Source organism: Euwallacea fornicatus, chromosome 5 (assembly GCF_040115645.1).
Source record: "Euwallacea fornicatus isolate EFF26 chromosome 5, ASM4011564v1, whole genome shotgun sequence".
NCBI classification, from domain to species: Eukaryota; Metazoa; Arthropoda; class Insecta; order Coleoptera; family Curculionidae; genus Euwallacea; species Euwallacea fornicatus.
In genome coordinates, this window is record NC_089545.1 from 4,715,698 (window position 1) to 4,817,393 (window position 101,696).

Genomic DNA, 101,696 nt, shown 5'->3' on the forward strand with positions numbered 1-101,696 from the left:
CAAAATACTTTTGAAAATGGTGGAAACAATTTTTCCGTTCACAAAAATTTAATTTCATAGCTCTATATCTGCATATAAAGAGGTAATAAGTAGCCTGATTTTTCCTGATATTAATCTATGATAAAGAATAATATTTGGATGGTTCTTTGACTTTATAATCGTTGTCCGTCTTGAGCAACAGCTATCTTCAATACTATGTACCTCGGTTCACTATATTTCGCTCTGGACAGAAAAGAAACACCTAGATGTATATTACTCAAACCCGCAAAGCAAACTTTAAGAAAACCTATAGGAGATTGAGTATAGCGTAGAGCTTTTTTCTGGGCACAATCATCTTGATTTTCATCTTTCTTTCATCCAATAAAATTAACAAACCGTCGTGTAGAGAAAGATAAAAAGGAATTGAGGCTTTTGCTCTAAAAACAGAAGATAATAAAGTATTCATAAAAATAATAAATATTTATAGTATGTAAAAACGTTAGAAATGATCAAATTATGAGAATAATAAAATAACAAATGATTCTTATACACCCTATATATATATATATTTATATATGTATTTTCCGGAGACCCGAGATTTCTTTCTCGATTTAATAGACAAAATCTACATAACGCACCCCTATGCTTTGATAAAAATATCTTTAAATTAGATTATAAAACGTATTCATCCTGCAAAAACCGTCACTTTACTCCTCGTAGGTGTGGATTCTCTTGAAAGCTAATTACCTTTAAAAGTACTAATTAATGATGTTCAAACATGACTCGGTTTATTACGTCCTTTTTTAGTTCTTCCTCTAGCTGTCTATTTATAGCAAAGGGTGGAATAATAATTGCTCGAATTCTAAATGTTTTGAGTTTGAGTATATGAAGCGTGGGTGTAGACTACAATTAAAAGCACGTACATTTGTAATATAAAATATTTGTGGGAAGTGAGGCGATAGACTTTTAGTTACATTTTTCATAGGTTTATTTACACAATATTTACGATAATACAAAATAATGTATTAAAAAAACAAGTAGGACTGGATTTACACACTACTTGCAGTTAAAAGTTTTATAAATCTAGCGGAGCTTGTGATTTTTAAATATTTTTAGTTTTTTACGAATCCTTGATTAATAAATTTCAGTAAATATGACGAATTTATACAGGGTGTTTTGGAAATGAGGATTCAAAATTATTTGTTTTCGTTCTTCAGGATGTTAAAGTAAATTTTTTTAGTTCTATAATTTGGAAATAAACCTCACAGTTTTTAATTTATGCGCTTAAAATTGCTCTTAACAAGGTTCTTGACCAAGGTAAATTTAGCTAAAATATCCACTTGAAAGTAGTTGATAGGTGGACTAATGCTCCTTGCCGAGGTATCTAAAATCGAATTAACTTTTTTATCAGTGCAACTTTAACATGAATCTTTTGACTACTTCTAATACATCCAACTATTTTACATCAATAAGAATTCTGCAAAAGTACTTTTATCTTGAACAGTTTTAAAGATAATTTTAATAAAATATTTCGATACCTACATCTTGAAAATTAACAAAAATTAACTAAAGTAAGTTTTCTGAATGTGGATCGTCTACATCAATACATTTTCTATTGACGTCGTAAGCTAGAATATTGTCATGATTTAAACCGGGTTTGGTTATAATTTCTTATTGTATTTATATCTTTTTGCATATAATTTTTTTCTGCTATTAGGAACGGGTTTGTAGACCAATGTCTTGAAAACTCTCCAAAAAATTCAATGAGTCTAAGTCTGGATTTCGCGGCGGCCACCGATTTGCACTGCCGCCCTCCAATGCATTGATTGGGACAAATTATATTAAAAAATTCCCCTACGTGTAATGAGCAGGAGCGCCATCGTGCACATATCAAACACGTCGTCTTAAGATCAGTAAAACATCTTCCAAAATTAGCAGTCAGCCGTTTTTTAAGAATCGTTCTACTTTTTACCTTCTAGTACTCAGTCTGTATAATTATTTCTGGGGCACCCGGTATAAACTCCTCCAGTTCTCACTGGATTGCGTCGACCATTGGAGTCCCCCCGATAACAAGTGCCAAGCGCAATGATCCGTCAATCCGCACGCGACATCGTTCCAAATTTCAGGCGGTTTTAGTCATTTCATTCAGTTGCGCTCTGTATTCTCAGTGAGCTTTTCACTCTTCGATTTTTCGCGAGCTTCAACCTTACGAAATTTCAAAAAACGACGATTTTCACCATTATTTAGTAAGAACTAAATCGGAAAATTATCACATTTGGCACCGAATATAAAAATTAACTGGAATCGAAGTGACTGTTTAATTGAATTTTCACTTGGTCGAAAATGAGTTGTTTATAGATCGTCGCTTATTTATGGCAGCTTAGTGGAATTATTGTTTTTATTTACGACAATGTATGTGACTCAATATCTGATGTCATACACTTTTTAAATAAAGGTATGACCTGTGTACACCAGTAAGAACACTCGGTATTTATTATACAGCGAGCGAAATATGGATATATGGAAAACTGTTTGTGTTCAAACCACATTTATTTAGTGATAAAACCATGTAAAATTTTGAAAAGACAAGTGATTGCAATCCTTATTAGTGGTAATTTTTCAAGTTCGGATGAGGACTTTGCCTTCTGGACTCATTCAGGTAAATGGTAATCTTCAACTTAATTCATATCTAATCTAATTCATATCTAGAATACCTAAACCAATTCGTAGTAGGGAATTTCAAAAACGTACACTTAAAGCTTTTTTTTTGCTTTCCCCAGTATTTAAATAATGATTAGGTGCTGCCTAATGGTTGTATATAATACACATGTGGCAAGTTATCTTTTTTTTCTCGGATATTTCCGGATTCAATTAGGATAATCTCACTTTAAAACGACATATTAATCTGCTAATTGCCCAAATTTGATGGACCTTATACTGCGGAAGAGTTTCCAAAATGTTCCAGTTTCGTTTTGTTTTTGTCAGGCGACAGTGTTCAAAATATTATTGAAAATAGAAAAAATGCAACGATTTTCAAAAAATGTAGATATGAAATTTTAAAGATTTATAAAATCGGTCAATTCTGGATTTCTTTAATTTTTAATGACCCCATCAAAAACCTGTTGGGTTGTGCACGTTCCAGATTGCGAAGTTCCCGCACAACATGTTTCTTCGATTTTTGAGGAAGACTGTAACTTTTTTAATCCATAAGTCGCGTGAATTGGCATTACGAACGATATTTTTCTGAATTAATAAGTAACCAGAAGCTCTCATGCGTGAAATCCTCATTTACCTACCATTTACCTCAGCTCACGAACGATTGAATCATAAAGTCGTATGAGAGATCACCAGGGGCGGGGGGTTTAAGAGAGCAAAATAACTTAAAAATTCAAGAAGTAACGAAAATTAAAAAATATAATTTTTGAGCAAAACGTTGTGCATTTAAAAGAGGCAAACTTCAGTCGGGCGTAATTCTCTCCTTTTACTCCTGTACAGTAAGAAACTATTGCGATAACTTTATGTAACCGGTATTTGGCTCATTACTTACCTAGTAATATAATCAGTCACAACATCGTCATCATATCTTGTTCTTATGTTTATCGTTGCCATGGAAATTAATGACAAATCAAACGTCACGGCAAATGTTATGGTTCAAGACGCTTTATTATTATTTATTTAGGTTCCGAGTTTAATTTTTCATTATATTATTTAATAATCAAATACTCTCGTTTGATATTTTGATACCTTTTTTAGAATGGCGCTCCCAAAGAGGCCTCTCAGCTGTTCCCCGAAGGTGAGTCAAGTGCTGGAGTGCCCCTTGGTGGACGCGGTAGCCACCAACCTCTTGGCCCCTGTGAAAACAGAACGGCAAATTCTGGAAAACTCAATGCTGGAAGACGACCCCAACGCCAACTGCGCCGTCACACCTGAACCAAGGGAAAGAGGCCCCAGGTGGGGTCCTCAGCACAAGGGTGCGCAAGAATTGGCCAATTTGTACAGTCAAGGTAAATTAGAGCCCGTGTAGTTTCTTTGAATTTGTTTCATTCATTTAAGAGCACCACCTCACTTTAATTCTAATAGATTTTCAAGGTCTAAAGAAGTCAATGAGGCGCGTTCAATGCCTATAGAAGTGAGGAACGTCCATCATCTACCAGAATTGTAAATAAATTTTAAAAGTAACATGATAAAATTCTTCTTGTGTTGTTTTTAATTCTCCTCTAGGAACGACCCTGTCTTAATTCAGATTAATTTTCAAGCCGCAAGATTTATTTGGAACTTTTTACTCTTCTGGGGACTATACAAGTCAGTGGCGTGCATCATTTATTAGAGTCGATATGAATGTTTTAAGAATGGCGTGATGGAAAGCAGTTCGAATCAAAACAGAGCCGTACCCACAGGGGAATTAAAAACAAATCAAGGAGAAGTGAGTCTTAAAATTTACTTGCAATATCTTGTACGTTCCAACTCCATGCAAGTCAGTAGCGTACCTTATTTATCATAGATGTCTCGAATTTTTAAGCGTGACGTGGCGAAGTTCTCGGTAGTTTGTTTTTAATTCCTTTCTTTATACGACCCTGTCTTAAATTAAATTGACTTACACAAATCAAAATTTATTTAGAGATTTTTATAGTGTCCAGGTGTGGAAATTATGAAGAAATTCAGTGACGTGCATCATTTATCTGTGTCGACTCGTATTTTTTAATTGTAACGTGATGAAAATTTTCTTGCTTTGTCGAAATTTGTGCCTGAGTCTCAATATTTACTTCGAATTTGAGGACTCAGTGGCGTGAATAGGAGATGAGAGTTGTTTTGAAGAAGAAATCTGTGAATTTCTCCTCTAATATTTAACTTTTTTAATTCTCCCACGGGGACATCCCTGTTTTGCAACTGACAATTGGTGCTCATTGATTGTATAGGGTGTCTCAAAAGGATTTAACCTAACCTGAACCATTATCGCGTTCAAATACGCCCTTTTTACACATTTTTAGGTTGTGAAAGTCTGTTTCTTTCACAAGGAATAATTTCATAATGTGTATTGTTACATGTTTTAAGTAAAGTGTCACGAGACGATATGGATTGCCTGATTAGCGTATCTCCATTTAATCTATTAGTCATTTTTCCCCCATGTAGGCATATCGTAGTAATATGTGTAGGTAAAATAAACTAATAGTTTATTCAAATGATCTTGTTTGAAGAGTTGGCAAGATAAGCTATTTTTGCGTGTCGTGTGTGACTTGAGTGTGAATGAAATTCCACTGGACTGATATAATTTTTGGCAATACTCTGCTAATTTTAGAGGAGCATAAAACACATTATTTGGACGGCAACATTGGATGAATGCACTGAAAGTAATATTTCTATGAGCGTTTCGAAAATTGCAAAACCTCCTCATACAAATTTTTGCAGTAAAATTTCACCTTATACTCGTTTATTATCATGATTTCTCTGCGAATTCAGTTACTCTTAAATAGTTTCCACTAAACTTCGCTAAAAGGTTATTATTTTTGTTCCCTTGTACTTCAACAAGAAGCAATCGAATGGATGTGTTCCAGAAGCCGAGGCCTGAAAAGCTTCATGCCACATTATCGGGCTAATACCTAATTTATTAGGTTTGCATTGTCCTAGATAGGGTTTAAACAACTAAGGGGATAGTCCCAATAAAGGGTTTTTGTTATTTGATCGAAGCACGCAGCATTTGGGACAGTTTAGCAGAAAGAATAGGAACTGTCGTGCCATGTAGGTCCAGGAATTCGCTGAGAAGTTTCAAAATTCTGTAAACGAAAAAAAATAAAAAAAAATATTTTTCTTGCCAACAACTTTAAAGAGCTGCAGCTCTCTTAGAATGAATTTTTGATTTTATGTTAATGAGAAACTTTTTCTTATTAATTTGGTCTAAGGAAACGTTTTTTAAAAATAATATGCATGTTATCCTCTATGTAACACTCGTTTTCATGCAAAACCTTTATGTCAACCATTGTTAGGTACCGGCCAGTTCAGACTGATTGCTTACCAGTTTAAGTCAGTTTAGGATTTTCTAATGCTTGTTGTAATCGTAATGAAGTTATTACTGAACATTAACCGTTTCCAACTCAAAATAGCCTAAAGAGTCTTAAACTAACCGAAGAAATAATTTGTTGGAAAATACGGCGACTTTAAAGATTGATAGGATGATTTCATAGCGTAGCTGTATTTTTTTCTTTGTCAATAATTCTCAAGTCTTGATGCAGCGTGTGGGTAGTAAAGAATATCTGAATCTATATTCTTGGGAAATTATTATTAGTTATTTATATTTAACTAAACGTAACGGTTCCTAACGGACGTCGGCCGTTAAGGCAAAAGCATCCGTTGAATGTATATTAGATGATTGACTGTTAAACAATATTTATTACTCACGATAGTATATTTGCAACTGTAATCACGATCACACCTTCCTCATAGGCAGTTAAGTGGTGGATTTGCTTGTATGGTTTAATAGAGGTTTTCTTAACCGATAGTTGGACTGCGACGAAAAATTTATAGCGATTCTCGGCCTTTACGCAAATAACATACTTGTCTTGATTATAAAAAGTAATTATGAAATTTAAACTCTGTACGTTATTTACTCATAGTGGAAATTAATTAAAAAGCGCCTTTTTATTGCTTTGAATGTCTGCAATGTATGAATAAGTTAAAACAGAAGTGTTTAGAGTTCTGCGCACTTTGAGAACAATAAAGCAGAAAAATAATCCGATATAGGAGCATTTCGCATTCCAAATATCTAAAAATATACACGTCTTTTCTAAATACCTAATGATGTATGAGTGAATTTTTCAACAGCATTATTGAAATAGTTCTGTATTGATGTTTGCTTGATTTTTAAACGGCCGCAATTTATCACAGTACATATGCCATTTTTTTCCTGATAACAAGCATAGCTAAAGAGATCTGAGGGTACCAACTGAGCTTCTGACTTTTCAAAGTTTTAAGATAAACGGCGGTAAAATTTGGTGTCAACTTTCTTTTTTCCCTCGTAGCTCCTATAGTTTTTGAGATAGCGAGTTAAGATTTTGAGTCAATACTATAGATAGACTCCTTAGTTCTTTGTCGATATCTACAGCGTAACATTTTTCCTGGGGCGAATAGCTCTTTCGTCGTCCCAAATTTTTCATGTGAGATTTTTCCCAATTTTCAGAATTAAAAAAATTCTTTCAAACCCTATAGCATGAAAACAAGCCACTTTTGAATAAGGCAAGTTCAGCTGAATTTCCTTATTTTTTGCCCCTCGAGCACTCAATGTTCATTTATACCATTATCCCTGGGACACCCTGTGTATTAAATTCTTCTCGACTTTTTGCCTCAGTTCTCACAGAATTTTCTCTATTTCAGGTAAAAGAATTCAAGAATGCATTTGTGTCGCCATCTGCCTCACTCTCATGGCTGTGAATTTCGTGTTCATCCTGATCCACTTGAAGGTAGAAAGACTGAGCGCCATCCTTGTGGCAGCATTTTTCGGCATTCTAACTGCTGACTTTGCTTCTGGTTTCGTCCATTGGGCTGCTGATACCTGGGGCTCAGTAGAGTTGCCTATATTAGGAAAGGTAGGTCTTTTTCCATTGGATGTGCTCTATAATTTTAGAAGAAATTGCTCCACCTTTGACGTCAATATAAATCCTTTATTGCATCGTTTAACGCGGAAGGTCACCTTTCAGAGGTTTCTTTCGATGTATTAGAAAACCTGGACACCTACTATGGTATGGGAAATAGAAATATCGTGTGTAGTGTTCATTAAAGTAGGGACAAAATTAGTAGGTAGCAATTAAGTTACTCAATCGTTTGCGTTAAATATTCATTATCGGTGGGTATCAATGTGACTTAATTTTATGACGGTGCCTGTCGATGTCGGTATAGGATCTGACAGGGGCCATACGGATATTTCACTGAGTAAAATGGGTATTATTAGTATTAAAAATTCATGAACCATAATTGAGGTAAAGTTGTGCAGAATATTGATTTTAGGCGATATACAAGGAAATACAGGGTGTCCCGAAAAGGCATGTCAAAAATTGTATCATGCGATTATTTGCGTCAATACATTGAGATTTGGTTCAAAAATTATTTGAAAAAGCGCCTCGTTCAACGCTATTGACGGTCAAAGCTCTTGCAAAACAAAAATATATTTTTTGTCCTGTTTGGTGAATGCTTCATTGGGTTTGAATGAAACCTACTCTGCATTTATTCATTAACACAGGGATTATTTTCACGTAAAATTCACAACTTCGTGTTCTGTGTGAGAAAAGGAAATAATTTTTTTCGGCCTGAAATGGTAGCCTCAGGAAAAATTTCCGAGAAACACAAAAATTAGAGGAAGGGTCAATATATAGTGAGGAGAAAAAATGAATACAATGCAGCTACCCAGCGAAGGGTTTTGGTCATTTTTGTATGATGATAGCTAAGAATTTATCGCTTGCATATTGTGAATAGACATGAATGTTATATGAAAATAATCTCTACTAATGAATAAATGCATAATGCGTTTCATTGAAATTCATTGAAGCGTTCTCTAGATACAGTAAAAAAAGCATCTTGTGTTTTTCAAGAACTTTGACCGTCACTATCGTGGTTTCTCGAACAAACTGATACTAAAACAGTTCACATTCAACCAACTCCTAGTCGAAAAGTTTTAACAATTTCAAAATTCCAACAGTGATACTATTTCATGGAGCACACAAGTTTTCTCTCGTCGAACCAAGTCTGAATCTATTAACGTTTGGGAGATCCTCACGCTGAACATTCTTACCTTGGGCAAACTATAAATGCCAAGGATCCTGGATTGAGATGTAATGAAGTGAATTGGGCCACGTATGGAACGCATGAAGGAAGCGATATGAGCACTAACTTTCCCCATTAATGATCATATGAGGCGCAACCTGCAAAATTATTCATGTGTTGTGGAGTTAAACTTATAATTATGTCGATTCTGGTGTCTCATTTTTTAAAAAGGCTGGTCCTTTCCTATATGATGTATATGTATATATATATATATTAATCTCATAGTTCTCCATAATTTCAATGTCCGTTGCGAGTTGTAGTGAGAATCATAAGTACGAATAACAAGTTTGGACATGTTTAATTGTAATTCGTTGGACTGGAAAAAGGCGTGTTCAAGGTAAACTTTATCCAGAACTATATCGATGTTTCTAATAATTTGTAGCTTTAGTTTCGAGTTTTTTTTTAACGACGCGACGCTCAAAAGTGCCATCACTGGAAAACTAGGCATTGGAGACATTAACGAGGTCTAAATATTCAATTTCAGTGTCAGTGGGTTATTTTACCTGCGGGATACTTGTTCACATAATTGCAAGTATTGCTCTTTTCAAGGGCGAGGTTTATTCTGGTAGACAACGCCCATCGCCCGTCGAGCTGGCTATATAAGGGAGGAGAGCACTTTCAATATAAATATTTTATAATAGTGGACCAGACTTCAAAATTGATATGTAAAATTCTCCCCTGTAATATTATGTAATTTTCTTATACAGTGAATCCAAGGTAAGGAAGTCGTGCATGAGGCCCTGGGTAAACGCTAAGAGAGATAAACTTGGTTAAATCGGAGAATACCTTAGCATTCGAGGGATTCGTTTCAGGGTGCAAACAGATCTAGGAGATTATTTTTGGGTTTTTAGTCATTTTGAAAAAAATCGAAATTTTTGAATTTATTTTCTATTTTGTTAGTTATACGTTCAGGCAACATCATTATTTCTTGGACTATTTCGATTGTCCGACTTTGGTCTGAACAGTGTAAACATGCCTTTTTTTAATTCGAATATGCGTTAGACCAGAAAAGGGAAAACCTGGAAAATCGAGCTCGAATAGAGACCAAATTTATATTAAATATTCATTATCCATAGATTATGCTCGTATTACTTAATATCTTGCTTGAGCGATTGCTGCGGAAACCAGTAATTAAATGGTAGAATGAAAATCTTAACTTCGAGCTTATACTGTAGTTATCACGCCACATGCCCCTAATCCGTATTATCTAAATCACACCCTGACTGGGTGAGTAGGGTTCGTGCATTAAACTTAGCACTTGAAAGCTTAAAAATAGATACACTGCCAGGGATGTAATTAACTGACCTTTCGGCCGACTGGCTGATTTTAGCTACGATAACCATTGATAAATCTTCTGACCATTCATATTTTCGATGGATTTTTTGTAACTGAAATGGCAGAAATCGGTGTTGATTTATTATTTATTTTTATAGGTTTTTAGAGTACTTCAACTTACACGACTTAGTTTTTTGCCAATCCTTTGACACCTACTATTGAGTGGCTGATAAATAATAATTTTACTCTAGAGACATATATGTATATGTTTATATAGGCATTTCAATGTAGCATAAAACATGCATAACACGAATCCACCATCGAGTTGATAAATCAACCTTTAGGCTGTGGACTAGTCAAATTTTCAAATTCAAAATGCCCCCTTCTACAGTAGAAGTTCGTTAAAAAATTCAGCATTGACTTCGGCATCGAAAGATAAATACCAATCAACTTAATTGTCCTGTTTACGCGGTCGGATTTGGAGTTGACGTTGGCGTTCGTAGCGAACGTGCGTATTGCGTCGACGTTCAAGGGAATCAATCGTTGACGGCGCACGAACATTTTGTGACTTTTGTAGAAATATCAAATCCAACTTCACGAAAACAAATCGAGGGGTATAAATTGTGGTACCGAAGCCAAATCCAACATCGAGGTTTTAAATTTGGATTAAAGTTATCAACTAATGTAATTTTCGAATTCAAATTGCTGCTTTCTACGGAACGGTAGAAACTTATTAAAATTCGTGGATGGCAACCTAAGGTTTTTAATAAATTCGAATTATGTTTAAAAACATATAAATAATGCTTCTCTTCTCTCAGTTATGTTCCAAGTAACATAATTGCCAGCATATTCACAATTTGGCTCTATATGAAGGAAGTTGTGTCACGTATCGTGAATGCTGGCTTTATTAAAGGTTAATTCGTATACACAGGAAGTTTAGCTGCATTACAGCCATCGTATCCAGTTAATCCAGTAGAAGCCTGATATAAAAAATTATACACTTAGTAGTTACAGTCTAAATGGGTTGAAATACATTGTGCGTGTTTAGATTTAGTAATCGCCTTATTTGTTGAAGGCGATTTATTAATAATTAAAAAAGGTCTTTAGAGGAGAGCGCAATTCCTGAGTGCCAGTTCGATTGACCAAAACATGTTAAATAAATATTTTTGACTCAAATTTGCGAAAGGGCACAACACATTGAAATATTCAGTTATTTCTATATCTTTAAAGTCGTTGCTCAATGTTACGTTCTACACCTCTCGAAATTAGTTGAATTTTAAGTAGAATGAATTACTCATATATAATAAACTCATGGACAAAAAAAAAACGAATAACATAAATATTATTCAATTTCAGTGTTACCTACATTTTTTAATTTATATCAATTTGGATCATTTTTTTGACAGACTATATCATTACTGAATATTGATTTCGCCAAAAGTTATAATTAATTTGTTATTACACAGAATCAAACCAAGAGGTGTTTTTCGACCTAAATTTCTAAATATCCCGTGGAAGAATCTGAAGGCACCATGAGATATCTTTGTATGCAATTGTAAAGTTTCATGTTTCCTTAAAATTATTTTATTTATTCATATAATACAACCATTCAATACAATACAAAATATCCATTCTGAAAGTAATTACAATTTTTTTTACATAAAAGTGCGATTTACCAAAAAAATCAAAACATATCAAACAAATAAACATAAATTAATGTCCAAGTTAAAGATAAATATAAGCTAATAAACTGTAATTCCTCCTCGTGCTTTAATGACAGCTACCATGTGGCCAGATAGACTTAGGACAAAATTAACAATTAGTCTTTCCAGAGTATTTTCCTACTCCTCGAGAAGAGCTACTCGAAAGTCTGCAATGGTTTTCAGCTGTATGTTGTGAATACGTTTCCCTAGCAGGTCACATACATGTTCAATTGGGTTTAGGTCAGTGCCTCGAGGAGGCAAATTTAACCTTTATATCTTGACTTCACCTAGGTAATTACTGACCACTAATGTTTCTTGATTAACATGTTATCTTTATTATTGTTTATTTGTTTTGACTTTTTTTTTGGGGTAAATCGTATCTTTTTGTTAAAAAAATTGTAATTCTTTTCAGAATGCGTGTATAGTTACGAACAAAAAAAGGGAATATTAATGAAGTTACAGCTTTACGATTACATAGAGATATATCTCATAGGGTTCTCATATTCTTCCACAAGGTTTTCAGAAATCTAGATCAAAAAGCACTTTTTAGTTTCATTTTGTGTAATGACAAGTTAATTCCAGCTTTTGGTAAAATTAATATCCAGTAATGATTAAAATGCAAATACCTACAATTTATTTTTTTTTAATCTAAATCGACATAAAACTAAAAAAGCTATGCAAGATTGAAATTGAATAATATTTATGTTGTCCGTTTTTTTATGCCTGGGTGTGTAGTTTTTTAGTAAACTTTGCCCGATAACTGACAATCCCATTTGGGTTTATGGCTTAAATATCATACATTGCGAAATCTAATAGGGAGTGATGGAAATACATTTAACAAATCGATGCCACTTTATACTTGACCATTTCCTACAAGCGCTCTAGTTTTGGCATAAAATGTCGGTTGTCTGGACAGTAAATATGGAGATAACAGGAACAGGTCTAAAAATATGAAAAGGCGCACTGAGTGACAAGAGTATCGGTCACTCTTCACTTTCTATAGAAACAATCATGTTATCCAGGTTTACTTTTCCTTGGGGGATTCTATGAAAAATGTCCTCGCGGCTTTCAGCAATAAATAACATTGTATCAAAGCATCCCATACTTCAAGCTATCAAGGAGCAGTGTTTAATGGTAGAGCCGTTTGGATTTGCCATCTACGCCACTGCCCTAAACTCGGGCCGCTTCATTTTTCACAAACATAAAAAAATACATAATACTTTTTATTTTTTGGGGAAATGTGATGATAAGATTTTCTTCTATGTCTTGTTTTATGTGAAAAGCCCCACATTATGTTTTAATTTCCGGGCATTGATTGATAATGCTTTGCCTTGTAAATCACCGAATAGTAGTTAGTTACTACATTTTTATATTCCAGAATTTTCTTCGTCCATTTCGCGAACACCACATAGACCCCACTTCAATTACCCGTCACGATTTCATCGAAACCAACGGCGATAACTTCATGGTAACCATTCCTTTCCTAGGCCGCATGGTGTGGGATTTCATAGTTCTCTCAGAGGACGATGTTCAGAGAAAGTTCATCTGGACTTCTTACGTGTTCTTGTTGGCAATATTTGTCGCTATGACCAACCAAGTAGGGTCAACTACCAAACAAAAGAATTTTCCTAATGTATGCAACTTGTTTTTTTCAGATTCACAAATGGTCTCACACCTACTTCGGCTTACCCTCGTGGGTGATATTTCTTCAAGAGTTTCATGTGATTCTACCAAGACGGCATCACAGAATACATCACGTTGCACCTCACGAGACATACTTCTGCATAACTACAGGATGGTTGAATTGGCCGTTGGAAAAGCTCCGATTTTGGAGTACTTTGGAATACCTTATTGAAACCACCGCGGGCCACAAACCACGGGCGGATGATCTCAAGTGGGCGGAAAAACGAAAGTAAAAGTGCAAATTAAAAAAACATGAATGACCTTTACTGTGAATCGTCGGGTTTTATTATTAAGTGAAAGTTGCTGCTCTAAACGTTTTTGAAAGTCGAAATCGTCGGTTCAGTGTTTGGGTGAGTTTTCCTACAAAATAAAATGAGCTGAATTTGTGGAAAAGTGTGTTTTCTTGGGAATTGTATGAGTGTTGTGGTTTATATTATGAACGTATTTTAGAGACTAATTAACATTTCTGGGTCCAAGAGAATTTTGTTTTACAAGTGTGAGGCATGAACGTTTTGTGTGGAAGTAAAACTGGACGCTCGATGTAAATTTGATAGTTCTCGGTGGTACTAAACGGGTCCTTTGTGATATTGAGTAGACCTAAATGGTACTTTCGGTTTCTTTACAGCTTGTGACGATCAATCATTAAACTAGTAGCCACTGTGTTTAATTGGGAATGCCTTTTAGGTAGATGTCTAACAGTCAGTTTGTTACACTATTATAACAGGCAGGTGCCTAATAAAAACATTGAGCGTTCTAAATTTTCTATTATGACTAAACAATGCATGTTACAGTGTATGTAAGTTGTCTTGAACGAGTGTTTTAGGAAATTTCCGTTTTCTAAGTGTTTATTACACTTTAGGGCATATTTGCAATATTTGTTAAAAACGTTAAAGTACAATGAAGCACCTAATTAGTTCCGTCTCGGAAATTGAATGAATTTTTACTATATTATCAAAAATGATCATTATTGTGCTTTAATATTGTACCTACATAAAATTTCTTCAATAAAATAGAAATTGAAAATCGCTATTTAGCTTTCGAACAAGCATCTTTATGGCCACTCTCATGGTCAAGCGAAAATGTCATGTTGTCAATTTTCTCGCTGTAAACATCTTAATTACCTATAGCGTTAAGATTTATACCATAATTGAAGTAATTCCCTCAATGAATCCAATGGCATATATATACAGCTTTTAATCTCTGAGAAGTCAATAATTTTGTGATACTATCATGTTATTTTAAGGTAAACTGCACTAGTCATATAAAGAATTTATTAATGATCACTCATAGATCTATTAGCGACTTTTTTTAAACCTCTAGAGATTTCCCACATTACAAGTGTCTGCTGACTGTAAAATTGAAAATTTTTAAATGCTGTTTATTGTTATTGAGTACAATGTGAAAGACACGTCAAAACCTAAAAAATGCATTGTTGCACACGCTATTCCTAAGTCGAGCATTATTTTACTAAAACTTAATTTTAATCATACGTTAAATACACTTTTGGATTTACATTGACACAATGTTATTGTATTGTGATAAGCTTTTTTACCACCAGAATGAAATAAAATACTTTTGGCACTACATTTTCTCTGTTCACTCCCCTGCTTACCTATCTACATCACATGCAAATTTTTTTTGTTACCGACTACCTCTAATAGAAATTATTATTGCATGGTTGGATCTTAAAACTGCCGAACCTCGAAACTTTTGTAAGAAGCTACGGACTTACTGGATATCAAAGATTCTCTGCTATTCACAAATTAGCGTGTGAAATCATGAGAAACCCAATTTTTGAGTAAGAACCAGCAACAACAAACAAATGCTAGAATTGTGCGAAAAGAGGTAAAAAAAGTAAAAAAGTGAATGAAAAAGAAGTCGTTGTTTTCACTTAAAATTGAGAAAATTCATTAAGGTTCTATGAAGCGTCCTGAGAAACACTGAGAAAGAGCCACTAATTTCCATGCATTGAAAGCTCATAATTTTAGTTCACACAAATTACATCGACAAATTATGCAATAAAATTGAGCTTTTCCCTGGCGTAAAATTAGATTCTATCTTATTAAATTTGCAAAATTTTTGGAAGTTCTTGAAAAACAGATATCTACGCTTTTGATTACAAGTAAAAGTCGAAAGATCATAATTTCCAATTCTGCATTGTAAAAATTGAGTAACTGTCAAAGAAAAAGGTGCCATTTATTCCCAAATTTGAGAATATTACACAGAACTGAGTAAGAACTAAAAAAAAAATAAAAGAAAAAAATTAGAACGATAGAAGATTTCTAACATTGATGGTTGGAGAATGTCCCCGATTTTTTCGATGGTATCCACAAGTAAAACAAGAATTTGTATTATGACTACATTGTGAATGACTCCTTCACTAGCTCGGTAGGTAAATAATGAGACATACACATGTCAGTATTAACCTTTTAGTTAACCTTTTTTAGACATAAAGCGAAACGACGTACTCCATAAACATACCCTGTAATGGTGTCTTTTAAAGCTAATAACAGAAAGAACGAATTGAAAAATCATCTATGCCTTATGTACAGCACATTTCAGTCGCTGACTTCATATTGCGTTCAGAGATTTGTGAGAGTCCACAAAACTTGCATGATTTGGGTTCCAAACTACTGAATGCATGTTGTTTCCTATTGATTTTTTTAAACTACAGACCTCTAATAGGTTTTTTACAATTACATCATGCTCCCAAGTTTTATTCCAAGCCATTAACGCTGCTTTACGATGTTGTTCCCGTGATTATTTTTGATGTAATGAGATATGTGTAATGGCACTGTCTTGTATATCCCATCAAAAACTATAGACGAACAGTTAAAGCAGGTCTTCCATTTTTAGCTGCTAATTATTTTTTCATTGTGGATTTTTATCCCCTTTTTAGGGCTTACATGTAATTGTTTAAGCAAGACAACCTTAATAAAAATGATTAACCACTTTAATCAATATATCACTTACTTATTAAGAAAATAGGTTCGACCTTTTTCTATAAGTTATGAGAGAAAAACACAATATACCCAAGTTTAAAAATGGTTCACCCTATCCTTGGATTGCGTGCCAAAGTTTTCGGAGGAGAATCTAGGCGCCGCGACGCCACTTCAGTGTAAAGTTGCAGGAACAGATATTTCAAATTAACATGTATTCTAGTAGGGTTGGAAACAATTGCAATTCTTCACAAATATAACCGAAGGGCACCCTGAAAATTGTATTAAATTGGAATGAGAATTTCTTTAATTTGTCCCATTGGGGTTCTCAACAATGTGATATAGGGTTTTTATCTTTGTGCGGAATCAGGGAATACATTCATCTCTGGTTAATTAAATTCATTTTATCTGGCACACTACCGTCAAAATCGCCACATAAACCACATAAAAGAGCAACAATGCTGTTTTTAAATTTCTTACTCTTTTCATTTTTATGCAATAACATAATTATGAGTGAAAGTATAATAACGGCAGAGAGGAGTGATAGAGTAAAATTAAAAACTTAAATCCAATTAGAAGTAATAACCAAACCTTCTTCAAGGTGCGACAAAATTTTACTTCAACACATGAGAAATGTGTTGATATAGACGATCGGCATATAGAAATTTTAATTTAGTTAATTTACTCCATATGTTTACTTTGACTCACATTTCAAATTCAATTCTCACTTTTGGTTTAATTTATTTTATTATTTGCCTCATTTATTGATTATTTATACTTAACACCCTATTTACAATATGGTCCACTGCACAATGGATGCAAAATAGGTGCTCGTAAATAAGGTCAAAACAGATTTTTCATATAAATTCTTTCTCACGCTACAGTTTGCTGAGATATGACACAAAATCTTCTCATAAACCCTTCGAAAAATTTTACATTACTTTGCATGTCTGGTAATAGTTCTATTACTCACCAGATATGCCCATACTGAACAGCAAACGGTGTGACCAGACAAGTACACGTCGACATTTTCAGAGTTTTAAATAATAAATGGGTAATTTGTCGTTTTAGTCATTACAAAAAACTTATAAAAAACAATTTGAATTTATTTGCTTGAAAACCATCTGTTGAAATTCCGACATAAGAGTAGTTCGATATTAAATATTGAACAACTAATTATGGCATTATAGAGTTTATTGACGCAGTTTCTTGGCTATTCAACATATTTGCAATGATATTGTTAAATAATTCACTCATAGTGTCACTCGTCCCTTCGATCGTTTTTCTGCTCTTGTCCTCGATTAATAATGAATTAATTCTATACTGGGTAAGAAAATGAGTTCGATTTAGATTTTAGCATTGCTAGTTAACATAAGATCAATAGTTTCATGTTTATTTTCTATGACAAATGGTAACCTTTATTATTACCATTGCTTCTATATTATTTATTCTGATATTGTTTGTATTAGGTATATTTTCTTAGAACACGAAGTGGATTTTAAGTTTCAAAGAAGGCATTTGAGCAACAAGATAAATGTTTGATCGAAATTGAAATTCAAATAAACTTATTAAAAATACTGAAACACAGTGGCACATTCGCAGAAGAAATGGGCGCCACGTGTTTTTATTTATTGCCTTTATTAGGCATATATATGTACAAAGTAGGTACACACGCATCATGCTGTGCATATCCAAAACCAGACAGACATGTGGGTGTAGCCTGGCAGGATGAAAGAAAAAAGGAGGCGACCACAAATATACATCAGTTTAGCCAATGGTGGCTGGGTAAATTATAACTGATATCCATGGCAAAACTGCCGTGGATATCTTGACCTGGGAGATGAGTTTAGGTTAGTTCGGATTAGTTCAGGTTAGTTTCTCAAATAATGATTTGAGAAATAAAATATTTCCACAATAAACATTAAAAAGTTTTCTAGAAAAAGATAAGAACGTCATTTTTTTCCTGGATTGCAATGGCCTTTCGTCACTGCAATAAGGTTCAGCTAGGTATCAGAGGGTATCTTCTTATTTTATATTATTTATTTTTGAAAGGGCTTATCATGGTGATCACAAATCGCTTTTTTGCAAGTCTTTTATTCTGACTTGTATCGTCCGATGTATAAAGTTGTTTTTCTCAAAATATCTGATCAAAATGGTGACCGTCTTTATTAGTGATTTCAGACGATATCTTCTAGTATAATTGGCGGTAATGGCTCAAATATGTCTATACAGTTAGTTTTGGAGAGTTCTTATAGAGTCCTTATTTGTGTATGCACTACCAACTTTAACTTTGTTTTTTTAGAAACTAATTTAGTTTCTAAACAAATAATAAATTCTCTGGAGAGGAAAAAAAATATTGTTTCACTTTCTGACAGCAAAAAAACATCAAATTTGAATTTTGGCAATTGTGTTACCATTTGTAATAACCAACTATATATTAACTGTACATTAGGACCATTACAAGTATGTCAATTAGGGTATTGAAATATCAACAGCAGCAGAGTAAATTAGCGGTCACCATTTTGATCAGATATTCTTTCTAAATTAGACCGAATTATCAACCAAAATTATCAACTTTCTTATCCTCGAATGTTTATATCAAAGAGAGATCACTTTCTTTATTTCTGTTAATGACAACGAGGAACAGAACTAAATGTGATTTTTTTATTACAAAAAATGGTATTATATCTTTACAATGTGCGAAACAGAGTCAAATATACCTGATATGCAGCGTGCCCGTTCTAACTTCCAAGATCGTATTTTCTACATTTTAATAAGAGTTTCTGACAGGCATAATGTGCGTCGGTGATCACTCTCAAATGACTTTGGCAGTTACGTATTGAGGTTATGATAAAAACGATGCCCCGGGAATTTTGTTCTTTATTTTAAATTTTATTGGTTTTTCTGTAATAAAATATTTTTCGCCAGAAAAGTTTCTGAATTAAATTGTAACTATTTTATGAATACACGAATTTGGTGTCCAAATATATCCAAAAATGAACAACGATTTATGCCGGTCAGTTCGCCTGTTGGAAGAGGCCCTAGCCCCATCCCCTGGCAGTTTGTTGAGAACCCCAATTGGCAAAAAATCCAAACTAAGATCAGTGACTCAAGCTGACCCAGATCTCAGCATTACTGTGCTTCCTCATGAAGTTGATATGATTCTCAATGATACCCCTTCTTTTATTTATAATCAGACCATGAAAGACTTACTTGATACTGATAAAACCATACCTGGAGGTATTATACAGAAACAGGATCCATGGAAGACTGCCTCTGACAGTTTATATCTGGAGTTCTTTGAGATTCTCCAAGGACAAACAGGTTATTGAGCATTTGTGATTTATAGATTTGTGTACAACTTTATTTTTTCAACGGCTTTAGGGAGTCAAGACGCTTTGGAAGTGTTGGCAGAACTTGCTAGATGCTGTTCAGACACACTTAGTGTAGTCAGAGGTTTGAAATCTAAAGTTGCCACTAAAGTAGTGGAAGAGGAAAAATGGTTAGAAAAAGAGAAAGACACATGGAGGTTGTTGTTTATTTTGTTTCAAGATCGGTATGTTTCACACTAAGAATGTTTTTAGTCCATTGTCTCCTAAAATTTTAAACAAATTAACCTGGGAAGCTATAACTTTTGCAATCATTACAGTGAATAGTATATTTCATATATATATATATATCAATAGAGACTATAATAAAATTTTATGCCATTCTTACATCAATTTTGTGGAAGGCAATGTGTTATTCAGATTACCCAAGTTTTATTTGGCATTTGATCTAAAAACAAATTCATAGTTAGAATTTAATAGATTTTTTAATGCATAGAAGAAAACTGCCTCTTTACCTGCTTCCTTCACTGTTTCCTCACCAATTTTCTAATTGCATATAATATATATATAATTGCATCACAATTGCATGTTGCTATTATTATTGGTTTTTTTTTTAGTTTAATGATACAAAATTTATCTGAAGAAGGCACAGAAGCTCTCCATTACCATGGAAGATCTGAAAAACTTTGTATTGAGAACTTGTTTAAGAGAGACCATTTAATCAGGGAATGTCAGTTGGTCATTGATTGGTATTTTAATTCAAATATGAATAAAGTCTCAAAGTTTAACAAATGCTCGTTATTCAGGCTAGAAGCAGATGCAGGTGAGAAAGAAAACCAAATTCTGCATTTTTCCGACGTAACTGTAGGTTGGGAAAATACGTTACATCAGTTGCAATCAAATGGTACTATCGCCTTCGGAAGTTCTCGGTACATTCAAGTAAAAATAATTGCACTTTTTCACAGTTAATAAAAATTTTTCTAGACAAATAGTCGATAAAATTGACCCAGACGCGCCACATTATCAGGAAAAATGTTTGCATGATCTAGACAGGGAGGATGAGAAACGGCTAAGTAAATCTATATTCAAAGAGATTAGAAGTGGGAAATTGGAAGAGGCCCAGAAGGTGATTAGCTTAATTTTTAATACTGTCTCTTAAGAATTATGCCATTGCAGCTTGCGCGGCAGTGCGGTCACTCATGGAAAGCCGCTCTTTTTGAGGGCTGGCAATTGTACCACAATCCTAATATCAAAGAAGACATGATTGCAGAAAATATGTCTGAGGCAGATGATGGGTATGAAGAGATGGAATGTCACGAAGTAAAAAATGTTGAAGGGAATAGTAACAGGGATATATGGAAAATCATGGCAATTAAGTATGCAATGCAAGTAAGGAATTGACATCTATTATTTACACAGGATGTCCCAAAATTAGTGGGAAAAATTTTAACATAGTATTCAACGGTAAAATATATGAAATCAAATCGATATGAACATAGGTGTGCCCATAAAATTATGAGCAATATCCATTACCATCGATACTTTAACTCTAAGTAAACACTTCACGTGTGCAATTTTGAATCTGCGTACATTTTTTTATTCTTTTTAAAAGTCGACTGTGGTGAAGGAATGATGAAGGTTCTGATATCGCTATTCGCCAAGTAGTCCAGATACGCCAAATTTTTAGAGGTGTAAAAAAAAGAAAAACGACAAAGGGTTTTTTAAATTGCAGAAATGCATATTTTAAAGAATGAAAAATTTTAGGGGTTATAAGAAAATATAAGCTTTTAATACTTTCATTTGCATTTTTCGTCATATGTTTTTACATAAAATTCATTATTCTAAACACTTTTACACTAATTGTGTGGCATCCTGCATATTTGCATCAAATAACATTTGTTTAGAATTATATAGATATATTTGAGAAAGCAGCAATAGGAGTATTTTGCGGACATCTTAATGCTGTGCTGCCCGTTTGTTCTACGTGGGAGGATTATTTGTGGGCTTACATGAAAATTATGGTAGACATTCGAGTGGAATCTGAGATCAGAGATTATTGCTCCCGATATAATAGTTACGTTTCTTTACCTGACGAATATTGGCAGCAAGGGTAATGGAGAAAGGGTAAAATGAATGAGACAAGATTTCTGTAAAATGTTATATTTCGTTAGGAGGTCCCTTAATGAGATTTTTGGCGACTTGGAGTCGTCGACTAGTAAACTGGTACGAGAAGAATCGAAGGACCCTTATCACATAATTCAGAAATACGTTATATTGGACGAAATTCCTGCGTTGTTGGGCGATCTACTGGAATGGTCGGAGAGTCCGAGTACTAGTACTCATTTCTTGAGATTCAGCGCACATTTGGTATTGTTTCTGGATCAGATTGGACGCGGTAGTAAGCGAGATTGCGTCGCAGGAGTGATCAGAGCGTAAGTAAACAAAAAAGTAATAAAAAAAATTTTGAATTTATTTTGTTTTGATAGTGAATCGTCTTAGAAAACCAAATTTGAGAAGCGAAGTGTTTTAATATAAAGTATAAGCATTTAGACAAAAGAATAGAAATTGTTACAAATCTTAAATAACATCTTATTTAATGTTTTTCATAACTTCGTTTCAAATTGAAATTTGCAGAATGTAAGGCGGAAATACTAAATTTTTCAGTTTCTCGTTAATTTTTTTACAAAATAATATCTATGTTAAAGGTACATTAAACGACTGATGAAAATGAACGAAACTCAGCTTGTAGCCCACTACGTGAGCAAGTTAAACCTCAATAGTCAAGTCCATCTATACGCGCAACATTTGGAAAATATTACCGATCTCGACGAGAGAAAACAAGCGCTACACTATGCTGAACAATGCGGCCTGGATCTCTTCAAGATCACCAAGCAAATCGTTGAAAACATCCGACACAAATCTGAGGACCTTGATCAAGCGGGCAATCTGCAGAAAAAACTTACCGAAACGGACAAACTGAAAATCTCTGCCCTTGACTGGCTCTCCTTTTTTGAATCTCAAAGAGTGGAACTTTTAATTCAGTCCAACGCTTTGATTTTCAATTTCCTTGTGATGGGCAAACTAGACGCAGCTCAGCTTGCATTCAACAAAGTACCCATCGACGCCGTCGGGGAGTTAACTGCGGAGATTGGAGATGATAATAAAGAATTTAACAAAAACGTTAAAGAACATTTGAGCTATAAGGCGTATTTGGAGGCTTATGAGTCGTTTAACGCGTGGTTCAAACAGTCGAAGAACAAACCGGCTGAGCCGGCTGGATTACCTCCCACTGCTACCTTTCCTGAGAAGGTTATTCACGAACACAGAATATCTCAATACAAAGCTGATGTGGACAGGCAAGTATCATTGGTCATTCATAATCAGAAGTTAAATAATAAATACTAACCCCAAATACCTATATTGCGTTTTTAAGAGAAAGATAAGAAAATGTTGCAAAGAAATCATTTGAACAACTAAACTTGGGCATTTGATTTCAATGATTTTTACTCAACTAAAAGAGACTGTTTTTGATAAACAAATAACATTATGGTAAGTGGAAAAATCTCTATAGGTGGGAACTCACTACAACTCATTTGGCCAACACCGCGAAAACCCTGCTATACAACGTGCTGCTGTTTCCAGATGGATGGCTGATCGGAGCGCGGGATGCTGATCATTTACGGAAGACCGTCTTACCCGAAGTCTCGTTCCTGTTATATTCAGTATTATGCGATACGAAGATGTACGGGAAATGTGTTGAATTGGGCAATATCATCGCTTCCGAACAATACTTGCTTTATAAGGTAAAAAAGAGATACATAAAACCATGTACAAGTTTAGTGGTATGAAATACCGGGTTTTAATCAAGGGCTAAAGAGTTAGAAAGGTATATCAAGTTTTATTTATTGATATATAAATAACAGGAAAATGTGAAATGGAATGAATTCATAAATCTGAATTCAGATTTTGTATATTGTTAACTGACCTGCATGTATATTTACATCTTTCTGCAGTATAATGCAGATTTTTTTTTAGGAATTCAGTAAAGATCAGTTGGGTGATTTACTAAAGAAAATAGGAGATGCTTCATTAGCCTTGACAGAACTGCACAGAGATCCTTGGGGCAATGAAATACGAGTGTAAGAAGCTGCACTATTTTTGAATTTGCCATCTAACTCCAGTTTCGACAAGTTGGTCCTTTGTTGAAAGTCAAATACAATTTAAGATGTTTAAATCTTTGTGTATAAATCGTAATTTGTGTCGGATATCAAGAAGAACAAAGCAGAGTAATCTAGTTTTTGTATTTGTATTAAATGTTTATTTCTAACGATTTGGGGTTTTGATTCAATCCTTGAATGACAAGTATAAGACAGATCATATAAATTCGTACCCACTAAGTAATATCGAACCTGTTTGTAACCCACGAGATCAACGTTTGCAGAAATTGTAGTGAAATCGAAAAGATGTGGCTCAATTCCGAGTTCTTTTAGAACAAATGGTACCGTTCTCGATTTCTTTTTTCCCCTTGCAAACTGAAACACCCCGGTACGTTCCTTGTCTCTTATTGGTCATTTTCACTATGGTTCTTGTCTATTTCACCATCCGTCACCTGTAAGTCTAAATCAAGTCATCACAATAGACCGCATCCAATGTGAAAAAGCGACGTTTTCATGAACCTGACCGATCGCTCAGTGGCGCCCGGTTAATTTTTCTATGAGAGATATAAAGTTAATTACAGTAATAGATAGGAATACAAATATTAAAACTTACTTTTCCTAGATATATTATCTACTGTTCTTGCCACTAATGTTCTACTACACTCTTATCTAGATAACTTTCTGTCCTTTAGAGGATAATCAACCCGGCGCCGCTGGTCAATCGTCTAAATTCGTAAATGCATTGCTTTGAAAAACGCTGCTAATATCAGCCTGGTAGACAGAATGTCGGCTTCTAGAGGTAAATAAAAAGAATATTTTACATTAATAAAATTACCTCATAATTTTATAATAGAATCAAAATCTTCTTCCAGAACTTAAAAAAATGTTACAGAATAGCCACTTAGTTAAAATGTCTCGTTGGAGAAATTAATTTTCTGAAGCATTTATAGAGGAATTGAAGTTTACTCAGTCCTACAGTCCAAAATGTTTAACAGTACATTCTTATATGAAAAAAGGCCCCTTAAGAAGCAGAGGATAGGCCCCCCAGATGTGTATCCCCAAGAACCAAAGCAGAAAGAAGATGAATTAACTAGCATTAACGTGAAACATGGGTTTCCGACTATGACCCATTTGAATGATGAGTTTGGAACTGCCAGGAATTGTAATGTTCCCGCTAGCAAGGTGAAATTGAGATACATACTAACTATAATGAATAGTAGTATATTAATAGTACAAAATAGTACAGCTCAATGGCGTACGAGTTAAAGTTTACAAGATGAGGGGTAAAGCAATAAGTTTTGCAATGAAAGTGTGTGACATGAGTTTGCATAACCATGGAAATATGAAATGCTCTGATATTGACTAGGATTTAATAGGACAGATTTATTTGGTGGCAGCTTTCTGTACCTACTTTGACATACAAAGAAGTATTTAATTACTTTCCATTATATTATTTCAGGTTGGAGCATATTTTAACTCTATCAATACTCTCAAAGAAGGCCTCAGCTGTATGCCTGAATCTGGAAGAAAGAGACAACAAATCAATCATAAAGATAATTTTTGGCAAGCCACGATGAGAACTAAAAATCATATAGAGTCATGGTTTAGAGATCTTGCAGGCAATAAGCCACTTATGATTTTATCTAAGAAGGCTCCCAATTTTAACAAGAAAGAAGAAATTTTTATGATGCTAGCTGAATATCAGGTTCCGATGCTGAGAGCTGCTTGGTTCATTAAATTGAGTTCTGCATATACTGTTGCAGTAGCTGAGGCTAAAATCAAGAAAAGACAAATGTCAGATCCTACTACAGGTAAGTATTTCAAAAAAGCACCAGGTTAAAAATCTTTAACTGGAGCTAGAAGACATTGTTAACTCCAGTGATTTCCACCTATCATTCTAACAATTACTTTGTCTAAAAGTTAGTTAAGTTTATAAAACAATTTCAATAATTTTTAAGTATTAGATATTACAAAGCGAGAAATTTTGAAAAAACCTCTTTTTTAAATTGATAAGTAAATACTGTTTCTTTCCTATTTTAGAATGGACTGCCACTTTATTAAAGTTCCTTAAGGATCAAACTCCAAAATTGCAAGAATATTATTCACAAACTGAGAAACCTCCTCTTCCAAATACACCTCTAACTGCTCTGGCTAATAATGAAACTGAACAAAAGCTAGCTTTACGGCACTGGAATTACTGCTGTAGGTTATTGAAATACATGTATGAAGAGGGTTTAATCGATAGACAGGAGGTACTAATGTGGATAATTGAATTGTTGGAAAAACATGATAAGGCCAAAAGTCAGCCACAGGACGATGGCTTGTTAAGATTGTTTCTGCCACTTACATTGCAATACTTAGGTGAGTTACATAATTTTAAAGAGTTTACTAAACATATAAGTGAATTGGGAAGTTGGGTTTCTCAACCAATATAGTGGCTTCAAAGAAATTAACAAATCTAATATTGCATTTGATAATTTGCATCATAAAACATTTCAATTTTTTTTATTAACGACTGGTATATTTTTATATATATTTTTTAAAGACGAATTTGTGCAATCTGAACTCTTATCTCGCCGCCTTTGCAATTTCTGCACAAGGAAGTTGAACTTCCTTATGAATACGGTGGCCGAATCCAACTTGATTACATCTCCGCCCAGTGAGAGTAAAACTGACCAGAAGGACGGAGAGAAAGACGTTAAAAAGGAGAACGTGCCGCCCAATCCCCTGCAGACGAATTTGAATGAATACCAGAACTGTTCCCATCACAGGGATATAGGTACTGATTTTTCAGTATTTTGTTAGTTTGTTATAGAGTTGATAGATGTGATTTATTGATTCTAATCATTTCATCGGTTTTAAATGTTTTTGAAATTTATGACAATATTTAAATCGCCCTGATCAGTACCTAATTTTCCAAATATAGAAATTACTCCATGTCCTTTTTTTTAGTTATCCAATTGAGTACCATTGTCCATACAATTATACTCGAATGTCCAACCGCTTTAGTGTGGTGTTCAACTGGGGTGGGTACACAGTGGCACGGATCTCCGCTGGACTATTTACCTATAGGTAACTTCGTAGATGAAACGAATTTTACAAAATTATAAAAACAACTTTCTTATAGCACCATCGTTATTGCCATTACCAACTAGATGCGACACCAATTCATATTTGACACAAATTAAGCAAGTTGAACGGACAGTAAGGGAAAGAAGTAAGCGTGCAGAAGGGAAATGGTGTATTGATAAGTTTCAGACTAGCACGGCAGGTCAGTTTTGTTTTATTTTTCTTCGATAACTGGGTACGAGTCAAAATACCTTATCTATCTAACCCTTATTGAATAACCTTGTGCAGTGTTTTATTTTAGAGCATCAGGGACAATCTTTTTTTAATTGATTAATTTGCTATGTAGTAAATTCTATTGAAAATAGCGTATATTCAGAATAAATTTACATTTTTGCCCATGTTATGTTTTTTTTTATTTGTTTTAAGATGTCTAGTATTTCTTTTGCTGTTAGTTCGCTTCAAATTTTGAAAAGTTATTTGGCTCATCTCGCGAATACGTCTTTCTTAATTCTAATGTACCTATGCCTTCATTATTGCGATTCTTTCTCATTTTGATTGTGATTCGCTTGTTTATTTAGGAACAGTCACAACGCGAGTTCTGGCAGCTTTAGATGCATTAGATAGACACCGATTTGACAAAATGGATTCTACCAATTCTTTGGATACACTATATACTAAGGTATGGATCAAGGTGAAACATGTTAAACATGAATTTTTCTTCCTAGTTTTTGAAAAGTTTTCTTGTAATTTTTAAGTTATGTCTAAAATATAAAAGTAATAATGTTTTCCCAGATATTTACTGGATTGGGTGATCAAGAGAATGCCATTGTCAAACTTCTTTGTGAATGGGCAGTATCCCCAGAGCGAACTGGTGAACATAGAGCCCTGGCTGTGGCCGCTCTATTAGGTAAAGTAGTCTTTTGTTATCTCCATAGGAATTCCTAAATAGGAAAGATCGCCCCTTTTTTAGAAGGACACAAGACCACTTTCATTTTCCTCCATATACAATGTTTGTAAAGTATTCGATAAGCTTCGAGAACCTGAAACATTGTACTATTTAAGTTAATTTAATTTTAACTCCTTTTTGGTTTTATAACAAAATGAAACTGGCAGTTGCTACATCTGTTTTTTTATGGACGCAGCATACAAGGTTTTACAAGGTTAAATTAAGAGAAACCAAATTGAAATCATTGATAATTTTTTCCATTTTCACTTTTTACAGGATTTAAAGCGTAGATGAAATATTATATTCAACATCAAATTTATTTTCCCCTTTTCGGTTTTAGATAGAAGACAGTCCGATACGAATCCAACTGAAGGCCAGGAAGCAACGCCTGGAGACGACAAAGATAGCAACAGTTCAGTGCCTGGGGGACCTCCTATGTTTCAGGCGCTTCTAATGAAATTTTTGGACGTTGACGCTCCACTGCCGGGCCCTGATGATTCTGCACAGGTGAAGAACACTTTATCGTCTTTACACATCGATATTTGTAAAAATCTTTGTATGCTTATGGGTTGTTAATTAATTTCAGAAAAAGACAGCCTTTTCAAATTTGGTTCACTTGTTCTCTGAACTTATTCGCAGAGATGTGTTTTCACACGATGCCTATATGTGCACTTTAATTGCACGAGGTGATTTGATCGGACATGAGGAAAATTCAGATAATATGGTTCATCATCATAAGAGTGAGGTAAACTGAAAATAATTTTTTAAATCAATATAGGTTGCCCCAATTTCAAAATAGAACTCGATAGCATCTAACTTTCTTGAATAATCTTGGAGCTAACTTCATTGATATTTTAATTTTGTGTTTTATCAATATAAATTTGTTATTTATAAGAAAATATGTCAAATCTAACTCAATACATTCTACAACTTTATTGCTGTAATATTTTGTTTTATATTTATTTTTGATTACTTTTCTTACATTGTTTTCACGTTTAGCCTATGGATTACGATGACGCTGATGTAGATAATGACCTAGACAAAATACTCCAGAATATCAAAGAAGATCAACAAAATTCAATGGACATTCCTGACAGCCCAAAAGAGCACGATCATGGCCATCATCCGCACGTTCCTAACATGGGACATGTTCCTATGGAAACGGGACATGGAGATCATAAGGTAAATATGTAGATCATACTGTGAATATTTAATTGAGCAACGCCTACATGTTGTTTTTTTACTATTTATTTTTCAATATTGTTTATATCATAATTTGGTTTTGCAGATAAAAGCATCCCGTCATTTTCTTTACACGACTCATTTTCCTCTAAGTCAAGATGACCCTTTTAGTCAACATGACTGTAATCAGAGACATATATTGTTATATGGCGTCGGAAAAGTTAGAGACGAAGCGAGACATACGGTCAAGAAAATGTCCAAAGAAATATGCAAGTTGTTTTCGAAGAAATTTAGCGTTGATGTTGCAGAGGGCGGTAAGGTAGGATTTGATTAGAAGCTACTAAGCGACAGTGGCGAAATGTAGCATTATTTAAATTACGATTTTACCCAAAGTTAAATTTGTTTTACTATTTATTTCTATTTAAAAGGGAGTTATACTAGAATCTATGTATATACATCGTTTTTTTCTTTTTAGGTGAAAAAGCATTCAAGGAATGAATTTAATTTTGAAGCCACTACGCAAAAGTGTCAAAGTTTGAGCTATTTTGATCAACACGTAGTGACGTGGCAGTGCAGTGTTACGGTCATAGAAATGCTTAATTCGTTTGCAACGGGAAATTCTAATTATTTGCCGGTTCAGGAACACGTTGCATTTTTATTTGATTTGATGGAATTAGCTTTGAATATTTATGGGCTTATTGATGTCTGTATTCAGATATTAAAGGTAAATTTATATCAATAATGTTTTTGAGTATGGGCCATTTTCTTTCCTTTTCATTTTTCTCTATACTTCTCTTTCGATTTTTCGCGGGATTATTGTTCTTTTCTGATTCTATAGGAACTACCAGAAGTCGAAAACCAGTTATATAATAAAAATTCAGTGCTGAGTAGGAACTATACCACGGGTCTTAGTTTATACATTGTTGGAGTTCTCAGAAGATACCATTGCTGTTTACTCCGTAAGTATCATATCGTTTAGTGTGTGAATTTTAAAATTCCCAAAATTTTTTAATCTTGTTTTTGCTAGTTATATTGTATGTTAACTCGTACTTGATATGCAACCTTGCAAAACCCGCCAGTCGACACCATTTGGCTAGTGATGGCTATATATCAATTACTTGATATGTAGCATTTCAATAAAGTCTATAGTTTAATTGAACAATGTTTCTTTATTATGTCGTCTGTTTTTTTGCACATGTTTTGAAGATACGCGCCAAAGTCAAATTTTCAAATGTTACGAGATCCGTTTAATAATCGGTGAGTAGCAAATACTTAAGTTTTATATTCTCTCTTTAGTGTCACCAGAACAAACTTCAGCAGTTTTTGAAGGCTTATGCAAAGTGGTTAAACATGTTACCAACCCGGGCGATTGTAGTTCTGCGGAGCGTTGCATACTTGCCCATCTCTACGATTTATATTCTTCATGTAGTCTTCTAAAGTCAAAACCGCATGCTGTTGAACCGTTCAGCAATGCCTATCCGAAGATTAAACAGGCGCTCTACAGTAGCTTGGTTTTGCAACCTGCAAGTAGTAGTTACGTGTTTAATCCGCAGTTCATGCAAGAAGTTTTGAAGAATCCTAAAAGAATTGGGAGAGTTGAAAGCATGTGGGCGAAGCAGTTGAACGAAAGTGCTAGTAATCGGTAAGTTATGTTAATGAAGTAGTATTGTGCATTAAAAAAGACCTAAAATTAGGTTTAAAAATACAATTGCTTGCCTTAGATAAGTTCAAATTTGAATGTCTCTGATTTTGGTAGATACCAGACATGCAGCATTGCAAGTGAGGGGTGGATTTTATTTAACACACAGCTATGTTTTGCTATTAATACTTGTGTATGTCACAGATTAATCACAACAAAATGAGAAAATTAAAATTTATTAATATGAATATAGATAATTATATTTTAGTTTTTAAAATTAAATACCGCTAAAAATATGCCAAAACTTTGATGCTAAATAGTTTTTAAACGTGTTGTCCGATTATAGTGATTTTTGTATTTAACTATAGGCCCATTCTTAAATGCACAATCTTGCCTTAATTTAATCGATCTTACATCTTTTGAGGTAACAGAAATTTCCATAATGAGGCTGGAAAAACCAGTACTCTACGGATCCAAAAAAATGTTAGCCGGTTTAAATCGCACTCTAAATCATGATTTAATTTTTAAAAATTTTTAGATATTCATTTGTATGCAATGCCATTATACGCGTGTGCTGTAAGGATCCTGACAGTGACCGAATCAACGATAATGAGAGGTTGAACGATTTGGCAATTTTATGCGCAGAAATAACCGCATGTTGTAACTCGTTGGCATCAGAGTGGCTCGCTGTGTTATTGGGACTGTGCAATCCTACATCCCCAACTGAATACTACAAGGACGTTTTGAATGAAATCAAAATTGAGGTATAATGCTTATGTATGATTTTTTTTATAGTAGGAAAACAAACCTTTGTAGTTCCAAAGTACCTTGGTTGGGTACTTTTTTTCGAATTTCGACTAAAATTTACTATCTCAATTTTAGGATGTTAGCATACATAATTCATTGGCTGTATTTACGTGCATTTTGATCGCAAGACATTGTTTTTCATTAGAAGATTTTGTAAGAACAGTTGCTCTACCTAGTCTCCTTAAGGTATATTATATTAAATAAAATTCGGGATTTCGTTTAACCGCTGTACGTTTTAAAGGTAAAATCCTTAGATTCATCGTCGGGCTTGGCTGAAGCCGGCATGCGTCTCACGTGCCACTTGCTTTTACGTTTATTTCGTACTGCTGATGGGCCTCAACCGGGGTTGTATTCAGTGGGATCACCTCCTTTGACCTCTCCCAGGTTGCCTCTAGGAGTCAGATTGAGTTGTGATAGGCATCTATTGGCTGCTGCACATAGAAATATTGATGTTGGTGAGTAATTCTGAAATATATGGAAAATTTATTTTCCGTTAGGACATTTTAGCTTATACGGGATCATCTTCTGTAGATAAGTGTTTAAATTTTTAGGTGGTACAGTATACTGTTTTTATACGACATTAAAAAATTTGGGACAATTGCCATTGACGCAATTTGGCGCCCTGTTCGTGCTGGGTAGATTTCAATAGTTACTGGTTTTTAATTTTAGGTCCAGTATTAGCTGTTCTTAAGGCCGTTTTAATTGTGGGAGATGCGACAGCCAATCAAGGCACGGAACCTAGTTTATCCAATATTTTAGGAACCAGCGATCTTCACAGCGGCATCGATGGTCCGAATCTCGATTTACCGTAAGTTTGAGATGTTTCTGTAATATTTGAATTGTGTTTTTTGTCCGAAGCGTGTTTTTTTTCCAATTTTCAATAGTCACTGAAACTAATCCATATAAAACTCACGGCTAAGTAATTTTAATTTGCACTTAATTTTTTTAACTTATAAAATGACCTAATATAATTAAAAAAAGTCGATTAAATATTTTTCCGGCCATATAATTATTTGAGTTTTTGTTGCTGTGCATTTACTATTTTTGTTTTGTTAAGTTTTATTTTGACTGACCTTCCTGTCTCCAGGGTGATAAACATGGACGTATGCGGCACCCGGACTGCACATAGGTTTGTCAACTCTTTCAGTTATATCCAACTTTGTTCACGATTTGCTTCTGGTGCTTTACGTGTTTTCCGTGGATCCTACCTCTTTTCCAAATGGTACTGCGTACTAAAAAAATTTATTTAAAAAATGTTGAGGTGAAGTTTGTAAATTTGGTTTTTATAAGCTTTCAGTGGGAAATATACGTGCAACTTTCATAGAACGTAAGTTATGCTCCGGTTTCGTTTGAATACACATTTATATTGATCTAGCTATGAAGCTAGATACGAAAGATTGGTGACTGTTTTGCGTGAAAATGCAGAAGTTTTTAAATCGATAATCAAACATGCATATATCTTTTACACACTTAGAGTTGCGGGTTTTTCATTATTTTTTATTTTCGAAATATTCCCTCAGCATTAACTTATTATATAAATTTATCCAATTGTTTGCAGTTTTTAATACGCAGGTATTTTATGTACTCTTATGTGTTGCTTGTGCCATCTTTCTTCTTCAAGGTTTTTATAGCCAAACTATACATGTTTGTTAAGTCCATACGGTCAATGTCGCATAGTAAATATACCACATCGCATCCTTACCTTCCTTATTGTTCTAACATCTTCTTGACAACGAGATTTTTTAAATCTGGCTATTTGAGAAAAAAATAACTAGATTGGATTCACAGATGTTATTAATATTGGTAACTATACCATTTTCCGCCTGTCACCCTGGTTTATATGACAAAAAGTGGAAAGAAAGTAGTATTGTAGCCATTTTCAGATCTGCACGGCATAATTTTCTATAATAGTTAGTTATGTAATAATACTATTTTACACTTTAACACATTTTCAGTTCTTTTTTGATTTTTTAAAAAGTTTCTGCCTAATTTGATTTATTCAATCCCTAAAGCATTAAACTTTTTCTATAGTATTATCAATTTTGTCCACATCTGAGCATTTTAACTGCTTAGACATATTAGTCCCAGGCGTCCCAAATTCAGCTTTTAAGATCGGGATTTCGGAAATTATAAAATGCAGAGTGGCAATTAAACGGAGGTAAAGTAGCATTTTACAGTGATGGTTAATATCCAGTTTTAGCAGTTTACAAATTTCAATTACCTTGGAAAATATTCGAGAAAAGTGAATTATTTGTCAATTTTCATATATATTCAGGATGGCCGTTTGTTGAGTTTAAAAATAGTATTCTTGATTATTTGAAGAGTTACGTGGTTACTTAAATTAAGGCAAAGTTGCAACTTTTCCTCCTTTTACATTTCCCTTTGCTATTACGGAAATCTTCTGTCAGAAGTCTAATTTGGGATCTTCTGTACAAACCGTCTTTATGCAGTAGTTTCAAACACTCATTCAAAACTTCATTGTCAAAGAATGAATTATTAAAATTTCCTCTCCTGCAAGTGACTCAAGTTACGCAATCATTTTCATTCAGTAATATCGGGCTTTATGTACTCAACTAAACGCTTATTTTTAAATCCATGTAAGTCTAACAAATTGATACCTTGTAGGCAAATTAGCACCGGAAATCCTGAAGCCACAGCTTCTCTTTCAGCATTCGCTAATCATGTTCTAAGAGAAATATGTTCACAACAGTGGGTATTAGACAGGTATGATTCTCTTGGGAAAACAAACTAAAATTTTATTGGATAACATTGAATTTCAGATGTTTATGTCATCCTGAAAAACTTTGTGATAGTGATAATTTACTAGATGACTTATTGACTCATTCTCAAGCTCAGAGATTGTTGCACATGATTTGCTATCCTGAGCTAGCCGCCAGCATCGATGAGCTCGATCAAAAGAGCATGATCAGCCGCATTCTTGAGGTGGAATATACATAATTCGGTGCTTATCAGTTACATCTTGCAAATTTCATTAACTTGTTTCAGAATCTTGAACTTTGGACTTTGCGAATGTCGTGGTTGGATCTGCAACTGATGTTTAAACAATACAGTGCCAATACTCCTGAGCTTTCACAATGGCTTGATACGGTGGCCAAAGCAGCAATTGATGTTTTCCAATTGAATTCTCCTCATGGTGAAAGCCCCAGGACGGAAGACTCAAAAAAGTCTGAAGCCAAAAATAAAACTAGTTCGATATGGTTAGTAGCACCGCTTATTGCCAAGCTATCTGGAGCTATACAAGGACGAGTTTTAAAGGTAAGATGTTTTTAAAACGTTTGTGTGGATATTTTTAAATGGGTATTGGTAAAGATCTTACTAAAACGATCCCTTGGGTTTCTTGTTTCTTTGAATGTTTTGGATTTTTTACGATAGAGAAAATAATTCCGCATAATATTTTAGGTAGCGGGCCAGGTTTTAGAAAGCGGAGGATGGCATTGCAAAGATCAAAAACCTGTGGTAAAAAGAAGTATGAGTGAAAGACACAGTACGTCCACACATCAGCCTTTTTTGAGTTTGGTACTGACTTGTTTAAAAGGTCAAGAGGAAGGCCAAAAAGAAGGACTTTTATCTTCTTTGCATCAGCAACTAACTCAGGTAGCTCCAGTGATTGAATATTCAGATGGAAATTTATATATTTATTATCCTAATTATTATAGATAGAAAATTGGTTATTGCTTTTTTGAACACATATTTATAAACAAATTTGCGTAAACACGTTTATAAATAAATATTTTGTAGTTGGTACAACAAGCAAAAGAAGGAAACCTACAAGACTCATGCCATAGCGATCGAATGCTAGATGGACTTCAATTGAGATTTGCCTTGGTTGGAGGAGTCTTTGAGGTGTATTTTAACAAATCATTTACTTTAATTTCTTGAAGGTGTTAAAGGTTCATGTTGTAGGCCTTTCAACGAAATAGTTCGGCAACAACAGACTGGGCTCTTTTGCTGGTTCAACTAGTCACGCACGGAATTATCGATTTGCACACGAACAGTGAGCTTTTTACCACCGTTATTGACATGTTAGCTACTTTAATCCACTCAGCTTTAGCAACTGACACTCAGGTAAACATATGAAAACGTTTAATTATATTGGAGTTATTTTTAATTTATAATAGGATGATGGTAAGAAAATGCATCAGAACTTGATGAAAAAAATTAAAAAGGAAATTGGGGAGAGACATAACGTGTCTTTAATGCACATTAAGCAACTGCTCCCACTACCGAGAATTGCCACGGAGATTATAGCGGTCGAACCTGTTGGTTCTGTTACCGACAGCAAGGGATTTAAAATAAGTTTTGACAGTGTCGACAAGAAACATGATTTGTTGGTGAGTTAACCTTTTATAGATACCATAGATGGTATTTAGTTCATAATTTTGGTGTTTAGATTGCAGACAAACAGCGTGTAAGTAGTTGGGACATTCTAGAAGGTATGAAAAATCCGCCACCTTTATCTTGGTCATGGTTCGGAGCAGTGCGCTTAGAAAGAAAGCCTTTAACTGGGGAAGAAACTCATAGGTTACTTAAATTTCATACGCACAGTTTACAAAAGCCTAGAAGTTACTATCTTGATCCACCTCCATTGCCTCCAGAAGATTTGGAGCCTATTCCTGATAAACCGGTAAGTTTTTGTAGTTACTTTTGCCTATATTTGATTGCATAGAGGACAGAACATTTTGTTAACTATTCAATAACTAGACTTAAATAAGAAAAGATAAAAACTTTTAGTCAAAGGAGAAAAATATTAGATTGAATCCAAAAAAAGGTTATGCCTTTTATCACCAAGAAGTGTCCTAAAAGTTGTGTAGGCCAGACAATGTTCTTTTTCAAATTGTACATCTTGAATTTTTTGAAAATTGGTATTCTTCATGTGTTTGCCTATGCAACGAAGTCTAAATAGTTGGAATACATTTATTTAGAATTCTGTGTAATACCTCACAGTGTACTTTTTTCCAGGACTCAAATTTAAAAGCCGATACCCCTTCGTCTGTGGATCAAAGTCCAGCGGCAGGTAAGGGTAGGGGTAGTAAAGGAGGCCAAAGGAAGCCACGTAAACCAAAGCAACCGGGTCCCATGAACGTGAACCCATTAACTATGGGACATTCACCTATGGGACAAGGACAACCAGGCTTAGGAATGGGTGGCAATCCTCAGATGCACGGCATGGGAGGATATGGTCAGAACCCAGGTAAATAAAAAGCTTCAAATTAATTCAATCACTGCAACATAAATTGATTTAGGACATAGGTATTTCTTGAAAAACTTTCACGTCTCCCTATAATTTCATTATATCACAAAGCATAATATTGGCAAAACGTACCGTACTGTTGAATACGCTAAATAAAATTTACACTCGATTTCGTGATACCATTTTGCATAAATCAATAATCCTGTTTTATTCAGGAATGCAACCATCACAGCAGTATGGCGGCAATCCAGGACAACCTTGGTATGGTCAAAATCAAAATCCTCAACAAGGTTATGGTTATGCTCCCATGCCCGGTAAGTCTCCGTACGTTAATGTATGAAGTTATCGATTATATTAAAAATTGTAGTTTCCTAAAATTTTTTGGGCAACTTTTCGTCCTCACTGAATAAAACGGGAGCACGCATTGCTTTATATGTAATAACCTTTCAATAGAGTGACTTTTATTTCTTTTCAGTAAATCGTTTTGAAAGGCCTCAAATCAACCCCTCCAAGCAAGCATTGTCTAATATGCTTAGACAGCGACATCCCAGCAACACTTATGGTATGCCAGCAATGCCCACCAGTCAAATGGGTAATGGTCCAGGTCCAGGTTATGGTCAGATGCCAAGGTTTCCAAGGCAGCCGCTTAGGCAACAACATCCCGCAGCCATGCAAACTAACCAGGTTAGTACTGGAACTTTCCATTCATCTTGTACACCATAGAATTGTACCTGGTGTCGGGATGTAAAATCTTTATTACTAGTGTGACTTGTTCAAGAACTGTTGGTAATTTTCAGATGCTAAAACGCATAATACCGAAATTGTCTTTGTTTGTTTTTGGGGCTTATTAAAGTAAAACATTGATTTTGCTCGTTGCGTTGAATCGAATAATTACATATATTTGATTGAGGTGATTATTAAATTAGATTTATGCTGTTGGATCTAAGATAAATGATCAAAAAATTAGTATTTTCTAAAGAATTCCACTAACGTACGTCTGTAAATCAATTGTTTCTGTCGAACTTATCTTGGTGACAAAGTTACAAGGAGTTAGGTATATTTTCTTAATAAATGTTAAAAGGTGATTGTTAGGGACTTTAAGTTATTGGTTTTTTGTTTGTTGTTGTTAATTTTGGTTTTTGTTATGTATTTGTATTTTATCCCTTAAGTTACGCCCATGTACGGCGATACTTATTCGGAGAATACCATCTGGGTGCCAGACCACATGGCCCATCAGGTCAAAACTAAGGGTACGTTTTGGCTGGGAAATATGCTACTAGTCAAAGAAAGCTTTCTCGGTCGGGACTATTGCCATGATGGGCAATTTGTTGGGCCTGCAATGTTCCCAGAAAAGCGACTAGTATAGATATTCCCCAGATGGCCGCGATTTATGGGATCCGGCATAGCCATAGCCTGTAAGGGTTCTTGGTGGTGGTGCGCCCCTGGTTGGAATTCCTCGGGTTTAGTACTTAAGGGATAATCGAAGTAATTTTTCCTCTCTCTCTTTTTTCTTCTCTTCGTGTGGAAGCTGCGTCGGTGTAGGAATGTGATCGAAATCATAGTGTGTAACCCGCCCAATTAAGCATTCTCCCTCTTCCTACTTAGACCAAAAATCTTTCATTATTTGATATAAATGCAAGTTAAATACAGTCCATTTTATGTAAACCAAATTGGCGTTCTCGTGGTTTCATTTATTTAAGGAACCTCTTAACAGTGAATGAAAATTATCTTTTGGTCTGAAAGCAGGAATAATATGCCTGTCGGAGAGAAACAATACATTTTTTTGTATGTCGTAGGGAATGTTTCCAAATCAGTACGGAAATATGCAAGGTGGAATGGGCAACCAGTACGGTAACTTTCCTGGCGGTAACCAGATGATTCAAGGAAACATGCAGAACAACCCTCAGCTCATGCAGGGTAAGATTTTTTGTTTTTTAATTTTCATATTTATTTTACTATGTGTGAGTCCAAAATAAAAACGCTAGTATATATTTATTTAATAAGATGTTGTGTTTTACTCGGGAAAACGCAAATTTGTTACTATGCGTAAATTTGCTCTTGATGCTACATTTTATTACTTTACTAATTTTTTGCGTTTTTAGCTTCCCAGGGAAATATGTTTGCTGGTCAACAGCAAGGTTTCGGACAACCGAGACCAAGTCAGCCCGATTTTCGTCAAATGGGTGGAAACCCACGTGCCTCGTATATGCAGCAAGCTCCAAACGTGACAATGAATACTAATATGGCTAATATGAGTGGTATGGGCGCACAAGGTATTTATACTATTTATAGTGTTTTTTTTGGTGAAAATTTTCTCTATAGATCTAAGAGGAATTCGAAAGTAACAATTAAATATTTGCAAAAAATATATTTTCTAACGCATTTCAGGTGGACCAGCGCCTCCGTATTCTAGACCAGCCCAAGTGATGCAAACTGGTGTTCAAAATCAACAAACGTCGTTTCAACAGCAGCAAAGGATGCGCCAGCAGGTCAGTAGCACGGGCAAAAGTTTATTGCTCAGATTATATCCTCAAATGCACTAATTATAAAGCTTCACTAAAATAGCAATTTAATAAATACCCCCTTGAAATTTCCGAGATGCGGTCTTTTTAATAATGTAGCGGAATAAGTCAAACCGACCTGCCCTTTGACACTTATCATAACCCGAAATAGTTTTTTTACTTGGTCTCGTTCTAAAATTGTTATATATTTCTCAGATGATGGCTCTTCAGCAGCAGCAGCAGCAGCAGCAGCAGCAACAGCAACAAGGTGGACCCGGTGCTAATCAGCCCAATCCTGCTCTAGTCGCACATCTTCAAAGGCAACAAATGAATCCGCAGGCTTATCATCAGCCTCCCGCTTACAACATGCAATAGATTTCTGACAAAATTTTTGATTTCTGGTGAAGGAGTTTAATCTACTGAACACCCTAGTTTCTCATATTCACTAAACAGCATCTAAATCCATAAACGAACCATTACAAGTTTTTATTTTATTGCTGCTCACATTGTTTAGTTTATATCTCTTTAACCTTGCCTATGATGCAAATATACATATAATTTTAATTACGTAGGCATGTATTATTCATTTTACTATTTGGTTAAAGAGAGTCGACTTTTACTTCTATTTTTTATTAAACGTTTAAATAGGTTCATATTGCTGTGTTTAGTAATTATAGTTATATAAAAAACCTTTTATACCTATTTTGTCGTTAAGAGCAATAAATAAATTTGTATAATTCCAATCTGAAATTAACTTTTTTACTCATTTCACAATGTTCTTCAACCGAGGGGAGTTGGGTGAAGTTTGAAGTAACAAAATAATATGATTCATTACTGCATTGATAAGGTGAGGAAGTATAGCTGATTATTGACAGGTTCATCGATGGTGTTTGCCGAGTTGCGAAGTTGGTGATATCTAAAGTGTCCTTTGACCAATGTAATTATTTGAATGACAATAATAAAATATAATAATAGAAAAATATGGTAAAAATTACTTATAAACTATAATCAAGTTACTGAAATTTCTGTTGAAAATGCACCTTAACTAACAGGGTGAACCTTATGAGTATCACATATAAGTATTCATATTAAGACGCCTACTGTCCGGCGACTGCTTGACAGCTCTATCCTGCAAAATGGGCAATACCGCTATTGGTATAAAGATGGCGCGTTGTGCATCGCGCACTCGGAAGTTCTGTAACATGTGCGTGCAGCCGTTTTATCCAGATTTATACCGGGTGACCGAAATTAAATGTACAGGTGACGTGAGAAAGTATTCCTCCATTTAACATTTTTACCCAAACACTTGAAAAAATATGTCAAATTAGAAGTTACATTAAAATTTTCTTACGTATTTTATGATATTAAACAAAAAGGAATTGCACATCACCTTTTTGAGATGTGACTAATGTGGGACACCCACCCTGTACGTTATCATTTCTATATATATGAAATTTTTCCAAAATATATGGTTTAATTATGTTTTCTCTAATAGTTTCTACGAAAGTAAAGAATTCATCAAACATTCATCATGTAATTTTGAGGTAATAAGAGAATAATAGGCGGGAGAAATAATTTTTCTAAAATTGTCAGGTCATAAAATGTAATGATACGCCAATGACGTTCGGGATCGTAAGCAGGTTCAGAGCCATATGAAATTGGTTTGTAACTTTCCCCCAGGCCCACTTACCCTTATATCTTATAGAGACTTTTGACTCACCCTGAATTTTATATGTGTAATAAATTATTCAATTTTTAGCTTCAGTTGTGTTTTTCTTTAAACGACTTATATCTCCCATAACAGAAGATTAAATTAAAAATATTATGTAAATTTTTCTTTGAGCTTGATCAATGACATAATATTTCATTTTTCACACTAATACAAAAAGCCAGTTGTTAGCTCACAAAGGTCAAGTTTAGATCGACGTTTAATAGTTATTTTTTAAATATGTTATTACATAGGTTTCCATTCGATTTTCTACTCGATCTGGCCCAATAATAGATAATAAGGTTGATCTTTTTTGCTTCAATTGTGTAAGAGATTATTAAACATCCTTAATTGATTTCGCTATTCTTCCACACAGCATACCCTTGAAAAATATGCTATAGTAGAAAGTATAAAACCCAACCGAAGGCGAGAGTGGACCGCCTTTACATTTTCCTGTATATCTAGCAAGCTTCTGCAATAACCGTTCCGCATACCGCATATTTACCAATCTTGTGTGGTTCTTGTAATCAAAGAATGTCAGTGTTATCGTTAATATAGTTCCACTCCTCAAACAATGGCTTACAAGTGAATGCCAATAACACAAAAGAATTCCGCAATTTCATTCAAAGTATCTACCTGTACTTTAATAGTTCCCAGCAACCGTTTTAAACAATATGGTTCTTTCGGATCGGAAGAAGTGTTGCAGATCCTATTGGATAAACGATTGTGGCACTTTCAAGTGCGGAGAGTAAGTACAATTAATATTTAAGTACAAACAGGAAAGTGTTTGCTTCTTAAAGGTGGTGTTATTGATGCATATTTACAATGCTATTAAGACGAATTTTAATTCCTATCAAAATATTCGCGCTGCTGGACAACAGGGGACACATGTATTTTGAATTTAGTGACGCTTCCAGTTTCAAAATATCGAAATATCTAAATCGCTATACGGGTGTGAAATCTCTCACATTTTCTTCATCAGAATTAGATATCTATTTTTCCGGTTTTTCGAATGATTTTCTTGCGTAACTGCAGCTTATTCTAACTTTCTCAATAGTTTTTCCCTTCACAAGGGACAGGAGTTGAGCACTTTTTTGGTCAATTTGGAGGGCTCTCCAGTTTGCGTTGTAGTTTTAGAATACAATGGGATGCACTTTACATGGAGGTTTTTTGTTAGGGTCACAAGTATGTCATAGCTTCAAGAAATTAATGCAACCGATAGTTAAATATATCCGGCATTTTCATTGATCATCAAATTACAAATAACAGGACGCACAGTTTACCATAACTGGCCATTAGTATATGAGTTTTATTAACGACAAAAAATTATTTTCCTAGCTATTGCTCTGGTCATAACAATTACATGTATTTTTTTAACATGAGTCTGTGTGTTGCTATTTGTCCAACAACGGAACAATAGGAATAACGCACAATCATTGCATGCACCTATGTATTCAATGTCATTCGTATGTTGTAGACTGTGGGTTATAATGTTTTTTTCCACAGAATATCGGAGAAAAATTGCCAAGACCACTCAGCATGGAAATTTTGGCACAAACGTCGTTACATCGTCGCTACCTTAGCTTTCTTCGGATTTTTCAACATATATTGTCTGCGAGTAAATTTAAGCATAGCAATAGTTGCTATGACTCAGGACAGATTCGAGACTTTAGAAAATGGTACCAAGGTGTCATTGGTACAAAAAAATTTATTCATATAGAGAAACGAATAATTACTACAGGTCTCTTTAGGGACCGGAATTTGATTGGAATAACGAGCTGCAAGGTTATATCCTTAGTTCGTTTTTCTATGGATATATTACCACACAGCTGTTGGGAGGATACTTGGCAGCGAAATTCGGAGGAAAAGTAATTTTTGGATCAGGAGTAGCTGTTACTGCCGCTTTAACTTTGGTAACGCCTTGGCTTGCCTCTGCCCATGTCTACCTGTTATTGGCTGTGAGAATTGTTGAAGGTATTTTTGAGGTAAAACGATTCTCACATTATTCCTTTAGATGCGAAAATTAAGCTTGAGAGTGCTAGTAAAGCAATAAACATTAAACTAGTTTCCATAGAATCTAATCAATATTCATACGCTAAATTGATCACAGACAGAAATTACCTTGCAGTTAAAGCCACGGAAGATGAATAATTTGACCCTAGAGACTTAAGGTTATTCGAGTTTATTGTTACGTTTTAGGGTGTTACATATCCATGCATTCATGCTGTGTGGGCCAGATGGGCTCCACCATTAGAACGAAGCAAACTAGCCACCATTGCCTTTTCGGGAAGTTATGCTGGTACTGTATTTGCCATGCCCACATGTGCTTATCTGGCAAATACTTTTGGATGGCCTAGTATATTTTATTTTTCTGGTGAGCCATTATCATATATGTATTAAAAGTTCCATGTACGATTCGATCTTACGCAGTTGTCGCCTCAGACAAAACGATACCATGACTTCTTCACGTGAAAATAGACGGATTAAGTTAATTGCTAGATATACATACATATATATGTATGTGCGATACTTACTGCTTTGTAGATAATAAACACAATGATTTATTGTTGAAGTGAAGGAAAATGTTAATTCGTTTTGGTAGGAGCATTGGGGTTAATTTGGTATGCCCTTTGGACGGTCCTGGTAGCCAGCTCACCAGAAGAAGATAAACGCATTTCAAAAGAAGAACTAGATTATATTGTAAATTCCCTTAAAGAGACCACCTTTAGCAAGAATCTGGACATTCCTTGGAAGAAAATTTTGACCTCATCTGCTGTATGGGCCATCGTAATTTCTCATTTTAGCGAAAACTGGGGTTTTTATACCTTATTAACGCAATTACCGAAGTATCTGAAGGGTACTTAATTAAAACTAGAGCATCTTGGAGATCTTTTCTTATGCACGAATTTCAGATATCCATGGTTATGATCTCGGAAAATCAGGTTTCTTATCTGGCTTTCCCTACTTGGTGATGGCCATAATGATGCAATTTGCTGGCCAATGGGCCGATTGGCTGAGATCAAAGGGAATTCTAACCACAACTCAAGTTCGGAAGATATTTAATTGTAGTGGTTTTCTGGCCCAGACTATCTTCATGATGGGTGCGGCATTCTGGTCGGATAAGATTGGAACTGTGTTTTGTTTGACTTTGGCTGTTGGCCTGGGTGCGTTTGCTTGGGCTGGTTTCAGGTAAAGTGCCTGTAAAATGGAATGAACATTTTACTGAGAAACTACGATTTTTTAAGTGTGAATCATTTGGACGTAGCTCCTCAATATGCCAGTGTAATAATGGGTATAGGAAACACTATTGCCACCTTACCAGGAATTATCAGTCCTATTTTGTCTGGTTACATAGTCTCAAAACCACCCGTATGTACTGATTTTCCATTTTCAGTCATTTTATTTATTTTTTCTTCCTCAGCGAATTATGGAGTGGCAAACTGTATTTTATATCTCAGCGGGCATTTACATGTTCGGTGCCATTGTTTACGGATTTTTCGCATCTGGAGAGCTTCAGAATTGGGCAACGACAAAAGATAACATGACGAAAGTAGATGAAGAGAAAGAAAAACACGCAATGGAGAACAAAACATTTATTTCCGATGACGAAGGGCTTTGATTGTACGTATGTAATGATCGACGCCTTTAGGTGGATATTTATAAGTAATAATTGTTTGTTCCTACCCTTAAAGTATTCGCTTGATATCAGCTGATGTGTAGATCATTATTGGAAAAATAAGCTAATTTAAAATGTGATATAAACTTGCAAAAAAACGTTCCTATGAATTTTTATCATTATCCGATAGTTTATATGTGAGTTCCTAACTGATGCATAACAACTATTAGATACTGCCCAGTAGCTCATTCATCTGTCGCTGTTTAATACACCGGTCACATTGAAAAATATACTTTTGTCAGGTTTTAATACAAGTAACTAAGTCACTAGTCTATCATTGTAAGTAAAAATCAGCGCATATACTATTTTTCTTCCATACTAACAACACCGTTACCGGTTGTAACTTGCCCATAAAGGTGCTCTCGCTACACGTATATTCCGTTTCCTCCCCATATTTGTTCCGTATGCATTGAATACAGTTCGATACTGGCAGAATGTGAACTGAATTGATAAATGGAACAGGAATATAACTAGATGACGTATTCACTGAAACATATAGATCAATTTGTGTAGACGATAAATTACGAAATGTTTTTGGATCAGATATAGGTTGGAAACCGAATTTATAGTGAGAATGGACCTTAATTTGTACGAAAAAGATTAATTTGCGCTGAAAAGATAAACGAAGGCTGGTTTTAACGCTGCTGTTATTCTTAACTGAAATTGAATTCACTGTTCGGAAATTATTCTTTTTATTTCTTAAAGGCGTTCAGACTAGGCGTTTAGAGGGACTTTTACCACAGTAATTCATAGTACCATTGCAAAGAAGTCTTCAAAGAATTATATATTTATTTTTGAATGAATAAAACAAAACTACATGAAAATTCCACCCCGTCCCACATTTTATGTAATTTATGGATCATATCAAAGAGTTTAATTCAGTTTTTATGGTGGAATGTTTTCCTTTTCGTTCTCCGAATTCACAGCTTGAGGTGCTCCGGTGGACATATCATTAGCACCTTAACTGGCAATAACCAGTATTCTCTAATATATTCAATCCTTTTGCAATCGTGAGGTCAGATTATTGAAATTTGCGTTCGACTTTTATTTCCATTTTACCAAGTTTAATTGCCTTATTAATGAACTTTCAGCAAGATTTAGCAAAGACCTTTCGAGATCTTTGCAGATAACAGATTGTTGCTAAGATTTCAAATCCTATTCACCGAATTTCTATTTGGAACAAAATTAAACTTGGTAAAATCACAATCGAAATCAAATCCAGACTTTAAGAATACGGTTTCTGATCGAGAATTCTTTAATTCACCAAACTGTTTCCCAACCCTTGCCTATGTGAAAAACCAATTTTTCCTCGCGCTTTCCGAAATACATGTCAATATCCTCGCCATCATACGGAAAAGAGTTTTCCCTTAGAAACTCATGAATCAACGAAATTTAAACTAGCAGTATGATTAATCTTTTTACTTATTAAATTAATACCTATTGAAAAATTATAATCACAATTAATAGTACTTTTTTAAATTTTAGCGAACCATCGTGCTTCTTTCATCAATTTTGTATTATTCATTTCCCTTTTGAATGAAATCGGAAATAAATTCAGAACGTAACGAATACCAATCAGAAAATGTCCATCGCAGTGCAAAAACTCCTTCATAACTGCCCCTTTCAGAAATCAATACTAGCGCATGTCTTCCATAATGGAGATTTTACATCCTTGTTCGGGAGTTGACCATTTCTCTTGCATACACCTATAGCAATCTCTGTGCTATCATTAGCTGTGCGAGACAGAGATAGTTACATGATCTTGGATGAAGTTCCCTGTAAAGTATGTATTCGTTTGGTGGTCTCTTCAAGAACCGGGCTTATGTCAAATGAGAGGGTGTCATTGTGGCGGTATGTGTGGAAGAGGGATGCTTAGATCGTAAAAGGAGTTGGTAGAAATTATCAGAATGGAGGTGAAAATAATGGAAATGGATGTGGAGGCAGGCAGTCGAGACGGAACTCCCTTCGCGACCACTGTTCTACCTGCGTATTTGTTCAAATTTGCGCAAAAATCTCTATTTTCTATAATTTTCAATGGCTAAACTAGGGTAGAATAAAAATAAATTTTATCTGAATATTTTTATATAATTATTAAAGTCATGTTCCCGGCGCATTGTGTAATAAAATTAGTGAGGAAAGTTGTTCAAAGACTGAGAAAAGTTAAAGTATTTAACAATGGTGCAAACAAATACGTTTTAGTAAATTAAGGAATAAAATTATTATAGGAAATTACGTGAATTGCAAACGCACAATGATAGAGATAGACATTCATTTTAATTCTACCTAGGGGCTTTCTGGTCGCATTAGAAGACCTTTTGGTAAGTACCTAAAGCGCTGCATTACAACTCTTGGTATATATAAATTTTGAATTGTGAAAACCAAATAGTACCCGATTCTAGTAAAAATACACAATTAATTTTCATTCTCGATTCTTTGCAATTCGAGTGACAAAACATTCAAACTAAAAAAACTGCAAATAGTTAATTTTTTTGGTGTCCGGATTCCTGTAAAAAACAAGAGAAGGTTCCGGTGATTAAGTTTCGAGACAGAGATCGATTTTTAGAGGGCAGAGTCAAAGAGAAAAGGGCACACATAAAATTCCAAATCAAAATTTATGCATGTTCGCTTGTTAACAATCTTTAAAATATTCATTACTTTTTGGTAGTAAACGAACTGGAAAGAGTCATGGCGCAGCTAAACTTAGCAAATCTAAAGAGCAAATCCGTCCTTAAGTGTCACTGATTAAGTTAATCGTCAGTACACATGTACTCATTGTATACACGTTATGAACAAGAAAATTTCTTAGCGTAAGATGAGGGCAATGCTGTTAAAGTGGCACTCAAACAAGGAACCCTGTTGCAAAATTCCTTTAATTAACTGCTTAACATACATGAATATCATAGCGCTGCCGTTCATGCACATGTTGCTATAATATAATGTAGGAGACATATATTATATATATAATTTATTATATAAATATATATTATACTTTATATAATGCAAATATAGTTTGAAACGCTCTACACAGAAGATGCCATTTTAAAGTATTGGGCTGTGCTTTTATAAGGTTTTCATTTTCTATGGTTTAACTACGAAAGACAAAAATGAATACAGATTATAGATTCAATACATGCTGAGAATATTTGTTCCGTTATTATAAATAATTTTCCTGAAACAATGATAGAATCAATATGAGCATCGTTTTATAAAACAAATGTGCTCTAAATATAGTTTATAAAGGTAGTAAAGCGTTCGAATAAAACTATTATAAAGGCGTACTACGAATTCTTATACGATGTTTTATATTAAAGTAATGCAGCGAACTATAAATTCATCTAAGACATTTACTGCGGAATAAACATTGATCTTTTTGCCTATATGGTGCTAGTGCAATGAAATTAAGGAATCAAAAAATGCTGTTCTCAGGGTCCAGAATCTCTCAATTGAGATATCTAGGATCACTGTAAAATTTATATCACTCCATTTAACCGCAAAACCGAACATCGAAAATTTCGATTTTTTTTTGTTTTCAATGTGCTGGAGGTTCATATCTACTACCATGGCTTTAAAAAATAGTTTTACACAGAACCTATGACCTTAAGAAGGCAATGATAATTGTCAACACATTTTATTATCCTTAATATATAAAATGTTTTTTTAAATGTGTTAGTTTTGCAGATTATGTTGTTCATTTATACAGGGTGTTTGGTTCACCGATACATATCCGAAAGGGGGTGGTAGGTGCGATGATTTGGAATGTATTGAACCATATATACTATTATACAAAGTGTTACGCATTTCGAGATATCGTCATTTTTCCAAATTTTACCATTTTCGCTGTTTACTTCCATATAAGTTAAAATAAAAATTTAGCTGAATGTTCGATCTGGCTCTACCTTTTTTCACATAAACTTGAATATGTATTTTATTGATATCAAACATCTAATGAAGTCTACATATTAAAAAAAAAATAATGTAGCCTTTTAAAGTTCGAAAAAGAAATTTCTTAAATATCAAACCTTGACTTTGTAAGCGAATACAAGAAAAGGTGCAAATGAAAGAGACGTTCAAATATCTCTAAAAACTTATTGAACTAATGCTCTTTCGAATGATATATTGAAAGACTCAGATTTAATGTCGCATAAGATATTTAATTAAAAAAAAATTAAAAATGCGGATATGGCGATTTAACAATATGAATAAAAATTAATTAGTAATTATTATTTATACATTAATTATACTATTTATTTAAGATTAATTATTATGCTCGAAATGAGATCCACCATTTCTGATACAACATCGGCATCTTCGTCGCATCTCTGTGGTGGTTACTCCTAGCTTCATTTCAACCTTCATGACTTTTGCTGCCCTATTAATTTTTTGAATGAGATGGTCTCGATCGTGAATTTCTTCATTGTATACCAGTTCCTTCATTCTTCCCCAGATATGATAATCTACTGGGGTCAGATCCGGAGATCTAGCAGGCCATAATATTAGTCCGTTTCGCCCTATCCATCTTTCGGGAAACTGATTATTTAAAAACTCCCTTATTGTTTTCCGATAATGGGCAGGACATCCATCGTTTTGAAATATGATTTCCGTTCTTACATCTAAAGGTATATCGTCCAAAATATCTGGTAAATGATTTCTTAAAAATTCTAGGTAATTTTCGCCATTTAAATTGTCTGGCAAAAAATATGGGCCAATCAAAAGCCTGCCTATTATACCAGCCCATACGTTCACACTAAATTTATGTTGAAACGAAGTTTCTTTTTTCATATGCGGATTTTCTTCAGCCCAATAATGCAAATTATGAAAGTTGGTAACTCCTTCACGGGAAAATTTAGATTCATCCGTCCATAAAATCCTGCGAAGAAATCTTCCATCTTCAATATCCGCATGTAAGATAAATCGACAAAAATGTGTTCTTCGGATTGGATCTCCCTCCTCAAGTCCTTGCACGGGTGTGTAATGAAAAGGGTGCAATTTCTCAGAGTGTAGAACTGACCACACCTTCCACGTAGATACGTTGAGTTGTTCAGCTACTTTCCTAACGCTTGTAGTGGGCTCTGCTTCAAACGTATTAAAAATTTGTACGTCCACCTCAGTCCACCTTTTGGTTATTCGGTCTAGGATCTTGATGATATAAATTCCCAGTTTCACTCATTCTACGATATGTATTAGCGAATACTTTTACGTTAGGTACTCTTCTTTGAGGAAATCTTTCACGATATAAACGCTGAGCGGCAGCTGCGTTACCGTCAGCTCTGCCATACATAAAAAGTATATCAGCATATTCAACATTTGAATATGCAGCCATTAATCTAAATCGTTAAAAATGAAATATCACAGTATTATACGAAATAAAATACATCGATTGACCACTAAAAAAATTTTGAATAAAACACTGTCTGTCATATCTCGTTACTAAGCAACCCAGTATCATGGCTTACCAGATATTTTATTTTATTTTTATATTATTTTTTTTACGGACCAATATTATGGCCTGCTAGATCTCCGGATCTGACCCCAGTAGATTATCATATCTGGGGAAGAATGAAGGAACTGGTATACAATGAAGAAATTCACGATCGAGACCATCTCATTCAAAAAATTAATAGGGCAGCAAAAGTCATGAAGGTTGAAATGAAGCTAGGAGTAACCACCACAGAGATGCGACGAAGATGCCGATGTTGTATCAGAAATGGTGGATCTCATTTCGAGCATAATAATTAATCTTAAATAAATAGTATAATTAATGTATAAATAATAATTACTAATTAATTTTTATTCATATTGTTAAATCGCCATATCCGCATTTTTAATTTTTTTTTAATTAAATATCTTATGCGACATTAAATCTGAGTCTTTCAATATATCATTTGAAAGAGCATTAGTTCAATAAGTTTTTAGAGATATTTGAACGTCTCTTTCATTTGCACCTTTTCTTGTATTCGCTTACAAAGTCAAGGTTTGATATTTAAGAAATTTCTTTTTCGAACTTTAAAAGGCTACATTATTTTTTTTTTAATATGTAGACTTCATTAGATGTTTGATATCAATAAAATACATATTCAAGTTTATGTGAAAAAAGGTAGAGCCAGATCGAACATTCAGCTAAATTTTTATTTTAACTTATATGGAAGTAAACAGCGAAAATGGTAAAATTTGGAAAAATGACGATATCTCGAAATGCGTAACACTTTGTATAATAGTATATATGGTTCAATACATTCCAAATCATCGCACCTACCACCCCCTTTCGGATATGTATCGGTGAACCAAACACCCTGTATAATTTAACAGTAGACTCTGATGATTTTGAAAAAAGAGATAAAACTGCTAATTTAAAGATTTTCGTAGAACCACCAATAATAGCAATATGGCCGTATGACTCTTAATATCAATTTATACATAATTTAATATAATTTCGAGTGACCCAAATTCGGCTGTATCGCAGTATTCGTATGCAAGTTGGTACTATGATTCCTTGTTTTTAGTGCACTCTGTGTGCAATAACAACGACTTAGCTTGGATATCTCAACAACCAAAACAAACTTCCAATTTTTCCGTTGCTTGAACAAAGATTAATACAAAGTTAAAGGCCATATGCACATAAGCTAAATTAAATGTTCAAATATAACGGAATTCTAATCTTCTTTGCTTTAATCCCTGCATCGCTATCATCCATCTGGAGATTATTATAAAATATTTGAATGCAAAGGACTTAGAAATATACAACTTTAATAACATTTTTGTTTTGGAATTTATAGGGTCAGGGTTTGTGCGAGATATAAAATTATATAAAAGAATGTCTTCGGAGTTAAAAGACAATTTCTAGAAGAAATAAAATTATACAGCTATCTCGAATTTACATAGAATAACTTTATAAGAGAATATTTTCGGCTTATTTATAGGTTCAGGAATAAAGATTATTCAGGGGTGATTCCCACATGTTCCATCAAAACCACCAGTCAAGGCGTTCAAGACTATAAATATCTACGAAATATCCGAGAGCCTGTTTTATGGAAAATTGACACAGAGTTACGAAAACCACATCGCTTTATAATATTACACAAGTGTTTTATGTCTAGTTTTTCATAATGGTCTACCGTACCGACAACTATGCGGAACCCTGTATATTTTCGAATGTTAACCTTATGGCGGCCAAGTGCTCAAAACACGCATGATTGGAGAGACTTAACTAATTATTAACGAGATCGTGTAATAAAGATGTGAACGGATAAAACTCTATTTCATGGTATATTCATGTCATTTCGTTATACCAATCCAGAAAAAAGCGTTTTTTCTTGCACCCTTGATACAGTCCACAGTGAGCTAAAACTGAACACGGGAAATCATGTACGGGAAAGCACATTTCGGGATGTAAAATGAGCGATATTTTTTATTTTTAGACTATAAAGCGGTAAACAATAGATGGAATTGAGGTACTTCTTGTTGCTTGCTGGAGGAGTTGGTAATATTTGCATTTTTTTTTAACTAGGTTGGTGCCAAGCAAATTCTTTTGGAACAAAAGTCATCTATATGTGGGGGTTAATTAAGTACGTGCAGATATTTCAAGGAATGAATCTCTGGCCGATTCCAATACAAAAAGGTTCTATTAACATATGGTCGCGACGGCTCCGTTTAAGAGATACAGAGTGTTTAAATTTTAATTTCAATTTGGATTTCTGCGAATATTTTTGGACGCAAATGAGTCAATCGTATGAAATTTTATATTTTTGGATTTTTTATGATGCAAAACCCAAATGTTATCTTAGTTTTTTGATTACTGGTAGAAGGGCGCCATGTACAGGGTTTCATCACATTTAAATTGTTTCTCATTTTTTTGCCCCACACTTTAGGTCGCTTTTGTATTAAGGGCATTATTGTACATTGAGTTTTATTCAAAAAAGTACTCTTTGGGAATATCTATTAAATTTCATCCGATTGACTCCTCTGTGTCCAAAAATATTCACAGGAAACCAAATTTAAATTTAAATTTAAACACTTTGTGTCTCTTAAACGGAGCCGTTGCGATCATATGTTAATAGAATTTTTGTATTGGAATTGATGAGAGATTCATCCCTTGAAATATCTGTACGTACTTAATTAACATCCTGTATATGTAGAGCATAAAGTTTTGTTGTGTTTCCATCTCAGATGAATAAACCAGAATACCGTTCATACATTCTTGTAACTACCTCTTCATTTTTGTCAAACGACCTGCTGGTACCTACTCCTTTCCCCAACATCTTATTTTAATCGTTCCGAAATAAAAGCTACTTTACTATCCTTATCTAAGCCTGTGTCATGCAAAGCCGCTTTTCCGTGCACTTACAGCCATTACTTCCCGTGCAATTGCGGGTCAGATATTATTTCAGTGCAGTCAGGTGTCTACGGAAAATTTATAATTTTCAATGTTGTGTACAGAGCGTTTCTGGATATGTACCGCAACGCGCACATATACAGGTTTTGTGGTCGAGTCAAATGGGAGGAACGCTTGCTGAAGTATAAATCAAGAATTCTCGAGTACTCCTCTTACCTAATCTTGTTTTGGGAGAAACCTGATATCGTTGAAACTGCACATGTGTTACTCATTTACACCTTCTATTCATAAGATTAATTAGATACTAATAAACTTTTTATGGTGGAAATGGTTTGTGACAACAATTGCTCAAGTTAATTCCATTCTCATACTTACCGTCAATAAACTTGCAACGGACCTCATAATTACATTCAAATGTTGACGCACTATTGCAATGTCGAACAAATTACCTAATGGTGGAATCTTGATCTTAGTGGCAAAACTGATTACTCCCACTATTTTTCCTTCTGTAAAACATACATGAAACTCAAGGTTGAAGTGTTACATGAAAAATTATGATTATCCGAATTGTGTTTACGCTGATTTGAGTCGCGTTTCCGAATCCCCAGTATCACTTGTGTTTTGAGGGCGGACAGTCAGAGATAAGTAATTATAGTGTTTCATCTTTGTTTGGAGTTTGGTTATTTAATTCAAGGTAAGCCATCATTTTGTGTACGATTTTGAATTGAAGGAGAAAAGGTAAAATTTTAAGTATCCTTGAGGATTTTAAATTATGAGAGCTGGCCAGACTAAACCTGATTGGAATTATATTGCTAAATGATGTGAAATATTATTTCTGGATATTTCAGTAGTTTAGATGCAATTTTCTGAAAATTAGTTCTATTACAAAAGTTCAAGTTCTAAAGGTCTGCAAGTTAATGTACGCAACGTTATGCAGTTAAACTCGAGATAGCTCCTAGTATCTGTTTTGTTTTCAAAACGGTTTACGCGCAAAAAACGGCATGTCCATACTAATTATAAATCCATATTCAATCAATAATACAATACCTGTTTGATTAATTCATGCATGTGTGCAAACTTGAATTTTTTCCCTCATCAAATCGAATAAAAGAAAGTGATTATGTTCCGTTTAAACTCTTTTGGGCCAGCTTCTTCGAGAAAAAAAAATTGACTGCAAAGCCCAACAGGGCTATCGAAAGTCGGTTTTTTGTCATTGAGTGTGAACCTTTAATACTCAAGAGTTACATTGCTTCGATTCAACCATGGCCCAAATGGAGGACATAAAACTTACGTCTCCCATTTTCACATAAAGTGAATTTTCTGTTTTTTTTTTTTTAATTAGGTGCGAGTATTTAAATCTGTGGTTTCATCTGTTTTTTTAATGAAGACGATTATTTGGGTAAACAAAATTCCATAACTAAGAATTTTAAAGGTAAAAAACCAAACCTACAAAGTCGATAAACAAACCTTCGATTTACAGTTGAATAAACTACAAACGAGAAACATCAATAATTTTTTTATATTCTATTAGCGATAATCCATTCAATTTAAAATTTCATAATACATAGATTGAACAAGTTTTACTTTCAAATGCTAATTCAACCACATCATCATATTTCGGTAATCATAGTCGCAATGACGCATGAAGATTCGTCTGTTACTACACGTGTATAAAGCATATGATTACCTATCTAAGTCATTTAAAACAATAAACTGCGCTATGTTATTTTAACTTGCACTATTAATGGGACTTAAATTGGATACCTACACTTGTGCTTAAAATATTATAGACTGGTGTTCCATTGATTTCCATTGTCCTTAACCAGAGATTATGCACTCTGTGTCCAGTTTTTCCACCTGATGAAACGTTTCGTCGGTCCAAATCGGAATGTTGATTTAGGACGAAAATCCATCATTTTGGTTTCGGATCGCTCTTTGTGAAATTATTTTCATGCTTTATTTTTTAATTTGAGCGAAATAATACATGTATTAAAGCCAAAAATGAGCTTTATCCAGGACACCGGCTTCTCTTCTAGATGACCTAAATCAATGTCCAAAAATTACTGCTAGAGGCCGCATTGCGGCCAAGAGGTGCGACTGACCAACTAATAACCCAAATCAGTAATCTCGGTTTGTTTCTTCTGTAAATGAGTGCCTTTAGTGAATAAGTTATAATTATAAAGTTACCCATTTTTTTTTGTAAACGTAAAACCATTGTTGAGTGCATAAGGGCAATGAGATTATTAGTTTTAAAAAGCGCTATGAATACCGATAACCTTTTCACATATAATAATACGTACTGCTAAACTCAGAAGGCCTCGAAGTGTGAGGTCATCTGGTTATATGATCAGATTAAAATCTCATTAATCTCGATATGTGTACGTAAATAATATTTAAATTGCAAATTATTTTTGACCCAAGTGAGAGTTATATGACTCATGTAGAAAGACAAGTGCATGGGGCTATAATTTTGTAAACAAGAATAAAAATAGTCCGAGTACAATAAAGGATCGATTTTCAACTAAAATGAGAAGCTCGAGATTTAGCATTTAATTTTATACAGTGTGTCCCAAATTTAATATTTTCGTACATGGTTTATATACACATGTAATAGAAAAATTAAGTAACCTGGTTTCGTTGCAAACAGTGAATTGTGCTGGGATCAATTTTAATCGGATAATATTACAACAGATAGTTTTATTTTTCGTAGTGGTAAACCTGAAACTATAAAAAATTATTGTTCATTAGAACCCATTTCTGAGAATAATTATTTAAGTGCAATGTTTATGATCATTTTCACAAACACAAATATCACTTGAATTAAACATGTGTATTTAAGCACTGATATAGGTGATATTACTATCCAAGCCAATTAAATTTGTTTAATCTTTTAATATTTGATGCCTGGAAGATATCATAACGAATTAGCGATCATCTACGGTGGTGACAATAAAAAATTTCCTCGAACGTTCAGTAATTTTTTAAACAATTACGTCATCAATGTAATTGTCTACCTTTTAGTACTTTTCAACTGGTTTGTCCCACCAATCATGAAATAGTTTATTAAAATATAAGCTTCATAGCGCAGTTTATTGTCCCAGTGTACGACAATGAGCCTTATGAACCATGCATCTAATGCTATTTATTCTATTTGATAATAAGAATAAATAAGATTGTAACTCTCAAATGTAGCTAAAACTTAGTAAGTGTAATGTAATCTAATAAAGTGATAATGTTATTAACAGATTACAATTTAAATCGGAAATTTCTAGGACGTTAACGGGCAAATATAGTATGCCGTTTAGGTGTTTCGGCTGTATATATTGTCCTCATCAAAGAGCACAATGGTATCGAACGATTCCTGATTGTAATACCGTTTTGGCGTAACCATCGTGTGGAAAAGCTCTAACTTTGATTCTGTAATAGAAAGTAGTATGTTATACAATGGGCATGAAATGCTACTCGTTCCCTTAAGAAATGCTCATTTTGAGCAAGTTCTAAACCATACGTTTTTTACGACTATCAACGACTTTAAAACATCAAAGAGATTTACTGCTTAATCCTTCAAAATCCAATACGGTTATTATCAAAATTTGTTTTGCCTTGTTGCTGTGGATACTGGTACTAAGCCGTGGGAAATAAGCTCATTTCCTTATCGTTACACTCACAACTCGTAGGAAATGAAGCTATAGGGAAATCGAGGGTCTTTAGATACCATTTTTGAGTCAGTAGCAATGAAATGTCATTACACTCGTAAAAAATCATATTATTTTATCGCTAATGAGCAAGTCGGTTTAATAAATACTTCACATAAATTGTCTTTGACCTTCATAAACAGCGACTTCACAGATTATGTATTTCCCTAACGTGACGGTAATTATGCAGGAAATATCATAATAGTAAATATAGCAACGCGTCTATTTTGTTTATTATAAGCTTTAGACGCTTCACCTTGATATTCTTATAGGTCAGTTTTGTATTGAGTCTTAGGTGTTACTTACAACTGAACTTCTTGACAGTTTTAACCAAAAAACGTGCTTACAAAATTTTTGCAAGGATATAAAATAATGGATCAGAGATTTCTCTAAAAGATTAAAAAAAAAAGATTCTTATTGATACCAGTATTACAGACAGTGTGTGCAAGAAAATTAAATCATTAAATTTTCTTCCTGCAATCCAATAATATGACTAAAATTCCAGGGGTGGGAGTGTGGGGGTTGCCACCATTCGCATTTTCAAATCAAATAAATTTGCAGCCCGTTGAATTACGATTTCGAAATAGATGCAAATGCGATATTGAATGAGATCAGCAAAATGCCTCGGAAAATTTATATTTAACTGTAATCATGTTCTTTTCAAGTGGGCAATATCACGGCAAGCAATGTCCTTTTTCCCTTTTTCTCTATATTGTTGCGCCAAGTTGGTTTATATGCGTTTTCTACTTTTAAGTCGTTTTTAGTATTCCACAAATTACTGGCGATGAACAATTATTACAGAATTACAATTATCTAGTTTTTATACCTGCTAAATATCTTAATGAGCTGGCTCAATTCCAAAGAAAAATTCATTTCATAGGGTTTTAGTATACTACAAGAAAATTGGATATTGAAAGTAATACGTATGGTTATCTAGAACAACGATAAAACCTTTGATGAAAGAAACCTTTCAAGTTATTAAATATCCATAGATGCATTTGAGAAATTTAATACCTATGTGTAAGAGCTTTTGAACTTTGAGCAGCCATAGGCGACATATAACATGAGAAAAATTACTTCACTCCTTTCAATAATGGGAAATTTACGCTACGATATTGGCACAGTAAAATGTTAAATTTTAAAAAACTTTTTACTTAAAATTATCAATTTATAGCGAAGATAAGATATAATAACATGAATTGCCTCATTACACACGCAGGTGAGAAAACAAGCTTTACCGCACGCATATTTGGGCAGTATCCTACATTACCCATAAAGAAAAAAGTCTAAGTCGGTAAGTAAAAATTACTTTCAGGTTGTAGCTACGCGTAATGATGCTACTTTACCCTACAGAAACCAAAATCTAAACTTTAAAGTTCTACAGCAAGTTACGAGATTTCGGGTAGGCTAATTCGTCACGTAACTTTTGGATATAACCAAAGTTTTACAGACATTATTCTATATTAAAAGATTATATAATTTCCCGATATTATCTCACGCACTCACAAACAAATTCATTTGAGTAATATCGCTGATATAAGTTATGAATTTTTATGTTTCTTTATGCTTACATCCTTCCATGATTAGATAATTCAAATCAATCGTAAAGCGATCTAGCTTGCTTAATTATGTGCTATGACAGAATAAAGCAACCGACTTAAAAATTCATTTTTCTCAAGTGGGTAATTATTAGCATTAACTTAATTACACGGGAAACAGAAAATTTAGGAGTTGAATATAACTAGGTACCAAATTTGGGCAACCATCTGTAAATACCACTGCTTTTATCTTAAATTTAGGCAAATAATTGGCAATTATTCGAATGCATACCCTAGTTGCCTTTCACAAACACACACTTTGTTGAGTTTGCAAATATGATAAGACCAACTAATGCACTTAAGTCCGAACTTTTTCTAGAGGGCAAATGATAAATGAAAATGAAAACGATAAATGATAAAACACATTTTCTCATCTTGCATCAGTTGAATCAGATTACTGCTATTCAAGGCACATATAAAAAAAAAAAATCTCAAGTATGTGCGGTAAAAACTTTTGCCGCACGCGAATCAAGTGTCTAAACTTTTTGTCCATATTTGACACTAGCTTATGTGCCGCAAATCTTTCAACCGCACGTGTGCTTGTAAGGATCTTACCGCAGGCTAACATTTAATTCAACTTGTAGAACGCCATAAAGTTAACATCCATGCGCCCGTAGGAAAACACGTGCGGTAATGATTTTACCGCATTCGATTTCTGGCCAAACTTGGATTAAATGCGATATATAAAATGACCGATCGGTGATTTTAAACTTAAAGCTGAATTTAACAAATGATAAACGCATCGTAAATCAGTCTTTTTAAATGTTTATTTTGTTTATTGACATTTCAGTACTATAAACCCCAATAAATCATTTATATAATTCAATAATTTTCCATCAATTGATTAATTATCGGTGACGAATTCCTATTGTAACGACGCGAAAAATATCAACAATCATTGGAACCGAACTACCTACTTGTTTGCTATATTCCACCTATCTGTGAGTGCAAAAACTGCACTGCAACCTCTTTACAAAGCTCGCCAATGGTGGAGCTTTAATCTACATATGACCTTTATTCACGGGGACTTGCAGGTACACCTCATAGGTAAATAATTTTCTTTTTGTAATAAGATCGTAGAATGCGCTAATTTATACTTATTAAATCTTTAACAATGACTTACTAAAAAGCTTCTAATCCACTGTGTTAAATATACCGAAAAGCACAATTATTTATAGAATGTTGAGCAGGTAAGAAACTAAATTAAACCGCTTCAGTTTAGTTTTCTTCAGACATATCTCGCAATGCATGGAAATATCTTGTTCTTATCTGTATTACTCTGTTCAGAAATCAATGAGCGCCCCATGAGAGCGGATCGATGGCTCAATATGTGGTATTTACAGTGAGAAGTAGGTTTAATTATTGCTAATCACGGACTTTGTAAGTTCCGTCTTAAAAATCGGTGCTCTGAGTTCTCTTTAAATATTTTTGGAGTATCGTTTATTCCCGGTAAGTAAACAAAGAAGTTTGATAACATATCGCAATCTTTGTAATTTCATAGTAGATGAATTTTGCAGTGCTCGAGGTCACTTTATTTGTTTGAAAATACATCTTCCAAACTTGAACCAAATCGAAAATTCAATTTTTAAAGTTCCTTCCTGTTAAACTGTATCTGAGAGTTGTTTTTTAATCCACAAAGCATACATTTATTCTCTAAAAAATATACGATTTACAAGTTTTGTTTTGACACATGTTCAACTGTGCGAAGTTTATCGCTTTGCTCTCTTGCCCTAAAATTTTGAACTACAGCCATAATGATCTGCCTTATAATACTTGTACCTTAATAGACTATTCCAGGTAACGAACGGAAAATATATTCTTCATAATTTCGCATGAAAATTATAGCTTTGGGTTTAACGAAAAGTTCCTAAATATTTCCGACATGTGTGAGACAAATCGTTTCTTGGTTCAGATTATTTTAAGTAAGTTCTGAACTGCTTTATCTTATTTTTTTAGGATAAGCAAACTGTAGTTGAGATAATTGCAGAAAGTCCTGAGAGCTTTGTTCACTGCATTATATCAGACGAAGTCGGTGTCAGTTAAGGAGTCCCACAGAGACCCTGAGACCATGAATCTAAATATTATTTGAAAGATAAAGAATATAGCTTTAATATAAAGTGTCCTCTGCGAATACCGACGCCATATTCCTTAAATAACTTCCATTTGCAATCGTGCGGTCCTTTAATCGTAAGTTGTAGAGTATATGATTATATCACTGCAAACAGTAAATCAGTTCCTATAGAAAAATAATTTCCTCTTTCAGGACTGAGACATGGATTTGCAAGGTGATGAAGCCTCCAAAGATCCAAAGGCAGAGAAGCATAAACAACCCTTCGACGAATCAGATTTTGAAGGTGAGTGCAGTTCATGCAGTATCTACCGAAGATGTGAAATCAGAGAGCTACTCATATTTAAACTATTTGGTAGTCACATTTAGGATATTTACCGCAGTATTCTCTGTAGATCTGCAAACCGAACAATATAAGTGCAAATGTGGTTTAATTGAACAATTCTGTTTATAAAACTGTCAATTTTAGACACGCTTAAGACTTAAGTCAGCTCGCGGATTTACGGAGCATTCGAGGGTTTGTCAGGGTGATGGACAAGGTTTAGGCAGAGGAGAAGGTTTAGGCAGAATGTTGAATAATTGGTTGAGATCATTATCGGTTAAAAAATCATGTTCACCAGGGACGAATTATGGAAGATCAGGATTATTGACAGAGGAGGTGTGAGGCAATGAATGTAAACTAAAAAGACTTTTTTAGTGTCGCAATAACTATTCCGTGTAGCTCTTTGAAACTAAATATTTTTTTCCTAAAATTATGAAAATGCGTATAATCATCTAAAATGCTATAGCATAATTAGTTCTTAATGGCATAGTATTATTATTTGCAGGCCACAGAGCTCACAGTGTTTTCGTTGGGGTTCACATACCGACCGAGAAAAGACACTCTCATAGGCACAAAAAACACTCACATCACAGGAATTCTGCTGGGGATAAGTCGACTTCCGAAGACGAAAGACCAAGTAAGTGCCCCATCGTACTCATCGGTACTCTTTAAAACTCAATATTATGCTACTTTCTACTTTGAAGAAAAATTCAGACAATATTTTATTTAAATCCGAACTATCTGCTGCAAACATATTATTATTCTTTGGACTTATATTGAAAAGGGCTTTCGTCTCTCATAACTCTTTATTGCCATGACACATGCCTGAATAAGGGACTAATAGGTATAGTGTACTTTACATGGAAGAACTAAATGGAGAGTGCAGCACAATGTAATGGTTATTCTCGATAACAGAAGACTGGCCAAAATGTCTCGATAATACTTATACGGTGTCCAGGAAAGCGTCTGGTTATATTAAAAATAAAAATTTTCTTCTATACATTTCCTTTTTGTACATGTCGAGATGATATGCTAAATTGGTCAAAGCAGATTTTCCAACTGAGGAGATCCATTAAGTAAATGGAATGAAAGTTGGTTGGTTCACTTCGGGCTGCCTTATTGCCTTTATTTTCCTTATCCCATATTCAGTGATCTAATAATTTAGTGTTTTCCCGGTGTTTTCTCTGGTTTCCTTCATAATCCTAACATAAAAAACTTTCATGTTTAAATGCTTATCGATGCTTACATCGCCGGGTAAGTCAAGGCATTTGCTGAACTGTAGCATAATGCGGACAACGGAAACGAATGTCTAGTTCTTCGTCATTGAAGAAAAATACCAAAAAACGATGAAATAATGAGAACATTAACTTTGCTATTGATCCGTGCATTCATGTTTGATGTTTCGTAAGGCTTTTTAATACTACCTATCTGTGTACTTTAGTTTCAAAGCTGCTTTAAATGTAATAATACAAGGAAAAATGAAATGTGAAAAGAGCCGTTATTTAAAGTACGTATTTGCGTCACTGCAAGTCTTTCGTTTCCAGGCAGAGTGTAACAGGTTTATGCTAATGACATTTTAAACGCGATTTTTTTTTGTGCTTATAAAATTTAATTTTATGCACTTAAAAGAATTGGTTGGCAGATTTCGTTAGACGATGAAGATGAAACCCGCACCAGCAAGAGAAGAAAATGGAAAAAAACGAGCACATTTCTGTAACTTGAACAATTTTTTTCGCGAACTCGAAATATCGTGGAAGGAGTGGAAAAGTACCAAAAAAAAAGACATTGAGAGAAACACTATTTTCGCTTTATATTTTTTCGTGTAATAGAGTGGAATATATTAATAACAATCCATCGAACCGCTTCTATTACTTTTCAAAGCTTTTTTGCCATTTTTGTGCGTAAAAATATTTAATTTTATTAATGTTGTTTCCACGTCGAAAAATTGGTCCCAAAACACATACTAACCACTCGAATCGCACACACGTGTAATGTCTTAGGGTAAAGCAATTTTGACCTAGTTTCATTTTGTTTTTAATATACAGGGTGTTTGGTAACTCGATACCTTCCTTTAAGGGAGTGATAGAGCGTGAGCTACGGACTAAATTCAACCTAACTTATCTTAGTACCAAAATCGATAATAACAAAGATACAGGGTGTCAAAGTTGCAAAAATAAATAATATTTTCTTTAATACCTTGAGATTTTTTCCAGCTTATTTTGTAAAATTGTGTATCCAGAGGTTTTTTAGGATGAAAAATTCAAATTTGTGCATCATTTAGTTCTATTTTCCATAGGGCACCTCCTGTGACGATCAGGACCCCTTCAAACCGTTACGACTATTTTGTGCTACCCTGTATGTCAATTTGGACTGGGAAAAGGAATTTTCCTACCTTTTCTTGTTGAAAAAGATATAATTTATTTAAATCGCTAGAGGCAATGGTTTCCGAGAAAACCGCACCTAAAATTAATGTAAAAATAATTTCAGCATTTATTGAATTTCCATTAATATTGTAGTCTTTAAAAGGACCGTTGTCTGTTTTCTGTGAAAGTAAACCTCACTTTATTCCAATTATTTAAGGTCTCGTTGAAATTGATACCCTCTTCTTCTAATGCACGCACGTGCCTTTTTTCTAATTTATGCATACGTTACTCTGGCCGAAAAAGTTTCTGTTAGAGTTACGGCAGCTTCTTCAATACACCGTATTAATTGTTCTCTTATCCGTATTTCTTAAGCATAAACCATCTCACCCCATACGTTAAAGTCCAGCAAGGTTAGATCTGGACTTCTTGCAGGCCATTGTACGGCGCTTCCTCTTCCGATCCACTGATTCGGAAACGTTTGATCCAGTAACTCTCTTACAGTTCGGCGATAATGAGCAAGGCACACGTCAAGTTGAAATATCATATTCCGACGAATATGGAACGGAACATCTTCGAGTAATGGTGGCAGATGATTAGTAAGGAACTCCTCGTATGTTTGACCATTTAAAATATTTGGCAGAAAATTAGGTCCGATTACCATGTTGTTCATGACACCAAGCCAGACATTGGCGCTGAACTTAGTTTAATAGTTATGATTTTTAGTTAAACATTGATTTTGTTCAGCTTAGTAATGAGCGTTGTGGAAGTTAGTTATACTCTCTCTATCTAGCTAGAAAATGCAATTAAGTGGTGCATAAATTTGAATTTCTTACCCTTAAAAACCTCTGGATACACAATTTTACAAAATCAACTGGAAGAAATCGTAAGATATTAAAGAAACGTGATTTATGTTTTCAACTTTGATACCCTGTATTTTTGTTATTATCGACTTTCGGACTAAGGTATGTTGGGTTAAATTTAGTCCTTAACTCATGCTCTATCACTCCCTTAAAGGAATGTATCGAGTTTACAAATACCCTGTATATTTATTTACATACTTTTATTTTATATACCTGGTTATTGTATTTTGTGAACCCTCTTCCAGAACCACCTCTCACAGAACATACAAATTTAGAATCTAATCCAATATGCCCATCTATATCATTGCAGAAATTTTACTCTGCAATATTTTGTTATATGATTATAGTCCGCAAAACATGAACCCGAAAAGCATTATCTTGTTATCTAGGTAACTAATTCGCGTACATCAATACACCATTTGATGAATATTTTCCAGGATTTGTTATATCCAGAAGACGAGGACTCAGTTTGTGCGATGAGGGGGAAATATGTAAGCTTGTGTCATTTGTGTTCAATATTTTGTTGTAATGCATATTTCTGAAGTTTTCTCTTTATACCTTTTTGATGTTGCATTATTCACTATCGCTGTCATGTCATTCATTGGCTCACTCATTTGGCAATTAGTTATGAGTCGAAAATGCACATTCAACAAACATTTATATGCTGTATGTATGAATCTTGATTCAGTGTTAGCCGTTGTTTTCTAGGGTGTTCTTGAGTAACGATACACTATAGATATAAACTTTCTCCATGATAGGAAATCAATGAAGATTTCGTCTATTTTATGACCTCATCCGACTTAGACGCCTTCAGAACGGTTTTCTGATATAACATTCTGAAATTCAGTGCTGAGAGCCGGGAAAATTTTATGCTTAATGCAAAATACAATTTTAAACTGTGGTAAAAAAATTAATTGTTGAAAACAGGTGACGAACAAAAATGAGTGGACAATACCGGACAGTTTTGATCTACAGATTTGCTTTGACCATAACGTACAAACGCCTCAACAAATACGGCCTGTTTAGAGATAGTCTAGTAAAAGACAAATATTTGCTTGTTAATTAACTGTCCTGTTAGGGAAATATGATCAGTTATATGTGAAAAATATCCTTGCCTAGATTTAAATGGGCATCAATCAGGCTGTTAATGGTTCCAATACATACGAATTGCTATAGCTTTCTGATTAAAATAATGGACGATTAAAAGAACTGAAATTATATCGTTGCTACCAGGTACACATATAAACATCTTATTGCTTAACAACACACATGTTTTGAAACAGTTATCTTTAGCCATTGAAGCAAACTCGGTGAGGATTCGACAATCTTAATGGTAATTTGCACGAAGCTATGTGTTTTTGAATGTCCTGAAAGATAACCTACCCTTAAATTTAAAAAAAATAAAAATCCACGTTAGTTTTAATTTATTCGTCCCTTAAGCCTTGCACTGCCTCCAGGTCGTCCAAACTATTTCATCATCTCTTGGTTCCTCCCGTATTTTTTTATTTAATTCGAAGGTGCAGCCATTAAAATGAATCACACAGTGCATAATTGCAAGACGGCCGACGCTGTAAACGTAGTAACGATTGAAAACATTGTTCAGAAGCGCGCAGCGCAGCTCAGCCCGCCCCGTCGTTCTACAGTGCGCAGCGCACGGCGCTCCGCACATCAAATGTCAATATTTGAATTCGCAAAAAGTACGTGTGTACAAATTTAATTTGAATCAGTCGCATTTTTAAGTTCGACCAAAATTTCAATTTAATAAAGAAGAACGATGCAAGCTTGAATCGATACGAAACGTAGCAATTGCTTTTGGATGACAAAAGTGCTATGAATCCCCAGAAGCAGAGCAAGTCCGTATGCGGCTTTGAACAAATAGGTATATATATCTTCCCCCCTTTGAATTTGCGCTCATGGCGGTCGCTCATTTCGACCATATAGTTAAGCCACCTCTGTATATAATGTTTTGCTCAGATGTAAGGGATAGGAGTTTAAAAGCTTTCAATAGATTTATGACCTCCAACGTTATATAAAATAATTTGAGTAAAAATTTTCGTCAAATTCGAATTATTATGACGAGGTTTACGTGGGAAATTCGTTCTAGTTCTTTTCGGCTTCCTCACCTTTTAAGCTTTTACCGTAGTAAACTGCACTCAAAATTGTTGTAGACATGTGAGGTAAAATGGAAAAAAACACAAAAAATTCTTTGTGGTAATCAGGAAGTTGCAGCACGAGCGTATAAAAAAACAACTTTAAAGTTCTAAATTAAATTTGACGGTTTTCAATTTTAATAAGGAAAAAATTACTTTTCAAGCGCAGTTTCTCTAACTTTTACCTGCGCCTTGTGCTGAACCTAAAAAACATAATGTTGCAATGTTTTGTTCATGCATGCTTAATTTTCAAACAGCATTTTCATTACTTCACGCATTCCATTCATTAGACATCCTGTTTGTTATGTTTTAGGCGACATTTGTGCACGTGTGTAATGCACGAATTTAAAGTTTGAACAATTCCATACTTACTTTACTTATTGAAGAACGGTGTAATATGATTATTACTACGAATGTAATCTTAATCGCAGGGATTTATCTGCTTCGTATACGGGGGTCCCCCAAAACATCCATGATAGCCACGTATGTGGTAACGCAGCACTCGTGCTACGAATTTAATAGTAGTGACCTACTACTTTTCTTTCATATTTAATTCATTAGGGAAATCGAAATCAAATCATCACAAGAAAGAAGTTTATGGTGTACGATTTCTTTTGAAGAGATGGTAGTCCGGGCGAATCATACGTTTTTACGGGCGGCACGTTCTGTTAGACCGGGGGAATGTAGCAAAATACTTAATACAAAATCGTATATGCTTATGTCTTCGGACACATTTTACATGATAAGTCCGATACCTACTTTGTGCACCTTCCTGATGTTATCAGTAAACAGGAGCGCGTGTTGTCGGGTCTTTTCCTTTCCGTTTGAACGGTCACGAAATTTTGCGAAACTGCCTTCAACATTTTCCTAACTAAATAAATAATTTGTTGTGATGCCGATTCTTGCTCTCTCCCGGTTGCTTTCCTGGAAATATCTCAGCAGATCTGAAGCAATTTCGTTGGACAAATACACCATCTAAATTGGGAGCAACAGGTCTTGCGGAACTTTAATTGGTTGTCTGCCTGCTTGCTTCATATCGTCCGCTACAAACACACGGGAAGTCCGTTTTCGACACCCTTAAAAATAATCTCGTTTAGTAACAGGAGAGTTGGTGACCATAGTGATTTGGAAGTAACGAAACAGTATTTTGCCAGTGTGTGATCTCTATTGTGATATTTTATTTTAACTTGTTGTATCTTTGTACCTACAAAATTCGTTTAGGGTGACAAGTTTTATAATTTAATAATGGTTGTCAGGTCTATGATTTTTGGAAACCAATGACTTCGATGAATTAGATGCACCTTTGGTTTTATAATTCTAACCGTTTCTTTACACTAAATCGAAAGGAAGCACTGATTCTAATGGAATGTCAGTAATTGTTTGCTCCGTCCAATTCTCTCCAGGTCCTTGCTACAATTATCAATCTGATATATAGGGTGTCCGGCAAGTCGATACAATAATTTTAGGGGGTGATAGATTACGTGAGTCTGAATCGATTTAACCAAACACTCCTATATACCGAGTTTTAAAGTTTTCCTGATAATTCAGTTTTTAATATTTTTTAATTTAACCGTGCTCTTTCACAATTGTTGGAGGGTAGAAGAACACCAAGCCTTTTAAACACAAAAATGTACTAAACTTTTTTATTGCCTATAGATAATTGTTTAAATTATTTAAAGGGTAAAATCTAAAATGGCTTTGTTACCTACTTAGAACTACATAAACATGATCTTCCGAGCTTGTAATAAAGCGAAGAGTCAAATTCAAACATGGATTTAATTTAAACGCTTAGGTGTAGGTTTATTCAAATTTCTTAAAAACTTCCGTAGGCAACAGTCTTTCAGTCATGCTGAAAAGATTCTTAAGAAACATTTTAAAAATTAGAGAAATTAACTTTTTATGTGCCCGAGCAGCGCATTCACCAAAACGTTATCTACTAAAAATGATATTAAAAATGAGGATATTTGCTAAAAACGCAAATGTGCTGGATAGCCATCATTTTGGAAGAATTTGTATTTGATGACATTATCAAGTACTCAGGTAAAACAATTCTCACCAAATAAAAAAACATCAGAATTCGAAATATATCTAGAAAAACTCAAGAGGAAGGTGAAAGAAAACAAAAAGAAAGTGGTAGTTGCGAAAGACTTCAATGCTAAAAATTTAATGTGGAACTCAGTTAAAACAGGGGAAAGAGGGAGAATGATGGAAGAATTTATGGAGGAGACGGATATGGTAGTATGCAACGAAGGAAACAAACCGACATTTGAAACAGCTAGAGCAAGATCAATAATAGATATAACTATGCAACCAAATAGTGGAAAATGTAAAGTGAACAACTGGAGGGTGGGGGAAGATGAAAATCTGAGCGACCACAATAATATACAGGGTGTCCGGCAAGTCGATACAATAATTTTAGGGGGTGATAAAAACAATTGTTTTACCTGAATACTTGATAATGTCATCAAATACAAATTCTTCCAAAATGATGGCTATCCAGCACATTTGCGTTTTTAGCAAATATCTTCATTTTTAATATCATTTTCAGTAGATAACGTTTTGGTGAATGCGCTGCTCGGGCACATAAAAAGTTATTTTCTCTAATTTTTAAAATGTTTCTTAAGAATCTTTTCAGCATGACTGAAAGACTGTTGCCTACGGAAGTTTTTAAGAAATTTGAATAAACCTACACCTAAGCGTTTAAATTAAATCCATGTTTGAATTTGACTCTTCGCTTTATTACAAGCTCGGAAGATCATGTTTATGTAGTTCTAAGTAGGTAACAAAGCCATTTTAGATTTTACCCTTTAAATAATTTAAACAATTATCTATAGGCAATAAAAAAGTTTAATACATTTTTGTGTTTAAAAGGCTTGGTGTTCTTCTACCCTCCAACAATTGTGAAAGAGCACGGTTAAATTAAAAAATATTAAAAACTGAATTATCAGGAAAACTTTAACACTTGGTATATAGGCATGTTTGGTTAAATCGATTCAGAATCACGTGATCTATCACCCCCTGAAATTATTGTATCGACTTGCCGAACACCCTGTATATAAAAATTTGTTAAATCATCTGAATTTCTTTTATGTTGGAGGATTGCTCAATCTTCTACATGCCATCCCCATTTCAACGATTTCTTCGATATTCTTGCCGGGATATTAATAAGTATGGCCTCAGTTTCTAAAAAATTGCAGGAATATTCATTCATTACCTTTCATTCCATACATGTAGTGATACATATTTTGGTTACAAATGATAGACTTGTATTGTGAAATTCCATATTCTGATAATATATACCTTCTTTAATGTTTATAGGCACTCCTCCTTCTCAGAGAGTTCAATTCATCCTAGGAGAAGACCTAAACAATGAAAAACATGAGTGCCATCCACTATTCTCCGAAATGGAGGAACTTTTTGTTGATGGAGATGACATGGAGTGGAAGGAAACTGCAAGATGGATCAAGTTCGAAGAAGACGTGGAAGAAGGTATGTGTATATAAGTGCAAATCGGAGGTAAAACAAAATCTTATATTGAATATTTAATATGTATTATCCACATATGGCTAAATATTTGGACATGGGAACTTTCTGTACTCTCATTTCAATTTTTCGTTTACTAGGCGAATGTTTGTTGTTGTTTGGTGCTATAATGAAATCTTCCAACCTCTTTTATGACAGATATTCTATTCTGGAAAACAATTCAAATATCAACGCAGAGAAGTGTTTTTTTGAACTTCTCAATCTTCCATATCGTTCTCGACAATGTCACGACATTGAGAACCACTGTGGTACGATCGAATGTCTGTTACTAATGTCTTTACGACTTTTATTGTAGATTTAACTTCGGTCTTCATATTGAAATATCTGCATAAAGAGATTATGAACCCAATAATTAAACAACTGCGGGAATAACTAAAATTACTTTATCTGTAACATAGGATCATAAAATATCCATATCGCAAGGGCTATAAAGCTAAAAGTAATTAAACTGGCCTTTTAAATACAGCTCTTCTAAATTATTATTTTGGGGTAAAATAATGCATTTATCTCTTATTTTATACATGATGATTTTCTAATATATTCAACTCAATTAGTTTCGTTTAATGGAAATTTTCTGTAGTAAGGAGCTGTTGTTATTACTTTAAGGATTTCCTTATTCTAAACGCAAAAGCCCTTAATGTCTCATGTTTTGACGACATTTCTTGATCAATCCAACCTATCCAACAATACTCCAATAACCCTTATAAGTGAGTGCGATAATAATAAAATGTGTGAAGATATAATATTCTCTGAATAAATGTAAATATACACACTAATGTCTTTAATTACGGAGCGTCCTTAAGTTGCACGTAAAAATCTTTATCATAGATTTTTGAGGTCATGTTTTCAACCAAAATTTCTCAAAATTAGGTCATTAAAGAAAATTCTCATTGTTCTTTTACCCTCTTTACAGGGGTATCAAGTCGCGTATCCATCAAAGGAGTAATGGAGGCTCATTAGCGAACATTTACTCGCTTTCTCTGCTGACCCCGACCCGGTCGGTAGAATTTATCGACGATTTCTGTTTCGTTTATTGTTATGCAAAAGACCCAGAAAACAATAAGGAAAGGTTCTTTGGTGTCTTTGAAAATACTTTAAAATTGTCATGGATTTATCTGTTTGATTCATTGAGCTGAAAATTCAGCAGCTCAATTTGCGCTAAATTTTAACTTAAAATCTTAAAAAATCTCAACTACTGAAATAAATTCCTCTAAGCCGTTCCCCTTTTGACTCTCCTTGTTTATCAGTAGTTGGAGCAAATTCATGTCCTGAATTTATAGGTTTTTTGGCTCCCCCGAGTTGAAATTTGGTAGTAAAACTTGGGTTAAAATCGTTTATGGAAGGAAGACGTTCCAAAGTTGATATTGACTTTATCTACTCCTCCATATTCCCTTAATTTACTATGCGCTTGAGTATCTGGATTTTTCTGAAAAAATCGTCCAGTGTGAGCCTTTCTTATAGTTGTCAGTTTAAAGGAATCTTTTGGAATTTTGGAAAATTTAAAAACCAATAAAAACAATATCTTTCAGGTAGGCTTATTATGAACTGAAATTTAAATTGCCGTAAAAAAACATCTAAAAAAATTAATACTCAGGGCGAAAAAAATTCCTCAAACAAATTAGAGGAAGGGAAAATATTAGTACAACACTCAGATGCTGATCCACGTGTCCAAACTGATCCCTCTTCTAATACGATGTCTCAACCCTTTAGAATTTTTAATAATAGAGATTTAGTAACCCTCCGTATTTTACATGTTGCATGACTCTCCGGTATAAACTTAAGAAAACATTCCCTGGAATTCATGGGTAAGTGACATGTTCAAAAGGATTCGACACCGTTCTCAAAGTATCTCGGTAATGAATCAGTTCCTGCCGACAGATGTACATATAAGAAGACGGTGTATCATAGCTTATTTAGTTAAGAATTAGTGCTGCAGGGAAAATTCGAAACATTTTTTAAACAATTTCTGCGTTATTGATCGTTGTTTTTTTGGTTAAATAAAATTGATTTATTCTGAAAAAGTTTGGGAAATAGTGTCACTCATCCTACAACGCATGAGAAGTGTAACGATAATATTACAACGAAGAGCTTTAAATTATTTTTTGGGTGCTCTGAAAAAAGGTGTTTTCAAGGAAGGAGCTGTAATATTTTGCTCATAAAAGTCTTTATATGCAGCTCTAACTATGCTCCACGCACAAACCCAACAAACGCACAAACTAAACTTCTAGAGCCTTTTTGACTTCTCTCTTATTGAATATATCAATTTTTCCATTGACGAAGATGACTACCCCAAATAGGCACTCTATACATAAAAGACGAAAAGTGCGACATAAATTCGTTAAAAATTAAAGGAAATTATTGCCATGAGAATGCTGGAAGACGTCAATTATGTTTTTTAATTGTGCATTTTTTTACGTAACAAATATGTATACAGAGTTACTCATGTAGCAGATAAATATACTTTTTCATTTTTTTCTTATGGAACCCCATGTATACTGTGACATTTTAAAATTCTTTGAGAAATTCTAAACATGTATCATGTAGCATACCCATATAGGTCTTTGCAGGCAAAACTTGGATAATGTACTTAATAAGAATTTAGCGATATCCAAGTTCAAACATTTCACAGTCAAAACTTAATGAATATATTTACTAAAGCACCAAAAGTTTGAAAGAAATGAAGATTGTGCCATTACACAACGCCTTTTGCTTTGTCACTTCACTGTTATTGTAATGACAACGGTCCCAATACTTCTGATCTTGAGATCAGCCTCACCTTCACTGATCAGCTTTGGAGGCTAATAGAATAAATAGAGTCATTATTTATAAATTCATGCACTCCACTGATGTAAACTTTACGCTTCATGCCGATTACAGGTGGCAACAGATGGTCGAAACCACACGTTGCAACCCTCTCCCTACATTCCTTATTTGAACTCAGGAGCCTTTTGCTTAATGGATCAGTTATTCTGGACATGGAAGCTACCTCCATTGAACAAATCGCTGAACTTGCCATTGATAATATGATAAATAACAACAGGTAAGCGTTCATGCAGGTTTTATTCAGAATTATCAGGATATTGGTTAAGACCAACTTCACCGAACGTGTTAATTGTCATTTTCCGCGTGCGTTTCCTAGACGTCTAATAGGGATCTTCTCAGCGATCGCAAATTCCCCATTACTATTGAGTATTTAATCTTGCTTCTTTATTATAATAAAAAAATTCTAACTTATACTTTCTAACACGTAGGTTAGAATTGGCCAAAAGGGAGAGTGTTAAAGAAGCTCTCCTGAAGCGTCACAGACACCAACATCAAAGGCAAAAGCACGGGCTGCCTTTCATCAGATCACTGCAGGAAATAGGAAAAAATCACTCAACTTCAAAGAGTAAGTATACATATTTTCTTTTGACCTCAAATAATGTTTGAGTGAGAACTTATGCGAAATTCTAGGTTGTTTTACGTGCGTTGGTAAACCAACGACGAAAAAGAGGCGTAAACAGAGCGTGTTAAATGGTTCGAGTAATTTGATTTCAGGTTAGAACTTTAAAAAATACTGGGTGATGGAGGCTTCTGTCTAATAGTAATATATGTTTACGTTTAATCACTAATATTCACTATTAAGAAAATCTCATGTTCATTATTAACCAATTTAGCATATGCGCTTTTCATTTATAAATATTTACGCGGTAGAAATGTCGTTATTGTTATCTTTTCAGCAAATGAAAAATGAGATTCAACTTATTCAATTCAATATCTTTGTTTCAATCATAAGAATCATGATTTATTTATCGCAGCCGAATATACGGAACACGTCCAAGGATTTACAACTTGGCTGACGTTGAACCACCAACCCAAAGGTAGTTCCTTGAAACTGTCGGTTCTTTCTTTGTATGTGTTTTTCTATTAATTGACATGTTCACTTCCACTTTAACATACGCATGTGTCTTTTAAACAATTACTGCACTTGTCTATTTTTGAAGAATGCGAAGTTGGTATGACGCGCATTACATGAAATGTTACAACAAGTAAAGCAATTTGGTATTCCTGATTCGTTTGTAAATATGCATTTTAAGTTGACCTTATGGTAACATTCTCAATTGTAATAAATATCTTTTTTGAATATTATTCCAGTGTACAGGGTGCTGCGAATTCGCGAGAAGGTATGGAGATGGTCTAAGCCATAAGAGACACCGGATCGGTGAAATCATGGTAACTGTTCACAGTTTATAATACGATTCTGTTACGGCGCCAGTGAAGGAAACATACTGTCTTCTGCAATATTTGCTTCTTGCATGTTGGGGAAAACTGCAATGCATTTAGATTCGCCATTAACCTTTGTGATTTCCAGCGTTAAAGCGGAGTTGCGCATAATTGCCCTTTTAAACCGATACTCCACCTCCTGTGGCTGAGAATTTCTCCATATGTTCCCGCCAATTTATACCACACAATAAATTGCAATTTTGTCGTGTACTAACGCTAATAGATATGTTTGCTGTTTGATTAATAATTTGCTCCCGTTATTAATAAGGGCCATTATTGTTCGTTTTTGGGAGCGTGGCGACGCCAATACAATATCACTGAATGAAACAACCGGGTTTTGGACGATTTCCTCCAAAAAAAGTTTCAGGCTTGTTACGGCTAAATTCCCTGGATCGTCCGTTTTGGAGTATAAGCACACTCTGTCAAAACTAGCTGATCTCCTTACTACACGCCACGGTACAATGAAGGTCTTAGGTATCGCGGGGTAGGGAGGAGGGGAGGGGGGGGGGGGGGGGACACCACATCTCAAAATCAACAAATTTAAAACGGATGTTAAAATCGTTTTAAACATAGAGAAATTTAAATATCGTGACAAACAGTTTTCGATCACCTTGTGTAGATCTGATACCAACATTTTCTTCTTACCAAAATCGAAAATTCGGTAGGGCATTTATCATTGACAATAATCTATGAAGTGTTTCAAAAACGGGAACAGTTCGTGCCTTCCTGTAATTATCGAATCGACACGAACTACAATGCTATGTCAAAGAAAATTACATACTTAGCGATGTCAAGGCTTAACAATATGTAATTCCTATTGACATGTTCTTGTATTCTGCTTTCTTTCAATTCCACCGACTGTTCCGCCGAAAATCGTAATTATTAGAAAAAGTTTTATTCGATATTTTCAGTTGAAGAACACAGTTTTATTGATCAATCAGCAACTGGCACTAAAACACAGGAATTTGGGAAGTTTCTGAACATTCCCGGACAGGGTAAATCTTCACTAATTTCGTCATGAATGTTAGAGCCCCTTTTCGTAGCTTTATAATTTATTACAAACATTTTTTTTTATGACAATATGAAGAAAGGCAGTTTAGTGGCCAGTTAAATAATTATTATCATAATAGGGAACTTGTCTATAACAAGTGCTCAGGTGAGAGCCGATCTATTGATTTATCAGTATTTCGACTTCTGACCTCTGATTAAGACAAAACTTTCCTTGAACTCGATTTATAGCACCTGCCTATCTTTCGGTTTCTACGTGTTTTATTCGTTTTGCATGCAACATTTGGGAGTTTTCCAGTAAGCCAGGAAGCTATTTGTGTAATCATTCATTCAAACTTTTCCTATTTTAGACATTACGTTTTTAGTTATTTGCTGCTTAGTTACCCCAACTCGAAGCAAACCATAATAACTCCAATAATAATTAATAAAAAAATATTGAAATTGCTCCCGGAATCTTTGAAATACATGAAAACTTTTAACACTTGACTGAAAGTTAACGCTTTATGCGTGTTAACAATTTTCTGATTTCAAACGGTGACGCGTGGTCGACGAATTAACCTTAAAGCTCTTGAATCGTATTCTTTGGACTTGTTAAAGCATTTACGAGAAGATATTTTGCTCCCCGAGCAATAAGTCGCGATTGCAACAAGGGCGATTGTCGTTTTGATTATCTCCAATAATCGCCCTGTATAAAATTTGCCCATACTCTTGAACTTGGCCATTCGCTGCGTTCGTGGATTTAATCGTTTTTGACACGAATAAAGACATGGTTTAATTTACTTGTGGTATATATAGCTGATATATTACTAGTGAATAAAACATTATTTAGAGCGTTAATAATTGACGCGAATAATTTATTCACGATATATCAAAATGTTCAAAATTTAATTGTGTTGAATAAAACTGGCAACTTAATAAATAAACGGTTTAAGAGCCCGGAAAAAAAGATTTCATTCACGAGTTTTGCCGAAAATTTATTATGAAAAGAATTTAAAACTTTATCAAATGTTTTATTCAGTTTTCATGATGGAGTTTACTCTGGATTTCTTTTTTTTCCTTAAATTCTCTACCGAGTTAACTTATCATCAAAATTCATAGTTTTTTTAGACAAAAGTTTTTTGTTTTTGTGACATACACTAGCAGTTGTTTAGCCTCCAGTGGTTGCACCTCATGCATGATAAATAGCTACAGAATACTAGATAACTTTTACCTGCTGTGTGATAATATTATCGTAGCTTCATGTTTGTCATAGCATCAATTCTTCGCATGTTACAATAAGGATCTTTGATCTTAAAAACAGAATCTGACAACGTACATTGACAATTTCCTTTCCTACAAGCGTACTGTAAGATTGCTTTACCGCATTCAATACCCGTCCGCATTGTACTTCGCGCCGTTGATGCGTTAACTGCAATACACGTGTCGGAAAGTATCACTTTGCGCACTGCACTTCTTATGCAAACAACTATTATCATATAAGTGCTCTGATTCTGGTTTTAAGTTTTAAGGCTGGTTTTGTAGGTTCCGATAAAACGAATCGCAGGTTTAAACCTCTGATTCGTCTAATGCCTATCCAAACCCAAAACCATATCAAATGCAACTCAATCCCTAACAGGTCAAGAGAAAGCTCCAAGACTTCTCAAAAGCGCCAGCAACGTCTCGATAACCAGAAACCACAGTGGAACCGAACTAATGAATGATATGCCTCAACATAATTTAGCTTTCATGAAAAAAATTCCCCCTGGAGCCGAAGCCAGCAATATTTTAGTGGGTGAAGTCGATTTCTTGGACAAACCCCTCTCTGCCTTCGTCCGATTGAGCAATGCTCAAGTTTTAGGAGACCTAACTGAAGTACCTGTCCCGACGAGATTTCTCTTCCTTTTACTAGGACCTAATAATACCCAACTAGGCAAGACATACATACCCCGATTTCAATTTGTATTATATCTTTAACATGACTGGGTGTTTAGGTTACCATGAAATTGGTAGAGCAATGGCAACTCTCATGTCTGACGAAGTATTCCACGAGGTTGCCTATAAAGCTAGGAACAGAAGCCATATTTTAGCGGGAATTGATGAGTTCTTAGATGCGGTATGCAAACTGATTAATTCCATGGAAATTTGGTAAAAAATATCTCTTTAAGGTGACCGTGCTGCCCCCTGGCGAATGGGATCCGACGATACGAATAGAGCCTCCGGCAGCAATACCATCTCAAGAAGTCCGAAAGAGGCCGCCTGAGAAGGTACCCGAAGAAATGGATGAAGAAGAAGAGGAGCAAAAGCTAAGGTGCTTTTCCCCTTTACTTCGGTGGTCGAATTCAATGTTTTATTATCGCAGGGAAGAATCTGGCCTCGCCAGGACAGGCTGCCTTTTCGGAGGTCTTAAAAACGACGTTAAAAGGAAAGCACCATGGTACTGGTCAGATTTTAAAGACGCATTATCGACGCAGTGTATAGCTAGTTGGATATTTTTATATTTCGCTTGCTTGTCACCCATAATCACGTTTGGAGGCCTATTGGCAGAAGCTACAGGTTATGTCGTCATCTTCGTATTTTCTTCTGAATTCCATAAATTCAATTCTTCAACAGGAAATAACATGGCAGCCATGGAATCCTTAGTGTCTGGCTTTGTTTGCGGAATGGGTTACGGATTCTTCTCAGGGCAACCTCTTACAATATTAGGATCTACAGGTATGCACGAAAGTGCTTTGGTGCTCCAAGTGCCCCCTTTTTGTAAATCTAACATATTTCAGGTCCTGTGTTGGTATTTGAAACAATAGTGTACGAATTTTGCATGAACGCAGGATGGAATTATTTAAGCTTCAGGATGTTGATTGGAACATGGGTCGCCATAATTTTACTCCTTTTGGTCGCAATCGACGCCAGTGCTTTAGTATGCTATATTACGAGGTTTACCGAAGAGAACTTTGCCACTTTAATTGCATTAATCTTCATCATTAAGGTAGATTCACGCGGTTTTTTCGCTTTGGAATCAATGGTGGCTTCAATTTTATTGTAGGCCGTGGAAAATGTTTTTGCAATTGGTAAGAATTTCCCCATGAATACCACAGGATCTTTGAACGTTTCGTACGATTGCTCCTGTTTGATTAACGACTCAACTCAGGTCCTCCATCCGGAAATAGCTAACTGGACATCATTCAATACGACCGTGTGCTCGGTGAGTCCTAATACAATTAGAGCAATTCATTAAGTGATTTATTATTTTTTTGGCGATAAATTTCGATTACGTAAAACTTAATTATATGAAATTAATAATTTTTTATAAGACCGATTTTCCTTTCAGCAACTGAACGGCACGCTGACTGGCCCGGGATGTTTCGCCGTGCCGTACGTTCCTGATGTGTTTCTAATGTCAATTTTATTGTTTGTGGAGACATTTCTAATATCAATATATTTGAAGGAGTTCAAAGCAGCTTTGTTTTTTCCCACCAAGGTAAGATGCTAAAGTTAAGTAATATGAAGTTTCACGAGGACGGTCCGAAAAGTACCCCACTTAACACTTAAAGAAAAAAAAATCGAGACTGTTACATGATTTCTCAACATGGTCTCCTTTGAGGTTGACACACTTTTCCCAGCGATGTTCTATATCCTGTTTATAGTAGGAAACTTTGAATGTTTCGAAATACGCATCGGCCTCGAACTCCACCTCGTCATCATTGGCAAATATCTTTCCACCGAGCCATTTTTTCAATTTTGGAAATAGAAACCAATCTGAGGGGGCTAAGTTTCGCGAACAGGATGGATGAGGGAAAGTTTGATATTAATTTATTGATTTTGGCCATCGCGATGACGAAACTGTGTTGTCTTGATGACACAATACTTTCGTTTTAACCAAATGCAGTCGCTTGTCCTCTAAAGAGATAGTCAATGACGCATGCCAATAAACTGACGCCATCACCTTTTCTGCAGATGGAATCGTCTTCGCCCCCTTTGGAACTGATTCTTGGCATTGGGTCTATTGAATTAACTTCTATTTTGTCTCACGTGTAAAATGATGAATTCATGTTTCATCCATCGTTATGAATTGACTTAAAAACTCGGCTTCATTGCTGCGAAACCGTCACACCCTCCCTCGAAATATTTTCACGGCATTGTTTTTGTTCATCTTGAGCGCAGCTTTCTCATATCTATTTGTTCAGTCAATTTTCACAATTTCTGGAGTGGTTAGATCTGGAGTGTCGTTGGGCCGACCACTGCGGAATTCATCTTTGCAGCAATATGTTACAGTTGTTAGCGCGGGATTAGATTCCCCAAGAGTAGAATCCAACTCCCCTTTGATGTTGGACGGACTAAGACCTTTTAAACGAAAGTATTGAATCACGCATCGATGACAAATGTTTTCCATGTTCGCAAAATCTCTAAAAACGTTTGCTAAAAACGACTCTAAAACAAACCAAAATCTACTTGTAATATACCAATTAAAAAAAAATCTTCATCTATATATCAAGCCGGGTACTTCTGGGATTGTCTTCGTAGTACATGTGAACGTCGTTTGCATTATAAGTAAAAAAAAAATTCCATTGTTGGTTCATTTATCATTGGCCAAGAAATGAATGCAAAAAAAGCGTGACCGTCTGCGTTACAATTCAAGACGCGTTGTCTTTTAGTATTTCCGTCATAATTTATACTTAATTTATATCGGTTTATCGTAATAAAACTGATGCTGGAAGATATCGTACATACGGTTGTGAAATGCTTATGACCCTCACATCTCAGATCCCTCATCGCTGCGCACTTCGGCATTTAAACTTCGAATCGTTCGTATGATAACACTGCACTTTTCAACCTTGGTGTATAATAATATTGCATTAAGGTGTCACTATAACTCTTTCCAATTCAATATCTGCATGTTCACACAACGTTAATAACTCATTTTATTTCATTCAGGTTCGCCAATTTGTCAGCGATTTTGCAGTTATTATTGCCATTGTCTGTACGACTCTTCTGGACTTCTTCTGCAACATTCCAACGCCAAAACTACAGGTCAATATTGCCACACAAAGATCTGCGTATCTACCAAGCGTCTAGCCTACAATATAATTTTAGGTACCCCATGAATTCAAGCCAACTTTACCAAATAGAGGATGGCTCATTGCGCCCTTTAATGGAAACCCTCTTTATTCTGTGATAGCAGCGTTGCCTCCAGCCCTATTAGGAACTATTCTAATTTTTATGGATCAGCAAATCACGAGTGTCATAATTAATCGAAAGGAATACAAATTAAAGAAGGGTGGTGGATACCATTTGGATCTGTTTATCTTAGCAATTTTGATTCAAATATGCTCCGTAAGTGTAGATCGTCTGAAAAGTTCTTGAAGTAAAATTTATGTCTCTAGTTAATGGGTTTGCCGTGGTTTGTAGCAGCCACTGTTTTGTCAATTAATCACGTGAATTCCTTGAAACTGGAATCGGAATGTGCAGCACCTGGAGAAAAGCCTCAGTTCCTGGGCATTCGAGAACAACGGTAAGTTTCAATATTTTGATATGAAATATTCCCGAACTAGGCATATTTCAGTGTAACACATATCCTTATATTTTTGACAATCGGATTATCTGTGTTTTTGACGCCAATGCTTGGGCACATCCCCATGCCTGTATTATTCGGAGTTTTTCTATACATGGGTGTGTCATCACTGAAGGGACTCCAATTCTTTGATAGAATTTTGATCATGTTTATTCCCAATAAGTATCAGCCTGACTACATGTTCCTCAGACAGGTAATTCGGTATTATTTAATATTGCACCACACACCTTAACGGTATATTATTGGCCTTCCAACAGGTTCCAATCAAGCGGGTCCACCTTTTCACCCTCATCCAGTTGACATGTCTCATTTGCCTCTGGTTGATCAAATCATTTAGCAGCACTTCCATCCTCTTCCCGATCATGCTGGTGGTGATGATCGGCATCAGAAAGTCCCTAGATCTGATCTTCTTAAAACGCGAATTGAAAATCCTAGACGACCTTATGCCGGAGATGACAAAGCGGCATCAGATGATGCTGAAAGACCAAGAGGTGGGCATGTGCGCTAAGGTCGGCAGGTTTTTCTTGGGACCTAAACTCATCAAAAATGAGAAACACGATTATCAGCCTTGCGCAATTAATGAAAAGGAAACTATTGCTTGAGTAGAGCTAAGTTGCGATTTCGACGGTAAAGAGGAGGTTGCGTTACACGACAGATTTTGAGGAAAAGCTGTTGATTTTGGGTTTCCTGTTTTGAGTTTGTAGGTTTAATAAAATTCAGGAATTAGAAAATAAATATCTCTTCATTGTTGTGATAACTATTCAATATTGTTATGATGTCTCGTCGTTGTTGTTGTTTGGTCGGTTAACTGCAATTTGCAAGTTAATTAATGATTTAGCTTTTTCGTCGAACAAGTTCCAGTTTAAAATTTATCTTAGGTAAGCACGTTCACGCCAATGTCATGTAAATATTCTCAAGATTATCAATTTTTTATTCGACTCGAAAGAGTGCATATTGCTGTCTTAGCATTCTAATCAATTAATTATTTCATGTGATTTGTTGGTAATTGAACTTACGTACTCTCCCATCATCACAAGACCGTAATATTGGCGGTTACTGAAAGAATGCTGATCGAAAGTAATTATAGTTCTGATTTCCCAAGTCATTAAATTTGTCGCTTTGTAATGCTTTCTAGTTGTGCTCGCCTTTCATCCAATTTTTAGTGATATTAGTGATGAGCTAGAATTTATAAAATGCAATAATTCTGAATAACTGATGTTAGTATACTATGATGCAAGTTTTAATTCGTATTGTTGACAGCAGTGTGAAGTAGTTGAGAAATAGTCCTTTCGCGAGGAAGCGAAACTATTTGAAGACCCTGTGCCTAGACTTATTGCACACTTCTAGGATGAGCCATGATACCTGAAACATGTCAGGTTAAGGCAAAACATCCTGGAATTTTCTGCATCCCGTTGACTGTCTACAGTTTTCCTTTGTTTCTTTCCATGCTCATTTGTTCCGCCCATGGGAGAGGTGTCTATTCCGCTTGACCAACTCGTCAACTTTTTCCTTTCTTCCGTCGCCCCCGTTACATGGGACCCAACCTATAGTGTTCCTCTCTATGTCTACTAGTTTCTGAAGACTTTCTTTGTATCGGTCTCTTAGGTCCAAGTATCTAATCGTGTTTCAACCCCATCTCTTCCTCGCAGCCCTGCACAGTTGTATTAACAATGCACTTGTCCTGTGGCACGATTTTTTTCACGTAACGTCTCCAAATGAACTGGTCGTTGATGATCATCTCTGGCTTCAATAGTAGGAACGTCCCATGCAACGTAGTTGTTATGAATATTAAATCTTTCGGCCTGAAGCTTTTTCATGTAACCCTCTATGAGGAGGCATCTCAGTAATAGTGATAAACAGCTGCCCCGTGGACAGAGATCCTTGATAATGATTTTATTGTGTGGGTCTCCAAGAGCGACATTCCGTCATCTGAGAGGGGTATCTAGGGTCATCAGGGTATCGCAAATATTTCCGGCCCTTGCATTACCAAATTCTTCCTTTATCTTAAAGGAAGACTTTCAATCGTATCTGAATAAGTCTTCCCCATTTCGGGCGCTACTGGATGGAGAGCCATTTTTGTCGATTTTCTCCTGATGTACGCATGTTAACTTTTGCCGATGAGTTCTTCCTTCATTGCTTTCCGTATTATGTTCATATCGAGAAATTTTTCCAACGTTTTGGTTATAAAAAATATTACGCAAAAGGAAATGATGGTTAAAAAAATGTCAAACTTATTGGTTTAAAAACCTTAGTTGTATTGTAGTGCTCTTTTCCCGCATTCTAGAAGAAGACTCTCCATGCTTGAGGAACATTCTACTTAGCAATAGGAGTACCATGTCCAGTCCTTTCTCCACTCACAAATTATACCGTCTCAACTCGATATCTCATTGAATCGAATTCACCCACTGACCCTTTGATGACTCCGTTTTTCTCAGTTTCCCAAACCAGAATCCGTTCTTAGTGGAGATTTAGTGGAGAAAGCAGTTGTTTTAGAGGGTCCTGTTGAAGTGGTTGTAATAACAATCGGTGTACGATAAAAAGTTGCCGGTTCCAACTAAAACAGTCTACCAAATAATTCCTCCGTCCATAGGGGCAATCGTTGAAAGAGTCGATTTCTCAACCACAGAGGTAATTTAATGAGAGAAAGAATCGTGGGCCAGTAAACATTGAATTTTGTTGCACATATTTTACCAGTTAGTCAATTGTGTTATGGGTAGTGAAAGGGTTTTTCAATACGATAAAAAGAAAAATACCTTTTAAAAACTCCAGCTTAGTTCAGGTTATTATAATATTAATTAATTCAGGTTAATTTATTTTTAAGTCTTAAATTAGGATTAGCAACCTTAACTAACATTTTCTGAGATGAACTTATTACATTCCAACTATATACACTTAATTTTTACCTACAATTTGTAAACCAGAAAATCGCCGGTTGCAAACTAACACAAAGAACTTTTAATTTCCGCATTTGCCTACTTTGGGCACAATTTTTTTATTAAAAATGCACTTCGCATGGACTTTCATGGATTAGTCAGCGCAAAGTGCTCACCCTTTTTAGCTCACAAACAAATACTGTAAAAAAAATCATATAAAAGCTTTATAGTGGTAAATAACCTTGCTGACATTTTTTATTACACATGGAGTCCTAAAATAAAGATACGGGGTCATTTCCGCTTCACTGACTAACCCTGTATATAGGAGCAAATTTTATTTTTTACTATCGTTAAAATTTTGCACTTTTTGGGGGCCATCGAAAAGTTATAGGAAAAATTATCTATACTTTTTCTGTGACTTTCTCTTAGCTCTGAAAATACCTGCCCTTTTGAGCATAAAAGAACTAAAAGCTCACGTTACAGTGAACTAAAATGTCTTCTATCTGGGTGAAGTGCCAAAATTAAACAAACTACTAAATTGATTAATTTTCTAAATAACGATAGCAATAATAATACAGCAAAAGCTGCTGAGGTATGATTGATTTTAATATTTAGAGAACCTGCATTTCATAAGATAACTGTGATTGCATCCATGAAAACTGATGTGATGCTTTTTAGTTTTAATCGTTTTTATTATTGTTACGTATTTGATGTTAAACAGAACGTTAAATATTGAAGTTACACAGGACGTATAAGAGTTCAGATCCGATTAACTATCCGAAGTGTTATTAATCGTTTGAATTACGTTTTTCAGTCTAAGACTTTATTATAAGAAAGAACTTCAGGGACTAATTTGATCTATAAAATGTGAATTATTACTTACTCAGTACCTTAGTACCTGGGAGCCGGTTGCTCAATGTATAACTCGGGTTATAATTCGGGGCGGGGAGGATTAGGAAATGCAAAATTTTGTACAATGAGTTGGAATTTGCTGCACGATCTACATAAAATAACATTTCCTAATGGGCATCCTAAAGTTTTACCGGAGCATTGAAGAACCGGTACAATCAATTTAAATATTAGATAATTAGAAGGATTTTATATGGAGAAATACGTAGGTACTACCCCCCCCCCCCTCTCCTCTTCCCCCCGTTATATGCGACAAGGAATAAGGTCACGATGATACCAATTAAATTTTTTTTTAATTTTATGAGTAAAATTTCTAGTATATTTTATTTCCTATTAGCAACTAACGAATTTTTAACAACATTTCACTTTTAAGTGTTCTGCTTAAGCTTATTTCATGTTAGGAAATTAATGTGATTAGTGTACTGCGCCTCTATATTATTTACAAATGAGAGCATAGTCAACATAATCAAATAACGTTACTAGTGCGTATCATAAGTTGAGTGTTAATTCAGAGTATCTTGCATTGGAACCTATCTCTAAGTACCAATTACAGTAGTTATTCGTACAACTCAGATTTACCTATTATTACTGTATTGTCTTATTCCACTTCTTCATGTCGACATCAGTATTATGGTTATTGATCTATTATTTATATTTATGTTAATAAAATTTTTGAATTATTTATTTTAGTTTCATTCAGCTCATTCGCAAGTTAGCAAAGCTTTTATTGTGAAAAATGCATGATATCGTACTTTGTGTTCCGTTTTAGTTCCCATCGCGAATCAAGATTCGATCAATAGTGCTGTTCCTAGTTGCAGTTTTATTTTGGCTAGTTTAAGTTAAGTATAATATTTTTGCCGTTTACAGTTTGTTTCGATTTACGTTCTTCGATACTGCACAACATACAATTTAACTGTAATAAAATCGACGCACATTAGACCTAAAATTACCCAAATATTTTTAGGCCGAGGACCCGCTCAGAGAACTAGAGGGACAAAAAAACAAAAATCTTCAGATTCCGCTTGTGAATGGAAAAGTCATGAATATCCCGTTTTCGGCAATAAACATATCAGAGGAAGTCAATAAAACTGGTATTTGGAAACAAGTCAATGAAGGCAACTCCAAAAGTGAAACGAAGAAGGGCGACAAAAAGAAAAGTCCGAAAACATCCATGTGAGTTTAGACGTCTAAGCACGCATTTAGGGCGGTGCAAAAAAGTATCCCAAACGGCTTAGAACTTTTTATTTTAGTTTTGAAAAGCTTTTCGTCCCACGGAAAAACAATTTTTTTAATGATTAAAAATTGTTAATATAATAATTATAATAATAAAAAACAGTTAAAATATATTTTTTTTGCTTTTGAATATTTCAAAATTACGTGCGTTTAATAAATCGTTTGAAACTGAGCTATTGGAAACAGTAGAGGAATTAATTCTAGTAGCTTTCCTTATTCGCAATTTGGGTTAAAAACAATAGAAAAAAGTTTAGATGCTTGTGATATAAACATTATAAAAGCAATTGAAGTTTACAGAATATGTTTCAGGAACTTATAAGACTGTAGTGTTTAAAGATTTTTATTTGCGCAAAATTCATGTCTTAAAAACTTTTTAAGCCGGCCCAAAAAGAAGAAAAGCTCAAAGAAAGGAGAGGAGTTGAAACAAAAACTGGAAAAAAAGCTTTCGATAATGAACGAGGAGGATGAGGATGAAGGAATTATGATTAAGGTGACCGATCATATTTTGCATCTATAAAATAGCACACTCCGCACTGTATACGACACTTAGCAACAATAACACTTCAAACGAGACACACATGATAGGTATAAGACACCTCAAAGATCAGCCTTAGGTATCAATTTTAATCTTAATTCTTCTATTATAATAATATTTTATTGTCTGCACGCAATGTTTTGTTTCCTTCCATATTAGAGTCAATTATCACGTTTATCAGTAATAATTTTTTTTTAATTATGCATGACTGCCATAGTGAAATCGTAGTATTTTCAAGACTAAAAACAATTTTTGTTTTGTTCGTCAAACTGAATTAGGTGTTCGTGGTTTTAATGTTTAAATTTTTTTCAGCGTCCAAGCATAAAGGAAAATGGTACAAATATTATTGAATTTTATTGAACTCTTGCATGCGCATGTTGTGATCTCTAGAAACAATACACTTTTCACATTGCATGTTTTACTTAATAACTATTTCGAGTACTTTATACGGAGCTTCCTAATAAGTGACTTGGTACATCTGTTGTTTTTCACAGTACTTACTATTTATTAGCGAAAATACTCATATTATTTCTATGCTTTTACTGTCTTGTCTATACGTTTTTTCTAAAATTTTGGAACGTCCTTCCAATCGAATAGTAAGTCCGATTTTGCTTTTTTAGTGCGAACAAACTAAACAGTTTAAATACTGGAGCAGGGGCTCCAAGTCGACACTGAAGCAGGAAAATTCGCAAGAAACCCATGTCTAAATAATCGATTTACACATATTTGTTTTGTAAGTTTAACGTAATACTTAATGCAATTGTTTAGCAATATAGTTACATATATTAATAAGTCTTGTTGTAGAGGTATTGTAATGATACTAACCTCCTGTACTCCTTTTTTTTGCAATTTGTTGTAAAAGGAGCTTACGTAAATCAGGGGTACAAAGCGACGTGGCTCGCACTAAATGGGATTTTTCCTTAAGTCCATATTAGTCCTAATCGACCTTATTTATGATGAAAATAAATGATAATTGTCCATAAAATAGGACTGAATGCTCGTCAGAACAAAAGCACGATTCACTTAGCTTTTGAAGATCAAAATAGTTGGGCATTTAATTGGGTTTTAAATGACAGATTGGGGATTTTTCGGCAAGAAAATTTCAAACTTTTGATTTGTATTAGCGCGATTAAAAAACATAATGATAAAAAAAACATATCATTTCAAGGGGCTCGATCGAGAGTAGAACATCCACCAAAAGTGGGGTATTAATCGGTTATTAAAACACTTTTTTTCCGGTAATATCAACATTTTTTAAAGCTATAAAAATGTGTATAAAAGAGTCCTTCCTAGTATGCAGTCTTAAAACCCTGAGGTACGACCTTAGCTACGTTTCCGTTTAGGAACCGGTTACTGTGCTATTTTTGTTTTACTGCAACAAAATATTGTTCTCGTCACTAAGTTGTAATGGAACGGTCAAGAAAAATATTTTGATAATGGATCAAACACACCGCAAAAATAATCCACAATTAACTACTTTTGTTGTAACTCTTATTTTATTTCGCTGCCTCAACTTGGCCAAGACGCACTTCATTCTAACCTTTCTCTCACTTACTTTCTTGGTTAATATCCTCACCAACGAAGGTAATTATTAACTAATTTTTTGGGTTCTAATTTTGGTTTTAACAAATTTTGAACAGCTTCTTGACTTATTTAAGTTCATTCTTAACTTTCGGCGATTCATTCGGAGCATTTAGAGAATTAAATTTGTCAAACTTTTTGAAGTACCTAGTCTATTAAACATTCTTGAACGGAGGCAACCATTTCAATTCGAAAATGTATTATAAATTAATAACGTTGCACATCAGTAATAACTCGGTCTTTGTCCTTCGTGGTACGCCCCTAATTTGTTGTTCAACTGTTGAACCGATTGTACGTAAAGATCTTAATTGAAAGTTTTAGTAATGATCGTGAAATCAAAACCTTCCACCACGAACCAAAAATCACACCAGTCAAAGTCAATGCGACCATTGAATAAATGATAAAAACTCTTTTTTCTATTAATGCAATCGACTTATTCCGGTCCAATTCTTTATAAATTGAAACCGAATTAAACAATATCAAAGATGGAGTCTGTCGTAGTTTCTGCAGTTGTAACAAAGTATTGGGTGAAACGTGTGCAAAACTCACTTATCACACTCATAAGACGCCACCGACACGTGCCAATGAACTCTCTTTTCGTGTGAAATGTGACATTTGCGGTGATAATGGCATACCTGATATGTTATTTTCAGGCCTTAAATTGCAGGTGAAATTGTTAGACGGTTTTGATTTTCCACATTTTCATTTTATAATCTGTGGACATCAACTGAAAGAGGAATTTCCTATATGTCGGACTAACTGCGTTAGAGTATTTGCGTTATTATGGCACTTACAGATTTTAGCCCAACAAATTTTGATGAAGAACCTTTAGAGATGCCTTAAATGAGTGACATAGTATTATATAGTAAAGTCTAAAAATATTTCTCAAAACATCAAAGGGCATTATTTTAATGTATAAAAATGTGAACAAAAGTATTTAAAATCTTTAGTATTTTCATGTACTCACAAAATGTCGCCCCAACCATCACAGAAGGTTAGTTCGCCAATGCCAAGTGTACCTATTAGATCTTACCTCATTATATCTCAGAATTATTACCATTATAACTACTTCCAATTTAGAAAGCGTCTCAATACATTTACTTATCGATATAGCCAAATCTTCAAGACAAGTTAAATTAGTTACCTCATTAATTACATGTAGTAGATTTCCCCGTATTTTCGTTTTGGAATAACGCCTCACGCACAAGTAGGAGCTAAACGGCTCCTACGAGGACCCTTGTTAACGTGTTAGTGAGAAATCTTTCACCATCTTCAAAAATTAGAAAGGAGTAATTTAAAAAACGAAAATTAACAGACCTCAAGTATATTATATAGGGTGTTTCCTAACTACGTGTAAAAAATTTAAAGGCGTAATCCTCGACTGATTTTGAGTCAAACATGTCTAATAAACATATGTCCGTAAATGCCTGGTTTCCAAGATACAGGGTGTTGACTGAAAGACGTTGAAAAAGGTTTGGTGGTATTTACTAACTTGTTTATTGTTAGTTTCTTTTTGCTACTTCCACTACTATAAACAAGATGGTCAGTGTTATTTTGGTTTTTTACTCTCCAAAGCGAAAGAATTTAGTTCTGTGTCCCAAAAATCAGATTATACCTCAGTTTTGAGACAATCATAAACAAGAAGGATGGAAGCGTGCATTGTGAGTAACGGTGGTCGATTTCATCAATTCTTATAATTAATCATTAAAGCATTCCCCCAAAAAATTATCTTTTCTAAAATTCAAACACCCAAATTGAGTCATTTTGGAAATAAAATCTCTTTTTCTTGTCACATTTCAACACCCTGTATCTTGGAAACAAGGCATTTGCGGACATATGTTTATTAGACATTTTTTACTCAAAATCAGTCGAGGATTACGCCTTCAAATTTTTTACACGTAGTTAGGAAACACCCTGTGTACTACTGCATGTTTCACATGCAGAGAAAATCCCTTGTCTCAATCGCTGAGGAATCGAGGTCCTTCCATGGCCCATATCAACGGCTGTTACTCGTCAGCGATGGAGGGGAGAAATTTCGCCTTTTTTTACTAAAATAGAATTTTGGCCGAGACAAATGTCCAAAGGTCCGCTAACCCCTACGCGGGGGTGAGGCGTTCTTCCCAAGCAAAATGAAAAATCAACGTTCCACCTGACACGTAGAGATCATGTTTACGTAGCTGATAGTGTAATGCAACAGTAATAAACGACATAACGTAAGGTATTAGGTAAATAAGTGTAAAATTAATTAATTGTAGCAAAAATTTTATATTTTGTATAAGCTTTATTCCATCGCTTATGTCTCACATAAGTATAATACCTGCTGGACTTCGTATTACCAAAATATACCTCCGTTTTGGTCTAAATAAAGCAATTATTAAATTAAAGATACCCCTCCGTTATTTGCCTAAACGCTCCATAATTCTCAGAAAAAAACAATGTATTTTTCGATTAATTAAAAATCCAATCAACGCGCATCAATTCGAAATGGCAGCCGACACGATTGAGCCGGAATAGGAAGTTAACGCGAAAGTAAAAAATTCAAGGAATTTCGAAAAATGGGTGAAGATAGCCCACATTCTGCACCAATACGTTAGTTGCAGGGGGCCACACAAAAATAATTTATTTTGTTAACACCACTACATCCACTCACATCACGTTCCGAGCCGCTGCTACCATATAGTCCATGAAAATTTGCATTGGTCCGCTGTAAAGTGAAGGGAAAATCAAAGAACAAAGTTTATAAATGTAAGCTTAACTTCTGCAAAGAATCTAGTAAAACGTCTTAAGTGAGTGCAAACGGAACGCAGAAGTTTTTCAGTTTTTGTTTTCGTTTTTATCTCCTGGTGATAATGAAGACTAAATTTATGTAAGTAGTCCACTATAGAATACGCTAATGTTTTAGGATCTACGTCAAAAGCCAAACCCAATATTTGCCAAATTTTTAAAATATTGAAGGTCTAAATAAAGACAGACGTAATTATTCATTTCACTTTTCCTTTCTTTCTCCGGCAAGTGCATAGCTTGAAACAGGTTTCGTCGACACCTTAGAAGCGTGATTAATTTTTTTTTCAGAGGTTTTAACCAAGGCTTAATTAGGTCTTAAAGAGCCGGACTTAGAGAATTTTTGTATTTTTCACGAAATCACCTGTGCGGGAATCGTTATTTTCGCAACTACGACTGCGCTTTCTAGGTTAATAGATGGATTGTGAGGCATCATCGTCGATACATAAATCTCTGGGGTCTTAGTTTTGTAAAACGTTTTTACATAATTGTTTTGATGAACAAAATGTCACCGGTGTCGTAACCAATTGAATGTGAAATCGAAAATTTATCTCCGTACTTCTCGTTGCAAATCGGATTTTCGATCTGGCGCCGAAGAAGGATGCGAAGAATCAGCGAAGTGTTGTATTGTGAATATGATAAACATGCCAGATATCTCCGTGAAATGTAACGCATCGATTTTCTAATTTTGTTGCAAAATGGAGGAGCAGACGGCACACGAAGGCTCCAAAAATTAGGTATCCGCTGCATTACTGCGTTGACTCCCATTGTTTCCAATTCCGAGCCGAAGGAAGATCTATTGCTTAACTTCATTGTTTTGAATGCCAAAGTGGACAATTTTTGCAACCAATCAAATGTCACGAACGTATTTAAAACAGTGACTTAATGCTTAGGAATTTTAAACGTCATTATGCACATTTCATGTGCAGGTTGGGCCGATTTTCACAACGGAGCATTCCGTTATGGGCAAAATTGAATTCTTACGATTTTTTTTCTTGGGAACAAAAAGATTTTTGCAGAAAATCAATAAAGGAGGCGAATAACTTCTTTACGTACGCAGCGCGTAAATATCGACGACCATAACAATATTAAAGCTGGTCAACGGGGGTCAAATCGGGAGATCTTACCGGCGCTCCAAGCGTACCCAATCCAATTTCCTGGCCAAAATTAACGTAACCATTTTCTCACTGATAATAAACACCATAGTACTGGACAGGGTGTCACCAGATGCAACGTGCTGTTTTGTCGCACAGTTTACTGAACGGATGTTTATACGATTCCGGTCAGGTGAACGTATAATTTCAATTTTTGCTTTCCTAAAAGAATTATTGTTAGTTATGTTTTTCTTAACGGCGGTTTCTGGGACTTTGCTTAATCTACAAAACTGTTTTCCAGAAACGGCGGAATTTCGATTACTGTCTATTTTCAAGTTTTTAGAGAACTCGGAACATTTATCGAAGAAAAAACTTTTTTTATGGACTCTACATCAGATCGCTACATTTTCAGAGGGTTTTTGTGCTCTCAGCAATTATTAGTCATATAGATGAATAGGGCTAAATTGGTATAATATGGCAGCAGCATTGATTTCATATTAGTCGTTCTTCTTGAAGATCCTACAGTGTTTTCGAAATAGACGAAGCCATGCATAGTTTTCTTAGAATGAAACAATATCAAATTTAATAAATCCTGAGATTTCATCAAGAGAATTACTGTATAATTATTTATTATGAGTTATTTGGCTACACAGAAAATTATTTCGTCATCAATAAATAAATAATATCACTAAAAATAACAAATTTCAATTCCAAAGTTTTAATGCCTAGAAATATGTTGTTATACTGGTTTTCTCTTCAAAATTGTCGTTTCTTAATTTATTAATGAATAATCTCTTAAAATAATTTTCGGCTAAAGTGGTACAGGGTCGATCTATGTAAAGTAGCACACTTGGTTTGGATTTACTGCCATAAACTTGCACAATATTAATCTAAGGTGACGTGGGTTCTATGTCAATATTGTAAAAAATAATATCATACCTGCTGAGTTTCAGGTACTGCAATAAAGCTTGAAGACTCCTTTACAAGGGTAATGACAAATTAAAAGAACCATGTTACATAACCAACAACTTAACATCAAGAATATTAGTCTCAGAAACTCAGATATCTGCATCGGAAACAGCTTTGTAACAAGATTTAAATGAACGAATGGTGGTTTCTGATGATAATGGTGCTATTATCAAAATTTGATTAGTCCCCAGTTTACTAGAAAAAGTGAGATCAGCCCTAGTTAATACAACACTCAACTATGACCAATGACAAGATCTGAATGGTAGGAGAAGTAAAATCACAAATCCAATAGGAAATGCTAGTGGATAGAATCCAGAATACGAACTGGAAGAGTGCTACTGATGGTACTTTCAGCTCAAAGAGTATCAGTATCCCAACGTGCGGTCTGGAATCGAAGATAGAAGAATACAATCTAGAAAATTAAAGCCGCAAGGAAGATAGGGCCAGGCCATGTTAATCAGAGAAAACCATTAACAAAAAATACTCTTGTTTGGAGTTGGGTTATATGGAAATGGATTTCAACAATTTGATTTTTGGTTTGGAAATTTTTTTATATTTTCGGTTAAGCTTGAACGTCACTGATGGAGCCGATCCTCGTATGGAGCTTCCACCCAGTTCTGGACTATCCAGGACAATCTGGCCCATCAAAAAGATAAATGCATTACCCTCTTTCATCATAATACTCGATCTATCTGCAACAAAATAAACAAGTTTCAGGCCTTCCTTATTGACAACCTCCATTCTTTCATGGAGACGACTTCAAACTGGCTCTTGGGGAAATGGAGGATCTCTATTGGAAGACCTACCCTGTTTCAATAGCCTCTTGTCGCATTTTAGTTTAGCGTTAAATTTAGCGACTTTTGCCTTATTTAAGCGATCTTCTAACTCGAACAGTGCTCGTGATAGCAACAGTGACCCATGACACTCGGACCACTTGGTATCATCAGGCAGTTCACTATGTTGTGTTTGAGAGCTTACTTATTCCTTGATCTGATACTGATTGTGAAATCGTACTGTCGTCAAAGAAAGGGGTTGAATTTTCACGTAAGAATCAGCAATCCAAAAGAAAAATCGATGTAGTACAGAAAAAGGTTGAAGAAAGTTCAGGAAAATTGTATTACTCAGAATTGGGAAAACTCGCGGAAGATTTATGAAATGATGTACATGATTGATAGTTATAGATATGTATGGACCCTTTGGAATTTTTAATTTTGCAAAAAAGTCAGTGTCGTACCGAGACAGAAGTTCTCGTCAGGCGTCAGTACAGGACGGGAGCACCCAGGCTCTTAATGATCGATGATTGTAATAGAGGTCTTGAACTATGTTTGGTTTCACACTGACTCCGTAATTATGGAAAAATGGTCAGAAATTGTGGTTAACAATATTCGAATTTATATTAGTAGTATAGGTTTTCCACACACCTTTAAGTAGATCTGCTAGATGCTAAATACGAGTTTGATGAATGAAAAATTTCAATTTAAAGGTATTAAATATCCATTGATATCAATTGAGTTGACACAATAATTTGAACAATATGATGAATCAAAATCAGTTGCACGTTTTATACCAAAAAGTCTGTTTTTTTTTTTTTTATGCAAATTGAATCGGTAAGTAGGCATATTTCCCAAGTAGAATTTTGAAATTTATATAGGTATTAGGTTTGAATTAACAGACCATTAACAAACAATCGCAAAAAAGCGGGAGAGTATTACGCGATCCTTAAGTAATATATTAACGAGATGCGAATTTAAACTAACACCATGCAGACGAATCTCTGTAGTCGCTTTCTAAGGAAATCAATTTGATATGGTAAATGGCAAATAATGATAGACGTATGATTACGCGTTATATTGCCGGAATAGATTAGTCTCATCCAGGACCGGTTTAAGCATTCACGCCTACCTACTTCTATTTTGTATTATCATTTTTTAAAATCAAAAAGTAGGTACTTCCATGGTACTTAGAATAGGCAAAAACAGCATTGGCTATCACGTTAACGGCAGAGCCAATATTTTTCAGAATACTTTGCGGTCTCTTGGCACTCGCTTCCATCTGCTCAGCCCGTCCAGCTGAAACAGAATACGAATATGAAGACGAACCTGCGCCACCCCCAAAGAAGGCTCCTGCCAGACCTCTGGTAGGCAGAAGAAATCCCCTTGCACCTCAAAATAAAAAAACTGCCAGCACCACTACCACAACCACCGAGGCAGCTGCAGAAGTGAGTAAACAAGTTTTTTGATACATTTCTAACAAATACTAAGAAATGTTCCCGTCTGGCAGGTCGAAGTAGAAGAGGTTGCCGAAGGAGACTACGTAGAAGAGCAACAACAGGAAACCAGTTCAACTACTGAAACCTCAAAGAAGTTCCTCAAAGGCGGTATTGTAAGGCCATTCAGGAGCAACGATGATCTCTTGGCTTCCCTGAAGAGAAGAAGGGAGCAAGTGGTGAGCAGTAAGTGTGGACAAAAAACTCAGCATCCTATAAGATTTCGAGAGTGTTGTTATTGTTTTAGATAAGCAAATAAAACCAGCTGCTGTCAGTGAGCCGAAAGAGGAAGCTGCTGAACCAGTCCAGAAAGAGTCGAAACCAGCTGCAGGCGCTGGTCGTAGGAATCGATTTAACAAACCTGCAAAACCAGCCAAAAGTGAAGAAGTACCAGAGGAAAGCGCAGCAACGACAGCTCCAGCAAGAACAGGGCGAGGAAGGTTCAGTGCTAGAAGTTAGAATAGAAAATTGTTAATTTTCGAGAGAATAAAGTTATACTAAACAATCGCCTCGTAAAAACAAAATAATAGAGAGAGAGAGGGGGTTTTTACTTTTTTACTTTTATAACGAAAGTACATTAATCGCGTCGAGAACAATATCAAAATAGAGTTTGTTCAAAATCAGTGAGGATGTAAATATAAATTATTAGAATAGAATAAAGTGTATTAAGGTTTAAAGTTTTGTTATTGTAGATTCAGCCTCTATATCGAAACAATACATAAGGGGCGGCTCTGAGGAGGTGGATCACCTCTGATATTCCAAACATATTTTTAATATATTAAGAGAAATGATTAATGACTTTTTAACACTTCCGATTTAAGCGAGATTACACAATTACTTTAAGTTTGAAATTTTTAACGTTTACGCCAACGTAGGCACAATGAATATGAAATAAGTAATAAAATTACAAAATGGAAATTTGTAAATAAATCTGCTTTGCGGTGATTTCATGCACTGGTTGCAGCTGATTGTTACAAATAAATAAAGAATGAAATTGAGCATAAATAATCACAAAATAAAGCAGGTATTTGAAGAAATTAAGTAAAAGAATACACTTCAATTGCAAATGTGAGTCAAAGTCATATGGAAAGTTGTTACAGAAAAAAGAATAGTTCATGTTAGTTCAGATTAGTAATTTAGTTTATTAGTAATTAGTAATGATAAGTAAGTTACTAATAATTTATAGTAATTAGCTAGTACAGGAACTGTTATAACGAAATAACTGCAAAGCAGCTTTGGTCCTCTCCCAACATGGGGGTGTCGAGCTATAGGATCCTCCTACAAATATCAACACTTGAGATACAGCATATTTGCCTAACACATGTATCAGTCAATAAATTAAAATTTAATAGAATTTTATGTTTATTTTGAGAATTGGTATGTTATGGAAAATGTTCAATTGTAAGTTGTCACTCTTCATGCACGAGCGTAAAAGATTACGCACGAGCAGCCGGCGAGGACTCCTACCTTTAATGCGTGCTCCAGACTCCATTGCCTGCGGCTTTAACGCATTATTTAGCATCCGTGTGTTAAGAAACTTTGTAATGATTTATGTATACTATTTTTCCTACGGCAAAAAAATACAAATGCAAATAACAAGAATTAGCCGACTGGGAATCGCAGCGGGTGCATCACATCAGAAGTCCGATACAACTGAGCTGCCCCGTCGTCGGTCACATTCATAATTATGAATGAACATTATAATGGTCTAATAGATGATTTTGATGTTTTATTGAACGTTTACTTTTCAGATTAGCATCTTTTTGCCGTTTTCGAGATACCTATGATATTGCTTAGTTGTTCATAGGGCACATAATTGTTTTAGATAAAGTCGACAACTCTGCACTGAACTATATACATAAGATAGTTTACGACCTATTATGGTCGTATGGCTGTAAACGCATTCGAGGAAGACGTATGTACTTTTCAATTCATTGAAATTTCCTAACAAGGGAGCTAAGTGAGTCATCCAGTATCTGTTATCAAAAATTTAGAAGATTTCTTATTTACTTTTAGAGATGGCACGTTAGGCAATGTTATACTTTCTACTTCGGTTGAAACTATTCTACAACTATCTGTTTCTGTAGGAAAAACTGTAGCAGAAGCCGTTTTCACTTTCTCAATATTCGCATTCGCTGAATAGAGAACGCGTGCAGTTCCAGAATGGGAGCCAAAGGAAAGCAAAATCTAGAATAGAAGTACAAAAGTAAATGCTAAGCCATGATTTTGTTCCACAAAGAAATATGAACGTTTTTCATGGCAGAAACGCTCAGTGGTAATGACTGCGATTGAATGTGCCGATGTATGTTTTTTAAGTTTCATGATTTATTAGTGTCCATCAGCGAATTCAGTGTACGTTCGAAATTTACCACTCAACAGATGTGTTGAACAATGAAATGGAAATAGGACGCAATTTTTACTTAAGTACAACGTTAATTTGACCCATAAAGAACGCTAATAGACTCTCGAATTATTATAATATAATAAAAGATGTTTAACAATGCCGAAATATTTAATACACGTATTTACTGCGTTTTCTTACGAGCGAACGGTGAGAGATAAGTCTTCGCCGTTAATTATCTGCCATCAGCATGTGATAAAGTGGGTACTTCTTGGCACATTCGTTGATAATCACACGGCAGTTTGATACCACAAAAGAGTAAATTTCTCAACCACAAAACTAATCGTCTACCTGCAGAATGAAGTTTCAAAAATCTGGCCATTCTGCAAACAAACAGCGAAAAGGCAGTAAACTTTGAAGGTTGGCAAGACAAGAACGGTAAAAAAATTCTTTTTCTTGTTGATGCATTTTTAACCGGTTTGTCACAATAACACAGGGTGGGTAACTCACTAGGGGCCACGTCTATTATGAAAATTGTTTACTTAACGCTGGTGAAATTTGAGCTAGAGTGTTTGTGTTAAAAATGGCAAATTACCTTTGTTAAACATGCGCTACTTAATTTCTTCATCCAGTTAATTTCGCTTAATTAACGGATTAATTATATGTAAATCCTGATTAGAATTATATAAAAACGGAACATTTTCGATTTCTTTTATAGTTCCGGACCTCCGAAGGTCGACAAGTTGACTTTCTTGCCTGCTTTTAAGTTATTTGCCATTACAAATAATGAGTACCTAGTGAGGTTCGAATAAGTATTTTATTTAAAGAGGAATTCCGTTACTGCAATGATGGCATTAAAGATTTGAAAGTATGAATCGCCAATGTAATGTGTGCGCAATTAGCAATATTGTTTTCCACGTTTAAATTAATAATACTATCACGGTGATGATAATTAAGTTAATCATGAACTGACCATATACAATACATACTTTCGAATTTCTGTCAGTTCGTTAAGGTCGTCTATTTTCTACATCAAACTTTGTGTTGAATCATCGAAAAGTAGCGGCGCCCATGAACTTTTCAGAGAAATGCTGATTTATTCGAATCGGTAGATATCGATGGGACTTCAGAATAAGTGCGCGATCCACTAGATGTCTTGGTAGATACTGGTTTAACTGAACAGTATTTCAAAGGAAGTTTTCGAGAATGCCACCGATTTTTTCAAAATTGATTGTTACTGTTTTGCGGGGCACATGAAATATGCGAAAAAACGAAAATAAGTTAACAAAAAAATGTGTAGGTGTGTGCTAAATATATTGTAGATCAAGGCGATACGTGTTACTCAAGTAGTTCAATACCGCCATGTTACGCAGGTTGTAGGCACCTACTTCAATTTGATGCTGGTTATTTTCAAAGAACACTGCGATATTAAATTTGAAGAAGAAGAAGTCATGAGCTTTTTTATTGTTGGGAGAAGAACGTGATCAGAATTGAACGTTACTTATCAGTGGATAGATCAGTGTGAAAATTCTGTCCAGGATTAATGGGAGCGAGACCATACAGATAGCGCTGAGTGAATGTAGCCAGCAAAAGTTCCTTATGCGATAAATTTATCAATGCAGCAGTGTTCGAATTCGGAGGTTGCAAGCACCGGAGTCAGCTTCGCTTGAAGTTTAGAGAAGGACAAAACCCGGTTTTAATCACATGTAAACTTGTACATGTGACAATTTGGGACATATTTGCGATGACACGTGGATCTGGAATGACTCGTGTGGACTAGGATGGGAGTGTCCCTTCAGAAAAATTACGCAAAATGTAGTTTTTTTCATTTTGTACTAGCAATTTTTGAAGGATAAATGCGTCTGCACTTAATCACTCGAAATACTTTTAGCTGGCACTCGGCAAAGAAATCGGGAGATCTTCCCCGTAAGAGGTACTCAACCCGACAACATCCGTGTGGTTACGAAACGACAATGGCATCGTTTTCTATAAATATTAATAATTAGTGGGTGAAGCTGCTATTTTTCATCATTATCAAATCAAGACCGGCTGATTGCGTAAGAAAAAGATTGTCGACCCAAAACTACTTTCTCTTAATGAATTCCCTCCACTATCCAATCAGATCATCACAATAAACATCCAAAAATATTTTTTACAGGTTGGTTGTTGTTCGGGCCCATTTGATCAGTAGTTAAAACGTTATTGACATTGATATATTGTGCAGAATTTGAAATTCTTCGAAAAGCATAAATGCGCACGCAACAGCGGACAAGAACAGAATTTACATTTTCGACAGCATGAGGACATCACCATCATCGTCCTTTCAGCCCACACGTACTTTCTCTGCAATAATGCACCAGAGGAATTCAAATGACACACGACACTCTAAACTTCGATTACGAGTATTTTTGTTGATCGGCGCCATTTCGTTACGTAATTATCGGTTGGCACATGAATGCGATTCCAGCTAAAGGTCGTTCAGTGTAGTAAATTGGTCATATGTACGAAAAGTTGTTCTATGTCAGTAAACTAGTTTTCATTTCACTTAAATCCGCTTAAATGGATTTTCCCCTAATGTAACCCGCTTAGTTTTAGCAAGAACAGTTTGTCAATTCCGCTCGTAAATTGGATGGGATTTCTTCAAGAATCCACCAACTAATTGGCTTCAATTCAAGTATTTTCCCTTTGGAAAAAATCCAACCACTAAAGCAACAATACAAATTTTTCCACTTATAATTCGAAGTGTCAATAATTCAGCTCAGAGGCAATGCATTGTTCCTTTTCTCACACTGCACTGCCATTATCCGTTAGGAGGCCTCCATTGAATATTAATTCATCTTTATCCGTTAAACGTGGTATCGATTGTCTCGTCACTTCCACTTTGTCAAATACGTGACAAGAATTTCAAATTCTATTCTCATCACACATCATTAATTGCCCATGTTCCATTCACAATCTGACTTCAAGCACTTCCTTTAGTTAGATGATATGAGGAAGAAATGCATCACGAAGGTGTAATTTGTATTAGCGTGACGCCCAGTCAGCTATTAAATTAAATACATAAAACTAATGTTAAAAGAATGAGATATGCACAGTGTGCGAAAAGTCGGACAACACGCGAATATCTCGAAAAATATACAATTCATTCAAAAATACCTTACGTAAAAATCAAAGAAGTTGAAAATTTTTACTGATCTGCGATATTCAGAAATATACAAGGTGTGTCACAAAAATAGCAGTGAAATGAATGTATATATTTTTTTTTATGAAATGGCAAACTTTTTATGGCATTTTCTAATTCACCCTCGCATTCTGAACACATTTCATCTAACATGTCCTACGTCTAACTCTAGCGGTTCAGCAGCGATTGCAGGTATGAAGAAAACCAAACAAACCTATTTTCCTGGGATAAAGTGCTCAAAATGTGCAGATGCGACGAATCTGATGATCTGGAAGGCCGTTCTAAGGATCATTAACAAGAGCGATAATAGCTTGCCACTTTTTTGTGCCCAATCTATGCAGTAATTAGCTCGCGTATTACGCAGCTTGGATAGGACTTGGAGGTGAAACAGAACGGCCCTCTACATCGCCAGACTTGACTCTCTGTGACTATTTTCTATGGGGCCAATTAAAAGGCAAGGCGTAAGCTGCGAAACAGGCAGATTTGAATGAGCCGCGATGAAGAATTACTGACGAATGCCGTCTCATTAGTGTGCAAATGCTGGAATTTGTTGTTCAGAAATTCTATTACAATTTAGCTCATTGTCAAGCCGTTCAGGGGCCACATTTCGAACACTTCGTCCAATAAAAATCAGTTCATCTACATTAAAGCAATTTTTTTATTTTATTTTTTTTTTTTTTCGTTTTTTTTTCTTTATTTCTATAATAGCTGCTGAGGCTCTAGAGTTAGCCATAGGACGTGTTACATGAAACGTGTTCAGAATGCGAGGGTGAATCAAAAAATGTCATAAAAAGTTTGCCATTCCATAAGAAAAAACATAAATTCATTCCACTGCTATTTTTGTGGCACACCTGAATACCGCAGGATGGTGAAATTTTTAAACTCTTTCAATTTTCATTTAAGGTATTCTTTAGTGAATTGTATATTTTTCGTAATAGTTCAGTGTTGCCGGATTTTTCGTACACAATGCATGTCTTAGACTTTTCAATTTTCTGGGTTAATGAAAAAAATTAAATAATCGCGATGGTGCGATGCTTAATTAAAAAAAGTGAAGATTGACTATGTAGCCTCACACCATTGAGAGGCTACATCTTTGGAGGCAGAATATGGAGTTGCTTGGTTTTTAGTTATTTCCTTTTTTACGATTGACAGTGTTCATGACACCAGTGACGCTGCGATTTTGACTGTTTTTAGGCTTTGGACCGGAGCCTCGGCGTCTAAAATTTCAAAGTTTGAGGTTCTTAACTCGAAGAGCGAAGATTAGACCTGTCGCTTAACAACATCGAAAAATTACATCTCCGAAGGTGGAAAATGTGAGGTTGGGCAAAATAATAAAATCCAAGGATTTCTTTTCTTTCCTTCCTTCAAACTGAGGACAAATCCTCAACGGTGCTGTGTGACAAACTATACGCAGTATTAGCAAAAGAATGCCGTTGACACGCCTAAGTTATTCGACGTGGGTAATTGTAATTTTGAGCTCAATAAGAAGTGTTGTTGGCAGTACCGCCGCACTGGTCCTTTATTGTTTGCCTGCACCTAAGATTGTGTACTTGGTAGTTGTGGCGGAGAACGGAGA

General features: G+C 34.8%; 6 protein-coding genes, 2 long non-coding RNA genes and 1 pseudogene across 18 annotated transcripts; 6 read left to right on the plus strand and 3 right to left on the minus strand.

Annotated features, from left to right (window-relative positions):
• Nucleotides 1-2,082: 2,082 nt before the first annotated feature.
• On the plus strand, nucleotides 2,083-15,032 carry Kua (Plasmanylethanolamine desaturase Kua). The gene is made up of 5 exons (XM_066282144.1): nucleotides 2,083-2,638; nucleotides 3,733-3,983; nucleotides 7,345-7,556; nucleotides 13,144-13,362; nucleotides 13,421-15,032. The coding sequence occupies exons 2-5, from the start codon at nucleotides 3,734-3,736 to the stop codon at nucleotides 13,679-13,681; spliced, it is 942 nt and encodes a 313-aa protein (XP_066138241.1). The 5' UTR covers nucleotides 2,083-2,638; nucleotide 3,733; the 3' UTR covers nucleotides 13,682-15,032.
• Nucleotides 15,033-19,165: 4,133 nt separating this feature from the next.
• On the plus strand, nucleotides 19,166-24,046 carry Nup107 (nuclear pore complex protein Nup107). The gene is made up of 11 exons (XM_066282104.1): nucleotides 19,166-19,711; nucleotides 19,772-19,943; nucleotides 20,334-20,465; nucleotides 20,523-20,645; nucleotides 20,701-20,842; nucleotides 20,893-21,105; nucleotides 21,621-21,826; nucleotides 21,888-22,148; nucleotides 22,422-23,072; nucleotides 23,288-23,519; nucleotides 23,752-24,046. Exons 1-11 carry the CDS (start codon nucleotides 19,384-19,386, stop codon nucleotides 23,857-23,859), a joined length of 2,568 nt encoding a protein of 855 aa, XP_066138201.1. The 5' UTR covers nucleotides 19,166-19,383; the 3' UTR covers nucleotides 23,860-24,046.
• Nucleotides 24,047-24,628: 582 nt separating this feature from the next.
• Nucleotides 24,629-39,979, plus strand: kto (kohtalo). 4 transcript variants are annotated; one of them, XM_066282299.1, is made up of 36 exons: nucleotides 24,629-24,672; nucleotides 24,746-25,055; nucleotides 25,333-25,684; nucleotides 25,914-26,234; nucleotides 26,419-26,652; nucleotides 26,826-26,945; nucleotides 27,001-27,144; nucleotides 27,521-27,621; nucleotides 27,735-27,849; nucleotides 28,229-28,395; nucleotides 28,475-28,633; nucleotides 28,888-29,070; nucleotides 29,177-29,389; nucleotides 29,546-29,794; nucleotides 29,909-30,029; nucleotides 30,367-30,712; nucleotides 31,248-31,473; nucleotides 31,592-31,702; nucleotides 31,758-31,971; nucleotides 32,186-32,324; nucleotides 32,574-32,645; nucleotides 34,142-34,240; nucleotides 34,297-34,459; nucleotides 34,523-34,792; nucleotides 34,937-35,131; nucleotides 35,276-35,380; nucleotides 35,441-35,602; nucleotides 35,656-35,868; nucleotides 35,928-36,161; nucleotides 36,497-36,728; nucleotides 36,944-37,042; nucleotides 37,204-37,412; nucleotides 38,525-38,645; nucleotides 38,831-39,001; nucleotides 39,117-39,217; nucleotides 39,446-39,979. In XM_066282299.1, the coding sequence occupies exons 2-36, from the start codon at nucleotides 24,858-24,860 to the stop codon at nucleotides 39,602-39,604; spliced, it is 6,318 nt and encodes a 2,105-aa protein (XP_066138396.1). In that variant the 5' UTR covers nucleotides 24,629-24,672; nucleotides 24,746-24,857; the 3' UTR covers nucleotides 39,605-39,979. The 4 variants fall into 4 exon arrangements, with proteins under 4 accessions (XP_066138396.1, XP_066138395.1, XP_066138397.1 ...); XM_066282298.1 differs by having other exon boundaries at nucleotides 24,643-25,055; XM_066282300.1 differs by having other exon boundaries at nucleotides 24,643-25,055; nucleotides 32,604-32,645.
• On the minus strand, nucleotides 30,930-32,830 carry LOC136339244 (uncharacterized). Its single transcript, XR_010732108.1, has 2 exons — nucleotides 32,590-32,830; nucleotides 30,930-31,981 (listed from the first exon to the last, which is right to left on the minus strand). It is a non-coding gene; the product is annotated as an uncharacterized lncRNA (long non-coding RNA).
• A 1,378-nt stretch (nucleotides 39,980-41,357) lies between the features above and the next one.
• Nucleotides 41,358-45,275, plus strand: MFS9 (major facilitator superfamily transporter 9). The gene is made up of 8 exons (XM_066282315.1): nucleotides 41,358-41,685; nucleotides 42,444-42,633; nucleotides 42,689-42,922; nucleotides 43,137-43,311; nucleotides 43,540-43,794; nucleotides 43,850-44,126; nucleotides 44,183-44,306; nucleotides 44,359-45,275. Exons 1-8 carry the CDS (start codon nucleotides 41,612-41,614, stop codon nucleotides 44,554-44,556), a joined length of 1,527 nt encoding a protein of 508 aa, XP_066138412.1. The 5' UTR covers nucleotides 41,358-41,611; the 3' UTR covers nucleotides 44,557-45,275.
• Nucleotides 43,539-53,398, minus strand: LOC136339243 (uncharacterized). The gene is made up of 2 exons (XR_010732107.1): nucleotides 53,318-53,398; nucleotides 43,539-44,135 (listed from the first exon to the last, which is right to left on the minus strand). It is a non-coding gene; the product is annotated as an uncharacterized lncRNA (long non-coding RNA).
• On the minus strand, nucleotides 48,868-50,462 carry LOC136339296 (uncharacterized; annotated as a pseudogene).
• On the plus strand, nucleotides 53,346-89,872 carry Ndae1 (Na[+]-driven anion exchanger 1). Of its 8 annotated transcripts, XM_066282303.1 has the most exons (26): nucleotides 53,346-53,636; nucleotides 60,499-60,589; nucleotides 61,131-61,262; nucleotides 64,286-64,339; nucleotides 69,317-69,487; nucleotides 72,419-72,581; nucleotides 72,793-72,929; nucleotides 72,995-73,078; nucleotides 74,716-74,799; nucleotides 76,428-76,721; nucleotides 76,783-76,904; nucleotides 76,957-77,099; nucleotides 77,151-77,344; nucleotides 77,402-77,503; nucleotides 77,566-77,774; nucleotides 77,832-77,990; nucleotides 78,117-78,266; nucleotides 79,721-79,816; nucleotides 79,880-80,119; nucleotides 80,170-80,297; nucleotides 80,349-80,550; nucleotides 80,615-80,848; nucleotides 85,104-85,312; nucleotides 85,751-85,862; nucleotides 86,220-86,241; nucleotides 86,528-89,872. In XM_066282303.1, the coding sequence occupies exons 2-26, from the start codon at nucleotides 60,508-60,510 to the stop codon at nucleotides 86,539-86,541; spliced, it is 3,537 nt and encodes a 1,178-aa protein (XP_066138400.1). In that variant the 5' UTR covers nucleotides 53,346-53,636; nucleotides 60,499-60,507; the 3' UTR covers nucleotides 86,542-89,872. The 8 variants fall into 8 exon arrangements, 7 of the variants coding, with proteins under 7 accessions (XP_066138400.1, XP_066138404.1, XP_066138402.1 ...); XR_010732106.1 differs by lacking the exon at nucleotides 86,220-86,241 and having other exon boundaries at nucleotides 85,751-85,986; XM_066282302.1 differs by lacking the exons at nucleotides 53,346-53,636; nucleotides 86,220-86,241 and adding an exon at nucleotides 59,500-59,684.
• A 335-nt stretch (nucleotides 89,873-90,207) lies between these two features.
• LOC136339141 (uncharacterized) lies at nucleotides 90,208-95,952 on the plus strand. Its single transcript, XM_066282145.1, has 4 exons — nucleotides 90,208-90,354; nucleotides 94,352-94,550; nucleotides 94,613-94,784; nucleotides 94,846-95,952. Exons 1-4 carry the CDS (start codon nucleotides 90,338-90,340, stop codon nucleotides 95,055-95,057), a joined length of 600 nt encoding a protein of 199 aa, XP_066138242.1. The 5' UTR covers nucleotides 90,208-90,337; the 3' UTR covers nucleotides 95,058-95,952.
• Nucleotides 95,953-101,696: the final 5,744 nt, after the last annotated feature.

What these genes read in the sequence shown, in the direction of transcription:
- Kua (XM_066282144.1), top strand. Translation starts at nt 3,734, where the DNA reads ATGGCGCTCCCAAAGAGGCCTCTCAGCTGTTCCCCGAAGGTGAGTCAA. An exon ending in GGCCAATTTGTACAGTCAAG is followed by an intron (nt 3,984 to 7,344) that starts GTAAATTAGAGC and finishes TCTCTATTTCAG; the next exon opens with GTAAAAGAATTCAAGAATGC. An exon ending in AGTTGCCTATATTAGGAAAG is followed by an intron (nt 7,557 to 13,143) that starts GTAGGTCTTTTT and finishes TTTATATTCCAG; the next exon opens with AATTTTCTTCGTCCATTTCG.
- Nup107 (XM_066282104.1), top strand. Translation starts at nt 19,384, where the DNA reads ATGAACAACGATTTATGCCGGTCAGTTCGCCTGTTGGAAGAGGCCCTA. An exon ending in AATTGGAAGAGGCCCAGAAG is followed by an intron (nt 20,843 to 20,892) that starts GTGATTAGCTTA and finishes ATGCCATTGCAG; the next exon opens with CTTGCGCGGCAGTGCGGTCA. An exon ending in TACAAAGCTGATGTGGACAG is followed by an intron (nt 23,073 to 23,287) that starts GCAAGTATCATT and finishes AAATCTCTATAG; the next exon opens with GTGGGAACTCACTACAACTC.
- kto (XM_066282299.1), top strand. Translation starts at nt 24,858, where the DNA reads ATGTTTAACAGTACATTCTTATATGAAAAAAGGCCCCTTAAGAAGCAG. An exon ending in ATACCATTGCTGTTTACTCC is followed by an intron (nt 30,030 to 30,366) that starts GTAAGTATCATA and finishes TTCTCTCTTTAG; the next exon opens with TGTCACCAGAACAAACTTCA. An exon ending in CAGCCATGCAAACTAACCAG is followed by an intron (nt 37,413 to 38,524) that starts GTTAGTACTGGA and finishes TGTATGTCGTAG; the next exon opens with GGAATGTTTCCAAATCAGTA.
- MFS9 (XM_066282315.1), top strand. Translation starts at nt 41,612, where the DNA reads ATGGTTCTTTCGGATCGGAAGAAGTGTTGCAGATCCTATTGGATAAAC. An exon ending in GGCACTTTCAAGTGCGGAGA is followed by an intron (nt 41,686 to 42,443) that starts GTAAGTACAATT and finishes TTTTTTCCACAG; the next exon opens with AATATCGGAGAAAAATTGCC. An exon ending in TTTGCTTGGGCTGGTTTCAG is followed by an intron (nt 44,127 to 44,182) that starts GTAAAGTGCCTG and finishes CGATTTTTTAAG; the next exon opens with TGTGAATCATTTGGACGTAG.
- Ndae1 (XM_066282302.1), top strand. Translation starts at nt 60,508, where the DNA reads ATGGATTTGCAAGGTGATGAAGCCTCCAAAGATCCAAAGGCAGAGAAG. An exon ending in TCTGAACATTCCCGGACAGG is followed by an intron (nt 74,800 to 76,427) that starts GTAAATCTTCAC and finishes AATCCCTAACAG; the next exon opens with GTCAAGAGAAAGCTCCAAGA. An exon ending in AAAAGTCCGAAAACATCCAT is followed by an intron (nt 85,313 to 85,750) that starts GTGAGTTTAGAC and finishes AAACTTTTTAAG; the next exon opens with CCGGCCCAAAAAGAAGAAAA.
- LOC136339141 (XM_066282145.1), top strand. An exon ending in CCACCGAGGCAGCTGCAGAA is followed by an intron (nt 94,551 to 94,612) that starts GTGAGTAAACAA and finishes CCCGTCTGGCAG; the next exon opens with GTCGAAGTAGAAGAGGTTGC. An exon ending in AAGGGAGCAAGTGGTGAGCA is followed by an intron (nt 94,785 to 94,845) that starts GTAAGTGTGGAC and finishes TTATTGTTTTAG; the next exon opens with ATAAGCAAATAAAACCAGCT.